Genomic DNA, 128204 nt, shown 5'->3' on the forward strand with positions numbered 1-128204 from the left:
TGAGAGCAGACATAGAAAGGTTTTGCAGTACAGGTTCCTAAGGGAGATGTGTGTATCAGGATATCAGGACAATTTGCTCTTCTGCTGATCAAGAAAGTAAAGGTGTGAGTTTGGTCCTATGCTTTTCACATTTTTGAGACAGTAACTTGAAGGAATGCATGTTTTTGCCCATTTCTATGCACACTCCAGCAATCATTCTGAAAAAAATGTGCAATCTAATGCCAGATCTTTCCTTGAGCCATAAGCTACATCCAAATTGACTTTTTGCAAAAAAGGACCTCCTGAGCAGTGGGAAGTAATGCGCCCCTCTTCACCCCTAAGCATCAGGACATTTTCCTGACAAGAACGTGGAGCTTTCTTTTCAGAAGGGCTGATGTTTCACAGCCACAGAGGCTTTGTAATCACAACAAATTTGAAAGGAAAGGTTACAGAAGAATTTTCCAGATGCTGGCTGGAAGGTGGTGATAACAATATGATACTTACATGGTGCTTTTTAATTAAGATGGGTCTCAAAGGAACTTAGAAAACTATTACTGGCTCAAAAGTGGTAGCTAGCTCTTTGCAGCTTGTTGGAGCTGAAAGATCCCTTCATGCAGAAAGGTAGTTTGGGTGCCGCTGGGATGGAACTAACAACTGTTTAAGAGCAACACCACACTACAATTTAGAGTAAGAATTACGATTTGCAAATGGAAATTACAGAGGTCATTCCAATAGCTGGAATGCAAATATCACAGTCATCCAGGTTCAGCTTGGGTTAAAACTCCCCTAATGAGGGCAAAGGAAACACTGGTATGGAGAGCAGCAAAGAGAGTGTCTTCGTTGCATGGCAGCACAACCACTAGAACTGTTTGTACCGAAAAAGAAGACATTAAAAGGAGATTGCATAGGGGCTGTACCCATCCTTGGAGGGGTCCCTGCTCTGCAGAAATGATGACAGTGGTGAAAAATGTGGGACACACTTGTTTGGAGCATTAGGTTTGACTATGAGAAATGCTGGCAGCAAGAGTCTGAGCGGACAGCAGATCGCCTGTTACCACCTAAATTAATTAGGACAGTCTAGAGGCCTAAGTGAAAGTTCAGAGTGTACATCTAAACATCCACAAGTGAACCCAGCCCTTGTGCTGAAGGACCTGGAGATGTGAGATTATGACTCTTGCATCATGACGCAACTCGTTTTTGCAAGGCAGCAATACAAGCATCGTCATGTCTTAATGCTCTGGGAACCCAGTCCCTGAATCAGGAAACACCCCTGTGTCACCAGCCTGGGAGAGCTATGGTAATTATCCGTCAGCAACAACCAAATGCAATAATGAAGTGGGAGAAGAAGAGTTGAAACGAGCTATCCCAGCATAGGGCTTCTACAGGAGGTGGCACAGCTGACATATCAGCGCATTGCTGGAGATGATTTCTACTGCTTTTGCCATTAGGCTTTTCAGTCTAAGCTTTTGGTAAGCAGCAGCAGGTGGCACTGGGCTGCAGTTTCTGCAGACTGCCAACATCCTGCAACTAATGTCACTGGTCAGTGCCATAGCTGAGGCCATTAAAGGCTGTGTTTGAAAGAGATGGAGGGTTCCTCACCCATGAGCTGGTGCGTACTCCCTCACTGTAGAGGAACATTGCAAAATGCAGACAAATGAGCAAAGCTGCTCTAAATCACAGCTTTCAGCAGCTTTGCTTGTCTGCCTTCCAGCCAGAAGGAACGGTGTATGGGTAGCCGTGCTGTTCCTGTGGAAGGAGCATCCATGTGCCTGCACAGTGGCCACAAGGAGTGCAGGTAAGGCCCCAGGCTCCACCATGCCCTCGCATCAGTGGGAAAAGCCAAAAACTCTCCTCTGGCATATCAATACGCTCTTTTTTTTTTTTTGCTGTGTATTCAACCAGAACAATACAAAGGGGCCCAGATGGAAGCCCCTCTGGATCCTCTCTGAGGATGGCTGACTTCAAAGCCTCTCCATCCTCTGTGAAATCTCCGCTTTTAGAAGCAAGCAGAACGCCCAGCTGCCATTCCTGCACAGCTTTTCTCTGCCAAACCTTTAAACCTGCCGTGAGGTGGGAACTTTTCTCTAAAGCTAAAGAATGAAAGGGAAAAAAAAGAAAAAAAAAAAAAACCCAAAGCGTTTTTTTTTGCTAGATCTGACCCGACGTGCCGAGCGCTGAGGCTGTGATGGATCTTAATGCTGAGTTATTTGCAGCTCGGTGGCTGGCAGGCATCTGTGAAGTCGTCTCATTCTGAGAATGGGCCTGTAAAACAGGTTTGGGATGAAGGATCCCCTTTCAAAATGAAGGACTGTCTGAAAGGGGGGGGGTCTGGTGCTGCTGATGAATCAAGCTGACCAGAGGGGTTTATGTGAGCGTCCAGACTGCAATTGACAGCTCTCTCTTTTCAGTGGTGTGGTTATTACACACTTTTTTATTGGCTGTTTCTTGTGCTGGTTCTGGTGGAGGTGTTAGTTTTGCTTTAAAACTGTAGCAGGAAATTCATGCAAAGTGGAGCTGGGGTACAATAGGCAAATACCAAGGGGTGGAAACTTAGAAAAAATACCTCCATCTCCTACTGCAAGTTGTCTCTGTCTGACCTCCTGTGCAACACAGCAGGAAGGGGATGAGGGGCTCCCAGCCTGGCTCTGTGACACGGCAGATGCTGCTGTGCTCTCCCTTTGCCTCGCAGAAATCCCAAGCTTCCCACTGCTTCCCTAAATGCCCTAACCAATAGGCGTCTGCATACTGCCTTGCTTGCACTCCTCTTAAGCTCACTCTCTGTCTGCAAGGTGCAGCAGTTACCTCATTCCACGGAAGGCTCTTCAACTGGCCCTCCGTTTCCCACCAGCACAATGCAGCAGCTTTCCCACCTCCAGGCCTATAGAGGGGAGAAACTCATGGAAGGGGCTGTAAACTGCATTCATTCTACAGTATGGAAGGAACAGGAGCATAACACACCTCACTGCATAACAGCTACCCTGCGGCTGTTGAGCGCCAGGTGATGCCATGGCAGCAGGGATGGGGTTGGGGTTGACCTGGTGTGGATGGGGTTGCCCCAGTGTGGGGTTTTTGCTCACTCTTTCCACAGAGGCAAGCAGCACCAGGAGCACTTTGCCACTCCACCAGTTTGTGGTCGTGTTCCAGCTCAGTTGATTTGCAAGACTTGAAAAGAAGAGGTGGTGCACACAAGGGACCTGGCAGTGCTTGTCCCTCCCTGTGGTTCCTGCTAAGGCTCCGCCAATGGAGAATGGATCAGGGCTAGGAATAAACATTTATAAGCAACAGCTATCCTGTTAATTGTTTTTGTCTGAGTGAATACTCCCTCAAGTTACAACACGATCAAGACTCCTTGTCAGGAGAAACTTGCACATGTGTGTGATTCACTGATAAAGCCCTAAATCCTCCAGGCTTAGCAGCAGCAGAATCAGCACAGGGCAAGCACAGACCTTACCAGAACAGCACGAACACTCTGGGAGAGAAATCAAACACCATTTAAATCCTAGGTGAAGATTCCTCCACCCAAATCTGCTTGTTTATGTACAAGCAAGGTGTTGTAGATTCATCCAAATATAGGGAGAAGCTTTGGCCGGCTTTGGTTCATCAAGGGAGCTTTCTCAATGGAAATGGCTGAGAGGAATTGGACAACCTGACGCGGGTTTATGAAGGTTAGGCATACACTGTGTAATCTTTCAGAGCCAACATCAAAACACAAGACCAAGCAATCATGAAACAAACAGCAGATAGCAATCCCTGCAGGAATTTCTTTGAGAGACCGTCTGAGACGCGAGAGAAGCTTTGTCTGGTTCCAGTCAGGCTGCAAGGTGAAGATGGCATTGCAAGAGAATACCAAAAACTGTGCAAGGAACGACAGAGAAGCTCTAAAGAAGATGTTCCTCCAGCATTATGAGTGAAACCTTCTTAGCACTGCAAATTGTTCTTCTGGATTACGTGTAACTCAAGAATTTCCAACAGCGGGTACTTGTACGTGCCTGTTCACCACATCAGAGCTCTTGGGCTGTGATTAAGGCTGGGATCCAGCAGGTCTGGGTGCCCTTCCAGCTCCTGCCATGGGCTGGCTGTAATTCTAAGCAAATGGTTTTATGTGACCGCTTTATGGGTCTCCTTTCTGTCATCTCTCTCCTGCCTTGTCTGGAGGCTGGCCTCCAGCCTGAGGTATGTTTTTACAGGGCTGAATGTGATGGGACCCTGACATTCACTGGAGCAAGTGGGATAATTGCGTATCCACCCAGAAAGCAAACAGAATGAGAATTCAGGCAAACAAAGGCAGAAGACTTTCATTAGAGAGAACACTGGTTCACATGCCAGTCCCATCTCTTTAGATGTCCATCTTCTGAGACTACTGCAGTAACACTTCAGGGAAAAATTAAGCGTTCTGTGTTTGCACTAAGTTTTTTTTTCTTCATCTAAGCTTCAAAAGACTTTTTCCCACAGGTGGGGCTCAACATCATTATCTCCATAACAGAAAAGACAAACAAGAAGGCAGAAGCTCACACCAGGGAGCTGAGATCACAGTTTTCTGTTGTAACCACAACCTTGAGCAGCACTCATCTGTGTGCCCATGTTCAGGAGGTCCTGAACTTTGCAGCATTGTACAAAGACAGGCGCAACTTGAAAACTGAGGATGTGGGGCTTTAGTTCAGCTCCTGCTGAAAGCCGGTGCTGTGATCAGGTTGGGTTCTGTGCCCAACCAAACACAGTCTGCTGCACCACACCACGGATGTGCTTCTATAAGAAGCTGTCTGTAGACAGTCTCAACACAAGCAGAGCCTTGACAACATCAGTCCTCCACTAAACCCTTCCCAACCACCTCCCTTGCATCGCAGGATTATATTGCAGCCATGACTTTAGGAGAGACCATAGGATAGAGGGGAAAAAGGCCCTGGAGTGACACTGAGTTTCACGATTGAGGAAAAAAGCAATTAGAGAAGCGTTATATTACCTCTTTTCCTGCTTTCTCGATCTCCACCGTCACCGTGCTGTGGTTCTTGTGCTCCTGGAACATGCAGAGGTAGCAGATGCACATCTGGTCTGTCTGACAGAACAGCTCCATGGTCTTCCCATGCACAGGGCATTTTCTTGCTTCGAAGTCCCTGATGGGGTCGAGGAGCTGATGGTCCCGGAAAGCTGCTCCCTCCAGGTGGGGTTTGAGGTGCAGCTCGCAGAAGGAAGCCTGGCACACCAAACACGACTTGACGGCCTTCTGCTTGTTATCAATGCAGGAATCGCACAGCACATCCTCCAGCTTCACCCTGGGCCGGGAGCCAGCTGCTCTGTCAGGCACTTTGTTGAAGGTGGGTCTTCTCAGGTCTCCCGTCTCTACCAGAGGCAGGGATGGTTTCTTCATGTCCCCTATCTGCCCGCTGGAGAACAAGGGCTTCCTCCCTTCCCCTTCATTAGGCAAGAAGCTCTTTTTGGAATCCAAGGAGAAGAGGGACTTCCTGAGGTCGCCCTTGTCTGCAAAGGAGAGCGGAGTTCTCCTCATGTCTCCTATCTGTCCGCTGGCAAATGGCATCTTCTTGGAGTCTGCTGAGTCCATGCTGAAGTAGGTCGATCTCTTCTCATCGGACGACTCCACAAACTGAATGATGGGCCTCTTCCAGTCACTCCCAGAGAAGAGGGAGCTCTTGATTTGTCCGGTCTCCAGGGAGGTACCTCCAGTGCCCTTTATTGGCTCTTTCTCGCCTCCGCCAGGATTCGTCGTCTTCTTCACTTCTTCATCCTTTTTGGGGGCGGATGGACTCTTCACATCCTCTGGCTTCCCAGCAGTGCCATTTGTCCTTGCTGCGCTCCCTGTTTCCATTCTCTAACCGGGGCGGGTTGGTTTCTTGGCTCCTCTGCTCTGTCCTGTCCCCCCGTGCTGTCCCCCGACCCCTGGAAGCAGCTGTGGCCGTGTGCCTGCCTGCTGGCCGTCCCAGTGAGGAATGACGGGGGAATGTGGGGCAGCTGCTGCCTAAGTGACGCACCTGGAGCTCTTGCGAGGAGGAGGAGATGAGCTCTGGATAATGCTAGGTAGAGGCAGGGGGAAAGCAGGAAAGAAAGGAACAGACGTTACCAAGGATCAGAAGCCACAGCTGTGCAGTTAATTATACAAGGCGGTCCACACCCAGGAACATTCTTGTCTAACCAGGTTTGGGAGGAAGGGCTGTTTATATACATAGAAATGCTCAGGGAAAAAAAAAAAAAAATCATTTTCATTAAGATGCAGTAACCAGTTCGACCGCTTGTTTCAAAAATAATTTTGCTCCAGTTGTTGCCAGGAGCTGAGGTTACCTCCTTGCTGAGACAGGCAGGGTCAGAGAGACCATGGGATGCTGAGGATGGGTTTGTTAACTGGGTCATACACATGCACAGAAATAATTATGGTCGTCATTAAAATGAACGCCTAGAATAAAGCATTCTTAAACTGGGTTCCCCCGAGGGCTTGCTGTATTCAGTAGAACAGGGAGGGGAAACATGGGGATAATACCGGGTTTAAAAGACCCCTATTATCTTTATTTTGATGCTGATGTTGGGTTTGTGCAAGATCCATCTATCTACAACTGGAAATAAGCAATGCACACATTAGAAGAACGCAGCTGACCCAAAATAAAAATCAGCAAGAGTTGTGTTTTCCTGCAGGCCGTGCGAACCCTACTTACATGACTAATGGAAGAGCTCCCACCACCCATTTCATTGCACGTTCTCAGTGAAACACAGGTTCAAGTGTTCCTTCTGCAGTTCCTCCCATAAACGTGCACTGAACTGAGAGACAGATCTGAAAGATTAAGTATTTTGCAGATAGATGGCCAAAATGCTTCTTGCAAGAAGAAAGAACTGCAGAAGAGTTTTAAAAATATGTATTTCTCTCTCCATTAGCCACATTCCTGGAATGATCGGCTTTTTTATCCAAGAGAAACATATTCAAGTGTCGTATCAAGCAACTTTGGTAGTTTTCCTTCCTCTCTTCCCTGGCTTTCCCTTCATTTTCCATTTCCCTGACTGGCAATGAGAGGGCACAGCGGAAGGGAGAAACAGCAAAATTATTTCAAAGCTCATGAAATGCTCCTTTCATTAAGGGAAAGGAAAAAAAAAAGACAAGTCCACACCCCATAATGGTTTTTATTCAGCCAACTGGAATGGCTGATTTCAGAAGAAAAAGGCCCTTTATCAGTGCTGCTGAATTCCATCAAGTTCAAAAGAAGGAGGTGGACCCCACACTCATTTCGTATCGATGTAACATAGATTATACTCTGAACTTCAGTGAGATTGCTCTGAGATTAACATGCAGGCTGTAAATTAACCCAGCCCGGTATCTGATTTGTGCCTAATTTCATTTTTGCAGGGTAGAATGGTGTCACCGGTTGAGAATGTGATTATTATTATTTTTTTTTGCTGTAATCATTTCTCATTGGGAATCCATAGCAAAACCACTATTGGAAGAGTGCTGAGCAGCAGAGGAAGAATCCAGGTCTGTGTTTTGCAGCTCTCTTTTAGGTGTGGAGGAAATGGAGGTGCAGCCCCAACAGGAACAGCCTGCATTTTGGATCTGATAGGAGATACCCAGGAAGCGCCTGTCTAAAAGATAAGGTTAATAAGGGCTTTGACCGTGCAAAAAGGAGAGGAAAGGGAAGAGGAACAAAAAAATTATTCAGCTGAACTGCACTTGGAACCTTATTTATCCCTTTTTACTGCATGCGTGTAGTTATGGCTCTCCACATGTGAGGAATAATTGGGTTTGTGCTGTTGGTTTGGGGTAACAGTCGATGGGAAAGGCCCCATTTTGAAGCCCTTTCCAATGAGCAGCTTGTTGTCAGAGGGACCACAGTGTTTCTTGACTCAGAAGCCACCCTCTGACATAGGAAAGGGCAACTCTATTTTTAAAGAACGAATCTCCTAAAAGCAGGAGGTTGGCTGACACGCATGCATTTCTTCCTCCTTGGCTTCTCAGGCTGAGCTGATCTTTATAACATCAACAGCCCTGTAGATCTCCAAGTAATTAAAAATACTGGAGGGTGGAGGCTCCTGTTCTCATGTGTACAGAGAAGGCTCAGCAGGGCTTTTCTGAGCCAGAATTAATCGTTAAGAAACAAATAGTATCTCTATGAAGAGATCTGGCTTACAAGAGGAACGCCTTGGTTTCTCTCGGCTTCCCGACTCTGTGTGAAGATTCTGGATGAGGTATGGCGGAAAAAAAGAGAAGGGCTGAACTTCTCCATCATGGTGAAATCAATGACTTTAATGCAGTTCTTCCAGGCAGGCTCAGGATGAGGTCTGTTATCAGTTTTTCGGTCCATGCAGAGATGCCCATCATCTGCAGCAAGCAAGCACGGGTATCCCTATGGTGCACAAGGGAATGCTCCCTCTGCCATGCCACTTTCACCAGATCCTCTTCAACCCCAGCTCTATCCACAGCATCCCACATGCCTGGCATTGGTGCCTCAGGCACGTTTTGCCTGTAAATACCTGTGAAACCACAGCAGGCCCATGTTTGACCAAGGACAGCTCGGTGCATCTCTGCCATACAAACTGCAGCCCAAGGCCAAGCCCGCTCTTTTCCCCATCATCTCTCTGCACCTCATCACACCTCCTTGTGGCTTTTTGTTTGGGTTTTGGGTGTTTTTGGAAATTGCTCACGGATGGGACCCATCTCTCCTTTGTTATTCCTGGCTTATGCTGGAAGACCATTTTCACGCCTGCCTGAAGTTTGAGGGGTGCAGAGTGGCATTCCAGGGAGAGCAGGAGAGCTGTTGGGGGCACAAGGGCAGCTTGGGAGTTAAAGGACACTCCACCAGAGGGCTGCTGGGGCTTAAGGGTAGCTTGGGAGTTGAGGTTTGCTCCGTCAAACACTTTGTGCTTTGCTTCCCAAAGCGTTTGGAACACTTGCACACACACACCTCTATTTCACGCAATCAGGCATCACATACAGAGCGGCCCTCTCCATATTTGCTCTTCCCAGGGGGTGGCTCCTGATTTCTCTCGCATGCATGCAGCAGCGATGAGTTTTGCACCGACCATCCCTCCGTGTCCTGCAGAGGATCACTGCCTGCTATGTGCTGCACTGCATCAGGCTGCTCACACAGTGCCCATGTCTGCGCCTCTGACTCACTGCATCCACCCACGTTTGGCATCCGCAGCGCCTTTCATCTGCACAACTCGGAGCCCTTTTCAAAGGTTCACAAATTAAACTCGACAACACCTTTGCAAAATAGGTCGGGGTGGCCAACCCTGCGGAGCAATTAGGGGAACTGAGGCATGTGCAGTTGAACCGGCCCAAATTTTTTTTCGGGGAAACTGAAATGTGTTTTTCTGACATTGCTTTTTGCCTCCTCGCTCAACTCTCCTTATGTTTAGCAACTGGGACACCTAAATCCTCTTTTATTTGTTTGCTTTTTATTATGTTTCCCGATCCTTTTGTCCTTGTTTTCAATTTTGTTCCTTCTGCTGCATGTACCCTGGTAGATCTGGGTGGTTTGTTGCTTGTGCTGAAGAAAGATATTGAGGCCCTGGAACGTGTTCAAAGGAGGGCAACAAAGCTGGTGAGGGGTCTGGAACACAGGCCATATGAGGAGAGGCTGAAGGAGCTGGGAATGTTCAGCCTGGAGAAGAGGAGGCTCAGGGCAGACCTCATTGCTCTCTATAACTTCCTGAAGGGAGGTTGTAGTGAGCTGGGGGTCGGCCTCTTCTCTCGTGTCATTAGTGATAGGAGCAGAGGGAATGGCTTCAAGCTATGGCAGGGGAGATTCAGGCTGGACATTAGGAAGTATTACTTTTCAGAAAGGGTGGTCAGGCACTGGAATGGATGCCCAGGGAGGTGGTGGAGTCACCAAGCCTGGGGGTGTTCAAGGAAAGGCTGGATGTTGTGTTGAGGGACATGGTTTAGTGGGAGCTACTGGGAATAGGTGAACAGTTGGACTGGATGATCTTGAAGGTCTTTTCCAACCTTGGTGATTCTATGATTCTATGATTCTATGATTTTCTGCTGTGCAATGGCTACACAACCACCATCAGGAGTAGGTACTGACAAAGAAGATCTCCCAAGGATGGAGAAAATGACAAAAAATGGGTTCATGTCAACCTAAATAGAACAGAAACAGTTACGCCAACCCCGAGGCACTCCTTTACACGGCTCTGGAGCAGAGTTTCAAACATCGATGTCAGATGAAGTCACAGAGAGCCATGAGAATTGGATCACCTGTGATTCACCAGCCCCAGTTCTCACAGCAGATCCGGCCAAAGGAGGAGCAGGGAGCCTGCCTGTTATTTGCACTGCGCAAGGATCCCTTTCACATCCAACATACCTTCTGCTTTGCATAAGATAAACCCAGAGCTCAGGAAATGCAGTGCTGGACTGCACACGGGTTGTCCCTGCTGCAAGGAAGTCCAGGACACTGACCCATCAGATGCGAGCCACCACCAAATGGACATTTAGCAGTCCCTGGTGCAGCAGCAGAGCAGGCAGAACAGGTTCAGGGCTTCGTGCTGCTTTCACATGCATCAGATCGGCAGTGACACACTGATAGATCAGGATTGCTGCCCTGACGCAGAGCAAATAATGCTGCAGGTGTGCATAAAGCTGAGCTGTCCGCGTGCTCAGAACTGAGACCGACATGAGATAATCTCAGTTTATACGGCCTGAGTTGAGATATTTGTGAAAATTCTGGCTTGCTGCTTGCTGCGTGTGTCATGGGTGTTGGAGGGAAGAAAAGTGAGTTTGGAGGACCCAGGGCTCTGAGGGTGCATTGTCACCTCATGGGCATGCTGAGACAAGAGCTAGGAGATGCAAAGAGAGGTTTTTAGGGCACCTGAAATAGAATCATAGAATCACTAAGATTGGAGAAGACCTCAATGACCCCCGAGCCCAACCCATCCCACGATGCCCATCACCGCATCCCTCGGTGCCACATCCCCACGGATCTCTAACACCTCCAGGGACGGTGACCTCCCCCACCTCCCTGGTCAGCTGTGGCAACGCCTCAGCAACATCTCCTCCATGCAGACCAGACACAGGGCTCAAAGCAGGCCCGCAGGCTATGAGCTGGACCTTGGGGAATCTTAATTACAAGCAGGACACGAACGCCCGTTGTGCAACAGCGATACTTGGGGAGCGCGCGGCACAGCGGTGACTCAGCAGAGCAGGAGGCTGCGGGGTGAGGACATGGAGGATGTGCGGTGCCAGGGGGAGGACCCCTTTCTAGTGGTTATGCTGAGTCCTCATCTCCGAAAAGGCTGAAGGGAAGATGACTACTCAGCAGCAAACTCATGCAGAGGACAGGAAAGGGAATACCGGCTGAAGACGGAAATCTGTTTGAATTAAAGGACGGAGTCAGATCAAATGGGGTGAATTTGTACATTAAAAAACACAGGTTTGAAATTAGAAGATCATCTCCGGACATCACAGAGCAGAGCTCAGGGGTGGCCTCTGAGACAGAGTCTCAGGCACCGGGTTCCAAAGTGGCTTCATCAACACGTTGCATAACAGCGCATGGGTGATACTCTGCCTTCAATGTGCTTACAAGGCTTGTTGCACCATGCTCATATTGTTTTTAATTAATTAACTAGGCCCGCATTTCAAGGCTTCTGCTGGTTGCCTGCAGAGGTCAGGAAGGATTTTTTTCCCCCCCCTTCTTTGATGATTAACTTGGTTTCTGTGTCATTGGCTTCCAGTTTTTGTTTTCTTTTCCACCTCCTTTTCATGCGCTGCAGATTGGCACAACGTGAGATGGAGAAGTTGGGTGGAGACGGTCGCACCTCTCTGGTGCCTGCTCAGCACTAAGACACCATCTCCAAATTTGGGAAGGACTGTTCCACGGTCAGATCGGCCACTGGGGCTCTTTGCCTTCCCCTGGAGGATGCTGTGCATATTATCTTTTGGCTTCCCCAGACTGTAGTTTTTATAGCAGCTTCAGTAACTGTGAAGATGTGATTTGGTGTTTAATTGCACATCTGAAGTTGGGAGAGCACAATTCTGTTCCCTGTCTGTTCCAGCTTGTGGTTGCTCTTCTGAAGTGCTTTGGGATCCATGGGAGCAAGGTGCTCTGGAAGACATTGATATTAATCATATAACAGTGACATTTCATATAATCTTATGATTTTGGGGGCTGTAGAAGTGGTAATAAAACATTCAGTGATTTGCAGCTCGCAGAACTGATATCTGGATAGGCCCAATAGATTGCAATCCTTCCAAGGAAAGAGATTTTGTAATGAAGTATAGGTGCTAGCATGGGTCAACAGCCCCCAGGCTCTCTTTCTGTACTCTTCTATGCTGATGTTCTTGTTTTACTGATGCTTAGCAGCGATAACTTTTAGCAGAATTTGCTAATTGTCCCCAGCATCAGGAACTCTTTTATCAGGTTTAGTTCTTGACTCCACAGTGAGGTCTGGAAGGGACAAATAGAGCTGCTGATGGCTTGGGGCACCCGGAGAAAGGGGGGAGATGGGGATGGGTAGAGAAGGGCAAAGCAAGGACAGGCAGCAAGAAAGGAAAAGGGCAGTGGGTTATTAATAGCTTCCCTCCATGCTAAGTACTCTGAAATCTTCTGTATTTGGCAACATTGAGCAAGCTGCCCTCCAGGCCATGGCTGGTCCTTGCATGGAGTTGTGCACGCAGCAATCCTTGCCCTGGCCTGCCCTGGGGACAGAAACCATGGTCTGTCCCTCCCGAGGTGTATTGCTATGCTATATTTGGATGTGCCACCAAGCAGTGTGGCACAGTGGGGGGAGAGCAGGATGGGACAACTTCTGCCTTAGAGCTGCAGGAGGGCAGAAGGAGGGGAATGTTTCCTCCGTTTGTCCTTGCCCATGGTTCCACGTGGGGGTGACAGCAAGCTTGGGGGCTCATGGGATCAGCACCTCCCATGCTAGGAGCATCATCTCCCCCAGATCTCTCTTGCAGGAGACTCAGTGTCTTGAGGCTGACCTCCATGCAGAAAGCTGAGCTCCTAAGAGCTGCCCTGCCTCCCTTTGGCACGTGGAGGGCAGAGCAGCTTGGGGCAATTCTGCATGGTGGGATAAAACGATCTCAGCAGTCTTTTCCAACCTCCGTGACTCGATGATTCCCTGATTCCATGGGACCCAGCAAGGCTGGGGAGAAGGAAGAGAGGCTGTCCTCCAAGGAGAAAGGCTTTAGGATGGGTTATTGCTGTGTTCCTGGAAATCCAAGCACGGGATGAAGGCTGAGTAATGAGGGCAGCACATAGGAAGGGGCAGTGAGCTCCAGCATTCAGAGCAGCTCTCATTCTGAAAAGCCCCTGGGAAGTTAAATGAGAAAACATGTTGAAACAAGGACGCTTATTCAGCGAGTGACTGAGCAAGGCAAATATCCGGCGTGTGTGTGCATGTGTCTGGTTTTACTCCCCCCCTTTCCTTTCTCTGTAAATACAGGGAAATAGTAGAGCAGCAAAGAAAGATCTGAGCTAAAGGGGAAGAGACCCAGATGGGGGACAGCACTAAGAAAGGAGTAGAAAAAAAGCTGAAAAGTTCAGAGAGGGGCCTAAATAAGAGGGTGAGACCCATAGGTATGGGATGACGAGGTGGAGGCAGGGCAAGGGTCAGAGCCAGGCCTGGAGCAGGCTGAGCATCGCCGCTCTTACTCAGCAGCGCTTTGCTGTGCACCATGTCCAGGCTCGCTTGTCCTTGGTCAGCATTATACCACTGCAGCCCCATCCCACCTGCTGGTTTTAGGGTGGTGGAAAATGCTTGGGAAAGAGCTGTGTCACGCCTTCCTCTTCGGCAGGGGAAATCAACAGGGTCAGCAAGGTGCTGGAAGGGCAGCGAGGCTGGACAGCAGTGATTTGGTGCTCGGAGTTAGGACAGAGGTGGGAGCAGCAGGCACAGCTCATCTTTCGTCAATGCATTGCCTGCTGGCATCAGGGGCTGCAGAGTGTCTGGGGCTTGGGAGGGGATTTGCAATCCAACATGCATGTGGACACCAGCCTCGGCTTGCAGAAATGGGAGTGAGTTTTGGCATCCGAGGAGAGCAGTGTCTGGTGGAAAATGTCTGATGTTTGCCTTGGAAAGGATCTGGGGACAGGCTGATCGCAGCAGCTCTTACATCACTGGCACTGAGCTCACGGTCCTTCAGCACCTGTTTACACCTACCAAGCCCCACAGCTGCCTGGCAGGACTCAGACCTCACCTCTTCCTACCCACCCCCACCCCCTGCCCCGTGCCCCTGCTGCCCCAGCTCTCCCTCCTGCCCCTGCCTCCCTCCAGATGCTGCTCTGAGAAGCAGGAGGGTCATTTGAACCCTCAGCCCCCTCACAGCACCCCCCTGTAGCCATCTCCACCTTCCCGCTGTCACACTGGAGCCTCTCTGCTTTACTCCCACATATCCCAGTGGCACAAAAAGCCGTTTCCCTCTTGCCCAGCTCCTAGCAGAGCAAACCTCTGAAGGCTTCTGCAGCTCAAGAAACCCTCACAGCAGGACCTAATGCAAAACCAGTGGAGAGAATGGGCTTCTTGGCGGCACAGCCGTGGCCACCCACTTCATCCTTCCCATCGTCACACCTTCCTCCCCAGGGCAGGGCTTTCTGTGTGGCCAGCACAGCTCTGTGGCAGCTCTGTCCCCATGCCAGCAGCTGCCCTCGGGGAGCTGAGTGCCCACACCGAGGTGCAGGGTGACAGCAGCAGGGTGACTGTGGCCAGGCTCTGCCATGCACCTCACGCTCCAGCCAGTCCTGCAGAGCCAGGTTGGGAAACTCCTGCAGCTGCATGTGAGCTTTGGGAAGCACCCGGAGGGCCCAAAAGCTCCTGCATTCCTGCCTCCCCACCTGGCAGATGCACAGAGTGTTTCTCCAGTAGCCGGGCAGGATTTGACCCTCCTCCTTGGTGGTGGAGTTGTGAAAGAGGCTGAAAGAAGATGGGAGATTCCCAGGCAGCTCCAAGCCGTGCGCTGGCACTGCGGCTCCGCAGGAATGCCAGGGAGTGGAGACGGGAGGAGAGCTGCTGCTTGTTGTGCACAGGCAGGGAACACCTGGGCAACGCGGGGAGCCATCCCTGCTGCTCTGACTGGCTCCATGCATGTGCTGGCTGCTGGTCTTTATTACATTAATTGCATTTCACTTTGAGGCTCCGTCAAGTCCGAACGCAGCCCCAACGTAGCATCACGGGGCTGGCTGGCACCCAGGAAGGAAAGCCAAGGGGTTGGAGGAAGATGGGGTGAGAAAGCAGCAGGCTCAGGGAGCTGCAGCTCTCCAGATACAGGGAAGGGCATGATCTGCCTTTACCTCGTGCTCGCTGCTCATCTCCCTGTGCCATGGAAGCGATGCTGCCCCTGGGCTGACAGGGATGCTGTTGTGGGGTGAGTTCCCTCTGTCATGGAGACGTGTTGGCACCCAGGGCCGTAGTGCTGGGCTTTGCACTGATCTCATGCAGGACAGGGAAATGGAAACAGTGACCGGGGAGGAGTTCCTTCCAGTGCACTTTTAGTGAATGTTTTGTTTTTGTTTTTTTTTTTTTTTTTATCAAGGGGAGCTCTCTGAGCATCATGGATTTGTGTAGCCAAAGGAACCACTGTGCTGGTCCCATCCTGATGGTGGGCCATGCTGACCCCCGGGCTGACTGGTACCCATCAAACCCTCCTTTTCCCACACTGCATCCATAACTCCCAGCAGTGTCCCTCCTGCAAGCCAGTCCCAGCACCCCACAGCCCACGTATCATCCAGAAGAGATGGAAGCCCAGCTCGGTGGCACATAGGAGGTTCTCACTGCTGCTCGCTGACTTGCACACCACGCAGCATCCAAATAACCCCCCGTAATAGGAACATATGGGACCGGAGAGAGATGAGTGCTCTGAGCCTCGCTTTCTCCCCTCCACACTGCGGGGTTTGGGGCTGGATGTGAGCTCTGAGGGAGGACAGGAGAGCACCGGGGCCGCTAGGTGTCCCCCGTGGGCCGCACACGGCTGGGGGACCCCGAGGGGACTGCGGGATCGTGGGCTGCGGGGAGAGGGGACCAGATGGACGGGACGGGGAGAGCCTTCGTGGCCGCTTTCAAGAGGCACCGGGGGCTGACAGTGTGTCCTTCCTGCAGCTGGGAAGGGGTTACAGCAAGGGAAACACCTCAGCTTCCTTTCCATGTGAAGAAAAAAAAACAAAAACAAAAACAAAAAACCATCATTGTGGATATCCTAGCGCTCCTCATCTTGTTTTTCTGTCCTAAAAGGACCTTTTCTTTAAGTGTCTTGAAAATACTGTGCAGGAGTAAATGTTACAGCCTCTGTAGGATGCCAGCAGGATGTTTCCCAAATGCAGTGCAGCGTGCAGCTCACAGCTTCCCCATCAGCATGCTCACCCCTCATTCAAGCCCCTGCACTATCTTATCAGCACGCTCATTATACCCTCAGAAACACAGTGTAAACATCCCCAGCAAGCTGCACTCGATGACAATTTCCTTGCCAAATCAACCACTTCCCTGCCTGAGTGATGGCTGTGAGAGAGGGTTTGTGTAGCTGCTGCTGTTTGAACAAGTGAGAAGTAAATACAGCTCCCTTTCTAGGAGCACACAAGTTGCACCTGCTCGGCAGAGCTGCATCACAGCAGAGGTAGGAAGGTATCTGTGGGAGCTGCTCATTAAAAAGTACTGGCAGCTCATCAGGGCTGCTTTGTTCCATTTCTACCCTAGAATTTGGCTGAGGGAGGCAGATAAGGTTCTGGCAGAGGCTGCCAGGGGAGCTTTCATAGCCCTCTGTCCGACTGTGTGTTGTATGTCTTAATGCAGAGGTGGCACAGCATCACCCTCTGGGATGCTGGGAAGGGATGGGGTGTGCTGGGTTGGCAGATCTGCAGTGCTGGCCTCCAGTCGGAGCAGAGCACTGCTGTGCTGAGGAGCAGGGAAATAGCAGAGCACTTGCCAGCTTCCCTCCCCCCCTGTCCTATCCCTGCTTTCAGCTCTTTCACTGCCACGGCTGCTGTGGGATTTTGAGCAGTCCTCGGGCTGTTCTGGCTTGCAACAGGTGATGCAGCTGGATGCGGGCAGAGCAGGGCCTGTCAGAGTTCTTACTGTGCTGCTCTTCTGCATTTCAGCTCCAGCACAGCCCCTTAAATGCTCCCCAACCCACAGTGACCCCGCTGTACCAGGAGCACAGGGCAGCTTGGCAGCCTGGTCAAAGGAGGAATGGAGGATGGGGAGAAGAAGGAAACAGCAACAGTCTTCCAGCTGGTAGCAGAGCATCTGTGCACCGACTGCAGTCTGCCTTATTTCCTCTCCTGCTGCAGGCTGTGCTGCAGACTTTGCAGCCTGCACTAAGCACTGAATTCCCCTCTGCTTATCCCTGCTGCAGACCAAGCCAGGCTGCCTCTCTCCCATGAGCTCTGCTTGGATCTCCTGCTTCTCACTGCTGCTATATATCACAAAGCAGTATTTTTCCTTCCCTTTGCTGGGTCAGTAATGCCACGCACAGCTGCGAGCAGTGAAGCTCAGCACATCACATCCTTCTGGCCCCGTGCTGCTGCCATGGGCTGAAGTCACGCACTGAGGATCACAGAGGAGGGCAGCAACACTGGGAGATGAAGGGGAGGGCTTTTAGAGAGGAGCTCTGATGCAGATTAAAGAGAGAGAGATAAGAAAATCCCCTTGATGTCCTGCATTGATTGCTTTGGTTCGCGTTCTTTCAGCAGTGATGTAATCACATCATCAAGGCAAATCTCTGTACCCCTCCTGACCCCTGTGACACACTGGAGCAAGGTACAGGTGCACAGCACGCTGTGTACTATCACCCTGTGTCCACATCAGCCCTTTGCACCGATGTATAGTTGCACGAACTGCCCAGCAGCGAGATTTAATAGGAACAATGATCTAAGCACCAACCCTTGTTTGCTAACTCTGCTTTTTTGAGCCGCAGGAATTAGAAAGAAAAGGTAAAGCCGTGTTTGCTCTATGCTGAGCCCTGATTTCATGGGAATGCATTGCAACACCTGCTGCAGCAAGCCCTGCTTTCAGGGCAGACGACGGTTGGCACCACACAGTGCAGTGGTGAGGTGAGCAGAAACAGCAGCCCTGCTGGAAACTGCTCTGAGATGAGATCTGAAACAGCTGCAGTTCCCTGAAGGTATAGAAGAGGCAATACAGAGCTTATAGAGTCCTCCGAGGCTTGACTCATCGTTGTAGGAATGGCTTTAAGCTGTGCCAGGGGAGGTTCAGGATGGCTATTAGGGGAAATTTCTACTCCAAAAGAGTGATGCTGCACTGCACAGGGAGCAGTTGGGGTCACCTGGAGGTGTTCCTGAGCCATGGGGATGTGGCACTGAGGGAGGTGGGCACTGAATACGATGGGATGGGTTGGGGATCTGAGAGGTCTTTACCAACCTGAACAATTCTACGAATGCATTCCATGAATCCATTGGGTTGGTAAGGGAAGGAACGTGAGCAGATCCTGGCATTGTGGGGGGGGTGCTGCAGGTTTGTGGGGCACGGGCAGAGTCCTGCAATAGCTATTAGCCTGATCCAGACTGAGAAAGTGCATTCCTGGGGAAAGAAGGACTCGTCTGACGTGTGGTGGCAGGTGGATTTCTTCACCCAGTGAGGACTGGATTTCAATAAAAGGTGAGGGCACAGTTCTGAGAAAGCAAGCTTGGATTCAGAGATTAACGGCTAATTCGATTAAAATGAAATGGAAAGGCAAACAAAGCCTGCAAGTAAAACTCCTGATTTCAAACAGGCAAATCTTTGTTGACTAAGGGAAATCCACAGGAATGAAAACTGGGCTTAGGAGCTCGGAGAGGCTCAAGGTTTTTCAGAGTCAAAAAAACAAACTTGGGTAGGTGTGCGAGCTGAGGGCAGGGAGAGCCTTCCTATGAGGATTCCAGCCCCAGCGAGCTGAGAAACCACCTCAAAAGGATGCTAACAGCACTCTCAGTGCCTGCAAGGGATGCAGCAACAGGCGGGTCAGGAGGGGAGGCAGCGCTCAGAGGTCAGCATGTGGAGGAATCAGTGAGGGCTGCCAAAACTGGGGTGAGTAAGCTTGCAACAGGCACTGAAACAGCCTGCCCAAAGGTCTTAGGGTGCAGAACAGAAAAGGCAAGGAAGGAAGGGGAGATGCTTTGCAGACAGCGCAGGGTAGAGATGAAGGAGTGTCTAAAGAGTGCCTTGGAAGGACTGAACATAAGTGGAAAAATGGGGCTGAAAGGAGGGTAAGGGTATTTAATAGCCTTCCTTGGAGGAAATGGCCAAGTTCCTGGTAGAAAAAAAAATTAAGAGCTCACCATTTGGTCGGGGGCAGTAGGGAAACATTTCTGACCCTCACATTGGGATTTGTGAGGGGTCTGTGTCATCTCAGTGTTGTATGCAGGGAACTGGGGGGTCACCATCCCCAGGGGTGTTCCAGAGCCATGGGGATGTGGGCAGTGGACACAGTGGGGTGGCCTCTGAGCAGCCTTTGCCAACTTTAATGTGATTCTATGATCACGGGGCCAGAGTGCCAGATTTCCTACCTGCATTTAAAAGGGGATTAGATGTTGATGTGTGTACGAATGGAGACTGATCTGCATTGTGGCCTCCTAGGATGAATGAGATGCTTTACTTTGCTATGATGATTCAACTTCTAGATGGAAGCCGAGAAGAAAAACCACCTCTAGCTTGCTTCGGGGTGAAAACTCGAGCTCTTTCCAGGAAAGGAGCTTCTCCTGGTGCTGCTCCCGTTCCTGGAGGAGGGCTCTGAGCAGCGTGGCTGCTCCCTGCCTGCAGCCCAGGCTCCCTCCTCCGCTTCCTCGCTCTCTGCTCGCAGTAACCTGAGTCCGTCCTTCCCCTTTTCCTTACTTTCCTCGTGCTCGGACTTGCTGCTGAGCAGCCCCGGAGCCAGGAGGGAGGCAGCAGGAGGGGAGCGGGGAGAAGTGGAGGGAAGGGGAAGGCACGGTGAGAAAAGTGAAGGAAAAGAGAGAGAAAACGTTCTTTTTTGCCCCCTAATTTGCAGGAAATCTCTGGCGTCCTTCAGTAAATTTATCCCGGTTTTGCAGCAGCTGCAGCTGAGAACTGCAGGCTGGAAGCAGGGGAGGATGAAAGGAAAAGGAGAGGTGGGAGAGGGTTCATGCACTGCACGTGGGGCAGCATAGAGAGGTGGGCATGGGGTCACGTAGGGGTGGTTGTGCATGGAAGAGCACATCTGCCTCCCCTCCAGCTGCTCTCATGGGCCTTCTGATAATACCAAACAGTGGCCAGGTCAGCATAAATGCCCAGCTTCCCACCAGCCGATACGTCTCACCTGCCAGGATTAATCATTACATCAAATGCAAAGCTTCAAAAAAAAAAAAATCCACCTGAAATAGCACCAACTCTATAAAAACCTGAATGACTGTACTGGCAAACTGAGCTGAGTGCCCTTTGCTGCCCTGCCCTGCACAGGAGGAGAGCAGTGGCTGGCACACGGCGCATACATGCTGGTGGCAGGGTTCTCTCCCCTTGCTGTAACTTGCTTCTGGGATCTTCTGTGTCGCTTTGCTGCTGATGAGGCCGTGCTGTGGTGGGGGTCGGCGGTGCTGGAAGGCAGGGAATAGCAGGGCGTGCTTGGAGGTTGTGTTTGGAGCAGAGCCCCTCTCTCTGACCCCACCTCCTTTCCCCCTTTCTGAGATGCTGGCCTCTTTCAACTGACAGCCCACTTTCCTGGCAGGCTTGTTAGCTTTAGCTGGAACAATTTCCTTTGAACTCAGCTTGAATTAACATCTCCATGGCAATAGGATCAGGGCTTTGTCTCTCACAACCTGCCCTTCACCCTCAACAAGAGGTCCTTCCAGGAGGTGGGAAGGGGGCACCACCACCTCCTTCTGGGGAAAGGCAGAGGCTGGGAGCACAGCCTGGGGCTCCCCTGGGGTGGGGAAGCTGCAGCAGATGCTGGCAGGTTGGAGCTGGGTTTGGGTTAGCTTGCTGCGTGAAAGCCAGCGAGTGAGTGTGCGTTGGGGGTAAGAGGAAAGCAACTTGCTTCCCTTCACCATAAACAACCACAAACACAGTTCCCTAGGGTGGGATGTCTCTGGTGCTGAGCCAACGCAGTGGAAGGAAAATGATGCTGAGCCCAAACTGAGCACTTCCCTTCTGCCCATCCACCTCTGTCCTACAACACCCAGTTCCCCACCACTGCAAGCAATCAATCTCCATCTCTACTCCATGTGCCCCTTCACCCTCAGGGCTCTGGGGTCCTGCTGGAGGATCAGGGTCTCTATCACCAGTCCGTGCAATGCATTCATCCAACCCATCCCCTCCCACCTTGTCTCCTTTTCCCTGCAGTGTGAAGAAGCCACATGCAAGCCAATGGGAGGAAGCTGAGCTGAAAACCCCGCTGCTCTGCAAGCCCAACCCCAGTGCACCTCTGGCTGTTTGCCCATACTCTGCTCCTCACTGCTCCCCAACTCCCTTCGTCCAGCTGCTCCAAACCTTTGCATCTCTGCCGACCACACATCACCCCCATCACCTGGGCACCGGAGGAAGGACCGCTTCATTCCTCCCCACCACAGCCCACGTGGGTCTGTCTGTTTGGCATTAGTGGGCTCTCGCTAACAATATGGGGTTTTTTTTCCTCTCGTGGAGTGAGAGGTTTTGCAGACAAGTCTGTAGGTGGGGAAAAAAAAGAGGCCTTTTCCTTTGAATGCCGGGTAATGTTTTTTGAGAGCAGCCCTCTGAGAAATCAAATCTCAGTTTCTTTTCTTTTTGGGGGGGCGGGGGAGCTGTAAGCACAGCAGTAGCTCCTCTCTTCCTCCTGCTCCCAAACACCGTGGGGGTGACAATGCTCCCAACACCGGGATGGGCTGCAGGGAAGGAACCCCACTGTGTCCACAGAAGTTCTGTAGGACGTAAGCTGCAGTCAGGGTCACTGCAGCTGTGGTCCCCAAGGGGCAGGACAAGCTGCTCTCCTCTGTGCCATGCTCAGGTCTGTGGAGCACTGCGATGCTCTGGGGTCACAGAATCATGGAAAAAGACTTCTGAGATAATTTGGTCTGACTGCCTCAGGGCTTCGTGTGTTTGGGTTCCTTCTGCCTCCTTCTCCCCCTCGCAGCACCGCTGCTCCCTCCTCCAGCAGTCCCTGCAGCTGGATCGCAGCAGGCAGCTCTCATTCCCTGTTAATGAGAAACTCCTGCACTTTGTCCCTTGAAATGAAGCCATGTTCGCCACGTGATTGCAGGGAAGGGTTTCGGGGAAGGCTGCAGAGAGAAAGAGGGAAGGCAGGGGGCTGAGCACCCGCGGGTGCTGGGTCAGGGCTGGGCAGGGACGTGGGAGGAGGCTGAGGGATGTGAGATCTCACCCTGCTGACCCCACATTGACTCAGCTCTGTCTGCATCTCATTCCTTCATACCGGGAAGGGGAACTCACCCCCACACATGCTGCCTCCCCCGTGTCCAACCTCAGCCGGGCTGAGCATGTAGGAGGCTCTGTTCTCTGTGCTCAGTCAGTGTGAATCATGAATCAGGGGTGGTTTCCCAGAGCTGGGCAGCAGGGTCAACCCTCACCCAATGCACTTGGGGCTGTCTTCTCCCCATGGGAGCCCAGGGAAACCCCCGCATTGCTTTGCTAGGGCAGCTGGCAGGAGCATCTCTGTGCAGGAAGATGACACGTCCTTGCCACAAGCCCAGTTGTGCTGCCAGTAAGGGCACAAACCTACCCAGCACTGCTGGGGGCAGCTTCTCATCAGTGCAGCCCCTGTACCGTGGGGATGCTGTACCCCAGAAGCTTTGAGCAGGCAGAGCACCGTGCCAGGCACTGCCTCCCTCTGCTTATCTTCTCCCTCTGACACAGACAGGGCTGCCCTGACCCCGCTGTGGCCTCAACCCAGACGGGGATTCTCTTTCTCTTGCAACCCTGCCCCAAGAGCTGGGCGTGTGTGATTCCCTCTGCAGAGCTGAGAGCAGCTCCATCAGTTCAGGGCTGGAGAGTAACTGCTGGAGCTAAATCTCTTTAGGTTTTGGGGTCCTGGAAGTTAGCAGAACACCTTGCCTGTCGTGCACTGGGGGGAGGACAAAGCTTCCCAGCTTGTACACTGTTGCTTTCCCCCTGCTATGGGGTGGGTGGAGAGGCAGAGCCACAGAAAGCTCTCAGCCAGCTGTGATTTTTCACCAGAATCCGAGAACCCAACAGGAATCAGCAGCTGCACTTAATCATGCAGGGCCATTAAAGTGACACAGCAGCTCTGTAGGGAAGGGAAGCTACCAGCCTGGGGCAGGGGAGAAGTTTGTCTGAAATAGTCAGACACAAAACCAGAAAAGGACCTCAGAAAGGCTGAGGAGGAAAATATTCCTAGGAGCCTCGGTGGTGTGCACTGCTGGTGAGATCTGTGGCTCGTGGCCATGGGGCTGGGAGCTGTGAGTGGGAAAGGACAGAGGGTTACCTATCAGAGTTGGGTTTCTCTGCTGGCCTCGTGCTTTATCAGTCCTCCAGGAGCGCTGAACTGAGGCCAGGCAGGGAGGAAAGCTTTTCCTTCACTCCATCCCCCAAATGCCACATCAGCAGCGAGCTGCAGGATGACCTCAATGAGGAACAGATTGTCCCTTGGCCTGCCTCCACCTCCCTGCAGCGGGGATGTTGGGACCCCGAGATGGGGAAAAGGGATGAGCCATGCACTGTGATAACAGCACTGTGATAACAGCAGCCACAGCCAAAGCAGTGGGGCTGGGATAGGAGCAGGCATGTGGGGGGTTTCTTTCTGTCATCTCCAGCCTTGTTGGCAGCACCCAGTGAAGATTTACAACAGCCAACATTGTGATCATTTGGTGAGCTGGAAGCATCCCTGCTTTGTCCTGTTGTGTTTGAGCTCCCAGCACTGCCTGGCTGCTCCCAAAGGGAGGGATGGAGAAGGCACTGGGAAAATGATGGCACAGAGGGGGCGCTGGGCAGCTCCTGGTCTTGTGTTCACTTGTGGTGTCTCTGATTCAGTGCTAAGAGCAGTTCCCCTGACTGGCTTCAGAGAGCTGCAAGAGGGGAAGTAGGCTGAACGTTCAGGTTGAGTATTAGGCAAGATTTCTTCTCTTAAAGAGTGGTGATGCAGTGGTACAGCTGCCCTGGGAGGTGGGGGGGGGGGGAACTTACTCCATCCCTGGAGGAGTTCAGGATATGTGGCACTGGGGGATGTGGTCAGTAGGCACGGTGGGATGGGTTGGGAATCTGAGCAGTCTCCAACCTTAATGATTCTATGATTCTACGACACACTTGGCTTTGCTATGTTGCTGCAAAGACTGTTTTCAACAAGCTTTAAAATTACATGAGATGAGATGATACAGAATGCATCTGTCCGTAGAGAAGTGAATTGCTTTTGATTAACCTGTTGCTTGGGTGTTTTTGTTTGTTTGTTTTTAATGCTATTTGATGCAGTGTGGCTGTCAGTCCAGCAAACTGCCTCATTTTGCAGAATGTTCCAGGAAAGCATGGGAAACGTTTCCAGCTAAATCTGCAAGAAAAATATTTGCGTTTCCCTCCAGGCTGATTTGTAACCTAGATTGCTGGGGTTGGGGGCTTGGGGTGGAGGGATGCTGCTTTTCAGTAAGCTTGCACAAAATAGACATTTCCCTTTAGTCTGGAAAAAAATGAAATTCAGACCACTGCAGATGCTCAAATGCCAAATGACTTTCAAGCATGAGAAAATCTTGAAATCCTAAGCATAAAACATATGGCGCTTTGCTTTGGAATGAGATTGAAAGGGAAAAGCTCAACAGTAAAGCTGAACCGAGGACATTTCATTATTCAGAATGATAGGAAAGAGCTTTCTTTTAGCATAAGAGAGAATTTTGAGCATATCTGACTGTTTTTGGAGGCAAGCAGCAGCCTTATTATTTATTTGCCTCGTGGTCACATTAGGTCAATTATTAACTCACTCAAATGAAAGCCAAAAAGCTCCTTAGGAATCTGTTTTATGTGAAAGTGTGGATGGAAGTGGAAACAACCAAGCAGATTTCGATCAGTTTAGGAGAAAAACATCAACCGTTGTCTCTCTCTCTGTGCGTGCACAGATTTGGGACAGCTTTGGTCATCCACTATGGATATCAAAGGAAGCAAAATGGGGCTGAGGTATTCACTGCTGATAGTGGGGGGGACATCCCCCAAATATGAAATATCTGGGGGATCCGTGTGTCCATATGAGCACTGTCTGTATTTTTGCCCCGTGTCAGCTCTCCCCTTTTGCAATCTGCCATTCACATCCCATGAGCCAGAAGCAATTGTGACTCAGAGTGGAGCTCAGAGCCGCTTTCCTGACCCTGCCTGCAACTGCAGATCGCCCCAAGGCACAGCAGCTCATTAACCTGGGGTTGTTCTTTGTAGCTGCAGGCGGTTTTCTCACTCCTGATCCCATCCCCATCACTCTCTCCGACCATTCTCCTCCTGTAGGCCACGGTTCTATTCAAAATGTCCATTTTACACCTCGCTTTAATTAGTTTTGTACCACTGTGTTGCATTTATATCGCTTGGCATAAGCTTCACGTTGCTTCCATTACATCTTCTGCACTGCTGGGATTTTTATTTATGGTGTTTCTGGTGCATTTGCATTACTTTCCTGAGATGGATATCATTTTGGCTGGATTTACAGTGTATTTCTTCAGTTAGATTTATATCGCTTTAATTAGATTTATATCTCTTTAGGCTTTGAGGGCTTCACTTAGATTTATAATCTCTCTTTTAGCTTGTCTTGCACGGGAGATTCGCATCCTTTTTCTTTCAAAGGGTATTGCTTCACTCAACACCAATGTTGCTTTATCTAGGCTTTGGTCAGCCTAGGTTACACAAAGCCAGAACTCAGAGCTTGCTTTCTTTCCCCTTAATTTCCAACAGGATTATTCTACCATAAATTAAATTAACCTCTTCCAAGCCAACACCAGCATGAATGTATTGGAGATCATCTCACCTACTGGATCAACGAGAGTCCAGTTAGCAAGATGCTCTTCCTATTCCTTCCTGTGCAGTGTGCAGCTGTGTGATGGAGGCTCCAAGCTTGCCTTTCCCTGTGCCATAATCAAGGAGCCTCATTGGAGCTGATCTCTTGCAGAACGTAGCCTGTGCTTCCCAATAACAGCCACAGAGGACATGGCTTTGTGCTCCTGCCCAGCTCTGATCACATCAGCTGGAAGGGATCTACATCCATGTGCTTCGGGGTGAAAGCTAAGCTGGGATTGAGAGGGGTCAGTGGGTGTTCCCTGAGGGCTGTTGTTTCAGGTGTTCACAGCAGGATGCTCGGCTGCTTTCCCACTTGGAGGCAATTTGGGGCTCTGTTGAAGGGCAGGATGTGGGCCGGGTGCATTCAGTTTTAGCTGCTGGAAATGAATTCCTGTGAACCCCTCCAGCCATCAGCACTCAGTTGGGCAGGGCTGGATGCACCCTGAGCTCTCACCCAGTCCAACCTCCTGGCCCTCTCCTTGCCCAAAACGCAGTGAGACCCTGATGCTTACTGTGTGCCCAATGATGTGACAAGGGCCACAGAACCATTACAGAACATTTGGAATTGATCACTAAGCTCATCAAGTCCAACCCGTCCCCACTGTGCCTGCTAGCCACCTCCCCATCCTCTGCCCTTCCAGCAGCTGCACAAACGAGTGGCTAACTCAATTAATGTGCATCTAATTAGGCCATCAGCATCTCTGGAAGAGGGGCTGCATCCGCAGCATGGGCTGCAGAGGTCTGAGCATTCCATTGCCCTCCCCACGCTCTGCCACTGGGCCCCATTCATTTAATTACGCCTGGCTGCTGTGCTCCTCACCCTTTTAATTGCCCTGGACACAGAGCAGCGTGGTAAGCAGGTCAGAGATAGATGCTGGGCATTGTTTTAAGACAGTAAAGCTGTTTTCAAACAGCATTCAGCAGCTTGCTTTATGTAATTGTTGAGAGAAGGAGGGCATTCAGCAGGGGCAGCGGGGAATGCTCCAAAGGGATGCTGAGCAACTCCTAATTAACGACAAATGACTCGGAGCCTGATGCACTGCTGTAACTGTAAGATCTCTGCCGAACACCGCAGCTGCAAATCCTTTCCCAGAGCTTCAGACCAAGCCATAGGTCTGCAGCAATATTCCCAGGTAGAGCTGGGATTTAGTCAACAGTTTGGAGGACTGGCAAAACCCAAACTAATTAACTCTCCCTGAGGCTTATTAGTTCTCTGGTGCTGGGATCAATGGGAAAAAGCTGATTTTTATGCGTTCACATCCCCAAAAAGAGCTGCCCTGATTGAACACTTCAAAAAGCACTGATGATTCTTTCATGTCGTTTAAAAGTGGGGTTTGGCATGAAAATGAAAACAAAGGATGGGAGATTAAATAGATCAAGGCAGCACATTTGGGCCTGATCCCTGACCTCAGTTATACCACTTCTACCTGAAATTCATGGTGGTGAAAATAAGATGAGAAAGAAGCAGCAAAGACTTGTGCTTGGTTGGTTTTCGTTTTGGAGACTGATGTTGCTGAGGCCGTTCTGGACAAGGTGTGTTTTCAGAGCACAACTGAGGTCTGTTTGTCCTTCCCCTTGCACCACTGTCCTGAGCTCAGGCTGTGCAAGCACCCAGCCAAAGTGCTGGAAGGAAAAGCTGCCTGGCTCTGTGCGTGCAGTCCAGCAAGGGAAATAAACCCAATGGGGCCAGGGCAGGGGATGGAAAGCCTGGCAAGCCACGGGCAAGCAGCCCAGCCTAAGGCTGCATGGCTCAGGATGTGCTGGGTGAGCAGCCTGCCCAGGGCACTGAGCACTCGGGATGTTTCCAGGGGCCCTGCTGAGCTCTGCAGCCTTCTAGATGGGCTAACTGCAGTGTATGCCCTGCTGAAAGCTCTGCAGGACTGTGAGTGCTGCTGGAGGAGCTCCCAGAGACGTGTGTGGCCCCAGGACCGTGGGGAAGCCTGCCCAGCCCCTGTCTGCCACCCTTCCAAAGCACATCATGCTTTCCAAGCATGGGTGAGATCAGGATCTCATTTTGCTCTGGTCTGGTCTGCAATCTAGCCTCAAACCTGTTGCACTGAGAAGACAGGTGGATGCAAGGCTTTGATGTCTGCATCCATCCCCCTCCATGCCCTGACCACGCAGGAGCAATGTCCAATTCATTACACACAGCCTGCTGCATCCCCTTGGAAGAAAAGGGACTCTATCTAAGCTCTGCCTCAGAGGGGACTTAGAACAGCTGGCTCTGAGCACTCCAGCAGGCACTAATTACCCTAACGAGCCTCCCCAGGCCTTGCCCCAAACACCCTCTTCCCACTGGCCCTACAGCTCCATTTAAGTTCAAGCCAGGAGCTGCACTATTCTACTGAGCACCTGGAACAGGGGACAAGTGGATGAATAGGGCAGCATTGTCACACATAGAGGCAGCCCTAGGCATGGAGCAAGCTTGGTGGGATAGAGCATCCCTAAGTAGGGGTGGGTAGATAAGCCAAGGCTGTGCTGAGGTGAGTCAACCAGGTGGGAGAGGAGAACAGGACCATCCAAATGGGAAGGAAATGGAGGCTGCACTTCTCAGCACGGTGCTGCTCTTCTGGATGCCCAGCTCCCTGCTGAGCTCCTGGGGTTGGTTCTTAGAATAAGCAGCTCATTCACAGCAAACATCACTGCTCTTTGATGTATTGCTGGTGCTGCTGCTGTGGTGTGTTAAATCCTTTGGTTTCGTGCTCGTAATAAGAAAACTGGCCACAGAGACTTACTGTAAGTTGATGAGAAAGTAGTAATAATTACTGCTTGTTCCTCCATGGGAGGGTAAACCTTCAGATGCTAATGGGCTCTGGAGTATTGACTGATTACTCACACTGGGGTGAAACAGCAAGCAAAAGTGGCCTTCATTCTCCTTCTCAGGGATAAGGGCGAGAAGCATCCTAACTGCAGTGGATGGCTGCGGAGTGTGATCTTTGGGACTGAAAGGTGGAGGAGTTTTCTAACATAGGGCAAGGGGCTGGGCAGGTGTATTCCTGGAATGGATGAAGGGAAGATGCTGCAGGTATTTATGCCTGGCCCAGCCTGACAGCGTGTGCACAACAGCAAGTGGGTGGTGAGTGGTGAAAATGGGCTGGCAGCACATTTTTGTTTGCCTGGTGCATTTGCATGTGGCAAAGGCAGGGCTCTTGCCCACAGAACCTTGTGTGGGATGCTGAAGGACTTCTCACGCTCTCCACTTCTCTTTTTCTCTTGCTAAGGCTCTCAGCTTTGCAGCAACAGCTGTCTGAGCCTGGATCTGAGTGGGTACAAATCCCTTCCTGCTTTTCCAAGGTGCTGACATGACGCTGGACTTCAAGTTTCGAGGTGAGGAAGGGGGAATGAAGATTTGCTGCTCAGCTGGGGCTGACCAAAGCTGCATCCCAGGCCCCAAGGTGAAGCTGTGTCAGCCTGTAATCCTCTGCTCTCAAGCACTGTTGGATCATCCCAGCAGAGCATGGAGAATGTTTTCTTTTAACGGCACATTTTTCCTTAAACCAGTTTGCAGGCACGGCTGAGGCATTTTAATGGAAATTTCCTCCCAGTAAAAAGGCTGCAGCACACATACCAGAAACTCTTGGCCCGGATCATTAACATTCAGTAAAACTATAAGCAACCCAGTGGGAGCATTGAGCTGCCAGGCATGCTTCGTCTTCCTACAGCTCAGCACACAGACTGTGGATGGGGGGCAGCCCTTCAGATGTACCAACAGCAAAGTCAGAAGAGGCCAACACCAGTGAAGCCTTGCTTTGGCCACCAGGACCTGTCCTACAGTCTTTAAGCTGTACTTAATCCTCTCAGCTGCCCTTTATGGCCACTGATCTGCAGTCACCTTACCCTGCTCTGCTGATGGTGAATCTCAGCAAGCTGTTCTCTCCTGTGCTCCTTGGCTGCTTTCTGTCTATTCACATGGGTGCTGGGATCAGATCTTCCATTCCCAGGTCACGTTCAGGGTCTGTTTGTGCCTCAGTCTCATTGCAGGAGGACAGCATTGCTGGCAAGGTGCTGGGCACTGGAAGGAGCCCTCTGAGATGGTCTCTTTTCTCATTTCCCATGCTTTGGGAGGATACCAGGAGGAAAATTGATCCTATTTACTCCACGCCAACTTTACAGGGAAGGAGAGCCCTGAATTCCCCCTCACATCCTGTGGTCCAGGTACACAGCAGGCACTGCTGAAACCTGCAGCCAGGAGCTCACAGCTGCACAGAGGAGGGATGGATGCATCCTCATCCCTGCTATCCTCCAGCATGGACACAGGACTGTGCCACACTCCAGTGCTGGGCTGCACACTGCTGGACCCGAAGTGACCCTGGTGCGATGGGGAAGCTGCTCCCAGGTTTTAGCAGAGCACAGCCCTTCACACTGGGCATGTTCCAAGGGTTATTTGTGCCTGCTGACCTCACAACGCTTTTCCTTCCAGCCCCTGCTGGGGTCCTCCTGTCTTTTTGCATAATCTCCTCTGAAGAAATAGCAGGAGTGGGGCCTTCTTTGCAGCTTTTGTCCAGGAGAGCCGCCTTGCTGCACGGTTCCACTTTGAGAACCCCCCTCTCTTTTTGTGTTTGAGCTGAACCATTTCTTTTCTCCCCTCTTTGCACCTCTTAACTTTCTCTCCTTCTCGACTCTCATTTCTTTGCACCGTTATTGTCCTCAAAAGTATTTTGAGGACACAGTTTGTTCAAAGCAAGGCTGTGACAATGCAAGGGCTGCAACTGGAAGCGTGGATTAAAGCAGCGCTTTCTATTTATTTCTGTGCTTTTCCTCGCAAAGCTGTTTCTCTCAGACCCCAATCCTGCTGCCGCTGTGACCTTTGCATTTGCAGAGCGACCTTTGGAAATCAAAGGGGCCCTTCATCGGCATCTGCCCATCTGGAAGCGATTGCAGCAGCGGGTGCAGGGCAGGTTGGGGCCTCGTGGCTGCAGCCTGGAGTGACCCAGTGATGGGAAGAGGGGCTGAAGTGCCTTGCGTTGCATCCTCGGGGTGGGAATACCTCCGGCGTGCTGCCTGGATGCAGGGAGAGCCTCAGCAGCCACGTCAACGCTATTTGATTCACAGCCACCGTGTGTTCAGTGGACTCTGAGTTGTGTGCGTCGGTGCAAACTGCTGCCCTGGGCTTTGCTTTTCGTGTTGGCCTCCCCATTCCTTTGTGTTCAATTATTTGTCAGGGAGGAGAAAACATGAAGAAAGGAAAAAAAAAAAAAAAGCACAGGAGAGCCCTGCAGCTGCCCTGGTGCTGCTGGAGATGCCTCTCCATCCTCCCGACAGAGGGGAGCGGGGCTTGGGACAGCGCTACTTTCTTTGCCTTCGGGCTCTCTCTGCCTTTTTTTTAATCCCCTTTTCCCCTCCCTCTCTCCTCCCCCCGCAGCCCAGCTGGGGAGCAGCTGCGGCTCGCACTGGCCCTTTAACGGCGGGGCGGTGCTGCGGGCCCGAGGCTCGGCTCTCCGCGCTGGGGGAGGAAGTGCGGCCGGGGGGCGGGGGGGGCGAGGGGAGCTGCGGAGGAGCGGGGATCGCTCCGCACCGCTCCGCCCGATGCGGGACGGGGGCGGCGGCCGCGCGGCTCTGCGCTGAGCCCCGGGAAGGCGCGGTGGGATGCGCGGCCCCCGGCTGCCGGCGCTGCCCGCCCTGCTCTGGCTCGCCTTAGCCCCGCTACCCGGCCCCGCTGCCAGGGCTGAGCTGCGGGTGCGGGTGCGGCTGCCCGGCGGGCAGGTGACGGAGGAGAGCCTGCAAGCGGACAGCGGTTCCGACTGCATCAGCCTGGAGCTGCGGAAAACCGACGGGGCGCTCATCGGTCTCACCGCCGACTTCAGACAGGTGAGGTGGGGGGATCTGCCCGCTCCCCGTGCTCCGGGAAGGCGCTCTCGGGGATGCTCTGCTCTCCCCGAGGGGAGGGTGTGATCTGAAAGCCTGTTTTCTCCCTTGGTCCGATCGTGGCGAACGACTCACGGTGCGTTCTGCCGCCCGCGGTGATTCTTAGCTGGGAGACAGAGGGCTGCACTTGGGACCATTAGCCCTGGTTGAGTTTAGCTCGGATCGGGGCTCTGGTGCTGAGTTTTGTGGGATGTGACTTTGTTCCTCCTGGTAAAGTCTGGCTGGGGGTCCAGAAGGCAAATCTGTTAGGACAAGGAGTTATGGTTTCAAACTACAACAGGGAGTGTTTAGATTGGATATAAGGAAGAAGTTCTTTGCAGGCAGTGAGGCACTGGCACAAGCTGCTCAGAGAGGTGGTAGTGCCCCATCCCTGCAGACAGCCGAGGTCAGGCTGGACGGGGCTCTGGGCACTGCTGGAGCAGTGGGTGCCCCTGTTAATTACAGAGAAGTTGCACCAAGTGGCCTCTGAGGGTCCCTTCCAACTCAAACCATTCTACAGTAACCACTTCTGAGAAATGTGGGCTCCTGTGCATGCAGGAGGAAGGGTCCTCCATCTACCCGCAGGCACTGCTGGGTCTTTGTTAGCAGCCTGCATGGAGCACCTTTGCGTGTGCAGCTCTGTGCCCTGCAGACACTCTCACCTGTAGCCTGGGTTGCCTGTGTGGGGAATGGAGGTGGTGAGTTTGCAGTGGGATGAGCAGCAACATCTGCTCTGTGCCCAGCTGAGTGCAGCAGGTCTTTTTCTCCCTGCTTGAGCTGAGAGATGCACGGCTTTGGCAGCTGCAGTGGGGCATGGAGCAGTCAGGGCAGGAGAGTGTCTGTGTGATGGGGAGAGCTCCAGACCGTGGCTCCTGCATGGGCTGAGCATGTTCCATATGTCTCCAGGGCATCTCTCTCCATGCCACATATGGGGTGCGGCTGGTTCCTCAGGTGGATGGCTGCTGTCTTTGAGAGCACGTGTGTGTGTGTTGTTGCCAGCCAAGCACTTCCCATACAACCTGGGACTGCCAGCCCTCTCCTCCAAGCCCTCTCCCAGGCCCTGTGGCCTCTCTGCAGGGAGGTGATGCTCACAGAGCCGAAGCTGCAGATCCCACGCTTCTCAGCAGGAGATGAGAACTTCAGAGCCAGCGCAGCAGAGCTTAACAAGCTGGATACAGTGGATTTCCTATTGCCCAGGGACGAGCTGTGTGCTGCCGTGTCAGTGGCACAGCTGTCCAGGTAGCACCGTGATGTTATCTTGTTCCAGCCCTCTGCTCACACTGTTTGCTTTGGTGGACTTTGTCTTGCAGCAAGAGGAAGCTCAAAGCCAGGAGGTAGGCAGGAGTGGTGCTCTGAGCCCTTGAGAACCTTGGAGCCTTCTCCCAGGGACTCCCCTGGAGCCTCTTTTCCTTTTTGGTGGACCTTTTTGGTCCCTTTGATGGTGTTTTGCTGTCTGCAGAGTCGAGAGATGTCAGTAGAATCCATGCTGAATTGGGACAGCGTGCACACTAGCACATATGCAAGGAAACAGTCCCATGGCTCTTGTGAGGGGGGGGGAAATAAATTACAAGAAAACATGGCACACCAGGAGGGCTTTTAAGCCTCCAGATTGTAGAACTGCATACCACAGCACATTCCTGGCTGAGGGAATTCCAAACTCTGCACAGAGCTTTAGGTCGGTCCTTTGGGGGTCTGGGATGTGACACGGGGAGCTCTGATGGCCTGAGCTGTTGACCCTTCCAGCTCTTTTCACTTCACATGCAGGGTCTTGCCCTCAAATCTCACCTACAAACCCAATGGGGTGCGTGTTGACTCTTCTCCTGCTCTCACCCTGCTTATAGCTGAGCTTTTCTCTGAAGGTATCTGTGCCATTAAGTCCTTAGCTCCATCCATGCCTTTGGCTCCTGGTGGAGATGCACAGGCAGTGCTCCCTGGAAGCTTTGCAAGCAGCAGCCCTGGTGCAGCCTGTTCCCAACCTTCAGCTTTAGAACAGCAAGGGACAGGCTGTTTCTATTTCATGGCTTTGCTGGAGCAAAGCTGAAGAAAGCCAACAAGACGTGGAGGAGATGATTGTGTGGAGCAGTGAGTAATGATGTGAGCAAGCAGCTGCCCGACCAGGCATCCCCTGCTGACCTGTTCCCCTGGCTGCACACAGGCATTTCCCTATTCTGTGCTGGTGCTCATCTCTCCAGCGTGATACAACTTCTCTCTGGAGAGAAGGTCTGCAGGCTGTCCGTGAAGGCAGCTGGGATTGTAAAGCCAGGTTTCCCAAGCTGGACTGTGTGGTCGTGCTGTGCTTGGGTTGCTGGGTTTCTCCACAAATGCTTTTCCACTTCTCTGGCTTAAACTGTAGAGGAGCAGTCCAAAGGCACATCTTTCTTTCTTATTTTTTTTCTTTTGCTGACAAATAATTGCTGTTAGACCATGGGCTGGACAAGAAAGGAGCAGTGAGATCATGGCTCAGCTCTTTGCTCTGCTGGAAGCCGAGTGGGGCTGGAGCAGTGCTCCACAGATGGGCTTTAGCCTTTCTCTTCCACCCCTTCAAAGCTGAACCTGGAGGAGTTGTGTCCTCAGAGCAAACCACGGTGTTCTCCTCGTTCCTTTAGGCACTGCTCAGTGGGACCCCAACCTGAGACTGAATGTGCAATAGCAAAATCCCATTTCTTTTCTGGCAGTTTGGAAGGATGTGATGAGAACGGTTCTTCGCCAACTTTTTGTGCTGTAAGGCGCAAAATTTATTGCAGAAAGGATGGAGGGGAGACAGCAACTCGAAATGTTGTGTCTGATTTCAAAAACATGACTGTGCCAGCTGTTAAACAGTGGCCTGAGAACAAAGTGGGTGGTTCTAGCCCAAGGTCAGCACGAAGATACGGAGAAGTTTCTTTTTCCTTCTGATTGCTGGAAAAATGGTGCTGGAAACACAAGGGGGAAAGCATGGCTGTTGGTGTTGTAACCCTTTTGCTGCTGGTCCCTTTGGGTTCCTTTGTTACTAAAGTTGAGGCCCATCCTGTTAGGTGCTAAAGGACCAGGGGATGTAGGAAAGCATCCATACAGAGATGGCATCTGTAAAATGTGGAAAGCTGCCTCTTGCCCTCTGTACAGATACCAAATGTATGTATATAAGGAAAGTTAGTCCATGGGTAGGATGAACGTGGTCTAGTTATATGGGATGAGTTAGAAAGAATCACCCAGCTCTGTTGCTGTGCTTCACTCTCATCTGAAATACCTGCTGTTGGCTACTCATAGGAGTTGGTTAGCAGGCAGGATGGACCAGGGACCTCCAAATTCCTCTGTTTTCCTAGGAGAGCTCACTGAATGTATTCACTGTTCCCCACTGGGGCAGATGCTGCCGATGCCTGCTGTTAGATAAGCAGGGGTCTTTCTAACTCTCCCTGGGAGGGATGGAGCAATGTGGGGTGAGAGCCAAACATGCTGGGGTGTAATGAGGTGGCTGAGAATCCTCGTTTGGTGGAGATGATGGCTGAGTGCAGGGAAGTGGCTGTGCTGCATGCAGTGGCTGCAGGAGGAGCTCTGCCCTTTGCTCCTGCACAGCCCCAGGCATATTGCTGCTGGGGCGGGATCTGGCTTCTGAAGTGGCTTCTGAAGTGGCTTCTGAGAGCGAGCTGTCTTTGGGCAGCCCTCACATGGCAGTGCCAAGCGTGAGGATGTAGAACTGGAGGATGCTCCTGGAATTCAGGGCGCAGAGCTGGAAAAGTCAGCTTTCAGGGTGGATCACCAAAGTGCCTTCTGGTAGAAGAGGGGTTAAACCATAATCCTCTCTTAACCAGAGTCACTCAGCTGGCTGCCCCCCCAGCGTGGCTGCAATAACACACGCTCTGCAGAGCTGTGCTTTACAAGCACAACAACTTTCTGGCCAGCTCTAGCAGTTCCCCGGGGCTCTGCAGGCAGGGCCATGACCACAGCAGAGACTGCTGGCAATGGGGGGGATGTGGGGCTGGGGGTTCCTGGTGCCCCAGCAACAGCTTCCCTATGCCTGTGCCCCCCACCCTGCGTAGACAAAACCAGATCCCTCAGCAGCGCCGATGTCCCTGGGGGAGAGAAGTTTGGCAGGAACGCTGAATGGTTCGGGGGGAGGAAAGCACTGAAATAATTTATTTCCCTGAGAACTGGTTTGCTCCACTCCACGTGAAGCCGAGACGCCGGGCTCTGATCTGGACCACACAGGCTCGTATGTCTCTGCAGGATCCAGCCTGGAAATGGAGGTGGAATTGTTCCCACACCCCAGATGGCAGCCCCTGGAGGAGCTGGTGGGGGTCAGCGCTGGGAGGGAGGAAGCTGCGTGATTTCTTTGCACTTCTACGCAGTCTAACTCTTCGCTGGAAGTTGCTTCCATGCATGCAGGGAACTGGCTGTGCAGCTTTTCTGTCTCCTTTAGGGATGAGGAGCTGCTCTCCCCATGCCCTGCCAGGCTGCGGTTCCCCCAATGCTGCAGCTGCAGAACTGGTTGTTCCCTGCTGCACCACCGTCCTGTCCAAAGCCAAACAATAGCTGTAACTGTAGCCGGGTTGGGGCCAACCATTCTCAACGCCCCCGTGATGAGTTCATCTGGAGAGTCCCTGTGTTGCAGAGGCAATGCTCTGTCGGGGCTTGTTCCCTGCTGGGAAATTTTGCAGAAACCCAGAATTCAAGGTGCACTGGGTTGCCTTGGCTGGCTACCGACCTTGGCACTGATTTCTCCTGCTCTTCCTGGTGGGAACGAGGTGAGGTGCCTGGGGAGGGAAGGGCTCTCTGGGAGCAGGAAACCCTTTGGTGGCTCTTTCCATGTGAAAAGCGTGGCATGTTTTTGGTGTGACGAACTTCTTGCTTTATCAGAGCAAGGGCAGGGAGAGCAACCTAAGGAGCTCTTGTTGGGTTGAGGTATTTCCAAGGAACTCTCTGAGCTGAGCCACTGGAGGATGGAAATGGCCAGCACCCTGGGGACACCAGAGGCACATCCCCTCCCTGGGGTCTCTGTGGGTTGAAGGCTTTGACCGCAGCAGCGTCAGCAGGGCTGGTGGAAGGTTTGGTTGAGATAAGAATCTGCCTTTGCTGTTTGATGTACGTGGGCAGCCGGGCGCGGAGGCTCTGATTCAGCACAAGGGGCTGTAATGGGAGGTGGGGAGCCCAGGGGCACGGGAAGAGATGGGAGGAGATGAGCTGGGAAAGGAGAACCTGGGGTGGAGGAAAGGATGGGTCAGCATCCACTTCCCCTCCTGCCTCTCAAGTTCCCGTTGGTCTTTGCTGTCTTCCTCTTCTCTCATCTCTCCTCCAGCTTACCCTCACTGCAGAACCACTTTTCTGTGCTTTTCTCTCCATCCCCCCAACCCTCACCAAGAATTTTTGCAGGGTTACCTGGACCTCTGTTTCTCAACATCCTCCCGTTTTGCAAAAATCACCCCCAGGCTGGGAAGTCCTGCGCTGTCATTCATCTCCTGCGTCCACTTGAGGTTTCCAGACCTAATGCAGAGCATACCTGTTCCTGTCTGCTATTTCCAGACCCAATGCTGATGGTGCAGAGTGAAGTCAGACTAAATCCATAGGTGAAGAAGAGATGCCGGGCTCAGGCACTGGCCATGCTTTGTAGCAGAGGAGCACAGCTGGACCAGATGCAGCGATGGGGCTCCTTCTGCAGTGCCACTGTCTCAGGGGGGATTGTCCCCATTAAAGCTGTCAAAAAGTTCTGACTCAGCAGCAATCTCGTGTGCATTTCCATGAATGTTTCAGTTTGGGTTTTTCTTGGGTCAGTGTCAAGTTTCGGATGTTTTGCTCTCTTATTCTCCCATTGCACTGCTTCAGCCGTAACCCCAGCCACTTAAACAAGCCCAACTTATCTTTTTTTTCATGGTATTTTTGCTTTCCTTTAGATTTTATTTTATTTTATTTTTGTTGTACTTAAATGAAATGCCTTCAGATGCTGTTGTAAGACCCTGGAGAACGCAGCAGCTTTGAGTTCTGCTGCTGCCTCCCAGGCTACGCCGCGCTCTCAGATGTTTCCCATGTCTGCACAGAGGTGTCAGTCAACCCAGGAGCACTAAAGGCAGTGATTAAAACAGCCTGGTGTTTGTGGGCAGAAGCAATCGGTATCTCTTTCTTTCCAAATCCCCTTTGATTCCTGCTTTTTGCACTGAGTTTTCAGCACAACAGATGCATCCAGCAACATCCGTTCCCCTGTCCTGGGGCGGGAAGCGCAGTGCTGATGGCAGCGCTTTGGGATGCGTGCTGAATTGTGTATGCTTTTGTTGTCTGGGCAGGGAAGGCAGAAAATGCTGGCCTGCATGACCTGGTGTGGAGAAAACCTTGGAGGGGACGTGGCTTGGAGCCGCAGAGAGGCTCCCTTCCTCTTGGGCAGGAGGGCTGGAAGAACGTGACCTGATGGCCATCCAGCAGGCACAGCCCAGGGGCCAGAAGGCAGCACTTTGGCATAGCCATGTATGTGAGATGCCAAAACTATTGACCGAAGGTCAGCTGCAGCTGATCGTAATGGATTCCTTCTGGCTTTAACAATTCACGACTTTCATTCCTGTTCCACGTGCTGTTGGCTCCAGAAATGAGTAATTTGTTCTCGGAAGTTGGGACCGCTCATCTGGAGTGATGCGTGGAGGTGATGACTGTGTGATATTTGCTGAACAAAAGCTGGTGCAGGTTTTGACCATGCTTGATCCCAGCTTGTTATTAGTTTATTGGCCAAATGAGGACCTTTGCTGTACCAAAGACCTGGGATATATTTATTATTAGTTGATGGCAGATGGGAGCTGTGACCAGCTGCTTCCAAAGGGCTTTGGTTACAACACATGAAGTTTGTAGCTTGGAGGGGAAAAAATGGGCCTCTCTTGATACAGAACGTGGACTGTGATGCAGTTTTGGAACTTTTTGGTCCCTGTCAGGCTGTTGCTTGGAAAAAGGTCCTCCAGTCCCAGTAGTGCTGTTGTACAGTGCAGTGTTGGGACTGAGCGTGTCTTGTCCTCTCACCCATTCCACCCTCACCCTCATGCCTTCCTGCACACGATGTGCTTCCTCTCGTCCCTTCCTCTTGCCTTCTGGTCACACACTGGGGCCCTGAGCAGGACAGACCACGTTACAGAAACTAACAGCACTAATGAACTTGTTTAACACTGCCTGTGTGGCGTCAGGGGGTCTGTGTGCTTCAGCTGCATTAACATGGTTTATTCCTTTACACGGTTGAAGATGAAACACTAGGAGGCACTTTTCCCCTTTAAACTTATTCTCCCGAGACTATTGCAGCCTGGTGAAGTGAAACCCTCTTGGTGGCACTTGGCGCTGCTTTACTTGAGGTCAGTGGCTTTTCTCCTGGAGGGACATGGAGCCAACATGAGGCTTTTCCAGGCTGAAGGGTGAAGGAAACAGCTTGGAGCGGAGTGTGGGCATATGGCAGCCTCTGCCTGTAATGGGAGAGCCTCAAGGGGTGGGTTTGAAGGTGAGCATCTCCTGCTGGGACAGAATGAGCTCCTTGCTTGTTGAAGGATGAGCCCCAGCTGTTGCTTGAAGGGGAAGGGATGTGGGGTGGGAGCTGGGAGCAGCCTGTCCTGCTATGCTGGGACAAACAAGCCATTACTTCTTTAGACACTGTTACTGCACTGCAGGCCTGGGTGGGATGGAAGCTACCTGAGCTCAGGTAGCAGAAGTATGAGACCTTTGACTGTGTTCTTTGGGCTGGCACTTTCTGCAAGATCCTGCCTTCACCGTTCACCTGTTATGTGCCAAAGGCCTCTGACCCACTCTATGATTCTTTTTTTTCCTCCAACTCTCTCTTTGTCAGGAGGTGAAAATCTTCCGTGCCTTAATCCTGGGGGAGCTGGAGAGGGGCCAGAGCCAGTTCCAAGCACTCTGCTTTGTCACACGGCTCCACCGCAACGAGATCATCCCCAGTGAGTCCATGGCCAAGCTACGACAGGTAGGAGCCAACCCCCACCCCTGGGGGTCCATCCTGGGTTGCTTAGGGCTTCCCATGCAGCTGCCCCATGGCTGGGCTCTGTTAGACCCACCTTTGACTTCCCGTCCTGCCTAAGGGGCTCAGTATTAAACTAATGTCGTTCATAGCATCGATCCCGGTCTACTAAAAAAGCCAACCAGAGGCCTGATGTAATTTGGGCAGAGTCAAAGGGTGAGCGAATGCCTGGAGCTGTCACCACAAAAACCTCTGCCCAACATTGTCCACTGACTTAATTGCTGATTTGGGAGCATCCATCACAACAGAGCACTGATAAATCTTCACAGGTGAATCAAAGCAGTAATAAACTATTGTCAGTTTCAACATCACTAAGTGCCTTTTTTTTGAAGAGGCATCCCCCCAGATGGGATGCAGGTGCGCTCACAGGGGAGCATCCATTTGTACTTTTTCCTAAGTTGGCATGAAATTCTGCCATGCTGCAAGGGATCGTTTCCTGCAGCCAGGATTCAGGTTGTTCTGATCTCATCCACTGCAGAAGAACCCCAGGACGGTGCGGCAGGCAGAGGAGGTGCGGGGCCTGGAGCATCTCAGCATGGACGTCGCTGTCAACTTCAGCAAAGGGGCCCAGCTGAGCTCTCACATCCACAACGTCTGCGCAGAGGCCAAAGAAGCAATTTATACCCGAGAAGAAGATGTCAAATTTTGGCTGGAGAAAGGTAAAAGTTTCCTTTGCTGGGGCTGGAAGTGGTCCCATCACTGAGCTGGCACGGTGTTGTGCTCTCTGATGCCAGTGGTTGGCATGGAATGCTTCAGCTCTTGTTTGCTGTTGCATGGTTGTGGTGTGTGCACACCACGCTGTACTCTTCTGTTCTTCAGCATGTATCTGCTGTAGTGCTGCTCTCCTCGTGAACCTAATTAGGTGTTGCCTGGTCCATCACCCAAAAGAGAAGCATTCTTTACATTCTTCATGTCTTTTGGCTTGTTCTCCCTACTGCCCGTTCTCCTCCCATGCTTCCCATCCCACACCCATGGTGAACACCCCCCGACGCCGCCCTCTCTGCCCTCAATCTCCTCCTCCACCCTAGGGTTGGTGCCATGAGTGCCCTGAGCACTTCTCCTGCTTTGTCCTGCAGGGATGGACGGCTCCATGTTCGAGGTCCTGCCACAGACATCTGACCTGCCCGACCTGCAGCGCTGCAAGCTGTGCACGGACCGCTGGAAGCCGTGCATCTGCAGCTACTCGCTGAGCATCGAGTGGTACCCGTGCATGCTCAAGTACTGCAAGAGTCGTGATGCTGCAGGCAAGGTTTCTTCCTACAAATGCGGCATCCGCAGCTGCCAGAAGGGCTACACCTTTGATTACTACGTGCCGCAGAAGCAGCTCTGTCTCTGGGATGAGGAGACCTAGCAGAGCTGGGCCAGGCCTCGTCAAGGAGTGGCTCATCTGCCCTCCTGCTTGCAGTGCTGAGGGCCTCCTGGAGCTGGCTGCTCTGAAGAAGGAATTTGGTTTACAGCGATGCCTTGTGCCAGGAGAGCTCTGTGAATGTGCCTTTCTTTTGGCCCCCTGTGCCCCCGTCCTGATGCTGCCTCATGCTGTGATCAGCAGGTGATGCTGTCCTGCACGGCTTGCTGGCCTGAAGCAGCAGGAGGGCTGTGCCTTGCCCTGCTCTGGAGCTAGCAGGTGTGAAGGGGTCAGTTGTGAGCACCACGGCTGCTTTGGGGCAGGGGGAGAAGCCATCCCACAGAGCCGGATTGTCCTACATTTCTGCCACCAAAAGCCCTTTGCTGACTTTGCCACCTCCTGGTGATGTGACAGCATTTCCCAATGGGAAAACAGCTGAGTTATGGGACCACAAACCCTGAATAAGGAAGGTATGAAGCCCACCCAAAGCCTACCTGTAGCTTTCCTAGCATCCAACCGCCTGCTATGTCCTTCCTGTGGCTATGAGGTGCTATGGGGGGATGTATCCCAGCAATTATTTCCGCCCCAAAGGGCTGGTAATGAGGGCTCTAACTCACCCCCACTTAGACCAGTGAAGGCCCAACTTTTTGTGTTGGTTCCATGCCTCACCCACGGAGCAAGAAACATCCAGAAATGTGTGACTGCCATCCTAACAGTGCACTATAAGGCAGGGGCGATCCCAGATGGGCATTGCAGATAGGGGAAAATAACATTCTGCATCTACGCCCAGCCTTGCATCCTACTTCACAAGGAGCTCTTAGGCAGCCCGTGCTGCTTTGCTGTGCCTTGGTTTGCCCTGTGTGTGAGCATGGATGGTGCCAAAGCCAACCATACACCTGGAGGGCATTGGACATAAAGTGCTGCAGAGCGCTGTGAGTTCTTCCACTCGACTCAGAACAAGCAGGGAGAAGACAGGGGCTCTTGGGGTTATAGGGAAGCCCTGTGCCTCCTGCTGAGAAGCCTTTTATCGTGTGCCTTTTTGCCTAAAATCCAGGATTTTTTTTTTGACAAAAAAAAAAAAAAAAAGGGAAAAAAAAAAATTGGTCACAATTATTTTTGTATTGATTACTTAAAGGGGAGGGGAGGGAGAGAAGGGAAAGGTATTTTAATACTGCAACATGAAGTAAGATACACTTGAATGATTTTTTTTTTTTTTTTAAAGAGAAAAGCAATCCAATTATTTATCATTTGTAAGGTACAATAAACTGATATTTTTTTTTTTTTTTTTTTTGAAGCATCCCTGGCCTGAAAAGCTCTGTTGTAACCTCAGTGTCACTTGTCTGTTTGGAATCTTGACTTGAGGGCTGTTGTGTCAAGCCTGTACTGTGAGCATTGAGGTTTTGGGGGCGGGTCGTCAGTGTGATCCTGCAGCTCCTTCTGTAATTTCGAGCCTGAGCTCTGGGCATGTAACAGAGCCCAGGGGCAGCAATGGGGTCATGGGGTTCGGGAGGCTGGGGTCTGCTCCTCTCCCCCACAGGAGCGTATGAATGTGGGTCTGTGCCCAGCAGCCCCGGGGAAGGGATGGGGGTCCCCTTTTATCCATCTCTCTGCAGCAGAGGTGAAAGGAGGACGGCGTTTTGGGGCGGCTCGGAGCTCGTGCTGCTCGCAGGAGAAGCGTGGAGTGCTGATTCCCCCTAGCGTGGTGCAGGCGGAGGCAGAGTTTGTGCAGCCTCAGCCCTTCTGCACTTGAGCAACCGAAGCATCTCCCCATGATTTCTAAGGAGGCTGGAGCTGTTTTTCCCCTGCTGATGTGCTCAGCGTTACACGGGTTCCTGCTCGTCCTTGCTGGGCTCAGATCCTGGCACACAGGCGGCTCAAGCTGGCTGGGAGCTCTGACATAAATCCTCAAAGCTATAGGAGAAGCCGTGGGGGATTTTGTAACATCTTTCCACAGCCCGTGCTTGCAGCCCCATCCCCAGACCGTGCTGTCTGCAGAGCTCCCCTCCCACCGAGAGGGAGCACGAGTGGGCTGTGTGCAAGTGGTGAGGATGGGAGGCGGTGGGTCCTGATTGATGCTCACGGGGAGGAAAGAAAGGAATGGGAGTGCAGCTGATTTCTATCAGCAGCGTATCTGCGGGCATCCAGGAGGGATTGTCTCAGGATGGAGTCAAAGCAAATCTGCCTTTGCCTGGGAAAGGTGTCCTTAGGGCTGCAGCTCCCCTCTCTTGTCTGTCTGTACATCTCAGGGCGGCTGCAGGTGACTTAACCACGAGGTCACGTACTTTCCTGGCAGTGGTCTCCAGATGAGGGGCTTCTGAGGAGAAAAACACGATTTCTTTCCTTCTCGCTGTCCCACCTACCGCAGAATAAGAACCAGAAAAAAAGCAGAGCCTAGCAGCTGGGACCAGGAGAGGGCACTGCGGGGCCGCCTATGGCCGGGCCAGCATCCCGGGCTGGGGGGTGTGCGGTGACAGCGGTGCGGCCGTGCGGGACACCGGGGGGATAAGGATGGGCTGCCCTGCTCTGGAGCAAGGGGGAAGCATTGGGGAGCAAAGGGAAAAAAAGAAAGAGCATCAAAGGAATGTGTTTGAGTGCTTGAGATGGGGAAAAAGAGTGTGTTGGTGACCCTCAGCCTTTCAGGAGCTCTTTCTCTGCACCCCTTCCAGCTGGCTGAGTGCCACCTCCAAACCCACGTCTGACGCAGTGCGGACACCTGATCGCATCAGGCTTCAACATGGGGAAATCCCGGATATGGGGGTCACGCTGATGCCACTCACAAGCAGCCCAGCAGTGCCCAAGAGTGCCCAGAAGTGCCCATGGGTCCAGCTGAGCTGGGGCTGTGCCACAGAGCTGTGGCAGAAGGCCAGGAGAAGAAGTCCTGCACAGTCTACCTGTGTCGCCTCCTGCTTCCTGGAGCAGCATTGAAAACAGCCCACAGCCATCTCCCTTCAGTCACTCCATCCTGCAAACCTGGGAACCTCCTCTCTCCATTTTTATTCTTGCTTTCCTCATCTTTTTTTTTAATTTTGAAGCACATCCTTGCAGCCCTCTCCCATGGGTGTCCCCTCACGCTCCAGCCCCAGAGCCCCCCACAGTTGGGATGAAGGTGAGGTCCTCCAGCCCCATAGCCTCACACTGGGGTGGAGGTGAAGCCTGGAGAGCCTGCCCACCACCCACCCATCCCTTGGGAGAAACCTGTCTTTCCAGGGAGGGAGAGCAGCATGTGGGAAAGCCAAGAGCCCTGGAACGTGCACGAGGCAGGGAGAGATGGATGTGTGATAGCTTGTACCTGGCAGCTCTGATGGATAAAGCCTGTTAACGCTTTCAGGAAGGGGCTGAGCAGGAGATTGGGAGGTTTACACCCCTAAGCAAGGCAGGAGGCATCGGGGCAGTGCAGGGGGCAAACAGAGACAACAGGTATAGAATCATAGAATGGTTTGAGCAGGTCAGGGGGATGCTGGTGCTGTCATGGGATGGAGCGCCGGCCTGCCTGCAGCTAGGGGATTTTCTCCCTGGCTTCCCTGGAATCCTGGAGCCTGACGTGACACGGTGGAGAGGAGGAGGTCCTGCTTCCCTCTCCTCGAGCCTCGTGGCAAGGAGAACAGCTTGGGAAGGGCTAGCTGCGTGCAGCACCGCTCCATCCCACGCCGAGCGCTTCCACGGATCCCCCAGTGCTCAGCCCCATGCAAGCGGCCCAACACAACCACCACAAAGTGCCGCTTCCCTCTGAGTGCCACCTCGTGCCTCGACCCCTCGCGATGCCCGCAGCCTCCCCGCAGCACGAGGCTACGCGGGGCAGCAGCCAGGCCCGCTCGCAGGTGCTGCGGGGCTCATCGAGGCGGCGCGGGCGGGCGGGCGGGCGATCCGCCTCCTTCCCACCCCACCCCACACCCTGGTAGCGCTGCAGGGACTCATCCATTCCCCGGTTACTAATATGCAAATGGTGCTTTTGCATGGGCCGGGCGCCAGGCTGCTGGGTGTCAGGGCACCCGAGGGAGCCGGAGGTGGGGCGAGGCGTGGCGTGGAGCCGCATGCTCACCTGGCCCTGCATGGCAACAGGCAATGGAGCTGTAGGTCCCGTCGGGAGCGGACCCGCGCCCGGTTCGAGAGGCAGCAGCGGGTGGCAGAGGAGGGAGGGCAAACTGGCAGCCCCTGGCAACCTGGGGCTGACGGCAGGAGGCTGGGCGCACCGCGGGTTTCCCCCCGCCAGCAGGATGGTGAACCTGGAGTCCGTGCACGCAGGTAAACGAGCGCGGCAGGAAGGATCGGGCTGCAGGAAATGGGGTTGCTGCGATTCCTATGGCTTTTCCCCCTCCTCGACCTCCTCTTCTCTCCTCTCCTGTTGGAGTCAGCGATCGCAGCTGGCACGCAGGGATGGATGCTGCCTTGACCCTTTTTAGGGTGCGCAGTGTGGAAGTGCTGCTCGTACTGCTGGCACCAACGTGGGCTGCAGAGCAGAGCAGAGAGAAAGGCATTGGGGCAGCTGGAAAGTGGGCAGGCAGTGCCTGAGCCCCAGGTCTGGTGTCATTGGGGTAAAGCTGGGAGCAGTGAGAGGGGTGAAGTCAGAGGGCTGCAGGAAGGATGTGTGACTGAGAGGGAGGGGGGCTGCAAGGAGAAAAGGGAATGACGAAGAAGGAAAAGGAGGGAGAAATGAATGAGCAGAGAGCTGCAGGAGGATGGGGCGACTCCTGATGGGATGGGGAGAACAGGGAATGAATGAAGGGCGATACGCAGAAGGAGCAAGCGCTGCTCCAAGGGGGTTTGACACAGCGGTGCAGCCTGGAAGCTCCACATCTCCAGGCAGCCTCGCTGGGAGCAGAGCAATGGGTGCCAAACACCTCAATGCTGCCAGGAGCTCAGGCTCGCCCTGCACCTCGGGTTTGGCTGCTGCTCCCATCCTGAGGAGCCCCTGCGAAGAGAGGAGGGACCATCCTCAGGCATGTGGGGCTGTGAACTGGGTCCTGACAGCCCCTGCTGTAGGATGGGGTGCTGGAGGCAGGGGCCACGTGCAGCTGAGCTGGGAGCCTCCACACCACTGGGAGAGGCAGCAGGAGGCTGGCAGTGCAGTGGGGTCTGAGCACCTGCGCTGGCCCGGTGTGCAGCATCTCCCGGGGCTGCACCCCCCCCCAGGCTCCTATCTGCCCAGCTGCTGAACTTGTGGGCGACTCTTTCTTCATGAAAAGATTCCCCACATTGATACCGTGCCCTCTGTCAGAGCCCGTGGCATCGCTCCCAGGGTGGATTTGGCTGGGAGCTGCGTGGTGCAGGGTGCACGCTGAGCCTCCCTCCCCCAAATCGCCCACCGAGGGGCCCGAGCTTCCAACAGTGGATTTACAGGGAGGGAGACAAAGCTGAGCCCGGCTGTTTGCACGTGGCAGAGCCCAGAGCAGGTAGTAGGGAGTTATTCCCATTGCTGCAAAGGGGGATCTGTGTGCCGAGCAGCTTGGGAGGCTGAAACCCACATTGCTCCCCCCCAAGCAGGGTCTGCACAGCACTCCCCTGCAGCAGAACCACCCCCTGCTCCTAACATCCACACCTTCTCAGCTTCCTGCAGCCTCCGCAGAGCTCGGGCACATAGAGCACAGCAAAACCCATCGGGTTCCAGGTGCCGGACTCAACCAACCCAATTTCTCCCCACTACTTTCTTTTCTCCTCTTAAAGCCACTGGGCTGGTTTACGCCTGGTGCCCATGTCAGAACAACTCCAAGGAATAAGGGCTTGGGAAAGCTTTATTTGCTGACACCATTTGTTTCGGCCAAAATAGAGATGCAGATATATCCCCAGAGAAGTGTCTGCACCGGTAGAGTTGCTTTGGTCTGGGTAAACAAAGCAGCCTGCCTCTTGTGCAGGTAGCTGAGCTCTGGCAGCACATTTTTAATATGGCCCAGGCCACAGCGGCGGCTCCTAATGGGGCTGTGGTTGGGAGTCAGGCAGTCCCACATTGCATTATTTTTCCCAGCCGTGTCTGCGCTCAGCTTGCTCTCCATCTATTGCAAAGCTGCATGGCAAGAGCCCGCATTTGCCTGGCCTCAGTGTCTCACAGCCTGCTTTGTCTTAAGAAAAACCATCACACGTGGGGGCTCGGTGTCACTCTGCCCCTGGGTTATGGTGAAGGACGTACAGTTCCCATCATCCTGGCTGTGCTTGCATCAGAAAGTCACCCCCTGCATCCCCAGCCCTGCTTCCCAAGGACCCCTCAGAGGATGCAGCACTGCTATCCACGTGTGCTCACCCATATCAGCAGACTTCCATCAAAAAACATTGCTTTTTTCCTCCTGGTTCTTTGTTGTTTTTTTTTCTTTTTTTTTTTTCCTATTTTTGGGGGCTTTTTTGAGCGGGGAGTGGGGTTTATTTTTCCCCTCGCAACGCATCTAAGCTGTAATAACTTGTGTCAGTGTGACGAGGGGAAGTTGAACCTTTGTGAAAACAAAACCCTTTTGCTTTCTGTATGAGAGCATCACAGGGCATCGCCTTATCTGCTGGCTGCAGCAGGAGGGAATTAAACTGATGGATGATACCTGATAAGTAATCAAGTGGCAGATGCCATTCCTCAGCCCCCCACGCCTCACATGATAACCACAGATGGGTGAAGGATGCTGCTGGCTGCAAACTGCCCTGACCCCGTGTGAAGGGGCCGGGGGTGCACACAGCACATCGCTTTGCTGCTGCCCTGCTTTGTGAAGTTGTATTCTTCTTTTATTTGATGAGAACTTGGCTTCTCCTCCAGCTACCTCCTGGCAGCAGACAGAGCCGAGCGCTTTGTAGCCTGCCTAAGTCAGGGTCCCCTGGCAGCAGTACAAGACAAGATGTTTATAGCTGGAGATAATTGCTCTTCCTGCAGTAGAAATACTTAGAAGCCCCACTAAATGCTCGTGTCTTAATTGCAGAGGGATTACTTGAAACGAAACGTTTTTCCCTTCTCCTTTTCCTCCCTTGCTCCTTCAGACAGCTTAAGGAGAGGAAGTTTCTGAAGTGCATGGCTGGCTCTGTGCTGCCATCGTGCACAGCTTTGCTGTTTTTTCTTCCAGCAGACTTTAGCTTAGGAAAGAATTTCAGACCTTCACCTAAAGGAAGGCCTAAACAAAGCAGAGAGTTTGCCGTTTGCACGCTGGAAGCTGCAATAGGAGGGAAATGAGAGAGAGGTGCTTGCTCTATTGTGAGCAATAGAGGGAAATTGGAATAAAAACACACAAGCTGTTTTGGCCAGTTGGAAATAACAGGAGGCATGCATAGGGAAGAGGAAAAGGGCTGCGTGATGCCTTTAAGAAGGCTTCCACCTGCCTTTGCTGTCCCAGCAAAACCACAGCAAACAGTGCTCCGCTTCCACTCTGTTGTTATTCCCTGATGCAAATTGTGTGACTGCTGGGGCTGGGATTGGCTGCAGGAGGCACATGCAAATCACTCCGTTGGGTCTTTATAAAAATTTATTATCTTTTTTTCTTTTTCTTTCCCCCCCACCCCCCCCCCCAGCTTACCTGGAAAGAGTTAAAATTCCCATGCAAAGGGGAGAAAAGGGCGAGGGGGTGTCCGTCTGAATTTGAATAGATATTCTTCCTTCTTTCTCTCTGTGTACTTTGCCTCTGTTAAGGAGGAGACGAGGGATCCCGTACAAAGTTGACCATTCCCTACTCTTTCCTTTCAGCTGTCCCCGAAGGAGAACGTGGCCCTGGGTGTGGTGGCAGCCATCACTTCAAGGGTAAATGAATTTTTGGCATTGAGGAGGATGGAGAGAGATGTGCTGGATGGTGCAGGCAGTGTTCTTCTGGGGGCAGCGAGCACGTGTTGGGTGAATAGTTTGCAAGCAGATGTATTGGGAAGAGCAGAGTTTGGAAGGGGGTGAGGGAAGGAGCAATTTCCCTTAGAGCATCCTGCTCCGTGCAGTGCCAATATGGCACCAAACCAACACCAGCTTGGCCACAACGTCCCAGAATGAAAGGATGGGACGTAAGGGAGGATGGAAGCTGGGAGGGGTCCCCAGAGGTGCAGGGATGGAGGGCGGTGCCACCAGCTGCTCTGGGAGGTCTTCATAAAGGAGGAGCCTGGGGGGGTTTGGAGGGCTCAGAAGTGCCCCTTGCCCTCTGCGGGAAGAGGAATGGCACGAAGGGTGAGAAGCACATCAGTGAGCTGAGAAGGGGGCTGCAAAGAGCAACAGGAGGGAAAGTGCATCCTCGGAGCTGATGAATATTCTAGTGGCTGTATGTTGAAGGAATCAGAAATTTGAAAGTCTGATGGTTTATTATAATTACACATTCATTTGTGCTGTTTAGTGGAAGCCACATGTGCCTGTTGCCTGGGACTGTGACCTGTTATTAAAATCAGTTGTGCCATCTTTTTTTTTCTTTTTTTTTTTTTTTTTTTTTTTTTGCAGAGATCAAGATGAGCAGCGATGCGGCGGATTCCACGGACACCCGGCACGAACCCGACCAAGTGGAGCCAGGTAAGGGGGGTCCAGGACACGGGGGGCTGTTGGGCAGAGGGGCAATGGGGTGCTGGAAGTTCCTGCTGTGCTTTGCTCCACGCCTGTTGCTCTGCATCGTGCTCCCGCAGCCAGCTGGGAGTTGATCAAAAATGCGCTCTGGGCAAGGATTGCACCCGTATCTTGATCAGCATGCAAGCTCCTCTGTCACAGCAGTGAATCAGTGCGTGGCTCGGCAACGTCCTCTGTGGTTTCAGCAAGGAAATGTGCTCCTTTCTTGCTAAATGAATTATGCCACTGAAATAGTCTTGGGCCGCCAGCTTAGCGCAAAGGTTGTATGCAGGGTCGATGCCAGGAATGCTTCCCCAGACACAGGGCCCAGGGACTGTGCCTTTTTTGGCCTCGTGTCTGTAGAAAAATGGGAGGGACTTGTGGAATGCCCAAATGCAGCCAGGTTGTTCCAGCCAGAAGGGAACGCCGCTCATCTTGAAGCATGATAGGGTTTCTCATCCCGCTTCCACCTGATGCTCAGGCAGCTCTGTGGCTAGAAGCCCCAGATTCCCTTAAAAATGTAAAACTGAAGAACAGAGTGATCCTGAGAATGGAACAGCACTGAGTTATTCCAGTCCACCTACCGCTTCTTGCACTACCATGAGGTGTGAGATGCACTGGAAAATCAATTCTGTGTTTTCCAGCATCACTTCTGCCTGCAGTGGGTTTTGAGGACAGGATTCGAGGACAGAACTTCACAAAGGCTTACGGTCAGGTTCCTTTTTAGGCCAATAAACAGCAATAAGACAAGCATTAAGCACCCGCTGGTTACGGTTACAACAAACAAAGATTACTAGAAACAGAAAGGCTCATCTGTAGAGGTAGAAATAAACACCATTTAAAGCCAAAACTCATAGACAGCGTATGAGAGTTGTTGCTCTTTGGAGAACACAAAGCTTGGGGTGGGAAGATGTGTAACAACAGATTAAAACTTCACAGGGAATGATTTTATTGCTTCCCTTTTGCTTTTGTCAATTGAGAGGGAAAGGAAAAACAGGAGATCTTGGTGGAAGCTGGAGAAGCCCAGGCATGTTCTAATGGGACTGAAAGTGCCCCTTTATTTACGCTGCGCATTGAGGTCTCAGCGCTCTGAAGTTATTTGACGCATTCTAAGGCTGAGATACAATCTGGTTCTATTCACGTCTATGAACTCTGGTTGACTTTGGTCAGGTCAGCTCATGGCTTCCAGCCGACCCCACGCTGGTTTTTAGAGATGGATATTTCCCAGCCTGGCAACAAACACAGCCTCGGCTGCTTCCGAATCAGTGTTGGCTGTAACTGGGCATTGAATGGGAACGAGAAATGGAGTGGCACGTATTGCTGATGGGCAGCACGGTTGAATGGTGGTGAGGGAAGGCTGTGTTAGGCCTGAGCTGGGTTTTGTCGTGGCTGGATGCTATTGGGAGAGCCACTGCTAGTGGCACTGGTGTTCAGTAGAGGAGAAGCCAGCACCAAAGCTGTTGGGATAAAACACATTTTCTGTGTAAGCTTCCCAGAAAGCCAATAGCATCTCTTCTGAGGGGAGATGGAGAGTGTTGAGCAGTGCTCCAGGAGCCTTCCCGTCAGGCACGGATATCAGAATGGGCAAACCTCCTTCATTTAGCACAGACCAACCCTTCCCTGTGGACCGATCAGGCTCTTTTCTCTCGTGGGAGAGAATGCTGGTGGATCCTTTGGGATCCAACCCTAACCGAGCCCCCCGTGGGGCTGCCCCTGTGCTGCACCAGATCTCCCCGCTGCCTTTGTTTGCTTTTTCCCCTTTCCAACAATCCCCGTTTACCGACAACAGAGCGCTTTGTACTGAGCTTCCCTGAACTGCTGTGTTTTCCCTGACGTGCAGCATGAGAGGAATACTTACCGCAGCACCTCACCGTTTGGGGTTTTGTTTACCAGCTTCATGTGGGAAAGTCCTTTCTGATTACTTACTAATTAACTGAAGGCCCGTTTCCTAACGAACCGGACCGCTGCACAGCTTTCCAGGAATCCTGCTCCCTCCATAGAAGGCAGTAGTTACCAAACGACCAATATTATTGCTTCCAAAGAATGGAAATCTTTCTAGGTGCAGATTCACAAAGGCCTTTCATCACATAAAGACGTAGACTGGCTCCAAGAGGAATTTTAAATAATAATAATAATAAAAGAAATCTGGAGGGAGCCGGGTGCCAAAATGCTTTTGTAAACCAAGCCCTTGATCTGAAACTGATGCCTGCAGATCTGATGGGAAGTGTTGGTAGCAGAGGTATCATCTCATCCTTTCATATCTCCGCCAGTTCCAGGCTTGGAGGGAGGAAAGGGTAATCTGGGGCATTGTTTTACTTTGAAAGCATTTAAAAATGGGGCTTTTCCCTTTTTGAGAAACTTTCGGCATTTTTTTTTTTTGTTACCTTTTTCATAAGAGGTCAGGAAAGCTCGGCTTTGATTCTTCTTTTATTTATTTCTCCACGTTGATTTCATACAAAACACTTGGAAGCTTTTAATGAGACGCCCTCCAAAAGCTCACGCTTGCTCGAGCTGCTTCCCCCCGTAGCTGTAGCGAAATTCCACCGCATAAGAAAAAGACCAAACCTCTGGAATATCATCCACTCAGCCCTCCTGTGCCTTCCTTCTGCCTTTCCCATCGTGACACATGTGTGAGCTGCAGGGGTTATTCCTGTAGGGATCTCCTGGGGCTGCGTGGGGCCGTACAGCCCTATAGAGCCCAGCTGTCCTCGCAGGGCCCTCCTCGCCCTGTATGATGCTGGAAAGGCTCCGTGCACCGGGGTGCTGCTGGGCTCCATGGGGGGTAATGACAAGCGCTTGGCTCCGAGCTCTTTTCATCTTTTTAAACTGATGAAAGCTATGCCAGCAAGTTCTGGGTTGGTTTTTTTTATGGGAACTGTGGGGGCTTGGCACTGCCGAGTGTCGCCCCTGGTCTTCAAGCCGAGAGGCAGAGATCTCCCCCTTCTTGTGGTTTATCTAAGCCCTCTGTATCTGATGCAACAAAATGCTGAGGTGGGACTTGCCTCCGTCTGTCTGTTTGTTTGTGTCAGACACTTGTTCCCCGTTTATCTGCTTGATCAAAACAGGTTACACCAAGCAAAGCTACTTCCCTTTGATTTCATCTGTTGAGGCTATGGGGGGGAAGCCAAAGCCTTAACAAAAGGGCGATAGGGAAGCTCTTCAAACACAACCATCGGTAACCGAATAGCTGCAGGCGCTCCGAACATCTTCCCTCCCCACCCTGCAATGTGGGGAACTGGACAGCCTGCCAGCAGCCCGGGGCGGGTGTGATGGGCATCCCAGTGCATGGGGAGGGAGCTGGGATGTGCAGCGTGGGGCAGACCTGCAGCCTTGGTGGCAGTGGATGCAGCTTTGCGTGGCTGGGATCTGGGAGCAGCCGGGTTTGGGATTGTGGCTCCAGACAGGTGGGCTCTTGGCTGGCACTGATGGCAATAGCATCGTGGTTGTGTCACCCTCGCAGCCTGCGTAGCATCTCTGGTGTGTTAGGAAGCAATAGAGCAATTCCTTTCAACCCTAAGGAAATGGAGGCTGTGAGGATCTATGGTGCATCTGCTCCTATGGTGTTGCAGAGGGGATGGCCCTTTGGATGTCACTCTTCTCGACTGCACAGCTTGTAGCAGTGGGAGGATGGCAGCAAGAGGTGACACCTGCCTTCATCTAACAGCCCCCTGAGCCAGGCAGACCAGAGCAGCACGGAGCTGGCCACCAAAACTCTCCACTCAAACAAAAAAAGCCCCTGAGTACCCTATCTCCTGACATCGCCGTCTGTGCATTTTGCATCAAATCTGCAACGTGGAAAATCAGAGCCCTTGTCTCCATCTCTCTGCCACACGCTCCCTGTACAAATGTAATCAGTCCATCTGTGCTCCTCGGCTCCAAAGTGGGGATCCCCATCTCGTCTCCCACCTTGGTGCCAGGATGTGAGCTCTTGGCTGCAGCTCTCCCTGCTATCCAGGGTCGCAGTTTGTCATATTCCCATGGTCGATCTCTGGGCTTGCTGGGAAAGGCTGCTTTCAAACTTTATGGCTTATGCCCCATAGGATACGGAGGCTTTCACCTCCACATCAGCTTCTAACTCAGGCAGAACACACACCCAGGAGACGTTGGAGTGAGATGGGTGCTCAGGTTTTGCACTGCTCACCGACACAGCTCATGAGGGATGCCCGGGCTGAGCCCATTTCTTTCCTTTGCTCTTATCTCTTTGGATGGGGCTGGAGCCTTTTGAGGAAACCTGGCCTTCCTGGCCCCACACCTCGTCCTTGGCTGCACTTCTCCCAGGGGCAACTCTCCCTGGTGAAACTTCCCTCAAAGCCTCCAGGATCTCTCTTGTCTCTTCCCCCTGCAGCTACCAACAGCCCCAGGACAAGTCCCAAAGAAGTAAGAGCAGCAGCAGCAAGGCTGGAAAACAGCTGGTTGCTATGGCAATGGGGCTTGCTCGGGATTTGCATAGGGCTGGTGATTTTCATAGCACAGCCACATTTAAGGCGAGCAGGAGAAATTTCCATATTCCCAGCTCCAAGTCAGTTGGGGCGTGGGGGAGGCCAGGAGGGGGATATTTGAAATTCAAATGAAGGTGATTAGGGTTTGAGGTTGGGTTATTTTATTTTATTTTTTTTTTTCTTAAACATCCCATTATGGAAGAGGATAAAAAAGGATGGGGAGGGGAAGGGGAACAAAAGGCTGGTTTGACTTGAATTAGAGGGGCAAAGGAAGAGCTGGTCTGATCTGCCTCTTGCCTCTGGCCCAAGAGAAGAGACGTGCCCTCTCCCAACACCTGCAGGTGAAATGTTTTCCGTGGGAACAACTGCTGCCCTCGGGTTTCCTTCGGGAAGCTGCCCCAGTCTCCCACACTCGCCGTCCCGTACTCCCCCCCATGCCCTGACCCACACGAGGGTACAGCAGTGGCACCGAGGGGTGGGAACTCTTGGAGGAATGGCATTGGTGTGATCTGGGAGTTTAAACACTCGAGTGAAAGCTTCCCCTGCAGACTTTGAGTCAGCGCAGATTCACTTTCCTTGCTAAGCAGCCTTGGCTCTCCCACAGAGGAGAATGCAGTGCCCCGGTTGGGTCTGTTTGTGTTGCTAGAGCAAACAGCTAATAGGGAAACTACAGCCCTGCTTGGCTACCTTGCAAACTTCCCATCCTGTTCACACTTTCCCTTTCTACCCTTAAGAAGCACTGCTGGAGTTAGTTAGCCTTGGGAACAGCGAGCATCCCAGCAAGGGCAAAGGAATAGAGCTGGGTCTGCTCAGCTGCAGCTTCTGTTCCTCATCGCCAGCAGGCACAGGTGGGGGCAGTCAGGGTGATGGCAGGGGGATGTGAAAAAGTGATTGCAGCCAGGCCCTTACTGCTGGGACAGATCCATGAGTTGGTGGCTGAGCATCCAAAGAGAACTGAGCTGCTGAGGATGCTGGATTTCTTTGTGATTTGATAGAAGCATGCCGTGCTCAGTGCAGGTGAGAGGTTTCCTTTGCTTACAGTGTGTGGCTCAGGTATTGTCCGTAGCTGTGTTTAATGCTACTATTTCTTAACCTCCTCTTGGGTGATGCTTTAATTTCACGTGTTGTTCAGGCTGAGGGGTCTGACACTTCAGTCCATGTGAGCAAGTTAACTCCTCACCTTCAAGAAAATGTATCTTGGAAGGTGCCCTGCACCCAGCCCGCTTTGCCTGTCCCCAATGGCACCGTGCTTTATCAGCTGCAACGCTAAAATGCTTGAGGATAGGAGAGAGAAATCTAAATTTCAGCTGTTCAGTACTCTGACCTGCTCACCCCTTAGAGCCAGTGATGGGAACAGGCAGCTCTGGAGGTGATTCATCCCCATGTCCCAGGGGTGAGGTGAGCTGCCCTCTGGAAGCACCGGCTTCCTCTCTGTGGCTGCAGAGGCAGCCTAGAGCGATTGGCTCCCAATTAGATGCTGCAATTTAGACATCTGAGCCCCTGCCCACTGTCTCCCTGGCACTTTTCCCCCGCTGTCGTTCAGCTGTTCTGAATTTCCCTCCCAAATGCATGGGGCAGAAAACTGATTCCCTGTGGGAATTCCCCAACACCTGCTACAGGTTGAAAATCGCTCTCTAATTCCCCCATCCCTCCCAGGATCAAACAGTGAGGTGAACTGGGCACGGAGCTGGGTGGGAAGGAGAATGAAGTCAGAATTGGAGGTGGTTGCGTTGCTGGTTGCGTCGTCAGGTGGCTGTCGGTCCTGCAGGTGACATCAGCATGTTTTTGCTTTGTGAAGGGGAAGATATGCTGCAATCTTGACTTTTATTATTATTATTATTTTGCTTTCTCCCTTTGTGGAGCTTTCATCCTGGAGTTCTGGGCAGGCTGGGCAGCTCCCAGTGGGAATCAAGTCGGATGGGATGGAGTGTGGATGATGGGTGTTCTCAACACACGAAGCCTCCCAGACTGGGGGGGAAAGCAACTTCTTTGCTGCTCCCATCCCCAGAGAAACCTCCCCAGGCGAACTCGCACCAGATCTGATGCCAGTGCTATGCAAAACAGCTGCCAGGTGAAGCGAGGAGAGCCGCGCGGTCCCTGTCTGCCGCGCTGCGGGGCTTATCGCTGCCTCTTCCCTTCCATCCAGGACACCCATGGGAGCCTCGTGGATGGGGAAGCTCTGAGGAAACGTAATGTGTGAAGCTCAGAGCTCCCTTTAAATACCAGGGTTTCCGTGGTCGGGTGCAATTCTGGGAGCGGAGGGCTGCATTGAGCCTTTGGGGTCCCACCGTGTCTGGCTGTGCTGTTGGCTGTTGTGGAGCTCCACCAAAATGAGTGGAGTTCCAGCAGTTTGCAGCAGTTGGGAATCTGCTGCTACTTACACTTTTCTTTCTTTTTATCACCTGGAGCTAGGAAAGATTAAATCTCAAGTGCAGATCCTCATTGTTTGAACAGTTAGTTCCTTTAAGGAGAGAAATAAGCGCTTCAGCACGGATCCTGGTGCTGGTAGGAGCTGGGAGGAAACCAGTCTGCTTTTAAAATGGTTGTAGGAAAGTCACTGAGTTAGCTGGAAGAGGAGCTGTTATCCCCATCACACCCCAACCTTGGCTTGCAGCTGAGATCATGTTAATTCTACTTGACACACAAGCTTTTACCGAAATAGAAAACCATGAGATCTGTTTGCAAATAAATCAGAGAGCAAACACTCACGGATCCTGCTGAAAAGTGGCAGAGATTTGTGTATCCAGCTCCCATTTACATAACTGCTGGGAGCAGAAATCACCTCGCCCCGTTTTAAATATCACACTCTCGGACATCTAAGTCTGAACCAGTTGCTCCTGGGTCTCTTTGTAGTCCATAAAGAGAAACTGTCATCTCCAGAGAGCCGTTCGTCTCTGGTTGAGATAGGAGTGTGAGATAGGGTGGGGGAATGGCCTCTGGAGGTGCTTGGTGCTCCTTGTTGTCTATGAAGACAGCCTGGGGCAGTGGCTCAGTCTTGGATGCCCAAGCTGCAAACAGGCTCGCGTGGATCTCCATGCATATCTCCAGCATGTTCCACCATCACAAAAAAAAGAAAAAGACAGACTTCATGTGAGGTGGGATGGTGCTGTGTACGGTCCTGTGGGAGAGGATAGGGCAAAAAGCAGAAGTCTGGAGGGAAAAGCACAAGATGGGAAGCTTGGAAGAAGAGGAGGAGGGGATGTACTAAGGAGCTTGGGCCTGGGCGCTTTGAAGCGCAGTGTGTTTTGGCAGAGCCTTGTTTGGAGAGCTTGGCTCGTGGTGTAGTGATGCAGCACGGAGCTGCTGCCCGCTTCCAAGAGCTGGGGTGTGCGGGGTGACTCAGAGCCCTCATCACTGGGACCCAGGGATTTCCCTCAAGGTCTTTGAATCTTGCCTCATCAACATGCTGCATTTGAACGTGAGCGAAAGTCTTGCATCCAAGAAACCAGAAGATTACCTTTTCCTTCCTGTTCTATTTTAGCAACTGGGAACTTTATTTCCTTCTCTCCTTCTTGCCCTTTCTCCCTTCAGCTACTGCCATTAGATTGCATCAACCCCCCCGCCCCCCTCCCTTGAGTTTCAAAGGTAGAAGCAGCAGGCCTTGAAGATCCTCACGCAGCCCTGCTCAGGTGTGTGGATGCTGATTGCAATCATTTATTAATGCTATCAGCATTCCCATCGCTTATCCGCACAGTCGTTGGCGCTCGGAGCTGGAGCTCAATGAATGAACCAATTCCTGGGGTGGAGCGGCGGGGAGAGGTGGCCATGGCCAGAGCAGGGAATTGCATGGAAAAGATGAGATGGAAAGAAAGAAAGCTTTGAAAAGCTGCTCTGGAAGAAGCCAGGAAGGAGGATGGGCTCTAAAACAGCAGAAATGCAGACAGGCTGGTGGGAAAGGTGTAGACATGGAGTGGACAAACCACCCCCTGAGGATCTCAAAGAGCTCTGCTCGTTCCCCAGGGAATATTATGCATAGTGTGAGCTAAAGAACTGTGTGCTGGGTTGGGGGAGAGGCTTGAAAGCAAGCAGGGAGCTGGATGTGGGCTCACCCCTGAGCTGCATCCCAGCTCCATGCAGGAGATGTGAACTCTTGAACAACATGATGTGTTGGAGCTTGATCAGATCATAGGGCACAGGCTGTGCTTTGTGGGGAACGTTATACTGGGGGGGGGGGGGGGGGGGGGGGGAACAACATGGGAGGAGGAGGCAGCCCCCAGGGCTTCTGCTGGTGGGATATGAACAATTTAGGGCTATTTATCATGAGCCCAGTTGGGCTGGAAGAGAATGGGTTAGGGAATGGCTTGCAAAGAGAAGGAAAGGGGTTTCTTGGGGTTGCCTTTGCAATGAAGGAGGCTTCGTGGAATCCCTTAAAGCATTCATCTCTGCAGAGTGTGTAGCCTTTCCTTTGTGATGTTCCTGATGAATTTGGCAGGTGTGATGGAGAGGGGGGGGAGAATGTTTATCATCAAAGGGGAATGAGTGAGGGCCTGTGCGGTACCTTCAGGCTGAAACCTGTCTGATTTTCCCCCTGTGCCTGCCAATCTCTCCTGGAATCAAGGAGACGCCTCTTGAGCACAACCCCACGGCACCCTCTGTTCCTTCAGATATCCCGCAATTACCTGGTGCCACATGGGTTCCTGAAGATCCCTGCTTTGCAGCCCTGGCCACCTGCTTGCCCGCCTCTCCCACAGCTGGATCTCTGTGTACAGTGCTGGGTTTCCCTGGGCATGTGTTACATCCTCCAGCTCTTCTGTGCTGGAGCCCTGTGCTCCCACTGTTGCCTTCACACCGCCTCCACCTTCCTCTCCTCTCCTTGCTTCTGCTGAGCCAGCAGCGTATCTTTGGTTATGGAAAGCTTAGCTAGATGCTGACTGCCATTAATACTGAGATATTTTTTTTTTTTCTCTGTTTGTTTCATTGTAGGAAGTGAACAGAATGGGCTGGACTTTAACAGGCAGGTAAGACATACACTCCTTGGATTCTCCTGCTTTCTTGGATTGCTGTTTGTTTGTTGCTCATCTCGTTGAGTCCCAGGCAGCTCCTGCAAGGAGATAAAACTGTGAGGCCGTGAGCTACTGCTAAACAAACCACGGAAGCCCATCCCAATTCCCCTTGTGGGACACAATGGCAGATAAAACATTGGGTTTCCAGGCGTCCCCGTTTCATAGAAATTCAGTTAATTATAGAGTTTCTTTAAATCACGCTTTGCTTGAGGCTTTCTCTGGCTTTTTAATTATTTCTATTGTCACTTAGAAACAAAAGGGACCACAGTTACACCAGCAAATGAGCAAACCCCACCACAAAGCTCTGTGCATTTGCACTACGTGCGACACTGGCACTGGAAGCACTGTGGTATGCAAGTCTGGGAGCACAGGGCTGACTCACGGGAGTATCAGCAAGGGCTGGAGATGAGGCGGTTTGAGGTCTTGGAGTGCCTGGGTCAAGACCAGGCCTGCCTACAACAACAGACTTCTCTTTGCTAGGTGGTGGGGATAAGGGACACCAGAGCAATGCGTGTCCTTCTGATAGCAGGGCAGCACATGAGGGTCTGCAGGGATGCTGCCTTTACTGTGTGATGTTATCCTCCAGCTCCATGCAGCCAAAACAGCCCCCGTCTCATGGAATGCCTGCAGATTTTCAGCCCTGGGTCTGAGAAATCCCCAAACCTCAATGCAAAATGGCAAAAGGGAAGCAGGTGGCAGATCCTTGCGGAGGGTAGCTCTTGAATCTGCACAGAAACATGAGTATATGCTCTAAGTCTCAACCTAAAGACTCCTATGGCCACCCATGGAGCTGGGCTCAAACCTTGGAAGTAAAAAGAGGCAGTCTGGAGAGCAAAGCCACCAACCAACCTGCTGCAGGGCCTGGAGCTGGCTGGGAAGCTGTAGCAAGAAACGTAGCTGCATGGGCAGCCACGAGCACCTGATGTTGGCATTCCTCACAGCACAGCAGCCTGCCTGCTTCCAGCTTCACCTTCCCCGAGTCCAAGGGCTGCAATCTTTGCATGCTTCCCATTGGCAGCAGTTGGGCAGCTGGTGCTGCCCCATCGCTTTCCTGCCCTCCCACCTTCCCTCGGTGGCTCTGGTCTGGCAGATGTCAGCGAGCTGCTGTTTGTTTGGTTGGCTTGGCTGCTCTGGCGTTGGGTGGGTCGTAGCTTCCTATCAAAAGGTGTCTTAACACGCTCAGCCATCTTCCAGGTTTTTGGAAAACCCAGCTGAAAACAAAAAGTCTTGTGTCTCCAGCTCTGCGGATTGCAGAGCCCAAAGCACAGGCTTTTTGCACGCCAAGAGAAGAATCCAATCTGCTTCTGACGGGCGATAAAAGAAAACTCCCTCCAGACAGAAATAAGCTATGAAAGCGCGAGATCGTTGCAAACTTCTCCTATGGCAACACCACAAAGGTGTTACAACTGAAAACTGGGCTGAGGTTAATCGAGGAAATGCTATTGACTGCAGTGAGGGAGAGCTGTGTTACAGCTGCCAGTGATCAGGCACATTATCGTTAAGCTCCTGGTCCTCTGCGTGCTGCTGAATGAGGGCTGCTGGTCAAGGCGTTGGGCCAGCCCCAAAGTCAGTAGGATTATGGTGAGCCTATGGGTGGACACGGGCCCTGCAGGCACTGTGGCTCTCTGTCTCCCTCTCTTGGCTCTCCCGAGGCCAAGCATAGAGCTGAGCTGCTCTTCTCATTGCCATTATCTCAAATGAGCCCAAACGCACGCTCACGTTTTGGGTTGACCTCAGCTATTGGCGAATTTATCTTTAATTCAGCAAACAGATGTCGAGCGATGAGAAAAAGGAAGAGGGGAGATATGGAAATATCAAAGTGCTCTCATGTAAAACCAGATGCCGAGCTCGTTCATTAGTTGGTGGGTTTTTTAATTTTGGTTTGGGGTTTGGGTTGGTTTGGGGTTCTTTTTTTTTTTTTCTTTTCCCTTTGTTAACCTGCAATTCAAGTTTTCAAGCTGAAGCAGAGAAGTATGGTTTGAAACCCAACTCCAAGCCGAACGCGAGAGCTCTTTGACTTTATTTGGAGTGTTGGGCGCTAATCGCTTTGAAGATCATAAATCTCACATCGTTTAAGCCTCTCCCCCAGCCTTTGTAGATGGCCTACATTTCAGGTCTGCTTCCCTCCCCTGTTGTGCTCCAGGCAGGAGGAGAAGGGTGGAGTGACCTGGTTAGACCCCTTCTTGCCTCCCAGTTCCTTGCTGGGACGGCTCTCACCCTGCAGATGGGGAGGAGGGAAACTCTTGCGGAGTTTGAGGTTTTCTTGCAGTTTGTGGGTCAGCCCTGTGCTTTATGAGAAAGCTGCTTTCTGCTCCCTCAACCTATTTGGCAGCCGTCCCTTCCCCCCCCCTCCCCTCTTCAACCTCTCCTCCCACCTGGATGCAACAGTAATTTGTATGTGAATGAGAGGGGAAAGGGCGTGTATGGAAAAAAGCAGCATCTTCTGCCTTGCCTATCTGGTTTGGCTTTTTATTTAGAGAGTCTAATGCTGGTTGTTTCCTGTTTATATCAAGGGAAATGCAAAGAGAGAGTAATAAACTTTCACCTTCAGTGCTGGCAACCTGGGGAGGGACATCTGCTTCTTGATGGTTTGGGATCGTGGCCAGAGTGTGTCAGGGTGAGAAGTAAGGAGATCTGCAAAGGTGGCTTCAGCAAAATGGCACTGAGTCCAGAGCTCTGTCTGGATGCATTGCAGCAGAGATTTTGCTGCTGCTGTGCAGCGATCCTCACCAGGTGGGAAGACCTTGTTTGTATCATTTCCCCATTAGCACACGCAACTTTCACCCTGTGAGGTGTTTGTTTTCATAGACGGCTCTGAAGAGAGCTGTTCTGGAGAGCAGGTAATTTGCCCTTTGTCTGGAGTTAATCTCTGAAATAATATTGGCTTTGGAGTACTCGTAGAGCTGAGGGTGATGGTTTTGGGTGACAGTAGGTGTTGTGTGTGCCATGTGCACACAGCACACCCATAGTTAGCAGGGGAAGATACAGATCCTGGCTCGGTGACTTCTTTTCCACCAGGGAGGTGATGGGTGGCATCGTGTTGCTCACTGCAATGCAGCTCTGAGTGCCAGGGCAGAACGAAGGCTCCTTGCAGTGATGCTCTCAATCATTGCCCTGCACTCCAACTCTGGGACAGAATTCATATTACCAAGGCAGGGAAGGCTTAGCAGGATCTCTGTGTGCTCTGTATCCAAATATGCCATGCAGTTTCGTTCCAGCAAGAGGCTTACCCTCGCAGACAAGCTGTCATTTGTTTAATGGTAATGATGGGTTGGGAATTTGTACCAATATAAAGGTGATGCTGCCGTGAGACCTGACCATATTTCAGACAGATGAGCAGCTGATCGTGTGCCCGAGTCGCCTGGGGCTCTGCATAGCCTGAATTTTCTTGTTGGTTCTTTACTCCTATTACATTATATTCTTTGTTTTATGCCCATTAGAGGTGTAACATGGGTACACCCCTTTCCTATGGATCTCGTAGAGATAGGATTTTGGGAAGCAGGCAGCTGGAAAACGTGTTAGTGGGGCAGGAGTGATCTTGAGAACACAGGGGGAGCATCTGGGGTTAAATCAGAGAACAAGGGATGAGACTGAAGGGGTCTGGTGTTCATGTGCACTTCAGCTCAGCGTTGAACTCCCACGTCAGGTCATCTGCTGAGCCATTCTGACTGTCCCTAATGAGTGTGAGGGACACGTTTCATACCTCTCTCTCCCAGTGCTCAGTCAGCACCAAGCCGTTTGAGCTGCTTCACATTCCCAGCTGCTAGGAGTCAACAGCTTGACTTTTTGGCCAGTTGAATGCATCTGCCAGAATAGTCAAAAAAAAAAAACCACCCAGTTTTCTGAAAAACTCTTCCAAAATCAGGTAAAGGATTCCACATCCTACAATCCCAGCCCTCTGCCGGAGGTGCCACATGGGGACCTCCTTCCTTAACCTCATCTCCCTGCCCTGTCCCCATCTGATTGGGGTCATCGTCTGGAGGCATTTTATTCTTTGGTTTACAGCTGTTCTGAGAGAGGAGCCAGATTTTCACAGCTGGTGTCCCGTAGGCACTCGATGTGAGGAAAAGCAAGCAGGCAAGCTGCATCAGAGATCAGAAATCACAGGTGGCCCTTTGCAGCACCATTAATAACGCCCTGACCTTGTTTGGTCCTTTCCACCCACACGTCTGAAGGCGCTTTGCTAATGAATGGAGCATCCCGGTGCCTCCAGAAGGTAGGGAGGTGTTCAGCCCCGTCTTGCAGGCAGGCACTGACTGCCCGGCTTCTCCCAAAGATGCTGTGATTGCAGCTGAAATCAGCGGGTGCTTCAGAGGAGAGTTGCCTGTGGACATCGAGGCGTATTGTAATCCAGGGACTCGCTCCCTGGCTGAGCCGGGATACGGACTCCCATTCTCTGATTCATAGTCTTGTGCTCAACCACAGACAAGTTCTTCCTCCCCTCCATCCTTTTGAAGGTGGAAAGAAGGGCCCAACTCGCTCGGTACTTTGTTATTAATATCTGGGATGCAAAACTCCCTGCAGATTTAATTTTGCTCAATCAGGGCTTCCCTCCCCCCGGCGATCTCTCTCATAGTTTTTCATTCCACTTTGTGTTCCCACCTCCCCCTAATCTCATGTGTTCCCTAGATGTCATTTCTGTTCCTGCTTGGCTCTCCCTGTGGGTAGTTCAGGTTTCAGTCTGCCCTCCAGATTTCCATCCCCGTCCTGTTTTGCCCTCCTCTCGAGGGGAGGTTCCCATCCTGCTTCCTTCTCCCCTCTGGGGATCAATTCAGATTTCACTCTCTCTTCTTCTCCGCATCGCCCCGGGGTCTCAGCCAAAGTCTTGCAGCTGCTTTTCATCTCTTGAGCCTCCTCTAGCTGGAAATGGGCCCGGCTGTCCATATCTACCTCGACTGACACTGGATCTAAGCAGAGCACCACCTTGGCCTTTCCCTTTTGAAGTTCCCTTGCTCCGTCCCAGGGATAGACTGATTGCATAAATTTGTATGTGTGCTGGTTCTTCATTGAGATGCAGCCCTTTGGGAAAGCGTCAGAGAAAGCCCTGGCTGGAGGGAAAGTCCTCTGTTTCTAAATATGGCACTGCTTTGCTTAGGACAGAGATGTAGAGGAACCTCTTCTGCAGGCTAGTTTTGTTTTGGCACCTCAGAGGCCCTCAGATGAGATTGCTGGGAACCAACTCCAAAAACACGGCGCTGACTCTCTGGGGAAGTTTATAGGCAGAATGGTGGAAATAGGAGGAAGGATTTGGGTTCGTTGGGTTTTCATGTATTCATTATTATTATTATTATTATTATTATTATTATTTTCTCAAGGGCTGGATTGAAATCACTGAATTTGTTTGGTTAGCCGCTCACGGTTGGGAATGAAACAGCATTGTTTCTGAGTTGCTGGGCTGTACCAGGCTCTGGTTGCAGCCTGTTCACAAACTCCAGCTGTCCCTCTCTGACCTGTATTTATAACATATTTCCTATGCTTGTGGCCTTGGCCCAATGGAAATGCATCTCGTGCTGTTGTCCCGAAGCTGTCATATAGATCAGGAATGGACAGGCTGGTCTTCTCTCTGTGCAAGTTCTCTGTTCCAGTCGTGCTTCTCTCACCCTTTGGTTAATGTTTTCTGAGCTTGCAGGGGATAAGCTCTGTTTTCATGCACTGAAGAGACGTAATGATCCTTTCCATAATAGAAACTGAGCTCAAGGCATAGTTGTCACCATCAAGGCAATATTCAGGTTGCCCGGCACCTTTTTAAGCATGGATATGACTCTTCTGCCTGCTGGAGAATGGCTCATTGGTAATAAAGAGAAGACTCCAAATTCTTGAAGGCCTTTCATCTGGTGAGCTCCAAGAATTCAATCAAAGCCTGCACCACCCAGCAAGGGTGGGGCCCTGCACCCATTTTGCAGAAGGGCAAGTCATAGCATTAAAAAGGTGAAGGCGATGGGGTTTCAAGCAAGGCCTCTAATTTTGGCAGCCTGACATCAGAGCACACTTTCTCCCATCCCGGGGGGGATGTGCTCACGCTCCATGTGAAATCAGTGGGTCGGACTGGCGGAGCTCAGCCCCTCGGGGGGCAGACGTGGGGTTCTCCCTATAGCACACCCAACACGTGGAAGTCACCCAGAGCTCTCTACCCTCCGTTCCCTCCCTGCTTTTCATATTCCTGCCTATAGCAGGAGGGTTGGAGCTAGGTGATCTTAAAGGTCCGTTCCAACCCAAACCGCTCTACGATTCCACTCAAAATGAAAAAGATGTGTTGCTGTCTGGCGATGTTGACCTTTCTTGCTCTCCCTTTTTAAATTTATATTCCCTGTGTGCCTTTGATTCTGTTCCTTTCCTTGTGTTCTAGTTCCCTGGGGCAGTGGGTGCCAAAACTCCCCTCCCTGACTCAGAGGGACTTGTAGAGCTGGGCTGGAGTCATGGGAGCCAGCTGATTCCAAGTGAATTCCTTACCAATGTGGGATGTGGTGGGAAGCACCGTGCTACCGAGGGACCCCTCGGTGCTGGGATGTGACAGATCCAGTCACTGCCTCCCTGCAGTCCCAGGATGGTTTCTGGCTGGTTGGCAGCCAGAGGGCATGAAGAACACAGAACGAGCGCAGTCTGCTCCCCATCGGCTGGAGATCTGTGGGAAAGGGGAAAATTTTCACGAGTGATTGAAGGTTTGGTTCTGGCCCCAGCCAAGCTCTATCAAACAGCTTCGCTTCTGACTTCAACAGGAACGTGGTCAGGTTCCAGGGAACCTGTGCAAGCATGCAGGAGGGCCTGGGAGAAGCCATGTAGCCTGGTGTGTGTGAAATCGGATTGATAAGGAAAGGGGCAGGGATGCAGCTCAGGGTGGGAGAGGAGATAAGCACCAAGGTGTAGGCAGAGGTGGAGCTCTGGAGAGCTTTAGAAAGTTGGGCAAGTGGAACTGAGTGAGATGCAGGAGCAGTGCTGCAATGTATGGGGAGATTGGGGCAGGAGGGCAGCTCTGGGAGGCAGTCCTGGAATGGAGCTGTGGGAGAAATTGCAGCCTGTAAGGTGGTAAAGCAGTTTTCCATGCTTTGTTTGGAAGGTTTCCTCATTCTGAGCAAGAAAATGACATCTTCTCCTCCCTTTTTTTTTTTTAATAAATACTTGCAATTCGCCACGTCCACAAGTCCTGGCAGGGGAGGCACCGCATGCCTGAGTACCAATAATAAGAGTGAAGATGCTCTGAGCTGCTGATCATCTGTATCCCTTGGCCAGTTCTGTGCTCTCCAGATGCAGACAGCCACCCCAAAGCCCTCAGCTCACACAGGGACAGTTCAGCTGTGAGCAGTGACCATTAGGGTCTGGTGCTCACCTAGCTCTGATTCCAGTTCCTCTCTCCCATGCCCAGTGATGGCACTGGGAGCCCGCTGTGCTACACACGAGCATTTTGAGTCCTGTTGCTCGGTGCAGAGAGCAGGGTGACTTTTTCCTGTTCTATGCCTCAGTGCAAAAGCAGCGTGGTCACGCTGTGCCAAAAGTGCTGCAAATGCAAAGTGGAGCGTGGCTCCTTCAGTTCCCCTTTGTGGGGCTCACATCTCAGTGATACCCAGCTTTGATTTCCCACCCCTGCTTTTACTGCAGCCGTGGCACAGTCATGAGTGTCCTGAGCTGAAGCTCAGAGGGTTAAAGCGTATCGGATCCGACCTCAATTAATAAGCACCAAGGCCTCGTAAAGCTCTGATGCAGGTGTGTTGAGGTTAGGGATTACATTTTAATTTTTCAGTGTGCTGTCATTACTGAGCAGTAGGATGTCATCTGTAGGCATTCAGCGTGGGATTAATTCTGCTTTTGTCAGGCTGACAGCTCCTAAAAATCCCACCCTTTGGTGTGAGAGGATGTCAAATTTTATAGGGGGGATGCTGCTGTATTAATGTTGGAGTTTTCTGCTTTCTTCCCGGTGTCTGTTAAGCCTTACTGTGTGTGCAGGATAGCAGACGTGGAAATAGTAATTGCAAGCCCATTATTCTTATTGCTATAATTTATTATTAGTGTGTGTTTCATTTTATGGTGCCCACATGTGCAGGTAATTCACAAAGAAGCATGCTGACACCATGGGAAGGCTGGGCAAGCTGCAGTAGCCCCAAATGCAGTTCTGATATCTGGTTCTACCGTAAGGCGTCTTCCCTTGATTTCAGGCAATGCTGCTGTAAGAAATGGCACTTGGGAAATGATTCAGCCCGGGAAGAAATGTGCTGCTCCTTTTAGGTGGAGGGCAAGTGGCTCAGACCCTCTGAAGCTCTGTGTGCCCCAGCAGCCATCCCCACTCCTCTCTGCAGCTGTAGCAGGAGGAATACGTGTAAGTCAAAGGCTTAAACAGTCGTGAATTGCTGACTGTGAGATAAGCCAGATACGAGGGCAGATAAATACCTGTTTCAAAGAGGTGACTGGCTAAATAGAAACTACCCAACACATACAGTTGTCTTCAGCCCTAAAAGAACAACCGCAGCTCCTGCCCGGTGTTGGGGAAGGCTGTTGTGGCTTTTGGGGCAGCTTTTATCTCGACACGGGTTAAGCATCCCAGGGTGGGCTGAATCGCTCAGTCCCACCTGTGCAAAGAGGAGGATGGAGTGGTGCTGTGTCCTACCAATGCTCTCCCATAGGAGGTGGCTTGGGGTTGTGTGTGGGCTGCCTGGTGGGCAAGGACGAGCCATGCAGATGGCCAACATGCAGATGGCCAAAATGCAGTGCATGCTTAGCTTCTTTCTGGTCAAGGAGCCACAGCCGGTTGCTTGTTGTTCATTACCTGAAGTGCTAATTGAGGCAGCGTGCAGCACCGCCAGCCAACCTTGGCACTGGCGCTGGGTGGATGCCAGGAGCTGCAGCCAGAGCTCTGTCCAACCAATGGCATCCTGCTGCCAGCCGTGCACGTGGCTCGCTCCGTCCGTCTGTCTGTCTGCCTCTTGAAAGAGTACGGCCTTCCACGTGCTGAGACCGGAGCTGCTAATGTGAATCTCTCCAACTTCCTTGTGTAAGGCCAGCTCCGTGCAGCTTTGCAATATGTCTGCAGGATGTTTTCACGAGCCGAATGTTTGCCAAAAGTTCACAGATCAGTTACAAAACAGATGTACTTTTTTCTTTTTTTCTTTTTTTTTTTTTCCTTCCCTTCTTCCTACTGGTAAGGAAGAGTTTGTGTAGTAATTGCAGGCAGGTTGGGAGATGTTTTCTTCATAATTCTCCTTCTTATGAAATGTTTATGAAACACCATCCACAAATCAGTTACGCAAGCAAGCCGAAGAGCTTTGATCATTTTCCATCGCCCTCAATATGTTTCTTAGTTTGTTTTGCTTTTTGTTTTTGTTTTCGGGCTAGAGATAGGCAAGAAACAATCCATCATTGGCCATGCCCAGCAAGCGTGCTCGCCAACTGAAGGAAGGGACTCTCCTTTCTCCAGTCACCCTTCCTGTGTTTTTTCGCTCGCGTTGCTCGGAGGCAGCTGACCCTATTTTAAGGCTGTGAAAACATCCACCTGAGATTTGCAAGTGTGATTCCTCTCTCCAAAGGAGCTGTGCATGCGGGTGCCGCCTGCCGTTACCTGCTGCAGCCTGGGGCAGGGACCCAACAGCGAGCAGGGAGCTTCGTGCTGTTTGATCTCATCCCGCTCTCCTACCAGGTCACTTAGCCTGGCAGAGTGCAGTTTCCCCAAATCCAAGTCAATGGGAAGAAATGCTGGTTCTTCCCATTCTGACCGTGGTCATCGTTGGGGAACAACAGCAGGAGCTGGTCCTGACTTCAGCTAAATCGCCACTGCTCTCTTGCCATGCTGTAGCGTGGAGCTTGGCCAATGCCAACATAGGGTGACCCCGTGACAATTTCAACCCCCTATGGTTTCTTAAGGGAAGCTCTCATGTTTGTAGAAAATACCTGCAAACACGGGTCGGATGCGCTGGGAAAGGAGAAGGCAACACCTCCCCTGGTTTTATTAGTTTGAAATCAACATGATTTTAAGGGAGTCTCATGATTTCGAGTGGCCGCACCCACAATGTGTGTGGTTTTGGGGGGGGGGTTTGGTTTGGGTTCTTTAACGTACGGTTGGTAATAGTGCTGGTTGAGCTGGGGAAAAAAAAGGCAAGGATTTGCATAAACCAACCCGAAAGTTTTGGATATCCCCTGAACTCTCGCTAATGAACAATTAGCCAGCTGCAGGCCTGGTGGGGAGAGGAAGAGGAGGGAGAAGTAAAATTGAGCCTAAAACCAATGAAAAAAGGTGCACGGGAGGATTTGTCGAGAACACCCAGGATCCCGCCCACTGCGCAGGAGAGAGCCAGAGAATTCCAGGGACGGGGGAAGGAGCAGTGGGAGATGTTGTTGTTTTTAAATGGGGAACCGGTCCTTTGCCAAACCCACCTCCCGTTCTCATACTGCGCGATGCCGGGATGCAGCTACACACCCCTTTCAGCCTGGAAAGCTTCCAGATCATTCCGCTTGGCAGCTGTAAAAATTGATTTCAGTTTGGAAATGGCTCGTGCTTCTTCAACACTCGGCTGCCGTTGGGATCATCACCCAGGCGGGATCCAGCACCTTGTTTTCTGAGACAATTTTTTTTTTTTCCTTTTTTTTTTTGGGACTGTTTGGACTCGGATGATCGCGTCGCGTTGGGTTGACCCATGGATTGCCAGCAGGGCTGACGTTTCTTTCTTTATTTTTTACCTTTTTTTTTTTTTTTTTTTGGCTCGGACCATTTTTTTTTTTTTTTTTAAATTATTATTATTTTTTATTCTTTTTTTTTTAACGCACCCTCAGGGAAGGAAAAATACAAAAAGCCACTTCCCTCCGCCGAGCGGATGGCTCAAGGGTAACGGTGACCTGCCGAGCCTTTCGCTACCATTAATTCAGTCATTTAAACACAACTCGTGTTGATAGCAATCAAGAAGCTCCTCCATCTGACTTTTTTCGCCAGGCCGTGCGGGATGATCATGCCAACCTGAGAGGTAGGAAAGAACTGGAATTCGTAGCATGTACAGCTCTTGTCGCAAGGAGCTCCTGTGATTGCAAAACGAGTTTCGGCAGCATCCAGAGCTGCAGTTGTAATGAAGGGAGGTGTTGTAACTCTCTTCCCTCCTCGCAGCCCTTTCCAAAATGTTTATTGGGTCTCCCAGCACCGCAGCTGTAGCGATCGCATCTTCTCTTTCTCTCGCTGGGGAATGTTGTGCGTTTGTTTGCTTGACTCGAACTGAAGTGAAAACTCCCTTCAGGCCAAAAGTACTGGCTTGTGCCACGGTCTTTAGAAGGGACATTTCTTGCTCCCCTCTGCTGGTTGGAGGCCGCATCACCTACAGCACAGCGCCAGCAAAGTGACTCCACTCTGCTTTTGGGCAGCATTGAGTTAGGGGCCAGTTGATGGGACGTGGAAGGTGCAGCCCTGGTACTAAGAGTGAATCTGCGATGCTGAGGCTGTGGATGAGGTCTTCAAGACATGTCCTTTCAGGTTTTCTCCTGGTTTTTCCAGTTTGTGGGAACGGGAGCCTCCTGCACTGCCTTAGATTAGGACGGGGATGGTTGAGATGAGCCTTGGTCTGAGCGCTCTCACACTCAGCAAGAACTTAATCCAAAATCTGGGATCTGTTTGCTTGTACCTTTCCTTAGAGAAAATGTATTATAAGAGATCTAAATGATGTTTTCTTGCATACAGCATCTGCACGTAGATGCTCCTCGGCTTTCAGGAATTAACCCATAAAGTTCTAAATTCACCCCTCTTCTCTCCCTGCTAAAACCTGTCAGCTAATGTGAAATGATGTAACGTTACCATCATTACACGTAGAAGCAATATTAGAAATGAACGTGGAAACTCTGCAGTAAACCAGGTGAAAAGTATTCAGTCCTCACATTTTTATCTCCTGGGTAAATTCTTAACAAAGTGGATTCAGAAACTGTGATCTTTGTAGAACGAAATCTGTCTTGGAAATGGACGGAGGTTTAAATGACCACTGGGTTGATGTCTGTGAAACTGGCATTTTCCCCACAGCTCATTCTAAGGACTTCTCTGCCAATCCAGTACAGTGGGACCTCCCAGTTTCTTGCTGTTTTCTCATCATTCGGTACATATAGTGCCAAGGCTGGTGCATTTTCAAACCTGGAAGTTTATGCTGCTTTTTGAGGTCTTTCCCCTTCATAACCTTCCCTCTCCTGCTCTCCATTTGATGCTACCTACAGAGAAAAGCATGAGGCTGCCCACAGCAAATATAGGGCTGTGAGTCGTGGTCTATGGAGGGAAATAGTTGTGTCTTCCTAATAACACCACAGAACGCCTCGATGTTTGGTGTGAGGGAAGCTTTAAAGCCTGCTAAGTCGCTGGAAACTTCCTAAAGTGTTTTAATTAATGCGCTTTAATTGAGGAAACTCCCCCCTTGGTTTTGGCAGAGCAGAAAACAATGTGTTGTAAACTGGAGAGCAGAAATGGGGAACGACCCAGCCAGGGGTGGAAGCAGTGGGTCCAGACCTCTCCCCCCCTGTCCCACAGCCATCCCTTCCCCATCTCTCCCATCTCCAGCTCCTAACCTCTCCATGTCTGTCCCCTAACGCCAGCATCACTTTGCTCTTTTCCAGATTAAAACTGAAGACCTCAGTGACTCCTTGCAATCTACAATCCCCCCCAGGTCAGGACACCTTGTACAGGGATCCTCAATGATGCCTGGAAGCCAGATTGCAGGGGTGAGTGCCTTTGCTGCACCAGGGGTCAAGCATGTCCAAGGGAAGGGCTGTTTTTGAGGCACTTGCCAAACTCAATACATCTTTTGGCAGTGACAAAAGGAGACGTGAGGATATGATAGACACTGAATCACAAAAGTGAATCTGTGCTGGCACAAATCAACGTCCTCCCCAGCCTCTTTTCAGCAGGTCTGTGTAATGCCGTGCCAAAGGATGCAGAGCATTTGACATGGATCCAGAGGCAGACTGGACGTGTGCTTGGGAGAGATTTGTGTTGAGGGTTTACTAAGGAAAATCGCATTGTGCTCGGGAAATCCCTTGAGCTGAAAATGATTGGACCAAGGGGAACACCAAGGCGAAGTGCTGGATATGTTTGCCTTTGCCTTCCTCATTCCTGTGAATGCCTGCTTAATGCTATCACTGGAGTTATCATCCTAGACTAGACTGACTTTTAATCTGAACCAGCATAGCCAACTTGGTACCTGTCTGCTCCTATTGATGTACACCAGGAAACACATTTATTCTCTGAGGGACTTTTTTTCTAAAGTGATTGGGTCTTATTGGGGCATTTTCCTCTCTATCCTAAACAAATGCCAACTCTTATTCCTTAATCCCTAAAAATGATGTAGGGACCCCAGTAATGTGAAGGAGCATTCTCAGCATCTCTCGGTCCCTATTGCCTGCTCTGTTCAGAGCAAAGTGGGGAAAGCCCAGCAGATAGATGGCAAAGAGCAGAAAACACGTTGGGATTTGGTGGCTGTGTCCATCACAGTGCTGGTGAGGAGCCCATCCTCCTGCACAAAGCAGCTCAGCGCTGGTGGGATGGGACAGTCTGTGTGATCTTAGGGGGTGTATTCTGAAAAATACGATGTCTGTGAGAAGCTGAGATCCAAGGGGGGTTGTTGTTGCTTCTGACAAGCAGGTTTTGATTTCCACTCCCTCGAAAAATGTCTTTCAAGCATTAACTTTTTTCAGTTAGAAGCACACGTTCTCCCCGTGGATGTCAGTGTGTGCATGGAATTTTTTCTTAGCAAGCTGAAACCTTCAGATCCAGGGGCAGCTCTGGACCTGCAGCTCTACTGTGCACAAAGGACACATATGAGATGTGCCAGCAATTAAATGAGAAGTGTGAATGGGGTCAAGGGCAGCGAAAAAGATCGGGGAGTGGGGAACCTCACAGAGAGGTGATGCTATGCAGAGAACTGACATCTCTGGACTTTGTTGTTTGCTTTTCCCGTAGGATATGAGCTCTCTCCACACCCTGCAGCAGCTCGTGTTGCTTCCCGGCCACATGCAGTCCGTCCCTCAGTTCCTCCTCTCCCAGTCCCAGGCAGGGCAGCAAGGTAAGAGCAACGAAAGGAGCGCTGCCGTCAGCAGATCCCTACTTAGGAAGAGCCCTCCCTTCTCCCTCCTGTCGCTTTTAACCCGCACCGCTGGGTTTCCCCAGCCCGATGCTGTGTCACCAGATGGGTTTCCCCGTCTCTCGTGGGGTTTCCACCCGCGGACGGCGCTCGGAAGGATCGGCGCCGCGCTGTGCGCTCCTCGAGTGCCACCTGGGGGCCGCCCCAAATCCTGCTCCATCCGTGGGGCCAGGACGTCTGTGAGGAGAGAAAGGACTGAGGGCTTAACCCAGTGCTTGCGCAGGTCCTCCTGGCGTTGTCTTTATCTCCGGTATTTGGGTGATGTTCCTCCAACAAGCATCACACAGACGTGCCATTGATGGAGCTTATGCTGCTTGTGGACAGGCATAGCCCTCAGCTCCCAGCCTGCCAGATGCAAAGGGGTTTGGGCCCTTCTTCTCATTCCTATTTATTCCAGCACAGAAGTCCCTCTGCACGAGCCAGAACTCAGGACTGAAACCCTAAAAGGTCTGCAGCTTGAGTGCAGCCATACACACACAGCTCTGAAAAAGTATTATACTGCGGGCAAGTGGGAAGTCTATCTCTTATCTTCACTCTGCCAAGTGGTGCTGAGTGATGCATCAAGAAACTCTCTGATGTATGTTTGACAATAGATGTACATTTGACAGCAGCCCAGAATTTAGATTATTGGAGATGGCAAGGCCGGGATAATCTATTGCTCACCGCCTGGTTTTATTCGTATATAATAAGAAACACACGATGCTGGAGAACAGAACTTTGCTTCCTTTGATAGAGTTACGGTTTCTGCTGTTAAGCAGGCTGCTCTGGCAGCTGCAGCCCTTCCAACAGATGGCCACTTGTTTGGCTGTGACCCCTTCTGCTTCCAGACTCGATGGAGACAGGATGCTCTGGCGCGTGGCCAGCGTGTTGTGCAAGAGCACTTCCATTTGAATAGATGATTGTCAAGCGTTAATGACCCTCTGCTGCGTGCAGGCACAGCCACTGGAGAGCAAAAGTGGAGGCACAGCTGGGTTTGGTGCAAGGAGAAGCTTGGTGAGGGTGATGCAGCGGCAGACCTGAAGGCATCCTTCAGGCCGTACATCCTCCATACATCCCGAGTTCTGACCGCTGGGTACATCAGGTCATGCATTTCATGGCCAAAGGGTCTTGGTTGTGGCTTTAACCTTTGCAAGAGGTTTGGGGTTGATTTCAGTGCATTCAAGGTGTTTTTAAAGCAGAGAAGTTCCCAGGGCCGATTCATCGTGCGGTGCGCAGCCCTGCAGGCAGCAGAGCCGGATACTGGATGAGAGGGGGAGAGCTGTGTGCGGTGAGGGTGGAAGCGAGCAGCCTGGGAGATGCTGGGAATACTCTCAGCCAAAATATTGCTGCTGAAGACTTCATCTCACGAAAACAGCCTGTGTCTCATCAGCTGTCAAACCGGTGATTCCTGAACCCAGTCCGTAATTTTCATTTCAGCTAGAGCTCAGCTCTTGCAAAGGTGTTCAATCATGTTTTTAAAGACTCCAAATGACAGAGCATCCGCCATGTCCCTAGGCAAGCCATTCCTGTGATTAATTACCTTCTCTGTTAAAAATGTGCACCTCATTACCAGCCTGCATTTGAAATTCAAAGTTGCTCCAGCATTAACGAAGGCTTACTGAGGTCCCAATCTAAATAAATAAATGGGATCCTGCACATTCAGATCTAAATTAAAAAAAGGAAAGAGAGAGGGGGAGAGAGATTCTGGAGATGATCTTTTTTTTCCCCTTTTTTCAGCACAAGTCCATAAATGTCTATAGATTTCCATATAATTGTCAGTTCCAATCAATAGAAAATATTGCCTGTTTCAAGAAGGGCCGTAAATCCTCACTAACCTCCTCCGACTTCACCCACATCAGACATCAAGAGCCCAGCTAAATGTCTGTGGAACTACACTGCTTTAGCTGCTACTAAATCCTTCAGGACATTCCCTGTAGGATGCATGGGTTTGTGCACAGCAGCTTGTCAAGTGAACAATTCCATGGCATCCATAAATACTGCTTTTTGTTGTTTTATAGATTTCCTCTCTTTCTTTTTCTTTTTTCCTTTCATCATCTCGTGTCAGCGTACATATATTCCAAAAGACATTCAATTTGTTTGAAATAGAGCAAGGGAGAAAAGAAAGGGTCAACGTGACACTTGGAAATGAAATGTGTTGTAGAGAGCAGATTGGGCAGGTTCATGAGATTAACTGTGGGATCAGGATATTTCTAACATGATCAAGTACCTGAAAGCTGGAGTCAGCAAAGCTCCTCTTGGAAATAAGGGGCACTATCACAGCAGTTACAGTGATTAAGTGCTAGCAGAGATCACCACTGAGAATGTGATCAATTCTCTGCAGCTTGGCATCTAAAATCTAATTTAGATGTCTGCAGAAGATGTCTGTGTCCTAGCTGAACCTGGTGTGGATGAGCTCCATGCAGGGATCAATGGCTGAAGTGTTTTACGCACATCATTACTCTCATAATCCCTTTTGGCCTAAAAGACCATGAAGTGAAAGAAATAATCACAACCAAAACCCAAACTTTCCTGTCTTGTAATCCACTTTGGAGCTGCTCCCACTTGTAATGGCCAAAAGTCCTAGAAGTCGTGCATTGTGAACACGAGCTAGCTGAAGTTTTTCATTTAGACCTTCTTGAGCCTTTCCTGTGGAGCACTGCTCTGCTCCTGGGTGCTGACAGAGGAGTCGATCTGATGGGACATCTCTCTTTTCTCTCCCCAGCCTTGCAGCCCAACATCCTTTCCTTCCCCCAGCAGCAGGGCAGCCTTCTCCTCTCCCAGCCAGGACCCAGCCTGGCATCGCAGGTAACTTCCCCCATCCCATGCTGCCACCTGGGAAGCACCCCGCTGTGCAAATCACTGCTTTATTATGGGTGAATGGCAATAGAAGTTGTCTCTATGCATTTTTGTGGTTGTCTTGTAGGCTGTGGGCCGCTCTGGGCTCCCTGGCTCATCCGTCGAACCTCACCTGGATGTACCCCAGCACCTGCAAGTGGCCAAGCACCTCACTCCATCCGGAGCATCCGAGGAGCCCAGCGACCTGGAGGAGCTCGAGAAGTTTGCTAAGACTTTCAAACAAAGGCGGATCAAATTGGGGTTCACACAGGTGAGCAGCTTCCTCTAGAGGAACACTGGTGTCACTCGGATGGGAGCACGTTGGGCTGGGGGGAGTTTGGGGCAGAGGGGTGGGTGGAGGAAGGGCGTATATGGATGGAGGAATGGCAGATACAATGGCAGGTATAGATTTGCTTTCTTTGGAATTGGAATATCCCTTCCAAATGTGTCGTGTCATGTTCCCTGGCAGGGTGACGTTGGCCTTGCCATGGGGAAGCTCTATGGCAACGACTTCAGCCAGACCACCATTTCTCGCTTCGAGGCTCTCAACCTCAGCTTTAAGAACATGTGCAAGCTCAAACCTCTGCTGGAGAAGTGGCTGAGTGACGCGGGTAGGTGACGTTTCCATGCGTTCATTCACTTTACGAGGTGCCACAGTTCCCAGAAAGGAGCTGGAAATGAAAACAACTTGGGATCTTCGGTATCTTCCCTTTTCTCTCTCTCCCCAGAATCTGCTCCTTTGGATTCCTCCATGAGCACTCCCAGCTCCTACCCCTCCGTGAACGAGATGTTCGGACGGAAAAGGAAGAAGCGAACCAGCATTGAGACCAACATTCGCTCCACGCTGGAGAAAAGATTCCAAGATGTGAGGAGAGAATGTTTCAATGTGTTGGGAGCTCTCCACCACTTTTCTGTTTGTTCTGATGGCAGGTTAGGAGCGTGCTTGGGAAGATGCCTCCTTGCCCTCTTCTCTTTGGGAGCTGCTGGGCAGCTCCTGTGGGTGCAGGAAGGAGCCAAGCATTGCCACTGTGGGTGCTGCCCAATCATTTGGAAAGTGGAGCCTTTCACTTCTTAAACATGAAGGTTTTCAAGAAAAATCACTACAGAGCTTTCAGTCAGTTGGGGTACATCAATCCATTGAACATTTTTCACTAAAACTCTTTCTGACCAGCCCTCATTTTTTCTTGTTTCCTCCATCACATCAAATTTTTCTTCTAAGACTGTTGATGAGAACAAAAGGCAGACATTTTCAGGTCTTTCCAGGCAGCTCATTTTTTAGCTGGTACGTATTCTCTGTAACAGGAAAGCTGCCCTGGCATCGCCGTGCTGGGTTGTTTTTCCCTTGAAGTCTCCAACTCAGATCAAAAACCACAGAACTAAATGCTGTCAAGTGTGCCAGAAAATGAATGAGTCGGAAAAAAGAGGATGGGGGTACCTTTATAAATGGGGGATGGGGGAAAAAAAGAGATGAAATGGTTTTGTGGGATGGTGCAGGGATGTACAAACAGCACTCGGGGCTGTGCCCAATAGCCATGACCTTCCTCTCCAGCAACAACTGAAGGTGGTGCTGGGATCAAAGCGCTGCATGCTTTGTGCAGCAGCAGGGCCAGGCACTGTGACTCATCCCGGCTGATTCCATGGGATCTGATGTTGAATCAGAGGTGCTTGTCTGGTTCGCAGAACGTGATCTCTCATGCAAATGTTTACCTTTTGCCTTAGAAGCAAATTTTCTGCCCTCTCCAGTTTACAACCCACCCCACCCTTGTCCAGCAGCAGAAGAATGCACTGACGCCGTAAGTCAGAGATCTCTGGGGCCTTCTTTAACCTCCTGCTATTTCTTAGCAGAACCCCAAGCCCAGCTCAGAGGAGATCTCCTTGATAGCAGAGCAGCTCTCCATGGAAAAAGAGGTGGTTCGAGTCTGGTTCTGCAACCGGCGCCAGAAGGAAAAACGGATCAGCTGCCCAATGCCATCCCCCATCAAATCGCCCATCTACAATTCCAGACTGGTGAGATACTCGGGGTTGAGGAGCTGACTTCCATCCGTGCAGAAATGCAGAATGCACTTCAGTGGTGCTATCTGTCCTTCTCACCTATTGCACGCATCCATTTTGGCGAGAGTATTTTTGTTGCCAAGAAAGATGGAAGAAATTGTGAGAGTTAGTGGAAACACATCCTGTGTTCTGTTGGGTAACAAGTTGCTATTGCATTTCTGCTGGTTAATGTTTGTCCAGGAGCTCGCATGTGTAAAAGTGGCAGGAATCTCCCTATGGTGCTGGTAGTGGAGTGAATGTGAGTGGGAGGGAGAGGATGTATTCATAAGCAATATTCTATCTGAAAATCTTTTGGGTTTTGGAATTACCTATTAGAAGGCAGAAAAACACCACGAGAAGCTTGGTCACTTGTTGCACAACCCCTTTGGTCTACAGTTGCAAGCACCAAATGCTGCTTGAGAGCCACGAACTCTTAAAGCAGCACCTTTGGTGGATGGTTATCCTGTGGATGCATCATGCAAAGTGCTCATCAGTCACCCTGACCAACGCATTGCCTGTAGTTGAAGTATCTCAGTTGGACTCCAAGTGCCCCAGGCTCGCTTTGATTACAGCCACCAAATTAGTAATACTCACATGAGAGTTCTCGCCCATCAAGAGCTCCTCAAAGGAAATGGGGCTATTTGTGCTGAGACCAGAACAAGCTGAGGCATTGCTGAGAACATCCAGAGGGCAGCAGTTCCTACTGCTGACCTATACATTTAGATCAGGCACGTTTAATACTCATTCTGGTTTCTTTGCACGACCCTGAATGTGGGAGTCGTGCATGTCCAATAGAGTATGAAGAGGTGTAGGGGGGGGAAGGAAGCATGCCTGGCAGCCAGCATGTTGTGAAGGAAATGTGAAGGAGTGGCCCTTTGGGATCCACGCCGCCAGTGCCATCTGCTGACTGCCTGTCTCTGTTCCTCCTCAGGTCTCTACCTCAGGGTCCTTGGGGCCCCTCTCTGTCAACCCGGTGCACAGCACCATGCCTGGGACAGGTAAGCCCTGACATGACAAACCACCTCACCCCCATTCCTTCCCTCCCTCCTCTGCTCTTGCTCTCAGGCCACTTGGCTTCCTGGCCGTGATAATCCTGGGGAAGTAGCCCAGCATAACGTTGTCTGAGGGGTGAGAAGAGCAGAACCTTTCTCTTGGCTGGAACAAAGCCATGGAAAGCTTCCCGGGTGTGCTAACACCTCCATGATAACCCCATTGGGGTGCTGAGGTTTGGGAGCTGCACACCAAGCAGCCAAAGGAGGGCACTCCAGCACAGGGTGGGAGCAGGAGGCTGGAAGGGCTGGGGCAGAAGGGGGAGATCCCAGCCTCACTCTGCTCTCTCTGCCGTGCAGTAACATCATCGTGTTCCCCAGGGAACTCCAGCAGGCCTTCATCCCCTGGCAGTGCCCTCCATGCCAGCAGCCCCAGCACAGCCCAGAGCAACTCCAAAGCTGCCATGAACTCGTCCGGTTTCAACTCTTCAGGGTAAGGTGGAGGGGGGGTAGACGAGGCTCAGTCCCATAGGTAGAGATGAGAGAAAAGCAGAGGGACTTCAGGGCAGAGCATGCAGCCCTGCAGAGGGCCCGGCAACATGGAGCCACACGATGGCATGTCATTACACACCAGGCTCCGAGCCTTCCTCATTACCTCACTGGTTGTGCCCCCGCTGCTCTGCCCTCTGCACCCGTGGTTTCTGCCGCTCGCTGCACGTGACATCACGGATGCTGCGTTCAGAGGAAGGCAGCTGAGAGCAGAGGGCACTGAGTGTAGCTGCTGGGCTTTGAGTCACGGATCACCCCGTGCCATGACTCAGAGCTGCGCTGACGCAGAGGAAGCCCCGCAGCCACGTGTGGGAGCCAGCAGCTCCGTGCAGGCAGCTGCTCAGAAAGAGAGGGGTTTGCTGTGAGCTTCCTGCAGGGCAAAGGAGCACTCGCTGACTGCCAAGTCTGAGCAGGAACGCAAGTGGGATAGGAATGGTTTTATGTTTCGAGGGGAAAAGTCGACCACGTGGTGATGGTAGCTCTGATTCGCTGTGTCGCACGCAGATCTTGGTACCGATGGAACCAACCTACCTACCTCCACTGAGACCACTGCGTCCCGTGTACGAGGAGCTCTGACCTCCAGCTATGGACCAACTTCTCCAGGAACAATGCTTGGGGCAACATCTGGCGGCACGGTGCCTTCCCAGCACTGCCCAATGAATGTTAGGGGAAGCCCGAGCAGCAGAACTCCAGGGACTCAGGCTGCAGCTGACCTCCCCGAGGGTCTGAACACCGACAGTGACATTTTAACTCTCTTCCATGCATTCATTCACTCCAAGAACGAGCCCTTGCTTAGCTCTATCAGCATGAAACACTGCCCTCTGCTTGCAAACCTCTGTGCTCACACCGGACTGCCCGGCAATCCCTCGTCTGGAAGGATTCCTATGTCAGGACCCTCTTTCCCCCCACTCATTTCAGAGCTTCCCATGAGAAGGGTCTGCCATGCTGTTACTGGCACGCACACGTACCAAACCCCAAACTGAGCCGAGGTCACCCAGTTCATTTCAGCAGAGACCCGTGTCTAGATGGCAGCCTTGGTTTCCATTGGCTTCCAAGGCCAACGACTGTGCTTTACCACCACGCTTGCTTCGCTTTGAGCCCTTCTGCTTTCCTACTGATTTTTTTTTCCTTTTTTTTCCCTCTTTTTTTTTTTAATATTAAGTATTTTACAGCTTGCTTTTTTTAATTTTAATTTTAATCTTCTTTTTTTTTTTTTTCCGCTTTTTTTTTTTTTTTTTTTTTTTTTTTTTTTTCTTTAAAAAAAATTGCCTCCTTTTGCAAAACGTGTGTCCAGGTCTTGTTATTGCTCCCAGCTGCCCGATGGAGGACGGCACTGTTTGCAGCCCCTCGGGAACTTCCAACTGCAATGACCACAGAGTCAATTTGTGTAGGTTTGATGGGACAAAGACGAGTGTTGGCCATCCCTTCCTTCTGTTGTTCATCCATTGGGCTTTGTCTGATACCAAACCTCAGGAGCAGTGGTGCAATGTGCTGGTTGCCCCACGCTGTAGAGGATGGAGCTGTGCTATTCTCTGCCCTCCTTCCTCCTTGCAGGAGGTTGCACTGCTCAGCTGTGAGACCGGAGGGAGTTGGGTGCAAGAAATGCCAAAGGGTGGCAAATGTCACCTTCCATATTGCTGGGGAGATGGTGGTCGTGTCACAGCTCTCCTCACATAAACATTTAATGCTGTTAAGTAGATCGGAGCGATGCAGATTCCTGGTTGGGTTCTCAATGGGCACAAGGCAGTGAAATTAGAGTAAATGGGTGTTTGGCTCACAGGTTGTAAATAGACATTTTTTGAGTAGTAGCTCTGTTGTTTTTGGTTTTTTTTTTTTTTTTTTTTTTTTTTGTTGTTGGCTCTTTTTAGGTGAATGTGAGCTTTTTGTTTGTTTGTTTGTTTTTTTCCCTAAGTAAAATCTCTCCTTTGACACTTCTTTTTGGGGACAAATGTATTCGATTCAGTTGTTTCTTATCCTGCTCCATCAGTGCTGTGCGATGAGGTGATTTGCCATAGGGATCTGCAGGCTGCACGGGGGCTCTGAGCTCCTTCACACAATGCACCGAGGCCTGTGTTGTGTATAGAACTGCATCTGTAGCTTCACATGAGGTGTATGGGAGAGGGACAGGCACTGACTGTAATGAGAGAGAAGTGAAAATGATAAGGTAACTTTCTTTTTTTGGGGGGGAGGGGGGTTGTTGGTTTTTTTTGGGAGGGGAAAAAAAATAGAAAATATTTCCTTTTAAATATTAAATCAGTCGAAACGTCGAAACGAAAACTTTCTTTGTGATTTAAAAGAAGAAGAAACGAATTGTTTCCTGCCGGGAAAGTAAAAATGCGGATGGGAAGCACTCAGCCAACCTCTGCATGGCCATTCCGAGGGCACTGCCTCCCCCCAGCACTGTGCACAGCCCCATGCATGGGGATGGCGGTGACCAATGGCTCCAAGCTGATGTATTTTTTTTTTTAACCCTGGGTGTTGGAAATGTTTCTGGGATAACATGCAGGATGAATGCATTGAGATGTGCGTGACGCCGCTCTCAACTTCCTGCATGACCTCGGACAAATCACTTAATCCCCATTAGGTGATGGCGATGGTAATCCTTCCCTTCTCCTGGCCTTCAGCTCGTGCAAAGCACAACAGCTCACAGTGGTAAATGAGGCACTGCGTTCTGCTCCCACCACAGGGGGCATCGGTTATAGCAATGTTACAAAATACTCCCGTTTCCAGCTCATTAGTGCTATGAAAGCCTCACCTTATCTCGTAGACAGGAGCTCAGGAGTGAGCATTCTGATTGCCCTCATAACCCCATCCTATACACTTAAACAGGCAGCCCTATGCTAACCCTGTAGCTGAGCTCTAAGCACTGTTGGGTTCAGGGTCAGCTGACAGCACACTTCAACCCTTGGTAAAAGGGTCTTGGAGGTTTTCAAGCCAACAAGTGAGTGTGTTACCATGCCTGGCAGGAAATGACTGCTTTTCAAGCCTCCCACAGCCATAAAACAGCAGTGCAGGGAACAACTGCTCGTGGTGGCAATGAAAACTGCCATAATCTACAGGACAACCCAACCTGTTGCCCATGCAGACCTCAGCTGTCGGTGCATTCCTGTCTGAAACGCCTCTGGGTCCCATCCTATTGCTGCTGAGCATCAGGGATGCGACCCCGTTCACCTCCCTCCTGCAGAATGGCCATTCACAAGCTTGCTGGAGAAACGAGCTGATGCCAGGTAGCCCCGCAGTCAGGCTGAGGATACGGCATTGCTCTGGGAGCTGAGCTTTGCTCTCCTCAGCCAGAACTCAGCCGGCATCCTCAGAATGGGGAGGGAGCCCATCCAGGTGCTCAGATGCACACAGCAGGTGTTACAGCATCACAGGTGACGTTCCCACATGACCACTGCAGCAATGAGGGCTGAGCAATGTGAACGCAGAGACAGCAGGCTGTGACCTGATCCACCCATGGGATTGAGCTCTGCCTGGTCGGGGCAGGGCCAGGAATTGGGGTTGTTTTTTTTTTGCTATTGATTTCTTTGAACAGAGTGAACTCAGTCTGGAGCAGCAGGGCTCTGCTCCTCACCCTCCCCAGCGCTCTCTGTGACCTGAGGGCAATCCTGGAGCATCATGAAGTGTCTCAATGTGCCCTCCAGGTCCATCCCCGATGCTCACAGCCCTGGGGCTCACCTTCCTGGTGGTGGTAATGAAGCACCCAGCACTCCTGCACCTGCAGGCCGAAATTCAGGCTCAAGTTATGGATTTGGTTGTTTCTGGGCAGCAGGATCTGGAGCCTGAGCTGCAATGGGACTCCTTTCAAAATCACCCTGAGATGAGGACACTCATAAGATTTGAGTGCTTGCTGCCACCACCTGCATGGAGCCCTGTGGGTGTAGGAAGGGTTTGGGGTTGTTGGGGATGTGGGGCACCCTTCAGACGGATTGAATGAAACCAGAACCAACACGGAGCTGACTCCGAGGGTTTGGGAGCAGCGTGGCCCTTCCTGGTTACTCACCTCTGTTCTGGTTCACTCTTCCTGTTCGGCGTGTTCCTGACACCTCCAGCTCATCCATCCCCGCTCCCCAGCCCCTATTTTCATCCCTTTCTCCCATCGGAACAACAGCTCCACAACCGCGTGCAAAACCAGCCAGAGAACTCCGGAACGCTCCGAAAAAAAAAAAAAAAAAAAAAAAAAAAGCGTGTTTTCCGTCCCTATGGGGTGAGCGGAGGGCAGGAGATGGGCGGGCAGAGGGAGGAGGACAGGATAAAAGCAGCCGGAGCGATCCGCACCGCCTCTCCGGGCTGAGCCGCTCCCGCAGAGCCGCGAGGGAGGAACGGCAGCTCCGGGTGAGCGGTGGCGGTGAGGGGAGGGGGGGGGGATCTGTCAAGTCCCGGATACCACCTCCATCCCTGGGGTATTTTAGGGCCGGATGGGGCGGGGGTGCGGTGATCGGGTTCGTTGCCACGCGGTTTAGGGCGGGGGAAGGAGGAAGGGCGTATGGGGAAGCGGTGCTGGGTGCTGAGAGGATCCGGCTGCGTTCGGTGCTCGTGGGGAGGGTGCGAAGCGCGTTTGGGAGCTTTCGTGGACGCGGGTTAGGTGAGCATCCCCCCCGCTCATAGCTCCCTTTCTCTCCGTTCAACAGGATGCTCCCCATCGTCCTCGAGGTGCTCGGCAGCCTCCTGGCCTGGCTGTGCCTCTATGCTGCTTTCTGCCTCTGGAACAGGCATCGTTCCCCCGAGTGGAGCTGCCGCCTGGTCACCCTGCTGCACGGGGCCATCGCCACCTGCCTGTCCGGGTACATTGCCTTCTGGGACGGCCCCTGGCCTCTGAGCCATGCAGGTGTGTGGGGGGCCTCACCCTGACACGTCCTCACACCATCCTACGGGTGGAGATCCAACCGCTTTTGCTGTCTGTCCTCTCACGTGTGTGCTTTGGGAGCATGGCAAGGCTCCGTCCAGCTCCTTGCTTCTTCCTCAGCATCTCCTACCTCTTGTTGTTGTCCTACCCAGGCACTTGCTGAGGGTTCTCAGGTTGAATTTCATTGCTCTGCTGCTGTCAGGTGTGGCAGCGTGGAGAACAGGCTCGATGCTGTTTGCATCTGGAAGGGCATAATAACTGCTGGCACCAGAGCGTGGGCTTCTGTTTGTGCTTTTCTATCGTTAAATCTCAAATAGTTCTGCTGGTGGGGTCAGGCACTCCCACCCTCCTTTCTAAAAGGGCGGAGAGGAAAGGAGAAATGTAGTGTGGGCTGTGGGAGAGCAGAGCTGTGCATCCTGGTACCCAGAGGTCCCATAGGATAAGCTTAGAAAGCAAAGAGCAAAGCTCCAACCTGTATTGCTCAGTGTTCTAGAAGAATATCTTGAGTGAGGCCCCACGTTAATGCATCCTTTTTCCTTTCAGGCTCACCAAACACCCCTCTCCAGGTCCACGTGCTTTCCCTGACGCTGGGTTACTTCATCTTCGACCTGCTCTGGTGCTTCTATTTCCAGACAGAGGGAGACCTGATGCTGCTCCATCACACGCTGAGCATCTGCGGCATGGTGCTGGTGCTGGGCTTGGGCAAATCTGCCACCGAGGTCAATGCAGTGGTGTTTGTCAGTGAGATCACCAACCCGCTGCTGCAGACCCGCTGGTTCCTGAGGGAGATGGGCCTCTACCACTCCTTCCTGGGGGAGGTGGTGGATTTCTGCTTCGTGCTCCTCTTCCTGGTGCTGCGCATTGGCGGAGGAGCTCTGATCATGTATGCCATGGTGACGGCCCCGGATCCCAACTGGATCCTCAAAGGGGGAGGCCTGGCCATGTACATCGTGTCCTTGGGGTTCATGGTTGAGATCTGCCGCTTCGTTAGGAGGAAGATGTTGAAAAAGTACCATTCCTGGACGCGCCTGAGGAGTGTGGATGCACCTGTGAAAACAAATGGGCACTTGGCAGCTCACTGACAGTGACTGTGCATGGGACCCTGGCTGCTGGAGCCTGTAACCGTGACAAGAGCTCCTAAAAGTGGTGTGGAAATGACATCCTGGCACTGGCAGCTCTCTACAAGCCCTGGGGGAGATGGATGGTCACTCAACACGTGGAAAAACTGACCAAATAGGGATTTCAGTAGGAACGCAAGGAACATGATGTGTCTGCTGGGCTGCTTCCTCTTCCAGCCCATAATGCACAGCCTGCAGTGGGGCTGTGCCAGACACATCCACAGTGCACAGACTGACTTATCTATGATTGTGTTGGAGGCAGTGTTATCTCGCAGTGCAGTTGGAATACCTGATCTGGAACATCTCACCCTCTCCCCAATGGAGCCAGGTACGGGTGTGACCCAGCCAGGATGTACTCAGCGTTGTTCTCTCTTCAAATGGGACAGAACATTGGACCAAGTGCTCGAATGAGAGCTTGTGAACAAGGCTGAAGTGCCCATAAGGGGACGGGGGGGTTGTCCTTGGTGTGAAGTAATGGTGCTGTGGTTCGTGAGGGTGAGGCAATGTTCTACCTCATTGTTTTTAGCAATACATTTCCTTCTTTTTAATACTTGCATTCAAGAAGATAGTGATCTCAGAGCAGTGTGACTCCACTGGTTGGACAGTGCACACCTCTGTTCCTTGCAAACAAGAGTCTGGAACCAGATTTGTGCCAAACGCCTCCTCATGGAGCGCATCACCTCGCCTTGCACTGATTTCAGAAACTCAGGTGCTGTGTGTGTGAGGGCTGACAGAGCAGAACCTTCTCTGGATGCTTTGTCTGTCTTGCTGCAGGCCAGGAATGCTGAATGCAAGGCTGACAGGAGTCTGGTGTTTATTTCCAGGGGTGACAGTGATGTTGAGGTGGATCTCAGTGTGACATCACTCCATGCAGTTCTCAGCACATGGATCAGTTCTCTTCTTTACCTCTCAGAATCGCGTTCTGACTTTCCCCTGGGGTTGTAATGTGAATTTCCCTCGACTTGTGTAGCAGCATCCTGCTGGAGCTCAAGAGCCCCTGCAGCTCCTGGTGGCCTTTGTCACACGTGTCACTGCTGTGGGGTGCAGGAGGGGAGCAGCTCTCTGCCCTTATCTTGCTAGCTGGGCTCTGCTCAGCACTGATAGCTGGGCTGCAAGGTGTCTGGAGAGATAAAAGCTAACAGCGTGAATGAACTGAATGTTAGGTGTGACCTTTGGGTGCCATGCAGACCCCAGGCACGCAGCATGTCCATGGGGTTGGGCAGATGGAGCCTGGGAGGAGGGCACTTTGGGGTCATGTGCTGCTGTGAGAGCTCCCCGGAGTGATCAGACTTCCAATAAAGTTGCATTCTCATTTTAAAAGGGAACAGTTGCTGTAACATTCTTTTGTCCTGGGACTGAAGGAGGCAGCTGGAGCTAATGAGGCTGGGCTGGATGGGGCAGCACCTGGTCTGGTGGTTGGAACCCTGCTGTACCCCAGTTCTTCCATGCAGAACAGCTGGCTGCAGTGGCTCTGTGAGGTGGGAAGCAATGTGCCCTCAGGTGGTCATGGCTGTGTCTCAGCTCAGGCATGGTTTTAGTGTTAAACCTCTGCTGTGATGCTGGAAGAGCATCTGGCTCCACCCCCACCATCCCATTGCATTTCTTACTTGCTGACCTTGGAATGGATGTGATTTTCTTAATGCTGGCCCCTGATTTTTCTGTTAAACACCTGTGGGGGAATTTATCATCACAGAAAGTGACCGCTGCTGTGCAAATGACCGTCAGCAGAGGTTTCTGTCCCAGGTTGTTTCACTGAGTGCTGTTTGTGTGCAGGCAAAGCGAGCCCATTGGGATGGCTGACTGTGCACAAAGAAGGAAATGAGAGCATGAGCTGCACCTCACTGCTGCTGCCATCCATTGGGTGAGATCTAACGTGCCACCTCACAGCTCACTGCCTACCATTTGTTTGTGTCATATGAGCCAGAGGAAAAAAAAAAACCACCCATCCAGCTCCTCTGGAAGTGACTTCTAGCAATAAATGATCCTCTGAAGGCTTTGAGTTTAGAGTCTCAGGGCTTCTTAATGCTATAACCATCGTTGCTGTTCCCACCTCGGCAAACAGGTTGCTCTTTACCCCGAGCTAGCACAGCTCCATCCCATTTATTATTTATATCCCCTGCATGTGGCGGGGGGGTGGAGATTCGTGATCCTTGAGGTCCCTTCCAACCCTGGCCATTCTGTGATTATTGAGGCTGCTGCAGCCGGCCCAGCAAAGGCGGAGGAAAAATGCGATCCGTCAGAGCGACGGGCGCGCAGGTCACGTCACAAGGATGCCGGCCCTCCATCCGCCGGTGGGGTCAGCGGTCCCCGTCCCCCCCCCCCCGGCCCCGCAGCGACTGCCGTCTCTCCTCCCAGCCGCCAGGTGCCCCCCGCCCGCCGCTGCCGTTTCCTCTTCCCGACGGCCCCATTGCGGCGGCGGGGCTCGGAGCGGTGGGTCCGGCAGCTCCGGGGCTGCAGGTGGGTGCGGGGCTCCGGGAAAGGCTCGGTCCGGTTGCTCGGTGTGCATCTGTGCGTTGGGTTCCTCCGGGTATCGAGACGCGTTTAATGGCTCTAGAGTCTGCTTTTTTCCTTTCCTTCCTTCCTCCCCCCCGCGGCGCTGCTGATAGCATCAACCCTCTTTTTAAAGCAATAGTGAGGATGATAACAGTAATGGCATTGCTGCGCTTTTTAAAGGATGTCGCCCTTTACGGAGGTGTAATTCACAGATGCAACACATACCGTGTATCCTAAGGGCAAACATTTAGTTTTGGGGCGTGATTGGAAGAAGCCCCCACCTTTTGGGTGTATGGAGATGTGTACAGGTTGCTTCTCTCCTCCTCTCCTGGTGCTCCGCTCCCTTCCGTCGCTCAGGATTCCTCCTGCCTCACCCATCCTGAACCGGGTGCCTCGAGCTCTGCTGCTGTCACCGGTCGGAGCGGTTTGTCGTGTCCGTGTTTCATCTCCCCGTGCTCCCATTATAACATAATGGCTTTGTTTATCCCGCCCAAGCCGTGCTGGTGATGCTTAAAACAGGTCGGGCAGGACGGCTGTGAGTCAGCCCCGACCCCGCACCACGTGCGGTCCTCCCGGTGTTCCCCACCGCAAACCGGACCGGTGGCACTCGGTGACACAGCTGTGACACGGCTGGAAAAGGTGCCGTGACTCAGCTCCTTCTGAGCGCTCAGCCATAACGATGCATCCCTCAGATTGCAGGTGTGTGGGCATCGCTGCTAATCCTTTGGCATCTCACAGGTTTGAAGGTCTTGGTGCCACCCACAGGTGGGAGAGCTCACTCCTCTTTTCACCACTCCTGTGCATCCCTGCGGAGGGGGCAGCGGGGTGGGGAGACTGGTTAGCGTTGGGCCTAGCAGGGGACCATGTGGTGTGGGGTTTTCTTGGATTTTGTTTCAGGAGAGGAGGAACCCAGGTAGCAAACAGCACGACTGAGTGTGTCTGGTGGGGCAACGCAGGCAGGTTGAAGGGCAGGCTAAGTGGGAAGGGAAGGGGCAGGAGTAGCATGGATCTACACGTGGAGCTCCTCTGCCTGTCCCTCACGCAGTGGGATGAGCATCAGCTTATCCCAGCAGGTCCAGCATTGTGGGGTTGTGCTGACATGATCAAATTTTAGAGCTCCTCATGCCTCTTGTCCTTCCATCCCTGTGGCAGGATGCTGCTCGCCCTGCCCCTGCGGGCAGCCTGCAGCCTGCTGGCCTGGCTTTCCCTCTACACGTGGTTCTGCCATCGCTACAAGCACCGGAGCTATGAGTGGAGCTGCAGGCTGGTCACGCTGACCCACGGCATCCTCGCTACGTGTCTCTCTGCTTACATAGGCTTCATCGACGGCCCCTGGCCTCTGAGTCACCCGGGTGAGTGGCAAGAGTTGTGGTGCTGAGTCCCCCCCAGGTGGGTGATGGCATGCGGTGGGATTTTCCTGTCACCCCAGTGTGGATGCTGGGATACAGCGTGGACGCATTTGAAAAATGTTTGCAAGGATATCTGATGATGCTTATTACTGAAAGTGCTAAGGAAATGGGGAGAGTGGTGCTGTGTTTTGCTGCTTTCGTGCCCTCCCCAGCTGCAGAGTGCAAGGTCGCACTGGGTGGCCATTACACGCGTGCAGCTGTCACTAACAACTGCAGGATTGTGGCAGAGCTGTGTCCAGCCGTGCCGAGGGCGAATCCCCCTCCTGCTGCAGGTCCCACCTCTCATCACCTCTGTGCCCTGACGCTCTGCCTGATGTCTTTGTTGCAGGATCCCCAAACACAACCCTGCAGGTCCACGGGTTGTGCCTGAGCCTGGGTTACTTCCTCTTCGACCTCTGTTGGTGTGTGTACTTCCAGACGGAGGGTGCCCTGATGCTGGCCCATCACCTGGTGAGCATTGTGGGCATCGCTGCATCGCTGGCGCTCGGTGAGTCGGCCGCCGAGGTCAACGCTGTCATCTTTGGCAGCGAGATCACCAACCCACTGCTGCAAGCTCGCTGGTTCCTCAAGGAGCTGGGCTGCTACCACAGCCTCACGGGGGACGTGGTGGACTTCTTCTTCGTGGTGCTGTTCACTGGGGTGCGGATCGGGGTGGGGGCCTGGCTGATGTACTGCGAGCTGACCTCACCGAAGCCCCGCTGGTACATCAAGCTGGGAGGTGTCGTCATGTATGCCGTCTCCTGGGTCTTCATGATCAGCATCTGCCGCTTCGCCCGGAGGAAGAGCATGAAGAAATACCACGCGTGGAGAAGCCAGAGGGGCAAGGAGCTGAGCTTGAGAACGAACGGACATCTGAAAAGCCACTGATGCTGAGTAAGGACTTCCTCAGGCTCACAGGCTGGCAAGGAGGGGATCGTGCCTGAGATGCCGCTGTCGGGAGAGGAGCCAGCACACGTTAGCAGTTCTGGAGCCAAACTTATTCCTGGCATAACTCCACTGAAATCCATGGAGCTATGCCATGGGTTCATGGGATCCGCAGCGCTTGGCCTGGCAGAGGCTGGCTCAGCGTGTACGTAAGCACACCCTAAATTACACGAGTGAAAGAAGGGCTACTTTCACCTCCTAAACACAACTGGTCCAGCAGTGCAGGTGTACATAGCAGTGCTAGCAGCTTCCTCCTTCGGTGCTGGTGTGATCTCAGAAGAGATGGGAAAACAGCACTAGATATTGGTGTTCTGTGTTCTGTACAGTCTAGGCAGCTAGATGACTCTTTGTCCTGCTAGGAAGAAGCATGTTGGAGTGTTTTGTGGGAGCTGGGATTCCTGGCTCATCCTCCAGCCTGTTGGGTGACCTTGGGCAAGTCCCTGAACTTCCTAACCCAGTGCCTCATTTCCCCATCTGTGAACAGGGGGTGATGGAGCTGGTCCATCTCTTATGCACTTTCAGACCTTTACTCGAGAGGTGCTATGGAAACACAAGACGATGGTTGTCTCCACTTTGTTCGTTATCCCCGTGTTTCCTTTGGGAGAAGTGATGGTGGTGGTTGAGCTACCCTTTCTAATTCCGTTCTGTAACTTATTTGCTAACACATGGATAACTGATTTTCCAGTAGTATCAGCAGCTCTGCTCAGCGTGAGCGCCTTGCAGGACTCGGTGCTCTGAACCCAAAAGTTGCCACCCCTGATGTGAAGCACTTTGGGGACTTTTTCCACTCCTCTTCACCCCGACTGTTAAAGCTCCAGCCATGCTTTCCAAATCCTGCCTTTAGCCCTCTGGGTGAGCAGTGTGCTCCATAGGAGGAACCCCATCAGGACTTGCAGTAAGTGGTTTTAGGGTGGACCCCTGACGTGGGCACTGCTGTGTCTGCAGAATGGCAGCTCCTCTTTGCTGTGCTGTTGGTCGTTCCAGATTCAGGCCAGTGCATCTGAACCCAGAGTCTGGCACTTAAAGATTGTGGAGGAGTGTAGGTGCTGGGAAGATGACTGGAAAATGCAGCTCACTTAGAATGAGCATTGATGTTTTTCCCCAGGACAGTAGCTATCAGTTTTGACAAGAGTATTTCCTGGGATATGTGATTAGAGAGTGTCCAGAATACACCTCCAAAACATGCTGGTTAGGGTGTGATGTTACAAAGCAAGGCTTGTTGTCTGCCTTCTGGGCTCCAGCATGGAATCCCAGACCCAAGGAAGGAGTACAAAGCTGTGGAGCACACAGTGGGATCTGTCCTCAGGCCAATCTGCAAAGGGAGCTGCAGAACTAGCGTGAAATAATAACTTGTGTTTGAATTACTGTGTAATAGCAACTAATGTTCCACCAGTGAATGGTGTAGATGCTTTGTATGATGTTTTATAAAATAAAGATTATTTAATTACTGCTTGATGTCTTTGGGTGCAGCCCTTCTGCCATGCTGCATGGGTTGGCGTTGCCAGTGGAAATCATGTTTTATGTCAGAAGGTGAAGGTCTGTTTGGTGTAACAGATGGGAAATAACACCATTCTTCATCTCAGTAACAAATCCCTTTTCCAATTGGAGGACATCGATTCAAGCAGCAGCAAGAAGACTCCATGGCAGCGCTCACAGCAGCTTTGCCCTTATGCGTGCTGCTGCTTTAATTATGCTGATGTGGAAAGAAAGCTTAGTGCTATAAAAACACTCACTGTGGCGTGGCTTATCCAGGTTTAGGCACTGTAATACGCTGTCACAGTGGAAGTCCTGGTAGATTAGCCTATCTGTGCCTCAACAAAGTCAGCAAAGTATTGCATGTGTCCCAGTGACTTAAAGCAGAGAGTGGCCCTGTATGCAGTTCCAGTGGACTGGATGCAAAACAAGCTGCTTGTCTATAGGAAGCAAACCATGTGCCTATGTTAAGGCATGAGATGCTGAAAGGCTCCCACACAGCAATGTGGAATCTGACAGAATAACAAAAGGCAGAAGACTTCGTCAATTCAGTTTTTATGCTGGGGGTCAGCAAAGCTCAGCTACGCGACCTGCAGCTCTGAGTCAGGGCACACTGGTTTGCAAAGCTGTCTGTCCTCCATTGAGCTCTGCAGGGTGAGTTGTTTATCCCCAAGTTGCTCTCATGGTTTGATTATTCCCATCTGAAACGCGTGCGAAGTCGAACTCAGGTTAGAACGATGCCACTCGCTGCTCTTGGTGCCCCAAACGTGAAGCTATCAGGGCTCTATCAGCCTCCTGCCTGCGCTCGTGCTGAGCCCATAGAGGTGCTCACGGAGCTCCGGTGGGAGCACGGAGCGGCCCTACAAGGTTCCCCCAGCAGGTGGCATCAGGGCCCCGGCTGAGCCCGGAGCCGGGCCGGGACACAGAGCCCGCACAGCGCTGCTGGCAACCCCTCCCAGTCCCATATGAGGGACCCCAAGGATTTGTTCTTTTCTTCCCATCCTTTAAGGCAGGTTAAGAATTGGTAGTTGATAGGACTCGGCATTCCTCGCACCAACAGCCCTCCTGAGCTGAGCTGTTCTGCTCTGGGCTCTAAGGGACAGCTGGGTCAGAGCGCTGGGGTGCAGCCCATGGCTTTGCTGGGTGTCCAGGTTCAGATGGCAGCACCAGCTCTAACTGTAGGCTCAGGGAGGGCTTTGCAGCCACCAACCAAAATCCATTCTAATTGCTACCGCACAGCATAATTGCTTATTGATTTTTTTTTCCTCATTGTAAAACTGCCCAGACAGCAAAATGTCATAGACATCTGTGTTAACACAAGCACACAGCTCCCAACAAAGCACAAAACCACAGCACAGTGCTTGCAGAAAGGAAAAAGCAATTATGGTATCAGAGTCTACTTTGGAATTGTTTCATTGTAGCATTATACACGGAAATGCAGCCCATAATGAGCAGGAGTTTATCTGGACGAGGTGATGGGAGGGCTTTACACCTCTTGGCATGGCTGTGGTTTTATGCAGTGCTTCTTCTATACGACACGGAATGGATCCTTTGGCCGATGTTCATCAGCATCACTCTGCTGAGTTTTATGTCCGTTTGCTGCTGCTGAGCTTGTTCCCATCACCCTTTTTAGGATATCCTCCAATTAACTGTTACTGTCACTGCTTCGCCATGCATGATAAAATAGAACTAAAGCAATAAAGAAGCGCTGAGGTCTGATATTGCCAATGCCTGCAGAGAGGAGGGTCTGCATGCCCTGTCCGGATGCTCTGCAGGATAAAGGCACGGAGAAATTTACTGCATTGAAGGGAGCTGCCGTGGGTACGGAACCGCAGCACTGCTGGATGCATGTCGGCACTCCTCTCTTTCTCCTCTTTCTTCCCCAAAAGGAAGCTAGGAAAGGAAGCGCAGATGCTCTGCGTGTCTCCATCGAGTGCCATTTAGAAAATGATTTCATCCCACGCTTCCCTTCTTTGCTCCGAACTTCTCCAAAACAACAAACCCATCAAAGGGCTCTCCGCCTTCCGGACTGCTCGCTTCTCTCCGAGGAGGAAAAGGAGCCGGTCCGAGCATCCCGGCATCCTCAGCACCCCAGAGCGGAACTTCACCCCGGAGCGCACGGCGGAAGCACGGCGTACAGCCCGGCCCGACGGCTTCGTCTGGATAGAAGCCGAGCCGTCCGCTTCCAAACCCTCAGCGCTTCGCGTGAACGGAGACATCGCTCCATCTGCGCCGAGGGATCTCTTTGCGCAGGAGCAGGCGGAGGGATACAGCGGATATCGCCTCTCGGAGGGGAGGAGTCGGCGTCGCGGTTCGGCCCCGCTCGGCGCAGCTCCGCCGGGACGCGCCGCTCCCAGCCGGAACAGGAGGGGCGCGGCTCGCTCTCCGTCTCGCAGCAGCGGCAGGACTTTGCCCGCAGCGCGCAGGCCGAAAGGAGAACGGAGCCATCCCGTCCGGGGACGTCGGAGCTCGGCGCCCCGCCGCGGCACGGGCCGGGCATGGCCCCGAGGGCCTAAAAGGCGGCGGCGGGCAGCGGCCCAAACCCCCCCGCCCTGTCCGCCCCGCTCGGGCCGCCGGCGGGCGGGGGGTCGGGGCGGGCGGCGGCGGGCGATGGGCGGCGGGAGCTGAGCTGAGCCGAGCGGCCTGCAGGGCGCAGCGCACCGGGCTGCTCCTCGCGGGGGGCATCGCGGGGAGCGGCTCTTGGCTTTTTGCTGAAGTTTTTTGTTTTTTTTTTTTTTCCTCCGCTTACTTCCGCGGGTTGGATTCTGAGTGCGCGAAGAGTTTGGGATTCTTTTCCTTTTTTTTCTTTTTTTCCTTTTTTTTTTCTTTTTTTTTTTTTTTTTTTCCTTTCTGAACTGCTTCTCTCAGTGCACGCCTCCCCCCGCAGCGGGGTTGCGGCGGGGAGCCGAACCGCACTGACAGCCCCGCCGTGGTCGTACCATGTAAATTGGATAGCACGAGCTCTGGGCAGAGGCTCCAATGAGTGGCACACAGCCCGCGACCACGGACAGGTCAGTACCCAGGAATCTCTCCCGGTTCGGGCTTTGAAACGGGTGACAGGAAAGTGGGTTTGCAGGGGTTGCTTTGGGACGTGCTTTGTGTCCTGCTGCTTCATGCTGGAGAAGAGGAGGCTCAGGGCAGACCTTATTGCTCTCTATAACTACCTGAAGGTTGTAGTGAGCTGATGGTCGGCCTCTTGTCTCGCGTGACTGGTGATAGAAGTAGAGGGAACGGCTTCAAGGTGCGCCAGGGGAGATTTAGGCTGGACGTTAGGAAATATTACTGCTCCAAAAGAGTGGTCAGGCACTGGAATGGGCTGCCCAGGGAGTGATGGAGTCGCCGACCCTGGAGGTGTCCAAGGAACGTTTGGATTTTGTGTTGAGGGATGTGGTTTAGGTACTATTGGTGATGGGTGGATGGTTGGACTGGGTGATCTTGGAGGTCTCTTCCAACCTTGTGATTCTGTGATTCCAGCTCCTCGCTCAGCATCTCATAGCATCGCAGCAACCAGCGCTGGGTGCTGCCTGTGGATGTGCAGCCATCCCTGCTGCAGCCGGGGTCAGCCCAGGTGAGGCTGCACTGCCCAGCCCTGGGTCCCCTCCTGCATTCTATGGTTCTCCATGGAGCAGGTGGAAAAATGCATTTTCTGTTTTGAGGAAAGCAGCTTAAATGCAGTGGGGAACCCCTGTTGTGCTTCTGAGACAGAATGATGGGAGTGTTTACGTCAAGGAGCTGCAACAACTTGTATTTTTCAATGCTTGCAAGCAGAGTTTCCCTTTCACTGTGTTTCTTTTTGTGCTTGGTGTGAACATGTGTGAGATGAAAGCCTGAGTTCCTGAGTGCCTCCTGGGCACTGCGTGGCCTCCCCAGCAATGGAGGGATGGGGCTGTGGGTGCCATGGGGAGCTGTGGTGAGCTGGGAGCCACATCCAAGCTTTACGTTTATCTCTTCTGATGGGTTTTGTCCTAGGAGATCACCTGGGAAAAAAAAAAAAACCCAAACACTTTGGAGGCTTTTATTTTTGTTGCAGCGTATGTATATGAATATTGGCAGTGTGTGTTCCTGAGCTGCAGGGTGCTATCAGGTGTGTAAGGTTGCAGGGCACCGAGAGGAGCGCTGGGATTCTCATAGCCAGAGCAGCTGAGCGGTGGCGTGAGGATGGGGAGCTGAACTTGTTTGTTGGTAACAACAAAATACTTTCCATTATTGGATTGGAACAGACAAATTGAAAACGCAGCACAGACCAGAAGGGGGGAAAAAAAAAAAAGTCTCCATTTCCTTTTGTTTTTGTGTTCAGTCATGTGCAGTGCATGTTTGTGTTTGGTGCTCTGTGGGGGCTCTGGCTCGGAGGACCTTTAAGGCCAGGTGAGGAGCTGCTTCTACAGCCCCAGCATGCAGTGTTGGGCAGCTCCCAACCCCAGGAAGCCCCCAGCTCTGGGGGAGCTCAGCCCTGCTGTCCATTCATTCCCTGATGCAGCTTCCAGAGCTGGATTTGGTGCCTGTGCCTCTGCTTGCCTGTTCTGTGTTCCCACAGCGTTGTGCAGGGTCTGCGTGGAGGCATTTTTCAGTCGCTGTTGTGTCGGTGAAAGCTTCCTTCCTCTTATGCCCAACATCTGTATTGCCTCTTTATGTCTGGCTCTCAAGTGTGGAATGTAAAGCAGGTGCAATATAAATAAACCCGGAGCTTCTGGTATCATTAGAGCCACACAAGTCATATGATGGCTTTAATTCTCTTTATTTATCAGTGACCTTCCTCGGTGCAGCCAGGTTGGGAACTGCCTTAAAAACATAACAGCAAAACTCAGCTTGCATCTGTGCCAAAGGTGTTCTGAGCATAACGAGGCAGTGCAGGCCTGCTTTTTTCTCCACACGAGCTTTACATGCTTGGCTTTTAGATTTATACAGCTGCTTAAGACAGCAAGTGCTGCCTTGTGCACCCCTTTGAGATGGCATTCACACCACGTTGTATGGGTTATGTGGTTTTGGCACTCTCATCGCCCAGGTTGCATTTGTCCCATCCTTAGTGTGTGTTGTGTCTCCTTGGAGGTGGTGTGATGTATGGCAGTAAAGTACACATAAATCAGGAGGAAAACAGAAATGGCCATTTCTTAGTGCTTCTCTGGAGGTGCTGTGATGAATGGTATTCTCATCAACATGGTTTCTTTTTTGTCTCGTGGTGTTTTCTTCCTTTTCCCAGTGGATCTCAGTATCTAAAACTGCTGAAATTGTTTTCTCTGGGTATTAAACCCAGCTCGTGTTGATCGTGGCTGTGCTGTTTCCCCAGGTGGGGCTCTGTTACCCAAAGCAGTGTGTTTTTTTTCTTACCTCTTCTTCCTGCAGCATCTTAAGGTTGGAGGACAGCGAGTGTTTGGGCACTGGGTGGAATCCCAGGTGTTGAGCACAGAGCCCACAGATGCTGAGGCTTCTGAGAGCATCACGAGGCTCAGCAAAGCCAATGGAGAAGCATCTGATAGAGGCCATTCCTGATCAGCTCCTGTGCTGCTGGAGGAAGGTGATCTTGTAAAGTAGTGCTAGAGGTTAGAAATGAGTGCATGAGCAGAAAGTGGCCCAGGATGGTGGTGGTGTGAGCAGTGCGGGGCTCTGAGCCCTGACGTTCACTTCCCCTTCTCTCAGGATGTTCTTTGACTTTCTCAGCTGCTGCTTTTCGTAAACCCGCTGCCCAGCAGGCCGTATCTCGCAGTTCATCTGCAGCCTCACTGCCCTGACGCTCCGTGTTTGCAAACACTTACACCCTCTTAGTTTAATATCCTCTTTGCTGCGCCGTGTTTGTTCAGAGGGTGGCATTTCTCTTAAGCCAGTAAGTCTTGGGGTGGGCATCTGCACTTGAGCTCTTTAATTGAGGAGGGGAAAACAGGGCCGTTGAGGGGACATGCAGCAGGTATCTCAGGTTGGTCAGGGGTTGACAGAGCCCCTGCTCTTCCGCTCTGGATGTAGGAGGGATTTGCTCTGCTCTTAGCCTGCAGGTTTCCACTTCAGTTCGGCCCCACGCTCCTGTCTCGTTACCTAGGCTGCATTTCTGGTGCTGGGGTTGCAGCTGAGGTTGAACTGCACTCTGAGATCCCCACGGAGGGTACAGCATTGGGCTGCCAGGGTCTGGAGGAGGGCTGTGTGCCGTGGTGGGGCTGCCCCACTCTGCTGCCTTGGGGCATTGCAGCCACAGCCAGCCACGCATGGCGGGGCGAGATAAGGGCTGTGTGCTCTGCAAGGGCGTGCTGAGCTGGGATGGAGCTCAGCCATTTGCAGGCTCTGGTTGGCTGCTGAAGGATGATCAGCCCGCTGCTGCTGTATCCTGTTATGACACCGAAGAAACATTTGTATGCCATTTATATATATATATTTGTCTCGTAGTTAGCTGTATTTCTTCCTGTAACCGTTCCAAATGTGCTGCAGAGTGAAGCAGTTGCTGGGCTGCAGGACTCGCCCCTGCTGCTGAAGCTCTCTGAAGGAAAGATGCTCTTGGAGCATCTCGTGGGGCACTGATGGCCCTTCTCATGCAGTTGCCTTGTTTTATTCCTAACAGCCTTGTAGTTTTGTTTGCTATGGTTGAAAAACAGGAGAGGTAGAATTGACACATAATTACCCCGGGGAGGCTTTTAATTGCTGATTTGCTCCTCACTTGGTACTAAAATAGGTCCTAATTGTTTCTTATCTACTGAGATGCACTTTCCCTGTCTGTGGCTGTTTGTAAGACCCCAGTGTCACTGGGACTCCTGCGACTCCTGGTGGGGGAAGGGCTCCTTTCCATCGCTGGAATAGGAGGAAGAACTGGAAAGGGAGCTGCACTGCTGCTGAGTTGTTACTGGGCTGCTCAATGTTATGAATGCACATTTACTTAGAAAACTTAACAAACTCTGTTTTGTTTCCACTGAAGCTGCCTGAGGTTTGCTATTGGCTGGGAGAGAAGCAAACGCTCCCATTTGGTGCTGCATAATTTATGAGGCTTTTTACTAGGGACGGGAGTTGAGGTGAGCTTGATTTTCTAGTTTTGAATAGAGCTGTGGGCGTCGTGATGATTTGGGTGGAGGCAGGAGCAGCGTTTTGTGGCAGCCCCATTGTACAACTCTGTGTGCACACAGCTCCTGTTACAGCGTTTGGTAGCGTTTGGGGTCTGTAAATCAGGAGCAGCACTGGATGTAGGCTGCTTTGGTGTCAGACTATTGGAAATCTTGTTCCGATCCACAGCAGTTGGGGCCCAATGGATACACTCAGCAACAGGACTGCTCCAGAGCCCAGTGCTGCTCCTGGCAGAGCTGACCATCCTCCTATTTGCTCCCCAAACTATTGCCTATCATATTGCAAAGCAGTGGGTCAGGATCTGAGTGTAGGCAGCCCACCTGAAGGTAGTGCAGAGCGCTGCTCACCTGTACCAGTTGTTTTAAATACTTCATAGCTGTATCCTGAGATCTTTTCAGGTCATGGCAGGGAGGGAATTCAATGTTTTAAGCACTGGACATGAATGCTGCCTGGTGGGCAGTCAGCACTGCTGTCCCACGGAGCTCTGCAACACCACCAGGGGTTTTTGGCCATTTGCTCTTCCTGCTCTCAGCCTTCAGCCTGCCCTGAAGTGATGTCTGCTTTGGTCTGGAGTCTGCACTGTCTGCTCAAACCTCTAGGTGGTCCTTCTGGTCACTGGGATGCGTGCTGGCCGTGCTGCTTGAAAGGCAGGCTCAGGCTTTTGCTTTCAGATCTCTAGCCCGCAGGTTTCTCACTTAATACCTCTGTCTTCCCTCTGAAAATTGTTAGCAAGAGAGTGACTGATGCGTCCCAGTTGAACTTTTAGGCTGGGTGACCTGAGATGCTGAGGTTCCCAAACATCGCTCTGTCTGAGCACTCTGACTCCGCTCCTGGTGTTTTATCTCCTTGGAGAAAGGCAGATCTTTCTCTTGCAAAGAGAGGGGATACTGCATTGTGTCCTATTTTGCAGCCTGGGTAATGACTAGGTTTAAAGAATGGAAATGTTGGTACGTGTCTCAGCTTGATTAAACGAAGGGTCAGGAGCTGGGATATGGAGAGTGCCTGGGCTGAGAGTGAGGCCGAGGGAAGGAGCAGCAAAGTTATTAGTGAAATGAGAAGGGATGAGAAACCTGCGGTGTCTGATGAGGAATGTATGAAGGGTAAAACACACGGCAGGATACCGAGAAGTAAAAAATAGGAACAGCACTTCTAGAGAAAGGCAGGAAGAAACAAGGTTTGCTTCTTTAATTAAAATAAATACGTTAAAAGGGCAGGAAAAAGCAGCGTCCTTATTTCATGTTTAAATGTAAGCATAATTATAAATAGCATAAACAAAACAATGTGCAGACTTTGACGTTCACAAATGGTCTCCTGGACATTGCATTGTTCGTTCCCTGCATCCTTTTTGGGAGCGTTCTCAGTATTCTGTCTGTTGCAGGGCAGCAGGCAGGAACCCTCCCTGTGCCCATCCGCAGGGCTGTGGAGTAAGAAGTGATGCTGTTTACATTGGTTGGCAAATGCTTAAAACTGATCTGCAGAGCTATTTTAAGCTTTGTTTTGACAACGCTGAAACTCAGCTCGGTGATGTCAGTCGGTGAAGGTGCTGGGTTAAATTTGCACTGGCAAAGTTAATGAATGGGGGTTGAACATGTGAGATGGAAAAGACCCTCAGGCACAGCGTGTGAGTTCCTGTATTTGAAATAATTTGGTTGTAATCTATCTGAATCGCTGTCATATTTGTTACTTGGATGCTGCGGTGTCCTCCTGGAGGTTTGCTGTGTCCATCCCTTACAGCACAGCGTGTCCTGGCCCGGAGCTGCTCCTGGGCCTGGGTTCATTTCAGGCCTTGTGTAAAACAACCCTTTTACGATCAGAGCTATATAAAAGATAGGAAAAGCTGTGTGACCCGACCCAAAGGGCCAATTTTGGTGATTCTAACCAAGTTGCGGTGTTAACGTTGATCCTAAGAGAGAATCCCAGGGTATGGGAGCTCTTGGTTGTTTGCAGCTGGCAGAGGAAACGTGGCTTTCAGGGCAGGACTTGGGTTGGTGTCTGTCTGCTGTTCCTGAAGTTTGCCCTAGAAGCCTTCAGAAATACTGGTGGAAACCAACTTGTTGTCCAAGTCCTGTTCCTCCTGGAAACCGTGAGCAGCAGCACAGCTAATCCTGTTTATAAGAAGCTGATTTTGAGTTTATTTGTAGGCTGTGTTTGTGGTATAACAGGCGGTTATTGCTGCAAGGAGCAGCAACCTGTGCAGGGCGAGGTGCTGGGATCCTGGAGGAGGGCTGGAAACAAACATTTCCCAGTCTGTAGGAGAAGGCCCATCTCTGTAATAATGCACTAGGCTGATCCAAGAGAGGCAGAGGATCGAGTCCACCACTCCCATAAATGTGCAAGCTTCAACCTGCAAGCCTGCCTGAATATCTGATGGCTGCTGGAAGGCTTTCTGCTCCGTTGGTGGCTGCTGGGGCAGCGTGCTGGCAGCATGCAGTCTGCTCACAGCACTGCCTGGCATGGGGGCACTGGGGGCTCTGGGGACATCCTGGTAGAGGGGGGAGTGAGATCAAAGCTGCTGGGAAAGGGAGGAGGATTAGAGAATGGAAGGAGGGGAGCTATAATGAGCAAGGAGAAAAGGAAATAGGAAAAAGCTGCAATGCAAGACATGAGAAAGTCAATAGGAAATGAGTGAGAGGGATAGAAATGGGAGAGCTGATGGCAGCTGCCGGATATGAGAAGGTTTCCTGCCTGCCACTGCCTTCTGGAGGCACACATCAACAGCACAGGGCCAGGAGCTGCTGATGGAAGGAGAGAACTGCCAACCAGAGGCAGGAGCACAGCCTTGCTGACTACAGGTTGGTGATGGGAGGACCTCTGTGATCCTGAAGGGGCTGTGGGTGCTCAGGGCCTTCTGAAGCCGCTCTGGTTGGGGCAGCAGCAGTGGTAGGAGCTCCGGCCTTTTTGCTGGGGCCTTTGGAGCAGGAGGTGTGGCTCTGATCCCTGCAGATAGGACAGCTTTTTCCGCCGTCTGAAACATTATTGTGCGGTGTCCGAAATTAGATGATGACTTCAGCCAGCAGTAAGTTGCCATTCTTGGGTTATTTCAGATTGAAAAGGGTGTTTCCCCATGCTGCCACGGGGCATCCAGCCATCCGACCTGGTCAAAAAAGTCGGGGGAACCGTGATAGGAAGAAGAGGAATGAATTAGTGTGATGTGAACTGATGGGCAGCGGTGTGACGAGGAGAAGAGTTCTTAGACAGCTGAGAGGTCTTGGGGCTGGCAGTGTGCTGCCGCTGCCTGCTGACACACAGCAATAGGCTGTGGTTTGCCCTGCGCAGTCCCTGCGGTTTCGGCTGCCGGAAGTGGTTGGTGTGGGTGCAGTGAGATCTGAGCAAAGCAGCACTCCGTCGTTCTGGCTGATGGAGGTGGTACGGGGACACAGCGGGAAGAGCCGTCTGCAGTTGTTGTGGGATCATCTTTGTTTCTGTCGGTGTGCGTTAGAAGGATGGGGTGCAGTCTGCAGGTGCTGGTAACACCGCAGCAGCTTTCCCTATGAGATGCAGAACCTGCAGCAGCAAAGGGAAGCACCTGGTGGTGCTGTAGGAAGGGGTGCTTTGCTCTGTGCCCACCCCAAGGCAGATGCCCAGCTGCAATAACCCCTCCTCAGCAGCAGCCCTTTGCAGAGTGCTGGATAGCCCCAAGTTTTACACTCTCTGAAGTTCTTTCTCTACAGTGTTCAGCTCACTCGTGCTGTGGAAATAAACCAACCGTAATACATCCGAAACACAACCCCCCCAAAAAGAGCAGGCATGCTCTTCATGCTTTTCTGTTCATCCAGTGGGAAGATGGAGGAATGTTGGTGCTCGCTTTAAACTCTGGAATTTTGTTTACTTTGGATGTTATCCAGTGCAACTTCAGCTGTATGTATGGCATAGCAAACCTTGACCTCTCCCTTTTCCTCTTAGTAGGCTTATTATCAGGTTTTGCACTCGTCTGAGATATTAGCTGTGCGTTTTGGTGCCTGCACCTGTTCTGTAGTGCTTTTGACTCCCACTCTGGAGCTGAGTCTGTGGCTGCATTCTGCCTGCAATAACCCAGCTGGTTCAGGCCAGGAAAACACTTCTCTCAGCAGCGTGCAGTCAGGGAGTTGTTGCTGCTCTGGGCTTGGTGCAGCGTGATGCAGGGGATTCCCACTACCCTGGGCTGCTCACACACAGCTGTGCTGCAGTTCTGGGCCTGGGACAGTCTGCAGAACCTGCTCCTTTTCAATGTGAGCATTGGGCTGCAGCTTCCCTCACCTGCTCCCTCCCGCAGCATTGATGCTCTTGGCTCAGGAAATGGCTGCAGAAGCAGGGGGCATGCCCAGCTTGTGGGATGCAGCAGGGCTGGGGAGGAGGGTGTGTGGAGCATGCTTGGATGCAACACGGAGGGAGCTGTGCTGTCTGCAAGCATGGGTGGCCTTCAGATGGAGCTGATAAGAGGAGCAAGCATGATGCTTCTATAGGTAAGCTGCACGCATTCGTTGCTTAAATGGAAATGATTCTTTTATATATATATATATATATTTGAACAAATGTTGTCTGAGAAGCAACTGCAGTTATTGTGTTGGAATCAACTTGCCTGTTGTCCCTGCAGAGCTGAGAGCTCCTGCAGGGCTGCAGCAGTGCCCAGTTTGGGGTGGAGATGGAGAAATGATCCGGTTACACTGTGAGCCTCACCTCTGGGGGCAGACGTCCATAGCAGTGATGCTGCACGAGCAGCTCTGCTCTGGGATTTCAAAGCAAGAGGCAAACACGTGCTCTTATGGTTCCAATGTCCAAGCCCTTCATTTTCTTCCTGGCCCCCTGCATGGCATGCTTGGGGCAGGGTGAGCCCTGTGAACAGCCCTGGAAAACACTGTTCATTATGTGCTGCCTGGAGGGCAGAAGGGGAATTGTCAATAGGATGGGCTCTGAAATAAAATGAGTTCTGGGGGAGCTCAGGCAAAATGAGCCAAAGCTCACAGACAGTGTCTGGAATAGCATGAGCTCTGAGCATCAGTGGTTGTTTATCCCTTGTGGTGCTGAAGCAATGGGAGTGAAGTAGGTTCCAGTGCACTCGAGGAATGGATCTGTGCGTTTTCAGAGCCTGGGGCTGTGAATGCAGGTACTGATGCTGTGGGTTTGGTTGTTTCCTGCTGTCAGACATGGGGAGCACAGGGCTGCTGACGTGAGCACCATAGTGCTAAGTGCTGTTGTGTGAGACTGATGCTTTGACACTGTTTGTATCCTTTAATTTTGGGGTTGTATTGTAGTGTAAAGCCAGAGAGGGATGAGAGCTGCATTGCTGTGGAACGAAACTGCAGAAACCTTTGGAAAGAATGAGTCAAGCTCTTTTTCTTCCTGGTTCTTGATATGCAGTTTATTAGGCCTCAAAGTATTTATTGCTGCAACCTTCCTGCTCTAGAGCACACCGTGGCTGGGTGCTATGGGCTGCCGCAGCCATGCTCTTGGATTGGGTTTTGCTCTCACTGGATCATAACACACTCACTGTGAATGGAGCAGACCCAGCCTCAGAAAATGGAGTGTCCCTGCTCTTGTTTCTCTCTCTTAGCAAAATGTGAACTGTAGAATAACCTCTTCGTCTCTCTCTGTAGGTTGGTGTGCTGCTTTGGCACTGCTTCACGTTGGGATTTGGTGACTGGCGTAACTTGTGCATTTTGGAGCTGTTTTTCAGCCACCGTTGCAGGCTGATGGGAATTGGTTAAATGCACTTCAGTGGCAGGATAAGCAGAAATTGTTTATATACGCTGTTCTAAGATGTTGAGTGGCTTCTAAAATTGCTCATGGTAAAAGATCAAGGAAGGAAACTGTGTGACCTTTAAATGAAGCTCCATATAGCCCGTTTTCCTATGCCAGAAGTCAGCGCAGACAATGAGAGATGGAGGGAATTGGGGCTCATGCTCATGAGGTGCTTTTTGCTTTTGCAGATAGGTGGTTTTTCCTTTGTGTGTGTTAATTTTCCTCACAGATTTGGCAGACTTGACAGCTGCCTGTGAGCTGTGTTTGCTTCGGATCAGTTCTGAGCTTGGGTTTTGCCTGGTGTCCTGTGGGTGCCCTGGGCTCCGTGCTGCGAGTCCTGAAGCTACACACAGAACATAAGGGCATCTGCTGGGGCTTCCCATCCTGCGGCCAGGCCCCTAAAAGCTTTCAGGCAATTGTGCCAAACTACTCTGAATCCTGAAAGCTTGCAGATCTTTTGGCTTTATTGCCCATTGCCGGCTTTCAGTTGCATCATATATGCTAAGTATCCATGGCTTGTTTTCTGCCCTGTACGGATTTCAGATGGAACGGCTGCTCAAACAATCCGGGGTGTGCTTGTCCTTCAGTGATTGTTGGCCTGCTCTCTTACTGCAGAAACAATTTCCTGTTTCTCTACCTCAGTTTCCTATTTTTCAAACCGAGTTACAGTAATTGAAGGCATGTTCCTAAGGAGCTGAAACAACGCAAGGTTTGCATGTGGGAAGCGGTTGCTTTGTGGAGTTATTGCTTTACCTGCTGTAAGCTCTCCTGAAATTGCTCTGCGTGGCAGAAATTCCTGGGGGGAGCTTCTGTATGTCTGACTTCCACTGCCTGTTTTGCTATATGCTGTGCTGCAGAAATGCGTTCTGAACTTCTTTGTTCTTCCAGCCGGAACCACAGAGCGGGGCCAGAAGAAACCAAAGAGATGCGTTGGCTGTAAGCTGCAACAGCTTTGGGAGGTGGGGGGTTGAGCTCAGTCCTGGGGGAGCTGAAGGGCAGAGGTGCTTTGTGTGCTTGGGTGCAGCTCCTGTGACACAGCAGCTTCTCAGGAGCTCTTTGCATTCTGGAGAGCAGCGTGCTATTTTTGTGCTGGGGAGCACACAGCTGTTTCTCAGATGCATGCAGGTGATCTGGTGGGCTCTGTATTGTTGCAGTGTGCTGCTGAAACATGTGAGGTTTCTTGCGTACCTATCCTTCTACATTTACTCTCTCAAAATAAGAAAAAAGACAAGCCATGCTGAATAGTCATCTGCAAGTTCCTGTTTATTTAAGGTGGGAAGAGATGCTTTATGTAAAAAGACAGAGAAACTGACATCCTGAGCCCATAATGGGCTCAGGGTGCAGCAGGCTTGCTGCTGCTGCACGCCTTTAGCCCCTGAGACCACAACTGATGTGCAGGGTGACGAATACCCTGAACTGAAGTGCAGGGCGGTTCTTGCAGCGGCTCAGCACTCTGTGGAAGCTGAGAGCTGCTGCTGGTGGCAGTTTGTCGCAGGGATGTGGGCTCCATCCGTCTGTCCGTCCATCCATCCTCTGGGGACCGCTTCGCTTCCGCTGGATGGAGCTCTGGGAAGCGGATCTTTTCCCATGTCTGGCTCTTTATTGGGGTAAAGGTCTGTGAATTCTGCATAAATATTTACCGTATCCCATCCTAAGCAGCTGAGAGCTGCTAATGCTGTTAGTTAACAACAAGAAGAGCTTTGCTTATTTTGTTTGCGGGTGTGTGGCTTGTACGTGGGCAAGAGGAAATGTGTTCCTTAATCGATAGAGTGTGAGCGAAGGAATAGGGGCTGAAGTTGGGGTTATTTGACAAAGAACAGCGGAACAGAAATAGGAAGATCCTGGAATGTTAAACCTGGAATGCAAAGGCGGCGTGCTGTGGAAGCACTGAAATAACTTCAGTGTCTTAATGTTTTATTATATGGGTTAAGAGAGCATCTGCTGTTCTTTCCTGTGTTCTTAGGAGGTGTTTGGCTGTTGTTTTTATTTAATGGTGTGGGAGGTACCATCGCCATTCCCTGTTTTCTCTTTCCTCTGCCATCTGGGACTGTAGAAACTCAGGTTAACATAGAGCAGGGACCCATGTTTCCAGCCCTAGCCATAGCCTTGCTGTCTCTTCTAAAAACCCTGCTTGCTTTTTTGGTCCAAGACTTATTTATTTTTTTTCCAGATTGTTTTCTTCTTATGTCCTGTGGCTGAGAGAGTATGGAGGGAAGGAAATCTGGGAAATCAGAGTAGGAAGCGAGATAGAAGCTTCCATTCCTGAGCCTTTCTTGTTTTTACACCATTTCCTGGCAGCTGCGTTGGGTTGTACTTGAAAGGAATGCATTGTGTTGCTTTTCCCCAAAATCTGCAGATAAAACATCAATCAAAATTAATAGTCTAAAATTATAAGCCAGACAGTGCAGCCGGCAGTGAAGCCTTTGCCTGCAGTGATCCTACTTGGGTCATAATCCTGTGTTAGAATCAGTCGTTAACATGCCCATCCTTATTGGGAGTGAATAGGAGCTCAAGTGCCAATGGGAAGTAAATGATATTTCCATGTGTCGATGCCAGGGAGGGAGTTCTCATGCTTCAAGGGGCTGGAAACGTCCCCTCTGAGGTGAAGGCACAGCCCTGCAGTGTATCCAAATACTCCCTGCAGATCTGAAAAGCAAGCTCAGGCAGGGGAATGAGTACATGAGCAGAAGCAGGGAGCAGACAGGGGCAGGAATTGCTGTCTTTGGCTTCCTGTCTGCTGCGTAATTGCAGCCGTGGTGCAGCTGTGGCTTTGAGGTTCTGTTTGGTACCGGCACGCGTTGCGTGGGGCAGCACAGGAGGGCCGTTTTGGTTCACAGGATCTGAAGGATTGCTGTTAATACAGTGATTTACTGCGCATCGATCCTTATAACAGTGATAAGGGGGACGAGTTGCATTAGGAAACAGCAATTGAAACCGCCGAAGGTGGGATGGAAAATAAAACGAGACAAATGGTTTTGTGGCAGAGGGTACCCCAGGAATGTCACATGTGAGCACTGTGCTGCCTGGGGCACGGCTGCAACCTTGGGAAGATTTACATTAATCAAACACAAACGGACAGCGTAGCGTGAAGAAATTTCTATCCCGCTAGCAGCGCTCACAAACTTCATTAGCTTATTGGGGCAGAAAAAGAAAACAGCCCCTTCCCCCGGCGCTCCTTTTGCCCAGGGCTCAGCCAGCCTGCTGCCCCTTGCTCTGACCTCTGGGCTCCTTTCCTGGGCTGGCAGCAGGCGTGCTTCCCTTCTCACCCATGTATGTGTATATATGCACACAGATATATCTACATACACGTGCACATCAAAGCATATGTAAATATACAACAGTGGATACGTGTGGCATGTATACAGGCTGTCTATCTCCAATGCACACAGCTCTGTAAGGGTGGATGCTGCTGGAGGAGGAGGGGTTTGTTCCATCCCAGCAACGGAGCAATTGAGCAATGCTGCTGGAGGATATGTGAGCATGGAAGGAATCGGAGAGCTCGCAGGAGGAGAGGTGTGTGGGGAGGGCTGGGTGGCAGCGTGCTCCCCCTGGACGTGGGCCTTTGGGATCTCCCTGTGCTCTGAGCCTGGCTGGTGAACCAGGTAACGTGGAGTCTTTGTTCCTTTTCACATGAATGTGCTGGAAGATGAGGGAATAGTTCCTTGAATGCAGAGGAGAGAGGAAGAATTTTTCTTTAAACGTGCTGGAAGAAGAAGGGAAGGAAAGGTTTGGGTTTATTCTCTCGTGGGGCTTTTTGTTTTCGTTCTATTTCTAGCTGCTATGTGAACCTCAGTTCCTCTTTTATATTTTCATTGTAAAAATGGCCAATTAAATACGATGTGACGAGAATCTGTGCCTTGGTGTCTCAGCTCAGGAACAAAGGTTTGGCAGCAAGAGAGCAAGCCCTGGGTGCTGTCACCCCTCCTCTTGGATCCCAGTGCTGGATCCAAGTACCCCCCAGCCCTCTGCATCTGAGCAGATCCTCCTGGCTTTCAATGAATGAATGTTTTTGATGAGCTGACATTTTATGCATGTTGATATGACATACTGGCGTTGAGGAAACCATCTTTGAGATATTTCTTTTTGTGCTGAAAATGATTTTTGCTGATCTTGTCCTATTTTGGGTTTAATTGTGTTGGTTTGTTTGTTTTTTTGTGTTTGTGTTTGTTTTTTTGTGTTTTTTTGTTTTGTTTGTTTGTGTTTGTTTTATTGATAGGGAACAGTTTATTGGTAGGGAACAGTCATAATGCTGCTCTGAGCTGTGCTCTGGTGCAAAACAGAGGCTGTTAATACAGCAACAGAGCACTGGGAGCCTCCTCCCCATTAGCAATAGTTTCCGTGAAGGCAGGGGTGTGAAGATGTGATGTGAAAGGGTTGGGGTTTGTTATCACTGCTGGGGGTTTTTGTTGTGGGTGGTGTGTGTGTGTGTAATGTACGTAAATCTACACGCAGACGTTTTTATGGTGAGAAGTGCCCCAGGCAGCTCAGCTCCATGCATGGAGGGCAGCTTGCTGGCACCGGTGGCAGTGGGTGCTGGTGGTTCTGTGCCATGGGGAGGGAGGAGGCTCCCGGCTTGGTTGTGGGGTGGGGAGGGGAGGGAGCAGAGCTGATAGCAGGACGCCAGGAGCTCAGTGAGCTCTGCTCTGCTGTGCCACGTCCCGAGGAGTTCCGCTGCCATCGCCTCGTGACGGCCGGTGGGTTTCCTAAATCAGGGCTTTCTTCTATTTTAACAGAACCAGGAGGCAAATACTGACACGCACGCTCGGAGGCCTATTAATAGCCGTGTGTTTGACTCAGACGTTGCTCTCAGGATCTTGAGCCATTTTACAAGCTCAGTGGCTTCGCCGTTGTTTTTTTTTCCCCTTCCATTTTCTAGCTGAAGAAGCAGGGCTCGGTGGTGTCAGCGCTGCTGCCTGCTGCTCCAGCCCTTTGCAGCTGTGGGCTGCAATGCAGGGCAGGATGCAGCACCCCGGGGCACAGCGTGCTCTGGGTGTCACTGTGAATGCCATCACTTCTGCTGCCGTGAGCATGGAGTAGCTCTGCGCTGTGTGCTCTGCAGGTGAGGCCTGCGCTTCAGGGGAGGAGCACAAAGTGGGTTTGCATCTCATAGAAATCTCCCCTTTTTTTCTCAGTGATGTAAATAAGATTATAATAACGAGATTGAATTTGATTTAATCGGAGATTAATTGATGTATACAGGCTGTCTATCTCCAATGCACACAGCTCTGTAAGGGTGGATGCTGCTGGAGGAGGAGGGGTTTGTTCCATCCCAGCAACGGAGCAATTGAGCAATGCTGCTGGAGGATATGTGAGCATGGAAGGAATCGGAGAGCTCGCATATAGGATTTAAATAATGAGATTAGCCTCAGTTTCGGTCAGTAGCATAGCCGGACTCTTTATAGTTCAGTTTCCATCCCATGTTTTCTCTTTGTGAGTTGCGACCAACTTCTTGATATGCAGTTGAATTTTCCATGGCTGCTTTAAAACAGGAGCAATACAAGAGAGAACAGTGCTGAAGCAGGCAAAGCAAAACGTTCAATCAGTTGCATGTTTATAATTTAGTCTCGGGCAGTTTGGGCTCCTGATGTCACTCTCATTTTGTTACCCACAGTGTTTTACATCTACGTTAGTAAAACTTCACCTGGAGAATGAGCTCCATTAGGAGCTATGAGGGACTGAGAGCTAGCAGTACACCATTCAGGTTCAGCAACAATGTGGTAATGATTTCTGTGCTATGGCTTTCGTTTAATGCAGCTTGTATATCCAATTTTTCCTCGCTGTATATTGGGCCACTGGGAACACTTTGCCTTTGGGCAGGTGAAGACGTATTAGCTGTAGATTAGTTTATTGCAGCTGGCAAATACTTAGAAGCTTTGTCTGCACATCCCATGCAGAATGGGTGTAGTTTGGCCAAAGGTTCATGACTGGGTGGGAGAAGCAAAGGCTGCTTTTTGGTTGAGTGTCTGCTTAGCACAGAGCTGATAGATTCCTGGTTTTGATGAGCTGGCAGGTTTGGGGCTTGAGATGTTGGCGTAATGTTTCCAGGCAGTAAATGCCCATTATCCTTTAAGAGGAGCTGACAAGAGAATCAAAGGTAAACTTGAGTCATGTCATGGTGCTGTTTTTGGAGCTGATGTTATTCATCCTGACCTTTTATACTGTAGGAGTAACATGATGACACTACTGAATTGTACAGTAGGTCAGGCAAACTGATGCGAGCATTCCTTTTAAATACATAAATCCATCAGTGAAAGTGTTGCAGATCCATGCACAGCTGTTAATGTTTCTGATGTTTATTGCGGGTCTGTTTTAGCAGGAGTTGGAGTGTCCTAACGCTTCCTTGTGCAGCAGCTGGAAAACAAGAGCTGTTCCTTCCTGGTATCCAGAACCTGGGAGCCAGTTGTTCTTCCAGAGGTGCCGTGTTCCTGTGCCAGGCACTGTGCTCACTCACTCCCCAGAAATGCAAACTCTGGGCCAAATATTCAAATGTGGCTCTGAACCTTGCACAGAGATTTGCAAAACTTCAAGCTGGAGCGTTGGAGTTAGTGCTGCAGTATTTTGAAAGCTACGTCTCCAGTTGCATTGCATGCGCTGCGTTGGTTTATTTTTCTTTTTCTGCTCCCTTTCTCATTGCTGTCTTTTGCTGGTTTTCAGAAGTGTTTCCACACCAGCCTTGCTGCTGGTTCCACGAGCAGGAGCTGGGTATGGCATTAATAGGGACCTGGGCTGCGTGCCTAATGAAATGCATTAGGGCTGGGCAGGCTGGGAGCGATCTCTGAGCCCTCTGTGTGCGTTGGAAGTCCCAAGGCGCTGCGTAGCGTTGGGTTTCCACGCTTGGTTTAGGAAAATAAAATGGTCTGAGGCAGCGCCCGTGTTCCTTTGTTTCTTCCTTTGATTTCTGCGTGCTTCTGCCCAGGGAGCTGCTCCAGACTCCGTGTAGGAGGACGGCTGGGAGGGAGGCGGGGAGCAGTGCTGCTTCCAGCTCTGAACTGCAGTTCCTGGCAGGCAGAGCAAACATTGCATTTCCCCGTAATTAGCTCCAGTTTACGGAGGCAGGTTGATGCTGAGTGCCGCACCCTGTCTGTGCAAGAACCCGTGCTGCTTTATTGCATTCCTCTGCAGCGGAGCAGGCTGTGGGCAAAGGGATTTCTAGGTGATTTTCAGGAAGGGTAAACCTGAGAAAATCAGAACATCCTCCGCTGTGTTTTCTTCCCTCAAAGAGCTCGCATTGCTGGGATGATATGAAAACCGGGGCAGAGAGGCTATTGGAGCTCCTCTGAGGTTGCTGTGCCTCGCTGATCTCAGCTCCCTTTCTTCCCTCAGGCAAACTTGAGCTCTGAGTATTTGCCTATAGCCTACTGAAAAATAATTACATAAGAAAAGTGGGTCAGAACTCCTGGAATCACAAGGCTTGACCTTTCTGCTAACGTGTGTAATGCAACGAGACCTTGCAGCAAATGAACAAATCATGGGCATTTCTTCTTGGCAGAGCACCAGGTTTTTGCTTATATTTTTCTTATTACATTTTTTGAAGGTCTTCTAGAAAATATGTAGAAAAAATCTACATATGCTTTAGTACTTGCAGTATTTAATTTTTTATTTTTTTTTTTTCCCATTTCAAATACATGAATTTTTCTTTTCCAGAGGTGAAAACTGACTGAATTAGGACTTGAAATCAATCAGATTGGGAAACAAGTAGGAAATCATCTGTGATGTGGCAACTTCTATTCTTCATCAGCATCTGAAGAGTTTTTATCCCTATTCTGAACTATGCTTTATGGCCAAACTGCATCCCTGCTGCTTGAATCTTCTGTTTAGGCTGAACCTGAAAGTGGCACTGGAGATGCTGGAGCCACTTGTGTTATTTATGCCCCCTCCCACTGCTCCCCTCTCTGCTTCTGGTTGGTCTGTCTGCTCCTGCTCAGTTGCAGGCCCTCAACAATCAGTGTCCTTGTGTTGGAAGGCAGCAGCTCCAGGCCTGGAGATGGAAAGCTGATGCTTCCAAGCTTTGGAAGTTGGACAGGAGTGGAAGAACAGTGCTGGCTGCTGAAAATGGCTCTGCCCCCTCCCCTTTGTAGAGTTTCTGAGGGGACTGAGAGTTCTTGCAGGGTCCTGGCTGCAGCAGCAGAGCAGCACAAAAGCCACATTGAGAATGGCTGCTGGGGAAGCCCTCCTTCCTTGCCTGCCCTGTAAATGCAGCTCTTTCTCCACAGAAAGCCCTGACATCAGCTCTTGGAAAAACCCAAGTGCTTGTGTCATGGAAAATAGCTGAGGCACTTGCTTGGGCTGGGGCTGAATGACTGAACTGTGGATGAAACTTTCTAGAGATGCTTTTCTTCAACCCCTTCCAAATGTTACTGTTTGCAGAGAAATGGAAACCTTTCCATCTGAAATCTGACAGGGAAGGGATGGTGAGGATGGAGCTGCAATTTGCTATAGTGTGTTCCAAGTATGCTGCTTGCCTTTTCTGTTTTCTTGTTTTGTTTTTAATTTATGTGTTTAACAGCCACTGTTGGGAGCTCTTTTCAAAGTGGATCTTGCTGCAAAGTGGCAATTCCAAGAGAGAACAATTTTCCTATTAGATGGCCATGACTACCTGCATCATCAGGAAATTCCATACAGCTCCTTATATGGAGGCAAATCTTCATGTTTTTGTGGGACGTTTTACAAAAAGTTCTTTTTGCATTCTGTTTTTCTTCCCCTTTTTTTTTTAAATTTCCTCTCTTCTCATTCTTGCTTCAAAGATCCAGTTTGCAAGGATCAACAGATCCAAAGATCTGCTGAAAGCTTTATGAAGTCTATGTGCTGATACTGTGTGCAGCAGTGTTCTTCTGCCCAACACTGCTGCACACATTTGTATGTATGTATTTTAAAGCTCACAGAGGACGTCTCTCATTATTGCTCTCACTAGCAATGATGGGATGCTTTTCACCATCCTCTTACACTGCTAACTTCTCATACCATTAAAGTCCTGCTGGCTTTCCAGGCTTGAGAAAAGGCATCTATTTTTTTGTTTCTCTCTGTGATTTTACTGAATTGAACTCGCCCTGGTTAAGTGCTGGACTCAGCACTTCAGGTTGCTGTGGGGCTGGTGCTTTGCATTGATCCTTACACTGATCCATCAGGAGATATGATGGTACCTTGCACTGCTTACTCTGTTTCCTGACCTAAAAGCAAAAATGAAGGGTGCTCTCCAGTTATGCAAAGGGACTTTGCTGGGCCATTGGTAGGCTGGAGGTACGTGCTGATGCTTTGTGAGGACCAGTCCAGCACTGAAGTCGCTGACAAAATTTAAAGGATGGGGAACAGTGTCGAGTCCCCTCAACAAATACCAGTCCTAAATTCCCCATGTTCCTGCTCAGAAGGCAGCGACTAGCTCTGCTTGCAAGCTGTTAGTAATCTAAAGCTAATAATGCCACAAACGGTTCTTCCATGAGTCATTGCGTCAGCTGTGGTTGCTGCCTCGGACTCCTACAAAAATAACATGGAAACTTTTATTGCCCAGCTCAGTTTCGCCTCCTGGTGCACTTGCTGCAAGTTCCTGGGATCTGTGTGTTGGTCCCAGGAATCCACACCATTTGGTGCCCTCCTTCATCTGGCTGCTGCTCCATCCACACCTTGCGCTGCAAGCTGCTGTCATCAGTCTGCGCTTGGGGTTTTATTTAAGGGGAAGAATCTGGGTGGTTTTCTGAGCTTGTGTTTTCTGAGCTGTGCTCTGGGCAAGAGATGACGCTGCTCTTTAAGTGGGTCAGTGCTGGGACCAGTGGGCTCCGTGTTGGATCAGCGCTGTCTGCAGAGGGCTGTGTGCTTGCAGCTGCAGTCTGCGGGCAGCGTGGTGAGCTGGAAGGCTTCTGCCTGTGTTTTTTCTTGGTTGCTAATAGTAGCCCACTTGCTGCATCTGTGTCTCTCAACCCACCTGTCATTTGCTATCTCATCAGTTCATTTTACTCAATCTGCTGTGCTGTACAGAACACACCTACCCCCGTTTTGTTGTGGCAGAAGACTGCCTTTATCTCTGTATTAAGGTCACATTGGTACTGCTTTTGTTCAAGTCATGTCAGCACGCTTCTGTAATACCTTTCTCAGGGCTTTTAAGCCCAGCACATGAGTGCCCTGGTGGCTGTGCCTAGCTGCAAACTGGGGAGATGCACAGCCTATTTGTTTCTCACTTTTTGAAAGATGTAGTTCTGGAAAATACCTGCAAAAAGGCATTTCAAACATCCACGTTTACTGTAATTTCAAGGCACTTCTTAGCCCTACTAGATTTTCACAGAAAATGTAGTATTTTTCTAGCTTCTATCAGTGCAGGTCCAACCAGGGTACAAGAAATGCGGCATGATGAATGCTGAGGGGAGCTGGGTGTGCTAGGAATAAAGGTGTGAGGCTGTCAGGCAATTTGTGTGTCACTCAGGAGTAGCTATGGGATCCATGTGGGTATGTGTAAGCAAAAGGAAAGGAAAAGCCACCTTCCCCTCAGGAGTGCAGGCAGCAAAGCAGCTTGTTGTGTCACCAAAACCTGTGGAGGTGGGGCTGGCTGAAGGTCTCTCATTGACTAATTACTGGGTGAAACCTTCTGAAGTAGAGTGATGGAATTTTTCAATAGCCGTGGTTTGGGGCTTTTACTCTGGGGAGGTGGATAAGGCTCTAAGTCAACCTCTGGTTGTTCTCTTCTCTTTCTAACTGTGTAGAAAATATGAATGAACCTGTAATTGTTTCTCTTCTCTGTTGGGTTTAGGGTAGTTGGGTGACTTTGCTGTTTTTTCCCAAATCTGAGATTCTGTGAGAAGGTTTGTCTGTGACAAGCAGTGCCTTATTTTAAATGAAACTAATAAAGCAGTGAAGAAGCTTCTGTTGCGACTGTTCATCTCCTAATTAAAGATGAGTTCCGTCAAGCAAGCAGTTTTTGGCTGCTCTCTTTTGTGTGGGTTTCACAATATTTCTTACTCATCTCGGCACAAGTTGTAGTAATTCATAATTCCACTGTGAAACACGCACAGGCCTCAAAATTTCAGGGATGTGAGCAGTAAAGTGCACAGAACTTCTCTGAATCTAAATATTTTTTTCTTTGATCGCTTCTGGAGACAGCAATTAATTGAAATCTTGTAATATTTCAGAACGGGAGGAGCCGGAGGAAAAAAAAAAAGCCAGCAACCCCAACATGGTTATCGGAGCGCTGTGCTATTTATGGTCAGATATATTTTCAACCTCCAGGGCTGGAATGGAATGCTTTGTGCTGCTGGAGCTGGGGAGCTTTCCTCGCTCGGGTGTGTTTGGACACAGATTTTCAAACTGTCTTTTTCTGGAAGGAAGCACGCGGGCATGGCTCCAGCACCGAGTTGTGCATCCACGTGTGAGTTGTAATGCAGTGTTTCTCGTTCTTGGTACGCATTTCTCACTGGGCTTTCTGGTAAATAGGTTTCACCAACGCAGCGTGACTAACAGGGCATACTTTGAGTAATTTGATGCATTTGAGTTACTTGAAATTATTTGACCCAGTATTTTAGAAACAGAATGTGCCTTGGCTTTTAATTGTTCCTGGTATTTGGGAGGAGAGAGCGGAGCGACTAGTTTGAAAATGCGCTGACGTTCATCAGCTATCAGACAAAATGTCTGCAGGGTTCGATCGTGGAACCCAAACGTGCCAGCAATCTGTGGGGCTGAGCCTCCAGCCGAGGGCCGCACCCTGACATTTATTTCACGTGGTGCTGAGTGAAGTGACACAGCGTTCGGTGCTGCTTTCGGATTTAACGTGAGCATGAACGCTCCCGCGGCCTACCCAGGCCTGCAGCCTGCCGGGCCCCGCGGCCTACCCGGCCTTCGTCTTTCCAGGCCCGCGGCCTACCAGGCCCTCCCCGCCGGCCTGCCCACCTCCCTCCCTCCCGCGGCTCCAGCGCTTCCGGGCAGCTCCGCCCCGCAGCGGGCTGTCGGCAGGACGGGGAGGGCCGGGCCGGGCCGGAGCCCGGGGAGGGTCGGGGCTGTGCTCACAAGGCTTGACCTTGCTGAGGGCTGCAGCCTTAGGAGAGCTCAGAACCCACTCAGAACTCAGCTCCCATTCTGACCCAAAGAAATCCTGAAGGCTTCCACATAAAAATAAAAGCCGTCAGTGTTTTCGTTATAAATAATTAGCGCCAACAGCTTACATGCATTAAGCAGAAACATCGTGACTTCTAGACCTCAAAAATCCCCTGTTTGCGCTTCTGCTTGTGCACATTGTAAATAACTCTGAGCTGTTTGGGTAAACAGTGCGGCAATGAGCTGGTTCTGTTGTGTTTGTCAACAGCTCCTTTTGCTGCAGGAACTGAAGCTCAGGGGTTCTGCACACTTGGTGGGGAGAGACTGCAGAATAAGCTTTTTCTCTGAAATGCTTCATCAAAATATTCTTGAGTGGCGTTAGGATGTTTTTAAGCAAACAAAAGCAAGTGCGATCGATTAAATGATAATAATAAAAAGATGTAATTCATCTTGGATGTTTTCCCCTGCCTTTGAAGGGTTATAGGTCTTTTCCCTGGACTACTTGCTTTCCCTTGCTGCTGTTGGATGTAGCACTGGGTGAGCGCTGATGGTTGGACCCGATGTCTCAATGTTTTTTTCCAACCTTACCAATTCCATGATTCTTTGATCTGCTCACTGCTCAGCATTGGGTCCAAGCTGGGTGGCTGTTGTTTGCTGTGCCCTGGGTCTGCTCTGTGTGGTTGTTCCCTGGAACAGGCAGACAGCGTTGTTGGTGTCACCGTAGGGTCACTCACCTGGTGTGTCACCAGGTACTCATTTCAGTGCTGTGCCCTATTAGCAGTGTGTGCTTGGGCTCAAGCTGCCTAGTCCTAAGGCTGTACACACAGTTGTTAGCTGTTGTTAGCTGAAGTGAAGGATTAAGTTGGGTGCTTGCGCTGTGTCTGTGTGTCCAGTTATGTTTTCCAGGTAACTGGGAGGGAGTGAGCTCTGAGGCTGCTGTTTCGGGCTGTGCCACTCGATATATTGCAGGGCTAGGTGATGCACGTATGGAGAAAGGAGCTGCAAACAGGAGCATGTGGGGCAGCCTTCCTGCCTGTGCTCAGGGGATCTCTGTGGGAACGCTGCAAAGTGTCCGGCTTAGCTGAATGTGAGTTGGGAGCTGAAACTCATGAAAAGTTTTGAGAAGAACAGAGTAGAGGTTGGTGCTTTAAGCTGGGTGGCATACTCCTCGCTCTGTCATCTGTCTCTGGTAATTCAAGGAGAACAACTTCCAGGTTTTGTAGGTCCTGCTTGTTTCATTACAGAATGCACATACACTTCTGCCTGCTTTTGCGTCTGAGCTGTTGCTTGTGTTGTTTGTGTTCCAGAAGTAACATCTGAAGTAGTTACTGTATTTCCAGCTTAACTTTGCACCATTGTCTCAAATTTGACCAATTTCATGAAAATAATTAAGAGATCTTGTTAGGGAACGTCTGCACGAGCTGCAGTATTGCTGGGCTTTGTGGAACCCGCATGGCAGGGAAGTAATGGAAGTATTACATCTGTAGGAGAATTTTCAGTGACAGTCTGGACCTTCTTCAGATGCTGGACAAGCAATCCATCAGCAGGCTGAAAAATTGAGTTATGTTAATTTTCACTGATGAAATTAGTGGTTCTGAGAGGAAGATGATCCATGAGCTGCTATGCTAATGGGAAAGATAGACCTACTGGACACTGGATTTGACAGCATGAATTCTGTTTCGGTTGTGTTCTGTTGGAAACCTTGCCTTGACAATTTTTTGCCTAGATGGGCCAATAATTTGCTGAAGTGGAAGAGATCAGTTATTCTCTTCTGAAGGCACTGCAAGAACGTAGAGTAACTTTGTATTTAAGCGTAAGCATTAATATCAAGCATAATACTGAGAATCTAAAAAAGCTCATTATATTTGTTGTTTCTTCTTTTCAGGTTTCCTCTTAAAAAACCTACAAGGTAAGTTGCTGACATTTGGCTGCTTATGTACATTGCACGTTGTGACACAGTATGGTTGAAGGAGGAATGCTTGTTTAAAAAAAAAAAAGAAAAGCATGCAAACCTAGAAGTACCCAGTACAGATGAGATCAGATTAATAGTTAGATCAGGATAAGGTGCTAAGAATTTGGTGGTGTACTCCAAGTGCATGGTGCAGTGCTGCCTTTTGCTGTGCATGCTGGATGGTCATCGTAGCTGGGATTGGAGTGGCAGATAAAGCAACACTGCTTGTGCACAGCATGCAGGCATTTCCTTCAGGTGGTTGGTGGGTGTTCCATGCCTTTAACTTCTGCATGGATGGGTGTTTCATGTAAAACGATTTGGGGAGGTTTTTCAGTTTTTTGGGAGATCACTTTTCATCTTGCAGTCTGGAAATAGAGTTAGCGCTGAGCACAATGCGTGCCATCTCTGTAAACTCGCTGCCATCAGGACTACTTAAGGTTATTTCCAGAGACTCACAGGTGGAGCAGGGCTGTTGTGTGCAGTAGTCAAGACTCTGCTTTGCTTGCCACAGGCACGGCAGCATTCTGAGCAGAGAGTCTCCAGCAGACAAGAAGCAGAAGGTTGAGCGCTGCAGCAGCACCCACGACTTCGATCCGACAGGTAAAGCTTTAAAACTCCGCGGGTGAAGATCCAGGCCTGGGCTTCTGGGGATCAGAATGAAACCAGTTTTAATGTGTCAACATATGTGGTGTTCAGGCGTGTTGCTGTTCTGTGCTTGCAAAGCCCTTCTGAGGCATGCAGGCATTGAAATGAATGCAGGCTTGATTTTAAAGACGCTCATCGACAAAGTAGCTGTTAATTGTGTGAGAATAAACCCAGATTAGTGGTGTCAGTGAGTAATTACAACTGCTTCCTCTTTCAGAAAAGTTAGTCTGAAATTTCAGGAGGCAAACACTGTAATTAGTTGTCAGTCGTTCTTTTGGCTGTTGAGTAGAAAAAGGCGTGAAATGTGAGACCCTACAGACTCAACTAGAGCTAATACTCCTGATTGGATCTTTTCAACTGTGGTGGATTTTGAACCATCTCTGTCCTTTGTGAAATGAGTTTGTGCTTTCCAACGTGATGCATTTTATGATGAGCTTCTGTTTTTTTAAAGGCTATGCTGTCCTATTTTTTAACCTTCTGAGAGGTCAGCTTGTTCAACCTGTCCAGTGCTGTCATGGGAAATTAGGGTGCATGCAGGGATTTTTCCTTCCTTCTGTGAAAGACTAACCCAGTGACTACTGTGTGTGTTCATAAAATGCATGACAGGCTCTTGCCTGAGCCTCCTGGCCCCATGCAATGTGCTTTTCCATGTCTGTGCATTCTGCTGTTTAGTCCAGTCAATTCCCTGGGGCTTGTGGAAGAGATGAGAGCTGAATTGGAAGGCTGTAAAACTTGCAGAATGTGTTTTTGCACTAGGCATTTGGAGCTGATGTTTATAAATCGTGCTGTTCGTTAATGCTTCCTGCCACTGGCTGCATCACTCCTTCCTGATGTACACAGAATAAATTGAAATGGGCTTTTAATGTCTGTTTAAAAAAAAAAAAAAAAAAAAAAGGGAAAAAATCTGAATTAGTGGTTGTTGTCCTTTGTCCTTGGGATATGTAATGAAGAACTGTGGGGTTGGCTGAGGGAGGGCTCAGGCTATGAACCTCTTTGGTAGAAAGAATTCTTTGGAAGCAAACCTCAGGAATCTTTTAATCTCAATTTGATAAAAGTAATTCAAAATTTTGAGGGCTGCTACCTGGCACCACTTTTAGGATGCTTGTGATCTGATCTGATGGATGAACTCCACACTGTAACCTCCATAAGATTCCCTTCTTTCTAAGGGGTGAATCCAGAATGCTGAACCGCTGTGCACACATTTATTACTTACTCTGGAGATGGGTTTCCATGGATTTCCATGTCTGAACTGTTTTTTGCCCAAAATATTTTCTACAGTTCATAGCAGAGAACTTCCTTTATTGTGTCTCAAGTCCTGTGATAAATTCTTTGTGGTGTTACCTGTGCCTTCACGCTCGTATTATTCACCCCTTATTCCAAGTGTTTCACCTGTGTTTTGTTCACATCTTATTTGTGTTTTGCACGATTTAACCTAATAAATCAGTCTGTGTTTTTCATGAAGTTTTTTTTCTTCTCATGTTTGGTCTCCATATTTTCTATATCTCTCTCTCCTTCTCTCCTGCTCTCGTGCAGATAGCTCCTCCAAGAAGACAAAGTCTAGTTCGGAGGAGAGTAGATCCGAGACGTATGGTAAGCTCCAGCAGCTGCTGCAGCCTTGCACCTTTGCAGTCTGCTCCATGCTTTCTGTCTGTGCACCTGAGGCTTTTATTTATCCCTTACGTGGTCCGCATGGTTGGCTCTGCAGCGAGGAGTGGGATACTGGGTTTAAATGTTGCTTCAGTATATCAGCTTGTAGTTCTTGTAGTGCCTGGAAACTAACCCACAGGTGGCAAGCACAGGTTGTCACCCCTTCTCCTGATCTCTTCCTAACTGGGAAAACTTGGTGGGGCTGCTGTTCTTGGAGACGTTGTGCCATCATGTGTTTTTGGCACTGTATGAAGGTGGCTCATGCTGGGCTCCACAGGAGCGTGTGTAGTTGTAGAAAAGTCTGCCTTGCTCTGATTGTAGCAGTTAATCTGGATGAGCTGGTAGTAGTTCACATTTTGCACTGTCTGGTAAGGATCTCCTCTCAGTTTCTTTTCATTTTTCAAGGAAGGGGAAAAAACATCTCTGAAAATAATTCAAAAAAAATAATGGAAGAATGTGAACTTAACCATTCTTCATTCAAAAGAAGGGAGTAACTTCCCTGCCCCTTTGGCATTGCTGTGTACTGCTGTGTTGTCAGCTTGTAGGCTGGAACAAATAGGCACGAAGCAGTCTGGGACAGGAGTAGCCTCACACATCATTGTGTTGCCAGCACACCACCATGGGTGCTGCTGGAAGGGATGTCTGCTGAGCAGAGCCTGTTTGCTCGTCCTGCTTTCTTCAGCTTGCATCAGATATGTTAGTCTTCAGACTGCGACACTCTTCTTCCTACCCTTATGTTAACAGAATCACACAGAATCACAGAATCACCCGGGTTGGAAGGGACCTCAAGGATCATGTAGTTCCAACCCCCCTGCCTAGCAGGGCCACCAAACATACACATTTAGATCAGGTTGCCCAGGACCCCGTCCAACCTGGCCTTGAACACGTCCAAGGACGGGGCATCCACAACCTCCCTGGGCAGCCCGTTCCAGGGCCTAACCACTCTCCTCGTAAAGAACTTCCCCCTAACATCCAACCTAAATCTTCCCTCCTTCAACTTGGATCCATTTCCCCTAGTCCTGCTATTGTCAGCCCTTATGAAGAGTTTACTCCCCTCCTGGGTGTAGGTTCCCTTCAGGTATTGATAGGCTGCAATGAGGTCGCCCCGCAGCCTTCTCTTCTCCAGGCTGAACAAGCCCAACTCCCTCAGCCTGTCCTCATAGGGGAGGTGCTCTAGCCCCCTGATCATCTTAGTCGCCCTCCTCTGGACCCTTTCCAAAATCTCCATGTCTTTCTTGTACTGAGGGCTCCACACCTGGACACAGTACTCCAGATGGGGCCTCACAAGAGCCGAGTAGAGAGGGACAATCACTTCCCTGTCCCTGCTGACCACCCCTCTCCTGATGGAGCCCAGGATCCCATTTAACGACCTGTTGGATTTGTGATCCCTAATGAGATTTGCACTCGTATGTTAAGAAATTAACTGCAGTAAGTTTTCACAGGTTGGTGGGTGCTGTCTTGAATTCTGCCAGCTTGTGAGACCCTTGGGCCTGGGCTGAGCCTGGCCAGTACTGCTGCACATCGTGTTTCTCATCTTGTATTTCCAGCTCTGTCTTGACTCCAGTCATGGGCTGGCCTTCATGCCCTTCCCTTTTTCTTCCTGGTATTTGAAATACTTGTCCCTAATACTTTCTGTTTCGTATTTTTCTTTGCTGGTAGTTGTGCTTGCTGTATAACCTCCTGTGGCCTTGGAACAGATACAGTGAGTCTTGAAGTATCAGCTGCGTTGTTTCACTCCAATAAAGCTACCTGTTGTTACTGTGATCCAGCTTCTTAAACTACCTGAGTAATAAATACGTATTGCTGTCATAGCTCTGATTGTAAGGAACGTAAAGAAATAAAACAGAGCAAACAAAAAACCCATAGAGTTTCTTCTAAACCAACACAGGCATGTTAGCAAAGCCATTCAGTTGTGGTTTAGGGAGCTGTGGTCTGTTCTTTCTGTTAGTAGGGAACCTCTTCACTTTCCCTGGATTTTGAATCATACATATTTCTTATTAAAAAAAAAACCAACAGAAAGTAATGTGAGACGGTTGTGTTCCTCAGGAACTGTGAACAGGTTTTGAGAGTGCCTTAATTTGCTTCAGTAGAGCTGGAAACCTTACCTGCTGCAGGTTACAGATCTGCCTTCTCTGCTCAGAAGGAATGAACAAGGAAACAACCTGCTCAGAAGGTGCATATTTGAGGGTGATGTTTCTGATGAGCTTATGCTGAAGCCTTGACTTGTTCTTTCCTTTGCTGGGTTGATGCTGGCTGCTGACAGCACAGCTGACTGGATCCTACGGCTTGCACCATCATTGTGCCTGATGCTGCTTACCCATAATATACTGGAGGTGCTGTCAGACTATTCTAGTTTAATTACAGGAAACATTTGGTATGCTTAATGGAATGTATCTGTGTTTATACTTCTCCCTCAGTCTGCACAGTGTCCTGGTTTTCATGTACGGCAGAAAGAAACATGACTTCCTAACTTAAGCTTTCGCTTCCCCCAAAGTTTCCTGCAGATGCTCTGTCCGTGCCCAGTATCTCTGGGAGCAGTTTCCACTCATCCTTCCTTTCCTATGGCCTTTTCTGTGTTGGACCTCGCCCTGCCTTTTGTCTCTCCCCTCTGCTTTTCCCAGGTCCTGTGGTATGTGCAGAGAGGTTTGTTGTTTGCTTTGGAAGGGACCGAAATATTTTAAGATCTGCAAGTAGAAATACTGTACTGATATTTTTCTGGCTGGTGACTGGCTGTTAACTGGCTCTTTCTTGGGCTAGCCTTTGGAAGGGGGGTAATAGGAAAGTCCTGAGTGACGTCGGGGAAAGGAGGTGATTTCGATGTATGAGTTTGTTCTGACCTCTTGAAATCCTTAATTAAGGAGCAGTAGACCAGATTTTTTGTTTGAAATATCTGAGTGGTCTGGGGGGGGCAGTGGTTAGGTAGGAAAATGTTTTGAGACACTGAAGCTGATTTATGATCGTATTAAACTTAGAGTGAGGTATTTTCTCCCATAAATCCAGATTCGTGTCTGGGTTCTCAACAAAGCCTGGATGATGAGCAGAGTGATTGGGTATAATTTCAGGTATGCTATAATGGAGTAATTAGTGCCACAGCCTTCACAGTGCTTAGTACCTCTTGCTTGAAGTAGAATTCCTGTCTCTCAAACAAACTGATAATTGAAAGTAACTCTAAGGGGGAGAGCTTGGATGTTGCTTACCTTTCCCCACAACATGGTTGCTCTCCAAAGATGCCTTCTTTTATATTCAGCAATGGTCATTTCCCAGCCCAAATGATAGGCTAAGCCTTATGCACACTCTTCCACTTTGTTATCTTCAACTTTGGGGCAAGTTTTTAAATCTTTGGTTTTGTTTTGCTTTGAAAAATCCAGATTTTGCCCCTGTTGAAGTGTTTCTACAATCAAACCCTAGAGAATCTTTCCTTACTCTTCCTGTTTTCTTTCTTACCAGCTTTGTGTCTTTATGCTGGGACCGTTTTTCCAGCCTATTAAAAGGCCTCTTGGGAGCCCATGTGATACAACTGGCCCTGATGAGAGCAAGGGGCCCTTGACCACAGGGACCGAATGCATTGTTGCTATGGGAGCTGCCAGTCCTACGTTTAATGGTTAAAACACATTGTTCCTTTCTTCTAGGAAGGCTACCATACCTAGTTTTGTGGATGGCTTCTAGTGCCATGGTCATGAACAGCTCTATCAAGGGTCTGTGTGCTGCATCATTTCAGATGGTACAGTTTTTGCTTTGGCTTTATCTGACTTCTGTTGCCAAGCTAGTAGAGGAATCTGAAGAATGCCTCCAATATGGCATTTCGCATGGAGAACGTGGTAATAACTAAAATATAGTGGAATACAAAGATTTCCCCTGATGAGAAATTTCCTGTACGAAAGCTGATGGTTTTATTCGTTTTGTGGAGCGGGTTTTCTGCAAACACTGGCTGGAAATAAAGCTTCCCTCCCAGAGTGAAACATTTGGACGTTCTCAAAGCCCCAGGGAGTTTGTTTTTGTTTATCCAATGATTCACGTCCAATCACTGTACTGAATTGCATTTTCCCATTGTGGCCTCAAGCCTCTGGGGAGGTTATAGTTGAGAAGTCTCCTCCCATGCTGTGTCCCACACAGTTGGAGCAGAGCAGGAGCTGCTTTTTGCTGTGGGAGCTGTGATTCGTGGCTCTGCTCTTTGGAGAGTCAAGTTTTCAGTATCGGTTCCTGATTTATTTGGAAGGTGAAATTTGGTGTTTTATCGAATAGCTTCAAAACGTTTAGCATCTGTAGAGATGGTAAATGATCTCTGCAGTAAGGAGGCTCGTGGGCTGTTGAAATGTGTCTGCCCAAACTGCCTGAAATGCTCGTTTTTACCATACGGTGCTGTGACCTTGGAGTTGGGACTTCAGCCTTCCTGCTGCCCAGAAGTTGCATTGTGAGGGGCTGCAGTGTCCCAGAGGGAATAGTGCCACCTATTGAAGAGTTGGTCTTCTTCCCTGTAATGCCTTTTTGTCTGAGGTTGTTCGTTCCTAGCTGCTTTCATTTCATGTCTGAGGCATCTCACTGCAGTGCACACTGAGCTGTTTTGCTGCACCCTTGGCTTGAGGTCCCAACAACTTTCTGGAACTGCAATATGCATGACGAGGAAAAAGAATTTTAAAGATATTTTTTTTTTCTTACAGAATCTTAGGAATCTACTCAAAATATGAAAATCTATTTATTTTTTATTTAATTTTTACTTAAAACATAGTTGCAGTGGTGTTTCCTCATTGCAAGACGTTGTCGTGTGAAAGCAAATTTGGGAACAAGATCATTACTGCTTTGATTTTGATTACTGTCAGCAACGAGTTCATTGACCTTGTAATTTTTCTTAAACTTCAGCTGGAAAAAGTGAGATACCGCAGTAAGAATGAACACAACGAACAGCTTACAGTTTCTGTTCAGCACAAGTGAGAAATGAATGAAATGTGAATGAAAACCCATCACTACTTGCTTGCGTGGGCTCTTCATTGCTGCTCCAAGCTGACAGACTTGTCTTGAAGTGGGTGAAGTTGTTTCCAGGTAGTGCTTTACATCTCTGTAAGGCTGCTGTGTGTCTTTCTCAGGCATGGCTTCTCAGCTGGCCTATGTAAGCCTCATCATAATCTGCTAGAGAAGGGCTGAGTGCTGCTTCTTATCCAGGGATAAGCGAACAACTACAGGGAAATGGCAATACTGGAATAGTTTGGGTTCGAGTGAGCCTAATTAAATGATGGTCTTGGATAAGACTGAGACTTGTGCTGTGAAGCTGTGTAACGTGGTTATTGCTGGGACTTAACTAATACTCTGACAGGTCAGCTTTTGTTGCATCCCCCAATGCTTTGCCTCTGCTTTGGCATCAGGTTCATTCAAGGAAGAAGCTTATCAGAACAAGATCCAGGGGTTATTGGTTCTGGGAGAGAGAATTGTCGTGGCAGAGCAGTGAGTACACAGGGCTGTGCTGTGCCTTTAAGCAAGGAAAGTTCTTATGAGTCAAAAGCTTAGTTAGTGTCTTACTCATAAAACCTGCACGTCTGGCAGCAGGGTTTAAAACGAGCTGTTTTTATGAAATAGCATGTGTTCTCTTTCCCACACCCCACCCTGGGGCATCATTCTTGTGAAGTGAGACTTGAAGAAGCTTGGTCATATAGAAAAATGGGAGGTACAAAAGGGAGAGGCATGTTCTCTCACTGAAGTGTATGAAGAGGGTGTGAAAGGTGGTGGTTTTTCTTCCTCCTGTCTGCTTTCACTTTAGTCCATCTCTGCAGCTCGTCATACATCACTGTGTGTAGTGACATTTGTTGCAACGTTCTGAGCAGAAGGGGGATTACTGGGGTATGGTACTGGGATCAGATGGATGTAGAAGTGCTGCAGTGCAACCTTCTCCACCACTCCCACACTGCTTCCACATGGGCCACGCTCCAGGAGAACAGGGCTGACTGGGTAGGCAGTGTTTCATTTGAGGCTCCTCATTTCCATTGGGAGTTGCTGCAGAGCCACACTGGTGCAAAAGCGATTTAAAACATGGAGGTGACTTTGCACTCTTACAATTCTTTCCTTACAAAATGATTCCAGCAAAGACTGTCGTCCCAATTTCTTTTGTTCCTGCCACACCAAACGTTGCTTCAAGTTGCTATCTGATTGTGGAAGAGAAATCCAAGCCTGTCTCGAGATGCTGGTGGCAGAATTTGTTGCCTGATGTGGCTTGAGAAGTGAAGCAGCAAAGCAGGCTGCTGGAAGGAGGGTGATGTTTAGTAGCTAGTGGTTTCTGCTATGTAAATAAAACAACGTCCTTGAAGCATTTTGCAGAGTTCTAAAGTTGTTCTTCCAGATAAAGGCTCCTTTGTGGTAGGTGCCGTGCAGATGCTCTCAGGGAAGTGCTCTGCAATGAGTGTGCAGGGGCTGCTGCCTTCTCCTTTTTTTCCCCTTGTTTCACTTCCAGGTGAACAACAGACGTACCTTGCACTTTGCTTTTTCAAAGTGCTGCACCTACTGAGTACATCTGTCTTTGCAACAGTGTTTGTGTTCACACTATAACACTATACTGAGTATTTCCAGTAAGGAAGACAGTTTTCCTTTGATGTCACACAGCAAGCAGGAGGAGGAGCAGATTCAGACTCAGAACTGCTGACATTTTGGCTCCATTCATAGATCAGAAATAGCTCAGTGAGAGGCTGGGTCTTGATTTCTGAAGTGTAGCACGTGTGGCATGAGTAACATGAGTTACTCCTCAGTGCTCCTGCTCTGGGTCTGCGCTCACCTGGAACAGAAGGAGCTGAGCTGAGCTGAGATTTTTGCAGAAGAACTTTTCCTGGTCAGTACATCTGCATCAGTACAACCATTGGTGTTGGTGTGAGAGATTTGTGACCTGTTTGCATTTATTTTTTTTAAGTAGCATGTAGAAATTGTTTTTGATGGCGTACTGGACCTTATGAGCCAATGCCATGCTTTGAAGAGCCCTTGGTTTGGACAAAGAGAAATTGTGCTCATTGGTACATGCACATAGCTGCTCTTCTTTACAACCTGCTGTTACCTCAGGTTGTGCCCGACGTGCCCAAGCTGTCTGCATCTGTGCTGTTGTTCATCTCTGTGCTGTGGAACTGAAGCAATAAGCTTGACCTGTCTTGACATTCCTATCTGTTTCTGGACTGCTGCCCTGTTTCTGTCTGTCGTATATATTTCCCTCTGTTGTCTTGTATCAGTTTCTCTCTGTGCTCTGTGATTATCTAGGAGGATAAGGTTTTGGACTGATGCCTAGCTTGTGTCTCTTTGTATTTCTCTCTTTCTCTTTCTTCTGCCCTTTCTGCACCTTTCTTATGCAGGTCTTGTTCAGCGGTGTGTTGTTATCCAACGGGATGAAAATGGATTTGGGCTGACAGTCAGTGGAGACAACCCAGTCTTTGTGCAGTCTGTCAAAGAAGGTAAGCAGACATGTTAAATGTGCTCACCAGAGAGCAACCGAGAGCGTTTGCATGTGAATCAAAGAAACGTGTGCATGAGCTGGAGAAGAAAGCTCCAAATTCTTTCCTTGTGGGTGGGATGGCTGTAGCCATCAGAAACTTTGGAACAGATGTGCATGGACAAAGGGTGCTGCAC

The 128204-nt window shown here is 50.7% G+C and overlaps 5 protein-coding genes across 5 annotated transcripts in view; 4 read left to right on the plus strand and 1 right to left on the minus strand.

Moving 5' to 3' along the window:
* Positions 1 to 5800, minus strand: part of TRIM29 (tripartite motif containing 29) — a gene marked incomplete at both ends in the record, with an annotated part of 21655 nt that extends 15855 nt beyond the window's left edge. The window contains one exon of the mRNA XM_079545832.1: positions 4940 to 5800. Coding sequence (XP_079401958.1) covers positions 4940 to 5800 — 861 coding nt within the window. The remainder of the gene's footprint in view (positions 1 to 4939) is intronic.
* Positions 5801 to 31404: 25604 nt separating this feature from the next.
* Positions 31405 to 40979, plus strand: OAF (out at first homolog; the record flags this gene model as incomplete). Its single annotated transcript, XM_079545763.1, has 4 exons — positions 31405 to 31626; positions 39440 to 39574; positions 40107 to 40287; positions 40705 to 40979. The coding sequence occupies 4 exons, from the start codon at positions 31405 to 31407 to the stop codon at positions 40977 to 40979; spliced, it is 813 nt and encodes a 270-aa protein (XP_079401889.1).
* Positions 40980 to 45004: 4025 nt separating this feature from the next.
* Positions 45005 to 79887, plus strand: POU2F3 (POU class 2 homeobox 3; the record flags this gene model as incomplete). Its single annotated transcript, XM_079545827.1, has 14 exons — positions 45005 to 45215; positions 48616 to 48669; positions 49342 to 49410; positions 58803 to 58837; positions 71438 to 71542; positions 72780 to 72882; positions 75662 to 75744; positions 75863 to 76045; positions 76244 to 76385; positions 76503 to 76639; positions 77620 to 77781; positions 78737 to 78803; positions 79155 to 79287; positions 79848 to 79887. The coding sequence occupies 14 exons, from the start codon at positions 45005 to 45007 to the stop codon at positions 79885 to 79887; spliced, it is 1524 nt and encodes a 507-aa protein (XP_079401953.1).
* A 4088-nt stretch (positions 79888 to 83975) lies between these two features.
* On the plus strand, positions 83976 to 85271 carry LOC306954641 (TLC domain-containing protein 5-like; the record flags this gene model as incomplete). The annotated part of the gene is made up of 2 exons (XM_079545779.1): positions 83976 to 84171; positions 84733 to 85271. The coding sequence occupies 2 exons, from the start codon at positions 83976 to 83978 to the stop codon at positions 85269 to 85271; spliced, it is 735 nt and encodes a 244-aa protein (XP_079401905.1).
* Positions 85272 to 88953: 3682 nt separating this feature from the next.
* Positions 88954 to 90076, plus strand: LOC306954642 (TLC domain-containing protein 5-like; the record flags this gene model as incomplete). The annotated part of the gene is made up of 2 exons (XM_079545780.1): positions 88954 to 89152; positions 89538 to 90076. 2 exons carry the CDS (start codon positions 88954 to 88956, stop codon positions 90074 to 90076), a joined length of 738 nt encoding a protein of 245 aa, XP_079401906.1.
* Between the last annotated feature and the right edge of the window lie 38128 nt (positions 90077 to 128204).

This window comes from Tetrao urogallus, assembly GCF_951394365.1.
Source record: "Tetrao urogallus genome assembly, chromosome: 22".
Lineage (NCBI taxonomy): Eukaryota > Metazoa > Chordata > Aves > Galliformes > Phasianidae > Tetrao > Tetrao urogallus.